Source organism: Budorcas taxicolor, chromosome X (assembly GCF_023091745.1).
Source record: "Budorcas taxicolor isolate Tak-1 chromosome X, Takin1.1, whole genome shotgun sequence".
NCBI lineage: Eukaryota > Metazoa > Chordata > Mammalia > Artiodactyla > Bovidae > Budorcas > Budorcas taxicolor.
Genome location: NC_068935.1, coordinates 90,987,354 through 91,129,824, shown reverse-complemented (window position 1 = coordinate 91,129,824; position 142,471 = coordinate 90,987,354). Strand labels below are relative to the sequence as shown.

At 47.3% G+C, this 142,471-nt stretch overlaps 2 protein-coding genes, 1 non-coding gene and 1 pseudogene across 12 annotated transcripts; 3 read left to right on the top strand and 1 right to left on the bottom strand.

Moving 5' to 3' along the window:
• The first annotated feature begins 7,025 nt into the window (after nt 1–7,025).
• On the top strand, nt 7,026–7,098 carry TRNAG-CCC (transfer RNA glycine (anticodon CCC)). Its single transcript has one exon. It is a non-coding gene; the product is annotated as a tRNA-Gly (tRNA).
• A 16,803-nt stretch (nt 7,099–23,901) lies between these two features.
• Nucleotides 23,902–24,716, bottom strand: LOC128070053 (40S ribosomal protein SA-like; annotated as a pseudogene).
• Nucleotides 24,717–26,167: 1,451 nt separating this feature from the next.
• On the top strand, nt 26,168–103,257 carry IQSEC2 (IQ motif and Sec7 domain ArfGEF 2). The gene is made up of 16 exons (XM_052662800.1): nt 26,168–26,906; nt 48,980–49,009; nt 61,995–62,090; nt 83,568–83,829; nt 84,680–85,081; nt 87,485–88,380; nt 89,723–89,884; nt 90,546–90,668; nt 91,642–91,808; nt 94,583–94,722; nt 95,497–95,622; nt 97,408–97,507; nt 98,067–98,228; nt 99,766–99,939; nt 100,427–100,476; nt 101,076–103,257. Exons 1-16 carry the CDS (start codon nt 26,200–26,202, stop codon nt 102,039–102,041), a joined length of 4,563 nt encoding a protein of 1,520 aa, XP_052518760.1. The 5' UTR covers nt 26,168–26,199; the 3' UTR covers nt 102,042–103,257.
• Nucleotides 103,258–111,464: 8,207 nt separating this feature from the next.
• Nucleotides 111,465–142,128, top strand: KDM5C (lysine demethylase 5C). 10 transcript variants are annotated; one of them, XM_052663907.1, is made up of 27 exons: nt 111,465–111,952; nt 115,760–115,837; nt 116,176–116,331; nt 118,222–118,344; nt 118,637–118,807; nt 119,165–119,299; nt 120,033–120,156; nt 120,263–120,444; nt 121,484–121,642; nt 123,395–123,514; nt 123,641–123,799; nt 124,430–124,611; nt 124,698–124,860; nt 130,756–130,875; nt 130,987–131,181; nt 135,405–135,586; nt 135,676–135,800; nt 135,928–136,075; nt 136,683–136,788; nt 137,573–137,931; nt 138,518–138,656; nt 139,137–139,316; nt 139,458–139,595; nt 139,779–140,378; nt 140,657–140,726; nt 140,870–141,069; nt 141,178–142,128. In XM_052663907.1, exons 1-27 carry the CDS (start codon nt 111,803–111,805, stop codon nt 141,547–141,549), a joined length of 4,836 nt encoding a protein of 1,611 aa, XP_052519867.1. In that variant the 5' UTR covers nt 111,465–111,802; the 3' UTR covers nt 141,550–142,128. The 10 variants fall into 10 exon arrangements, with proteins under 10 accessions (XP_052519867.1, XP_052519865.1, XP_052519866.1 ...); XM_052663905.1 differs by having other exon boundaries at nt 118,159–118,344; nt 119,168–119,299; XM_052663906.1 differs by having other exon boundaries at nt 118,159–118,344; nt 140,663–140,726.
• Nucleotides 142,129–142,471: the final 343 nt, after the last annotated feature.

Genomic DNA, 142,471 nt, shown 5'->3' with positions numbered 1-142,471 from the left:
GGAGAATTTTGAGCATTACTTTGCTAGTGTATGAGATGAGTACAATTGTGTGGTAGTTTGAACATTCTTTGGCATGGTCTTTCTTTGGGACTGAAATGAAAACTGACCTTTTCCAGTCCCATGGTCACTGCTGAGTTTTCCAAATTTGCTGGTATATTGAGTGCAGCACTTTATCAGCATTATCTTTGAGGACTTAAAATAGCTCAACTGGAATTTCATCACCTCCACTCACTTTGTTCTTAGAGATGCTTCCTAAGGCCCACCTGGCTTCGCATTGCAGAATGTGTGGCTCTAGGTGAGTGATCATACCATCATGGTTATCTGGGTCATGAATATCTTTTTTGTATAGTTCTTCTGTGTATTCTTGCACCTCTTCTTAATATCTTCTTCTGTTAGGTGCATACCATTTCTGTCCTTTATTGTGCCTATCTTTGCATGAAATGTTCCCTTGGTATCTCTAATTTTCTTGAAGAGATCTCTAGTCTTTCCCATTCTGTTGTTTTCCTCTATTTCTTTGCATTGATCACTGAGGAAGGCTTTCTTATCTCTCCTTGCTATTCTTTGGAACTCTGCATTCAAATGGGTATATTTTTCCTTTTCTCCTTTGCCTTTAGCTTCTCTTCCTTTCTCAGCTATTTGTAAAGCCTCCTCAGACAACCATTTTGCCTTTTTGCATTTCTTTTTTCTTGGGGATGGTGTTGCTCACTGTCTCCTGTAAAATGTCACTAACCTCCATCCATAGTTCTTCAGGCACTCTTTCTATCAGATCTCATCCCTTGAATCTATTTGTCACTTCCACTGTATAATCATAAAGGATTTGATTTAGGTCATACCTGAATGATCTAGTGGTTTTCCCTACTTTCTTCAATTTAAGTCTGAATTTGTCAATAAGGAGTTCATGATCTGAGCCACAGTCAGCTCCCAGTCTTGTTTTTGCTGACTGTATAGAGCTTCTCCATCTTTGGCTGCAAAGAATATAATCAGTCTGATTTCAGTATTGACCATCCATGTATAGAGTCTTCTCTTGTGCTGTTGGAAGAGGGTGTTTGCTATGACCAGTGCATTCTCTTGGCAAAACTCTACTAGCCTTTGCCCTGCTTCATTTTGTACTCCAAGGCCAAACTTGCCTGTTACTCCAGGTATCTCTTGACTTCCTAGTTTTGCATTCCAGTCCCCTATGATGAAAAGGACATCTTCTTTGGGTGTCAGTTCTAGAAGGTATTGTAGGTCTTCATAGAACCATTCAAATTCCACTTCTTCAGTATTACTGCTTGGGGCATAGACTTGGATTACTGTGATATTGGATGGTTTGCCTTGGAAACAAACAGAGATCATTCAGTCATTTTTGAGACTGCACCCAAGAATTGCATTTCAGACTCTTGTTGACTATGAGGGCTGCTCCATTTTTTTCTAAGGGATTCTTGCCCACAGTAGTAGATACAATGGTCATCTGAATTAAATTCGCCCATTCCAGTCCATTTTAGTTTACTGATTCCTAAAATATCGATGTTCACTCTTGCCATCTCCTGTTTGACCACTTCTAATTTACCTTGATTCGTGGACCTAACATTCCAGGTTCATATGCAATATTGTTGTTTACAGCATTGGACTTTACTTCCATCACCAGTCACATCCACAACTGGGTGTTATTTTCGCTTTGGTTCCATCTCTTCATTTTTTCTGGAGTCATTTCTCCACTCTTCTCCAGTAGCATATTGGGCACCTACTGACCTGGGGAGTTCATCTTTCAGTGTCATATCTTTTTTGCCTTTTCATACTGTTCATGGGGTTCTCAAGGCAACAGTACTGAAGTGGTTTGCCATTCCCTTCTTCAGTGGATCACATGTTGTCACCTCCTACTGCACTTAAAATAGAAACCCAAACAGCAATGTTCCCAGCTTCTTGCCACAAACTACCTGCAAACTCATGAGATTTTAACCTGACCTATCCCTGTTCTTTCCCTTCTGTCACACTGGAAATGGTGTCATTCATCATGCTGACTGATCCTTCCGTTGGTGCTCTGTGCCCCATTCCCCACTCAGGAAAACCTTGATATTTCAGTTTCCTCTCTCCCTCCTGTATCTTTCATATTTCCCTCTCTGTTGACTCATCCTTTAAACATGTTCAGGTCTCTTATAACATAAAAAAATTGACCTATTTACAATACCATCAAAAGGAACAAAATACAGAGGAATAGATTTAACCAATGAGATGGAAGACTTGCATGCTGAAAACTACAAAAGATTTGTCGTTTGTTGTTTAGTTACTAAGTTGTGTCTGAGTCTTCTGCAACCTCATGGACTGTAGCACGCCAGGCTTCTCTGTCCATGGGATTTCCCAGACAAGAATACTAGACTGGGTTGCCATTTTCTTCTCCAAGGGGTCTTCCTGACCCAGGGATATATAACCTGTGTCTCCAGCATTGGCAGATTCTTTGCTGAAGGAAATTTAAAAAGACCTAAATAAATGGAAAGATATCCTATGTTCATGGATTGAAAGTTTTAACATTTTTAAGATGGCAATACTACCCAGATCCATCTACATGTTGAGTTTAATTCCTATCGAAATCCCACTGACCTTTTCTTCAGAAAAAGAAAAGTTGAGCTTAATATTCATATGGAACTGCAAGGGACCTCACATAGCCAAAATAGTCTTGAAAGAGGAAAGCAAAGTTGGGGGACTCACATTCCCCAGTTTTGAAACTTACTACAGTGATCAAAACAGTGTGGTACTGGCATAAAGACAAACATATAGATCAATGGAATAGAACTTGGAGTCCAAAATAAACCCAAATACCTATGGTCAATTGATTTTCAACATGGATGCCAGCATCATTCAATGGGGCAAAGACCAGCCTCACCACAATTGTTGTGGAATAACTGGTTAACCACATGCAAAAAAAAAATTGAACTCTTTACCTGACACCATCTATAAAATTTAACTGAAAACAAATCAAATACCTAAATGTAAGAGCTAAAACAATAGAACTTCTATATGAAAACATAAGTGTAAATCTTTGTAGACTTGGATTTGGCCATTAAAAGCACAATCAACAAAAGAAAAAAAATGAATTGGACTTTATTAAAAAAAACTTTTGTGCATCAAGGAACACCATCAAGAAAGTGAAATGATAATGTACAGAGTAGGAGAAATTATTTTCAAATCATACATCTGATAAGCAAGTTGTATCTAGAATACAGAAAGGATTTTTACAACTCAGTAACAAAAACAACACAATTGAAAAATGGGAAAAGGACTTGAGTAGAAATTTCTCCAAAGAAGATATACAAATGACCATGAAACTCATGGAAAAAATGCCCACTATCAGTCATCAGGGGAATGCAAATCAAAGCTACAATGAGATACCACTTTACACCCACTAGGATGGCTCTAATAAAATAAAGGAAAATAAGTTCTGGCAAGATTTAGAGAAACTGGAACTTCGTACATTGCTCATGGGAATATAAAATGGTGTAGCTGCTGTGGAAATCAGTTTGGCACTTTTACTAAAAGATACACATAGAACTTCCACATGACCCAGCAATTCCATTAAAGCATATACCCAAAATAATTGAAAAAAGATATTTAACCAAATACTTGTACATAAATGTTCATAATAGTGCTATTCACAATATCCAAAAGGTAGAAACAACCCAAATGTTCATAAACTGATGAATGGATAAAACAAAATGGTGGTATACCCATATGATGGAATATTATTTAACTATAAAAACGAATGAAGTACCAATACATGCTACAGCATGGATGAACCTTAAAAACATTATGTAAGTGAAAGAAGTCAGATACAATAGATCACATATTATATGATTCCAGTTACATGAAATGTCCAGTAAAGGTAAATTCTTATAGACAGCAGATTGTTTCCCAGGGCTGGGCACAAGGAGGGAGTGGGGAGTGATTGGCTAATGGGTACACGGTTTCCATGTGAGATGATGAAAATACTGTGTAAATAGATAAATGATAGTTGCACAACATCATCTATGTATTTTCACTGAATTGTATACTTTAAAATTGTTAGTTTCATGTTTTGTGCATTTTACCTCAATTTAAAAAATAATTGCCTCCATTTTTTAAAAAGTTAAGTATAAATTTACCATGTGACCCAGAAACTCTACTCTTAGGTATCTACCAAAGAGAAATGAAACATATGTCTGCATGAAAAATTGTACTTGGATGTTCATAGCATTATTTATAATAACCAAAAGGTGGAAAGAACCCAAATTTTCACCAGCTGGTGAATGCATGAACAAAGTGATATATCCATACCATTTGGCAATAAAAATAAAAAATGAATCTTAAAAACATTTTGCTCAAAACAAACAAAAAACCATTTTGCTCAATGAAAGAAGCCATGCACACACACACAAAACCTCACGTATTATGAGTCCATTACTATGAAATTTGCGAAAGTTGCAAATCTATAGAGGCAGAAAGTAGGTTAGTGGTTGCCTGGGTCTGGCGGCATGAATGGAGAGTGACTATAAATGAGCATGAGGGATCTTTCTGGGAAGATAGAAATGTCCTAAAAGTGGACTGTGGTGATAATAGTACAATTCTGTAAATATGCTAAAATTAATTGAATTGTAGAATTAAAGCAGGTGAATTTTGTGCTATGTAATTATACCCCAATAAAGCTGTTTTTTAAAACAACAACAACAGAAGACCACTCTATACAAGAGACAAGACCACTCTATCCAAGAGAAGTGGAATACATTTTCTATTCAAATACACGTAGAACATTTCCCAGGTTAAGTCATATGTTAGGCCATAGAAAATTCATAATATATTTAAGATGACTGAAGCATCATATCAAGCATCTTTTTCAACCACATGGTATGAAACTAGAAATCAATTACAAGGAAAAAAACTGGAAAATTCACAAATGCATGAAGATTAAACAACATGCTACTTAACAACCAATGACTCAAAGGAGAAATTGAAAGATGAAATTATTCATTTATTTGGCTGCACCAGGTCTTAATTGTGGCACATGGGATCTTCAAGCATTGTTGCAGCATGCAGGATCTCTTAATTGCTGCATATGGGATCTTCAGTTGTGACATGTAGGATCTAGTTCCCTGACCAGGGATCAAACCCAGGACCCCTGCATTGGAAGTGTGGAATCTTAGCCACTGGACCACCAGGGAATTCGCCGAGATGCAGCAGTTCTAAGAAAGAAGTTCATAATGATGAACACCTACATTAAGAATGAAAGTCTTAAATAAAAATTCTAACTTTACAATTCAAGGAATAGAAAAAGAATAAAATAAGCCCAAAGTTAATAGAAGGAAGGAAATAAAGATCAGAGTGGAAATAAATGAAATAGAAACAAAAAAGAAAACAGAAAAGATCAATGAAACGAAGAGATTTTTTAAAAAAGATAAACAAAATAGACAAATCTTCAGCTAGACTTAAAAAGAAATAGAAGATTTAAATCAATAAAATTAGAAGTGAAAGAGGAGTTATTACTTATTTACCACAGACATGCATAGACTCATAAGAGATTATTATGAGCAATTAAATGTCAACAAATTGGGCAACCAAGAAGAAAAGGATAAATTCCTGGAAACATACAACTTACCAAGACCGAATCATGAAGGAATAGAAAATCTGAACAGGCTAGTTACCAATAAGGGGATTGAGTCAGTAATCAAAAAACTTCCAACAAATAAAAGCCCTGGACAAGATGGCTACACTGGTAAATTCTACCCAACATTAAAAGAAGAATAAATGACAATCCTTCTCAAACTCTTCCCCAAAATAGGAGGAAACACTTCCAGTCTCATTTTATGAGGCTAGCATTACCCAGATACCAAAGCCATATAAGAGCACTAAAAGAAAAGAAAATTATAGGTCAATATCCTATATTCAATACCACATTAAAAGGATAATACAACATGATCCAGTGGGATTTATTCCAGGGATGCCAGGATGATTATCCACAAACCAATAAATGTGATACACTGCATTAACAAAATGAAGGATATAAATCATATGATTATCCTAATAGATGCAGAAAAAACCTTTGACAAAATTCAACATCCATTCATAAACAAAAACTTTCAACAAACTTGGTATAGTGAGAGAATGTACCGCAGCATAATAAAGGTCATATATGGCAAGCTTCCCTGGTGGCTCAGATGGTAAAGAATCTGCCTGCAATGCAACAGACCCAGTTTCGATCCCTGGGTCATGAAGATCCCCTGGAGAAAGGGATGGCAACCCACTCCAGTATTCATGGGGAATTCCATAGACATCTGAGACCCGAGGGCTACAGTCCATGGGGTTGCAAAGAGCCAGACACTACTGAGTAACTAACACACATGGCCATACTGTCTAAAGCAATGTACAGATAACACTATACTCAATGGTGAAAAGCTGAGAGCTTATCCTCTAGGATGAAGAATGAGACAAGCATGCCCACTTTCACTACTTTTGTTCCACATAGTACTAGAAGTTGTAGCCAGAGCAATTAGGCAAGAGAAAGAAATAAAAGGCATCCATATTGGAATGGAAGAATTAAAACTATCTCTATTTGCAGATGACATAATATTATATATGCTGCTGCTGTTGCTAAGTCGCTTCAGTCGTGTCTGACTCTGTGCGACCCCATAGACGGCAGCCTATCAGGCTCCGCCGTCCCTGGGATTCTCCAGGCAAGAACACTGGAGTGGGTTGCCATTTCCTTCTCCAATGCATGAAAGTGAAAAGTGAAAGTGAAGTTGCTCAGTCGTGCCCAACTCTTAGCGACCCCATGGACTGCAGCCTACCAGGCTCCTTTGTCTATGGGATTTTCCAGGCAAGAGTACTGGAGTGTGTTGCCATTGCCTTCTCCGAATATTATATATAGAAAACCCTGAACACTCCACAAAAAAACTAACCAACAAATTCAGTAAAGTCTCAGGATACAAAATCAATATACAAAAAAAAAATCAATGTACAAAAAAATCAGTTGCATTTCTACATACTAACAATGAACTATCAGAAAGAGAAATTAAGGGACTTCCATGGTGGTCCAGTGGTTAAGACTATGTGCTCCCAATGCAGGGGGCCCAGGTTCAAGCCCTGGTCAGGGAACTAGATCCCACATGTCACAACTAAGACCCAGCACAAATAAATAGTTTTTTGAAAAAGAGAAATTAAGAAAACAATCCCATTTACAATTGCATCAAAAATAATAAAATACATAGGAATAAATTTAACCAAGGAAGTGAAAGATCAGTACCTTAAAAACTCTAAGACATTGATGAAAGAACTAGAAGACACACAAAAAATGGAAATATCCTCCATGTTCATGGATTGGAAGAATTAATATTAAGATGGTCATACTGTCTAAAGCAATGTACAGATTCAAAGCAGTCCTTATCAAAATTCCAATAAATTTTTTTCACAGAAACAAACCATACTAAAATTGTTGAAACCACAAAAGACCCCCAAATAGCCAAAGCAATATTGAGAAAGAAGGACAAAGCTGGAAACAGCACAGTTCCTAATTGCAAACTATATTACAAAGCTATAGTAATCAAAACAGCATGTTATTTGACCCTAAAAGTACTCATTACAAGGAAGAAAAAATTTTGTAACTATATGAAGTGATGGATGTTAACTAAACTTTTTGTGGTAATCATTTCACAATATTTGTATGTCAAGTCATTAGGTTGTACACCTTAAACCTATACAATGCTGTATGTCAATTATATCTCAATTAAACTGTAAGAAAAAATAGTATGTTAATGGCATGAAAGCAGACATGTTGATCAATGCAAGAGAATAGGGAGCCCAGAAATAAATCTATGCATATATTGGTCAATTTATTCATGACAAAGGAGTCAAGAATACACAATGGGGGAAGGATAGTTTATTCAATAAATGGTGCTGACAAAACAGGGCAGACACATGCAAAGAATGAAACTGGACCCTTATCTTACAACAAACACAAGAATAAACTAAAAATGAATTAACGACTTGAATGTTAGACCCAAAACCATATAACTCCTAGAAGAAAACATAAGGTATAAGGTCCTTGACATTGGTCTTGGCAATGATTTTTTGGATTTGATACCAAAAGCAAAGGCAACAAAAGCAAAAACAAGCAAGTGAACTAAAAACTTCTGCACAGCAAAGGAGTGAAAAGGCAGCCTACAGAATGGGTAAAATATTTTGCAAATAATATGTCTGATGAGTTAATATTTAAAATACATAAAGAACTCATGCAACTCAATAGTGAAAAAACCCAAAGTGAAAGTGAAGTCACTCAGTCATGTCCGACTCTTTGCAACCCCATGGACTGTAGCCTACCAGGTTCCTCCATCCATGGGATTCTCCAGGCAAGAATACTGGAGTGGGTTTCCATCTCAAACAATATGATTATAAAACAGGCAGAGGAACTGAATAGACATTTTCCCAAAGAAGACATACAAATTGTCAACTGGTTAACAGGTACATGAAAGGTGCTCAGCATCACTAATCATCAGGAAATGCACATCAAAACTACAGATATAACTTCATACTTGTTAGAATGGCTATAATAATAAAAAAAAAAGACAAGAGATGACAAACGGCAGCAAAGATATGGAGAAAAAGGAATCCTTGTGCTCTGTTGCTGGGAATGTAAATTGGTGCAGCCACTATGGAAAACAGTATGTAGGTTCCTCAAAAAATTAAAACTAGAACTACACTATGATCCAACAATTCCATTTCTGTATATATATCCAAATGAAATGAAAACAGGATCTCAAAAGATATCAGCACTCCCATGTTCACCCAGCATTATTCATAAAAGCCAGGATATGGAAGAAACCTAAGTGTCCATCAATGAAAGAAAAAAATGTAATACACACACACACACACACACACACACACACACACACACTGGAATATTATTCAGCCACAAAAAGAAGGAAATCCTACCATTTGCTACAGCATGGATGGAACTTGAGTGCATTATGTTAAGTGATATAAGCCAAACAGAAAAAGAGAAATATTGCATGGTATTCCTTACATGTGGAATCTTTAGAAAAAAACAGAGAAAGAGTTAAACTCATAGAAACAGACAGTAGAAAAGTGGTTGCCAAAGGCTGGGAGTTGGTGGGGGGAATGGGGAGAGGTTGATAAAAGGGTAGAAACTTTCAGGTATATGATGAATAAGGTCTGAGAATCTAATGAGATCTGTGAGAATCTAGCATGATGACTGGAGAAGGCACTGGCACCCCACTCCAGTACTCTTGCCTGGCAAATCCCATGGACAGAGGAGCCTGGTAGGCTGCAGTCCATGGGGTCGCTAGGAGTCGAACATGACTGAGCAACTTCACTTTCACTTTTCATTTTCATGCATTGGAGAAGGAAATGGCAAGCCACTCCACTGTTCTTGCCTGGAGAATCCCAGGGACGGGGGAGCCTGGTGGGCTGCTGTCTATGGGGTCGCACAGAGTCGGACACGACTGAAGCGACTTAGCAGCAGCAGCAGCATGATGACTAGAGTTGATAACACTGTATTGTATAATTGAAATTGGTTAAGAGAGTAGAACTTAAATGTTCTCACCACACACACGAAAAGGATAACAAGTGCCTCAGAGCCTAATCAGTATATCTCTGTCTCTGTCAGGGGTGAATAGTTTGAGAACATTATTTGTACCCCTGTCCATATTTCCTGTTCACTGTTTTCCTTTTTTATCTTTTTTCCTTTGATCACCTCTTAACCCATTACATTTTGGCCTCTGGTTCTTCCTTCTTAACCCATTGTAATTTGCCATCCACCCCCACCACTCCCTGTTCTCTGCAAGGCTACCAGTTATCTTATTGCTAAATCTAGTGGTTGGTTTCCAGGCTTTGTTTTGTGTGATATTTGGCATGTTAACCATTCCTTCTATTTTGGAAGATGATTTGCCCTTGGTTTCTCTGACACTACACTCTCCTGTTTCTAATCTACTCTGTGTCAGTGAACTCCTCCATTATCCAGCCAGCCACTTCAGTCATAAATCCAGGCTTCTTCTCTGACTCACTCTGTTAACTACCACATGAAATCCATTCACTAAGCATGCTGATTTTTACCTCGTAAATATTCTCTTGTTCAGAATTCTATCAGGGGTTCATGGATCCTGGAAGGTTTCAGAGAATCCATGAATGCGTATGCTGAATTGAAGGCAAAATTTGGTATGATTGTGTGTATTAGCATTTCTCTGGGGAGAATGTATAAGCCATAACTTTCATTATATTCTCAGACAGGTCTGTGACTCAAAACAAAGTATAACACCATTGATCTAACTCCATCCATTTATTGATATTTTTATCCCCTCCTCCCTGCTCCCCCCATCCCACCCACTCTGACCAGATGTAGTTACTACAAAGACCCATTTCTCCATATAACAGTCTCTCTGCAAGACAGCAAAGAGATCAAACCAGTCAATCCTAAAGGAAATCAACCCTGATTATTCATTAGAAGGACTGATGCTGAAGCTGAAGCTCCAATACTTTGGCTACCTGATGCGAAGAGCCAACTCATTGGAAAAGCCCCTGATGCTGGAAAAGATTGAAAGCAAAAGGAGAAGAGGGCAGCAGAGGATGAGATGATTCGATAGCATTGCCAACTCAGTGGACATGAGTTTGAGAAAACACCAGGAGATAGTGAAGGACAGGCAAACCTGGTCCTTTGCTGCAGTCCATGGGGTCGCAAAGAGTTAGACATAACTGAGCGACTAAAAAACAACTTTCTCTTAGGGCCACAAATAAGGATGGGCTATTGCTGAGGACATGGACTGAGGCTAGCAGGGCTAGATGCATTCTGCCTCAGGAGGCTACTGTGCGCCACCATGGCCTGCTCCTCTCCCCTCTTTCTGCCAACAAATCATTTATTCTTTCATTTTCCTTCCTCTCCCATCTCTCCTTATCCAATTTCTCCTTTTCTCTCTTCCTCATTCTCCTTCTCTTCCTCTTTTTCTTCCTTAGCTTCTCCCTCATACTTTATTAACACATTAATTATAGGGTAATCAGACTTTGACCATGGAGCTTGAAGCCTCTTAAAATCAGGACTAGAGGAGGCATTCACCTTGCTCATTGGCTCTTACTTGCAGAGTCCCCAGCACAGCCTCCAGAGAAGAGAAAAGGGGAGGGAATGGGCCTGCGCTTGGAGGTATGGAGTCAGTAACTAGGGAAATCCCAGCCCCAGGTATAACTGTAATGAGCTAGAAGAAATATGTCAGTCAGGTCAAGAAATCATAGATCTTACAACTTTTTATCAAAACAAAGTTTGGAAGAAATTTAAAAATATATCTAACCCAATCTTCCTCCCTTCTCATCCTTCTTGATTCCTTTCTGTTCTTCACCCCATACATCCATCAACAAGATTTTTAGCTCTCCCTTAAAATTTATTCCATTCCACTCTTTTATGCGCTATAGCTTCTGGTACTATTGCTATCTTGAAATTGTGTAGTGTCCTCCAACTTTCTTCTTCAATGTTGTTTTGGTGGACTAGATCTTTTCTTTTCCATACGAACTTTTAAATCACTTTGTCTATATCTACAAAAGAGTTTAGCAGGGTTTTGACTGAATCTATGTTGAATCTATAGATCAATTTGGGAAGAACTGATATTTTAACAATATTGAGACTTCCTATTCATGGGCTTCCCAGGTGGCTCAGCGATAAAGCATCTGCCTGCTATGCAGCAGGTGTGGATTTGATCCCTAAGTCAGGAAGATCCTCTGGAAAAGGCAATAGCAACCCACTTCAGTATTCTTGCCTGGAGAATCCCATGGACAGAGAAGCCTAGTGGTCTATTAGTTTATGGGGTCGCAAAAGAGTCAGACATGATTTAGAGACCAAACAACAACAAGTCATGAACATGGACTATCTCTCCATTTATTTAGATATTCTTTGATTTCTTTCATTAATGTTTTGTAATTTTCCGCATTCAGATACTGTACGTATTTTTTTATATTTATGCTTAATTCATTGTTTTGCAGCTATCATAAATAGTACCGATTTCTTAAAATTTCAAATTCTAATTTTTACTACTGGCATAGAGGAAAGCAACTGATGTTTGTGTATCGACCTTGTATTCTGTAGCCTTGCTATATATACTCTTATTAGTTCCAGAAAAGTTTTTTTTTTTTTTAGATTGTTTGGGATTTTCCACAATCTTCCAAATTTTCATAAATTGTATTTTTCATTTAACTCAAAATATTTAAAATTTTCTCTTGAGACTTCTTCTTTGACACATATGTTATTTAGAAGTATTTTAATTTATAAACGTTTGGGGATTTCCTGGAAATTTTTCTGTTGCTGGTTTCTAGTTTAACTCCATTGTAGTCTGAGAACATATTTTGTATGATTTCTGTTCTTTTAAATTTGTTAAGATGTGTTTTATGGCCCAGAATATGGTCTATCTTGATAAGCATGTTGCAAACTTGAGAAAATTTATACTCTGCTGTTGTCAGAAGGAGTACTCTGTAAGTGCCAACGAGATCAAGCTGACTGATACTGCTGTAAATTAATTTAAAAGAATGGTTCACAGATTTAAAAAAAAAGAAACAAATCTGAATTTTGCATTTTAAAACATCCAGCAAACTTAGTTAAAAATAAAATTATTTTTTAAATCCTACTTAAAAGAAATAGGTAAAAATAGATCCGAAATCTTTACACTTACCTTTCTTCATCATCACTCTCCTAGCCTAAGCTATTTTGGTCTCCTGCTTAGACCTTCTGACTGGTCTCATCACTAGCCTCCTAACTGGTCTACCTGTTTTCAGTTTTGCTCCCACTATAATCCATTTCCCACAAATCAGACAGAATGATCATAGACATGTCAATCCTAGCTCAAAACCCTCTAGTGGCTTGTCATTGTACCTGGAGTAAACACCTTTGTATGGCTGGCATGGTCCTACACAGGCTTGCTTCAGAATTTCTCTCCTACTTCATTTAGTACCAATCAGACTTCTGACTGGTAATCCCTTAAATACCCCCAAGTTCATTCTCACTCTACAGCCTTTACCCTTGTGTTTCACCTTGCTTGGGAAGCCATGTCTCTGGATCGTCCTGAAATGATCACTTTCTTGTCATTCAATCTCACCTCAACTCTCCCTCCTAGGAGAGACTTTCCCTGACTAATCTTGTAGTCTATAAGTGACAATGTGGTCAAGTTGATTGATAGTGCTGTTCAGGTAAAAATATATCCCAAATCTGTCCAGAGACCTTCACTGACTATTTAATCTTGTTCCCCAGATCTACCCAGTCACATTACCTTTGGACAATATTTTCAAAACACTTTTACTTTCTGAAATGATCCTGTTCCTATATTTGTTGGTTGTTTATATCTTTCATCCTTTCTCTAAAATGTTGCCACCGGGAGAGCAGGGACCCTCTTCATCACTGAATTGTCAGCACCTAGAGCAGAGTAGGCACCTAAATATTTATTGAATGACTGCACTTCTGTTTGAACATTCCCAGTCACTTGGAGCTGACTGCTTTGATCCATAAGGCAGCCAGTGCCTCTTTGGATGGTTTTTTGTGTTAGAAATTTCATCTTTCACTTGAGCTTAGCACTGCATTCTTGACCATATAAACAGATTAGAAGAGAAAAAAATAACTTACAATCATTATGAAAGATGCTGAGACTTTGATAAAACTTAACACCTGTTAGTGATAAAAAAAAAAATGTTCTAAGCATGTTAGGAATAAGAGGTAACTTCCTTAAACCGATGAAAGGCATCCTCCAAAATCCCACAGGGAATGTATACAATGGTTGCACACTGAAAATTTTCCCTTTAAGATAAGTAACAAGACAGGGATGCCCATTATCACTCCTTTTGTTCAGCATTGAATTGGAGATCCTGCACCATAAGGGAAGGAAGTGAAATAACAGGAATAGGGATTTGGAAGGAAGAAATAAAACTGTCATTTAAATCTATTTTCTATCTTTCACCCACTGGTTCTCCTTCAGTTTTCTGGAGGCCCACAGACCAAAGCTGTCCCTTCTCCATGATGGTCCAGGTCTTCTTTCATCTCTGGGCCTCAGTCACCTTAACTAGAAAATGAAGGGTTGGACGAGGTAATCCAAAAAGCTCCTTGTGGTTCCATCTTCCCATAATTCTTTGAGCCCAAATAATCTCTCCTGCAGGCTAAACATCTCTGTTTTCCTTGGTAGTTCCTAATAGTGATGACCAGAGCCCTCCTTTCCTAGTAATACATTCCATTAAAAAAAAAATGTGGTTTCCAGAACTGGGGCAGAAGGTGAAGAAAGGATAGGGCATGAAAAGATTGGATTAGAGGGAGTTAGACCGAAAACAGAGTTTAGTCATGAAATGGTAGAGAGAGGCAGCAGAGGTTTCAAGGTATCTGAGGGAGAGGTTGCCTGGTAGGGAAGAACTCCTTGACTTTGTCCCTGGAGTGAGAAGAGGATCTTCTGCATGGTTTGGGGGAACAGTGATGGGAACTGAGTTTGTAGCTGTCTCCAAGCATTTGGTGGCTCTGTCAGTCCTTCCTTCCAGCTCTCCTACCCTGGGCTCCATAGCTGAGATGGAGGGAGGGGGATTGACAAAAGCCAAAGCAGGGTGGGAAGGGAGACTGCACAGAGCTAGGCCCCTGTCCAGGAGGCAGGAGCAGCCGCCACAGTAGGAGGGAGCAGCAAGCCAACAGCTGAGTGAGACAAGGCCTGGGTTATTTTTTTTTTCCAGTTTGTTGGCATGTGGGTGGATTTTTCTCCTTTTTTCTTCTCTCCTGCTCTCTGCCGTTTCCACAGAGATGTGGGAGTTTGCAAATTTGTCTCAGTGGAGGGGAGAGGCAAGAGCTGATTTGGGGGGTCCTTGTCAGGAATGAGGGAAGCAGAGAAGGACACTGCAATTCTGGTAGCAAGAAAACTAGAACCCATTCCCTGATGGTATCACTGGGGCAAGGAAGGCTTCACTCACTTTCCTTTCCCCCAGTGCTGTAGAGGGATGTATTCTCACCTCTGTTCAACTCTTTGCTCTCAAATCCATCCCACCTGGTGATTGCAAAAGGCTTTCTCTGATTCTTTCCTTGCTCTGCAATGCCAAATGCCCTTTCCTCGGGTCCCTGAACAAACTATGGGCACCCTGAGACTATTCCACCCAGAGGTTGCTTTCCTCTCCAGTATGGCCTGGGGTTGGGGGTGAGGGGCTAAGGAGCTTTCCTTTTTTTCTAGCAATACATGTAAAGGATTGAAAAAAAAAAAAAAAACACCAAAACAGTACTTATAGCACATGCTAAGTGCCAAATGAGTATTTCAGGCTTTCAGAGGGGGAAGCTTTCTGAAAGAATTAAGGGGTGAGTAATTTACAGAAGTCTTCCTGGAGGATGTAGAGCAGAGACAAACTGACAAAGTAGGTAAGGGCATGCCAGGCAGAGGCACACAGCACGAAGTTGTGGGTCTGGACACCTAGATGCTGATCCTCATTCTGCCATTTTGTAATGTGATGTTGAAAAAGGAAGTTACTTCCCTTCTCTTGGGCCATCTTTTCTCATTGGGAAAACAGGCTGAATCTCTAAAAGCTCTGCAGATTTGTGGAGCTGAATCCTGATTCCTGGCCGTGGGGCTTATGAGCCATCTAATGACATCATGGGCATCCAGAGTGTGTTGAACACCATCAAGGGATTAGATGACCAACTGTACCATTTTGCCTGGTACTGAGAGGTTCCCTGGGAAGCAGAATTTCAGCGCTTAAACAATCTTGAGCAAACTGGGATAGTTGGTCACCCTAGCAAGGCACACATCCCCTACTTGTTATTATCACTATCGTTATCATTATTATTACCACTAGAGGGCAACACTCTCTTATGCCTCGGAGTAGGTCTAAACCTCCACCGGCCCAAAACGTAACGAAGTGTCCCGTCATTCCAGCACAGACCAATCCTCTCAGTCTTTCTCCAGAAGAGAACCCTGAGGGACAGAAAGATCTGTGGACCTTGAATTCCTGGAGCTTCCTTTCGGCCTTGCCAGCCCTATGTGGTCTGATTTTGCCAACTGTGCCCAAACCCTGATCCGCACTCACTTGCCTATTCTGCCCCACTATGGCAGAACCGCCCTTTTCTTAGGGGACTGGGACATACAGGGATGCTGACACTTAGCTTTGGTTTGTCTGAATGCAACAGGCAGTTTCACATGGATTTCCTGCTCTCATGCTTTGACTTTCTGGCAGTATATACATTTTACAAGGGCCTCCCAGGATTTCCCTGGTGGCTCAGACAGTAAAGCGTCTGCCTACAATGCGGGAGACCCAGGTTCTATCCCTGGGTCGGGAAGATCCTCTGGAGAAGGAAATGGCAACCCACTCCAGTACTCGTGCCTGGAAAATCCCATGGATGGAGGAGCCTGGTAGGCTACAGTCCATGGGGTCGCAAAGAGTCGGACACGACTGAGCGACTTCACTACAAGGGCCTCCCAGGTGGCGCTAGTGGTAAAGAACCTGCCGGCCAATGCAGGAGAGGTAAAGATACCTGGGTTTGATCCCACCCCTGGGTCGGGAAGTTCCCTGGAGAAGGAAACGGCAACCCACTCCAGTACTCTTGCCTAGAAAATCCCATGGACGGAGGAGCCTGGTGTCCATGGGGTCGCAAAGAGTTGGACACGACTGAGCGACTTCACTTTTCACTTTTTCTGGGTCGGGAAGATCCCCTAGAGGAGGGTATGGCAACCCACTCCAGTATTCTTGTCTGGAGAATCTCCATGGACAGAGGAGCCTGGTGGGCTACAGTCCATAGCGTCACAAAGAGTCAGACATGACTGAAGCTACTGAGCGAAAGATACATTCTACAAGGCAGCTGCATTGATACAGGAGCTGGCTTTCTCTTTTCCATAGAATTGATTTCCGTATTACCTTATTTCTGTCATCATATCGAATTGTAGTTATAATTTATCTATCTATATATCCCATTAGATGGTTGATTCATGCATTCAACAAACATAGATTGCTTATTGTTTACCTACCATGTCCCAGGCTTTTTGCCAGATTTGTGGTACAGTGGGTGGGTGGGTGGGGGGGCGCAAAACAGACGGAATATCTGCCCTTGTAGAGCTAACAGTCTAGAGAGGGAGGTGGGAGGGAAGCAAACAAAGAATCACACAAATCAATATGTAATTACACACTTGCTAAGTTCAAGGAAGGAGAAGGACTCACCGAAAGCATGTACCAGAGGGTTCTGCCTCATCTGGGAGTGAGAGAAGGAGCTGCTGATGAACTGACATTTGAACTGAGATCTGAAGAATGAATAGGCAGTAAATAGGCAAAGGCAACAGAAAACAGCTTTCTATGGCAAAGGAACAGCAGGTGCGCAGGGCCTGAGAGGGGACGAGCCCAGCTCCCAGGAGGAGCTGTTTGCTTCTTGAGGGCACAGCCTGCTTCTTGTTCATTTTTGCTATAGCTCCAAGCCTGGCATACAGAGATGCCAAATAAAATGTCCGGGGAATTGAACTGAATGAAATTTGGTCTTGGAAATTATCATAGGTTGGAGGTCAAAAGACCTAACATCTGATTCCAGCCCTCCTGGGCAATTTGATTTTCCAACTGCTTACCATGCACACATCATGCGCAAGGACCTGGGGTCAGACTGGGCTTGGGGAAAGGTAAACAAAACAAAACAAGTCTCTGCCCTTCAGCAGCACAGGGTCGGGTGGAGTGGCTGACAGATACACAGGCTCCTTCCACTCTCTGGGCCTCATTCTCTTTGGTTCTAAAATGAAAGGTTGGAGTTACAAAATCCCTCAGGCCCCTTCTAGCTTTAAGAGTCTTGACCCGCTCTTCCTTGAATACCGGTGGGTTAGGTGGCAGTGGGAACAGGGGAGTGGTTGCTTCCATTTCTCCTGCCTTCTAGGCTTCACAAGGAATAGGACTGGGGAAGTGCAGACGAGCTCTAGTTTTGGACCGTTTTCCCTTTTACAAGGGTCTCAGGAGCAGTTAGGGTTCACTGCTTTTGGGGAAAATGTTTCAGAATTCCATGAACCTTTGTTTCTTTCTTTCCCATCTCTCCCCACCTGCCCCTCCCCAGTCTTCTTGTCTACATCTAGAACTGTGTTTGCATATATTAAGGCTACAAAGAACCTTTAACATCATTGTATCCAATACTTCCATCCGGTGTTTACATTTCCGGTGCAATAGACCCTTCAAGTGAAGCCGTCTGGCCACTATTTGAAGACTTCCATTGATGGTTAACTCACTCTTTCCACTAGGCTTAGCCTATGAGACGCCACTTCCCTCTGGGAATCTGTCTCCCTGTAATTTTCACCCATTGCTCCTGGCTGTGTCCTTTGGGGCTAAGCAGAATAATTCCACTACATTGCCCCCTGACAGCCTATTGGGTAATTCAAAGCCAGGAATCACATCTTCATAATCCTGCTCTCCTCCAGGCCTAATATCATCTGTTCCTTCAAATGCTCTTCATTGGTTCAAATCTCCTTAGCATCTGTAAACACAGATTAGTTTATGTAAGATTTATATTCCGCCTACTTTAAAGAGGATATTAGGCGACTCATCAGTTACAACATGAAAGAAAGACAATTAGGGATAAAAATGGGGAAGAAAACAGACCAGAGACCATGTAAAGGAAGCCTGAATAGATGTTGCCAGGTACCTAAAATGAACTGGATTATAATTGGACTCTGAATTTGGCTCGAAGTTTTATGGAAGCTAGGACAAAATTGGAAACACATTGGGTTATGTGGTTTTATGTTCTGACAGAATCATGCTTACAAATCATCTTCAGAGAGAAAATTTTTCCTAAAACAAAACCCAGACTAGTCTATTAGGATTGCTTTCCATGAGACTGCTCAAGACTGACAGGTACTTCACATACATCTTGGACCCTCCCCCTACTAGTGGGAAAGGGGCCAGAAGGATAATTAATTAATTAGCAAAATGCTGTCTCAGTTTTAAGCACTGCTATCTCTTTAGGGATCTCCACAGGGATGAGTCTTCCTTTTCTGTTCCTTTTTCTTTCTTCTCTGTGCCTCATAGATCATCACTTTCCCACTGTCCCGCTCTTTACAGTCTTCAATCTCAAGACTCTTTGGAATAGCAGACCTCAGGAAATAGCCCACGTAAGGAGTTATAAGCTAGTGATCACACAGCAATTATATGTAAATCATTTCTCTCTGGTCCTCAGTGTTCTCATCTGAAAAATGAGTTAATCTCTAAGCTTCAGCTTGAACATTCTGGACTATAAAACTGAGGGAAAAGACTGATGATTTAAAAAAAATTTTTTTTTTCCATCTCGTGTCTGGCAGCTAACAGTGTAGAAGATCTGCTCGTGGTAGAGCTATGAGAACCCAATAGGAAAAACCAATTTGAACAGATGCCACCTTCAAATCTGAGGAAATTATTTCATGGCTCTCATCATCATGATGAGTTCTTGTTGACTGGGTACTGGCAGTGGTGAGATGTGGTTTTCAGGGTTCTTTCCTGCTTTAGCTCTGCGTTCTTTGGCAAAGCTGGCGCTGGGGTAAGGAGAACTGGAGCAATCACACCAGGGATCGAGGCTTCTGGGAAATGACTCCGGAGGCAGCAGGCAGGAAAAGAAGGTAGTGCCAGAGTCTCTGCTGAACAACAGCAATGAGCCAGTTTAAAAAAACACTTTTGGGCCTTCCTGGTGCTCCAATGGTTAGGAATCTGCCTTGCAATGCAGGAAACACGGGTTAAATCCCTGGTCCCAGAAGATCCCATATGCCACACAGCAACTAAACCCGCGTGCCACAGCTACTGAGTCTGCACTCTGGAGCCCTTGAACTACAACTCCTGAGGCCCATGCACACTAAAGCTTGTGCTCCACAACGAGAGAAGCCACCACAGCGAGAAGCCTGCAGCTAGAGAAAGCCTGTGCACAGTAAGAAAGACTCAGCCAAAAACAAATAGTTTTTAAAAAAACCCTTTGTAGTGTGCAATATTTGGTACACATAACATCCATGTGGAACCCCTTCCCTCCTAGCCTGTTACTCTCCTGCTCAAAAATCTTTCCATGACTTTTCATTGCCTATAACAGATTCCAAATGCTCTTGTTTGGCTTTGGAATCTTCTCCAAGCGAAATCAAGCCATGTCTTCTTATCTCCTCCTGTCTCTTACAACACATGTGTACGCACACACACTTGTGCTTCTACTTCTCTCTTCAATCAAATTATGCATGGTTCCCTAAACAGTTTCCTGACTCTGTTCCTTTCCTTCCATGGCATGGGACTCCAACAGGGGTTTCTCAGCTCTACCACTTCCACCTGTTGAAATCCTCAGCCCAGCTCAAATATATAAAGACCTCCCAACATCCTAGTCCTGGTGACTCCACTCTTGTGCTTTGCACGTTCCATTTTGTTACTCCTTTTTGGAACATAGGATTGATTGTAGTTCTCTGTCTAGACTGGGAGTTCCCTTAGGGCGCAGGCTATGTTTAATTCACCCAGAGCTCTCCATCATCCTTCCTTGCTTTGCCTTTCTCCAGAGCACCATCTGGGGTCATTTCCTAGGGCTGCCATAACAAAGTACCACAAACCGGGTGGCTTGAAACAGCCGACATTTATCCTCTCTCAGTTCTGGGGGCTAGAAGTCTGAAATGGGACTTCTTCAAAGAGAGCAGGGCTATGCTCTCTATGAAGGCTGGAGGAAAGAATCCTTCCATGCCTCTTCTAGCTTCCGGTGGTTGCCAGCAATCCTTTGTGTTCTCTACCATGGAGACTCCAAGCTCTGCCTTCATCTTCACATGGTATTCTGTGTGTGTGTGTATCAACGTCCGAATTTCCCTCTTCTTTTAAGGACACTGGTCATTAGATGGAGTGAAAGTGAAAGTTGCTCAGTCGTGTCCAACTCTTTGCAACCCCATGGGCTGTATTCCATGGAATTCTCCAGGTCAGAATACTGGAGTGGGTGGCCTTTCCCTTCTCCAGGGGATCTTCCTAACTCATTAGATGAAGACCCATGCCAATAGAATATGACTTTACCTTAAGTACATCTGCAAAGATCCGAATTTCCCAAAAAGATCACATTCACAGGGTGGACATCAAGTTTGGGGGGATACTATTCAACTCAGTACACCATCTGACATGTTCTATGTATTTTAGTTCTTAATTGTCTCTCTCCCCCAGTACAATGTCAGCTCATGAGGTTAGGAACTGTTGTCTCTTTGGTTCATTGCTATATCCTCAGTGTCTAGAATACTGCTTGACACATAGTAGACAATAAATATTTTGTAACTGAAACTTAGTACCCATCTGCCTGCTGCCTCACAATCTGAATGAGAGAAGCAGGGACAGGAAAGGGAACATAGGTTTGCCTGGAACATAATAAATACTCTGTAAATATTTGCTGGAAATAGAAGTATTTGATAGCTATATTAATTTAACTCTTACGGAGCACCTATTTTGTACAAGGTATTAACGAAAGCAGTGGCGCCCCACTCCAGTACTCTTGCCTGGAAAATCCCGTGGATGGGGGAGCCTGGTGGGCTGCAGTCCATGGAGTCGTGAAGAGTCAGACACGACTGAGCAACTTCACTTTCACTTTCCACTTTCGTGCATTGGAGAAGGAAATGGCAACCCACTCCAGTGTTCTTGCCTGGAGAAGCCCAGGGACGGGAGCCTTGGTGGGCTGCCATCTATGGGATCACACAGAGTTGGACACGACTGAAGTGACTTAGCAGCAGCAGCAGCGATGTGAAAAAGAAACATCTGAGCTTCCTGGCTATGTTTCTGTGTGACCCTGGGTGAGTCATTCAACCTCTGGGTTTCGCTTTCCCCATCCATGACATGGAGGTAATAACATCATCCTCCTCACAGGATTGTCATGCAGATTGAGCTCGTGCATGTGGAGTACTTAGCACAGGGCCAGCCACGTGGTAAGCACCATAGATGTGTGTGTTTTTTTTTTTAACTGTAGCTGCTGTTATACGCTAGACTCTGTGCAAAGTGTTTGTAAAAAGCAGTTTTATCAAGATACAGTTCATATACCATAAGAGTCTCCCTTTTAAAATGTACAGTCCAGTGGTTTTGAATTAACAGCGTTGTGCAACCATCACCACCATCTAATTTTAGAAAATTTTCATTCTCCCTCCCCAAAACCCCATAGCAGTCACTCCTCTTCCCCCAACCCATGCCCTCGCCCCTAACAACCATTACTCTACTTTCTGTCTCTATGGATTTGCCTATTCTGGAATTTTATCCAATGGAATCATGAAATATGTGGACTTTTGTGTCTCTTTTAGCATAATGTTTTCAAGGTTCATCCATGTTTTAGCATGTATTAGTACTTCATCCCTTCTTTAAAAAATTGAGGTATAGTTGATTTACAATATTATATGTTTCAGGTGTACAATACAGTGATTCACAATTTTTAAAGGTTATACTCAATTTATAGTTATTGTAAAAATTGGCTAGATTCTCTGTGCTATACAATATATCCTTACAGCTTATTTATTTTTAAAAAACTTTTTATTTTGTATTGGAGTATAGCCAATCAACAATGCTGTGATAGTTTCGGGTGGTTGGCAAAGTGACTCAGCCATGGGGGAGAACTGTTCTCCCCAAATTCCCCTCCCATTCAGACTGCCACATAACATTCAGAAGAGTTCCCTGTGCTATACAATAGGTCCTTGTTGGTTATCCGCTTTAACTATTGGCTTACTTATTTTATAGACAGTAGTTCCCCCTACCCCTCTATTGCCTCTCTCCCCTTCCTTCTCCCCACCGGTAGCCACTAATTTGGTAACAACCAATAATTGTAAGTCTGTTTCTGTTTGGTCATACTCATTAGTTTATTTTATTTTTTACATTCCACATATAAATGATATCATACAGTATTTGTCTTTCACTGTCTGACTTAGTTCATTTAGCATAATACCCTCCAAGTCCATCCATATTGTTTCAAATGGCAAAATTCCATTCTTTTTATGGATGCACAGTATTCCATCTCGTACACATACCACATCTTCTTTATCCATTCCTCTGTTAATATTGGCATGCATATATCTTCTTGAAGTAATGTTTTCATTTTCTTTGGATATATACCTAGGAGTAAAATTGCTGGCTCATATGGCAGTTCTATTTTTAGTTTTTTGTGAGGAAACTCCATACTGCTTTACACAATGGCTGAACCAATTTGCATTTCTACCAACAGTGTACTAGGGTTCCCTTTTCTTCACATCCTCATCAACATTTGTTGTTTGTGGTCTTTTGATGATAGACATTCTGGCAGATGTGAGGTGATATCTCACTGTGGTTTTGATTTGCATGTCTCTGATGATTAGTAATGTTGAGCATCTTTTCATGGGCCTGTTGACCATCTGTACATCTTCTTTGGGAAAAAGTCTATTCAGGTCTTCTGCCCATTTTAAAAATCAGGTTGTTCTTTTTATATAGAGAGAGTTGGATGAGCTGTTTATATATTTTGGAATTCCAGTCATTTTTATGGCTGAATAATATTCCTCCATGTGGATATACCACATTTTGTTAACCCATTCATCAACAGATACACATTTAATTGTTTTCATTTTGGGGCTATTATGAATAATGCTGCTATGAACATTCATGTATAAGTTTTCATGTAAACATGTTTCATTTCCCTTGGCTATATTCCTAGGAGTGGATTCCTGGGTCATATGGTAATCCTATATTTAACAATTTGAGAAACTTCCAAACGGTCTTCCAAAGCAACCACACCATTTTACATTTCCAGCAGTAACGACTGAGAGTTCCAATCGTTCTACATGCTCAACCAACACTACTCCCTGTTTGTCCTTTTTATTTTAGTTATCATAGTGGATGTGAAGTGGTATCTGTATATGCGTGTTTTAAGAAACTGATGTTTATTTCTGAGCTTTATTTCTGTTTTCTGTTCAAGAGCCTGTGGAGAACAGCTTAATACTACCCAATGGTCATTCTTACCAATTCACTGGCTTGGGATCAGTCTTCAGTGGTGGATTGAATGCTCCGATCTTTGGCAGAGAACTGCTCAATAGGCGCACAGAGCACCAACATGCTTTCAGACCAGCCTGTAATCTCAGGTTGAGTAGCAGTAAACTCAGGAGCTAGAGCGGTCCATTCGGTCTGAAATTCCTTCTTGGTCACAGCCTTTCCATCAGTGACCTATTTATTCTTTTCGATCTCTACAGGGTCTCTGTAGAAACAGAGATCAGGCATGACGACCCGTGAGTGCTCATGGAAGACGGTGTCACGCATGCACTGTACTTCCCAGGACAGTATTCACATCAGACCCATGGAGTGGGTTCCCTTGTTGTTGCCTGGGGTGGCAATGTCCACCTGGAGCAGAGGAGAATCTGTGTCACGCAGAGCAATGGTGGGCAGATCAACGTAAGATGCCTCTGTGAGAGGCTGGTGGTCAGCTATGGGATCAGTGACCACTGGAAGTTATGGCTCATGGAAGGCTGCCTGGATCTCATTAACAAAAGATTCCAGGAGTGAAGGAGCCAGCCATAGGAGTGGCTCCAGTGACAGCAGCAAACTTCACTCCAGCTTGGTGGCCAGTATTCCTGGAGGATGTGACACTGACATCAACTGGGTTTTCAATGGCATGAGTCACCAGCAGAACCTTCTCTCAGGTTCTCTTCAGATTTATGATGTAGATGTTATCACTTCATTCTGTAGATGTACAGTTCCATTTGGAAGTCAAGGTTGGTGCCACCTAAGTGGGTTCCTGCTGCAAGGAATTTAAGGATATCCTCCTCCTTCATCTGTAGGGTATCAAGGGCTCTGGACATTGTGAAAGTTTCCTTTTACATTAGGAAGGAAAGCTCACTGTGGTTTTTATCTGCATTCCCCTGATGGCTAATAATGTTGAGTATCTTTTCATGTGCTTAATGGCCATTTGTATATCTTTGGAGAAGTATCTATTCAAGTCCTTCGCCCATTTAAAAAAATGAGTTGTTTTTTTGCTGTTGAACTGTAAGAGTTCTTTACATATTCAGATATATCATTTGTAAATATTTTCTTTCATTCTCTGCATTGTCTTTTCTGTGCCAAATGATTTTGCATGCTTTTCCCAAGACCACCCCCTGTGAGGTAGGTGTTACTGAGAGGGAAAAGGAAGTTCAGACAGATGAAATTTAAATCCAGTTCTGTACGACTGTAAAACTCAAGCTTTCTCTTCTATTCCAGCCTGCTCACAAAGATGAATGAAGACATGTTTCTGGCTTTAAGGAGCTTGGTCTGGCAGAGGACGTGCAACAAGAACAAAAACAAATGGGCTGTAATGCAGAGTTCCACAAGTGCCACAGAAGAAGTGTGGAGGAAGTGAGCGCTCCTGGCTGGGGAGATCAGGGCTGGCTTCAATGAGGTGGTGTTTGTCTTGCAGGATGGGTACAGTTTCATTGGATGGAGGTGATAGAGTAAATGGAGATGAGCATTTCCAAAGGAGAGCAGAAAATGAGGGCTGAATGAATGAATGGAGCTTTGAGCCTAAGACTGGTTGTGATGGGGAGTCCCAGGGCTTGTTGAGGTGGGAGATCCTGGGGACTGCCCATGATATGGGCTGGAGAGTGGTCCCCAGAGGTAGAAAGTCCACGGGTTGGATGGGATAGGAACACTGACACTTGGGATTGGCAGACCCAGGGGATGGGGAGTCTGAGGGATTCCTGGACCTGGGGGCTGCCTGGGATGGAGGTTCCTGAAAGGTCTTAGATGAGGATCTTGGGCCTGTGGACCCGAGGACGTTGGAACGGACTGGGATAGAGGTCTTCTTTAGGCTGCATTAATTGAGGACCCTGGGACCGGTGAAATGGAGAGATCTCCAGCAGCTTGCGATGGGGCTGGCCCGTGGGGCCCTTGGGGCGAGTCCAGCTTCGGGCGCCTGCGGCGGCTGCAGGTGGGACGCGCGGGGGCGGGCCGGACGCGCGGGGTGGGGGCAGGGGCGGGGGGCGGGCCGGCGGCCGGGGCGGTCCCGCGCGGCCGCGCTGCGCAGTGACTCCGCAGCGGGCGGAGCGCCGCGGGCCGCGTCCTCGGGAGCCGTGGCGGCGGCGGCGGCGGCGGCGGCGGCGGTGGCGGCGGTAGCCTCAGCTCCTGCTCCCCGTGCCGCCGGCCCCAGCGCTGTCTCCCGGGCCCCCCCGGGCCCCCGGGCCCTCGAGCCCGGTGCGCGCCCTCGCGTCCCGCCGGCCCCCTCCCCCGGCTGGGCCCGGGGGAGGGTGGCGCCGTGAGCGAGCTGGGATCGGGCTTTCCTGCCCCTTCCCCTGCCCCTGGGCCGCCAGGATGGAGGCGGGGTCGGGTCCCCCGGGCGGCCCGGGATCCGAGAGCCCCAACCGAGCGGTGGAGTACCTGCTGGAGCTGAACAACATCATCGAGAGCCAGCAGCAGCTGCTGGAGACCCAGCGGCGGCGCATCGAAGAGCTGGAGGGCCAGCTGGACCAGCTCACCCAGGAGAACCGCGATCTGAGGGAGGAGAGCCAGCTGCACCGCGGGGAGCTGCACCGGGACCCCCACGGCGCGCGGGATAGCCCGAGCCGCGAGAGCCAATACCAGAACCTGCGCGAGACCCAGTTCCACCACCGCGAGCTGCGGGAGAGCCAGTTCCACCAGGCGGCCCGGGACGTGGGCTACCCGAACCGGGACGGCGCCTACCAGAACCGGGAGGCTGTGTATCGGGACAAGGAGCGGGACGCCTCCTACCCACTCCAGGACACTGCTGCTTACTCTGCCCGCGAGCGCGACGTGGCCCAGTGCCACCTGCACCACGAGAACCCAGCCCTGGGTCGCGAGCGTGGCGGGAGGGAGGCTGGGCCGGCGCACCCGGGCCGCGAGAAGGAATCCGGCTATTCGGCGGCGGTGGGCGTGGGGCCCCGGCCACCGCGGGAGCGGGGCCAGCTGAGCCGCGGCGCATCCAGGAGCTCCAGCCCCGGGGCCGGCGGCGGCCACAGCACCAGTACCAGCACCAGCCCCGCCACAACCCTCCAGAGAAAGTAAGGAACGCGTGTTTGTTTTCCCCGGTTCTTCCCCGCTAGTTCCCTCTTCAACTTGAACGGCTAGTAAAGTAAGAAGCCGGTGCCTGATTCCGTGTCCTCTCCTGTCCCAACCTGTCGGGAAAAGCCGGGCGCCCCCTCAGGCAGCCGATACCCCTTCTTTAGCTTCCCCAGAGTGGGTTGGCCCGATGAGTGCAGGCATCTCTTTCTCGAAACCGTGGCCAGTGAGAGCTTGGAGCAGTCGTCACCCCATCCACTTCTTCACCCCCTCCCTGTATCCTTGCCAGAGGATGGCTTTTCATTTCTTTATTTATTCTATTTGGATGTGCCGGTTGGGATATTTATTGTCTGTCACGATGTCAGCTCAGAGACGCAGGGGAACGAAAGCCCTCCCTCCCCCCCACCCCCGGCCGCGACTCCCCCCACCGTTCGGGTCTCCTCTGCAGGTCCTGAGCGCAGGCCTGATCTTTTCTCCTCTGGCAAGTGGGGACCAGAACGGCAGCTGGAGGCTGAGACGTCCCTCTGAGGGGGAACTGCAGCACGTCCTGGCCGGGGGAGCAAAGATGGAGGCCCGGCCCTTGGCTCGTTCCTCAAAGACCACCCCCTCTCCACCCTCAAGAAAAACACCGCCCAATTAAAGAGCATACCAGCAAGAGAAGTCTACAGATCTTCCCTCTTGTTGGATCAGTGCCAGTGTCTGTGCTGGGGTCTGTGTGTCTGCTTATTTGGGACACCTTGGCATCATCTCTTGGGTTGGTGGGGCATGGGCTGGGTCCACTTCCCCATGCAGATACCATGGTGAGCTGGTTGGGATAAATGTCAAGCTGAGGGAGCCAAGGGTGTGCAGGCTCACAGGGCTGCCTTAAAGGCTCCCTGATTTCTCTTCTGCTGGACTGGAAAGAATACTGAACCGGGAGTTAGGAAACCCAGGTTCCCCTTCCAGCTCTGCTGCAGATTGGCTTTGTGACCTTGACTGAGTCCCTTCCTCTCTTAGGGCATCAGTTCCCCCATATCTTTATAAAAGGCAGGATCTGCCTTGAATTCTCTTGAATGGCCCCTCCAGCTTAGATTTGATGGTTCTGTGACTAATCCAGCCACCACTACAGACCAAGTCTGAAGTCCTCTAGCAAATGGACAGCTTTCCTCCTCCTCTCACGGCTCAGCTGGTCCTACCATGTGCCACAACCAGCGGAGTGTCTCTTGGAGGCTGGGCTGGGGGTGGGGAAGCCTTCTGCCTCAGGAAATCTGCCGGGAGACAGCTCTCTGCAACTCCCCCGTGGTGAGGCAGCAGGCTGGGGTGCTGGGTTGAGATGGCTGGGCCCCAGGAGCAGCAGCTGCAGCTCAAGGACTCGGCTGGGCTTCACTGCAGCGCACCCTCAGCTGAGGTTTGCTGTGGGCTGCCCCACAGGGAGATGGGCTCTTCTGCCTGGGGGAGGGAGTGGGGGCTGCTTGGAGCCCATTCCAGGAGGACTGACTGTGTGGAGCTTGGGGCCCCACACTGGAGGGAGGGGCCAGGTCAACCAAGCAAGACCCTTTCAGGAGAGGACCATGGTAGGGTGAAGGCAAAGGGACACTAAATGGGCATTGTGGTCCTTGAGCCTGGCTGCAGAAGACTTCCAGAGTGCTCAAGCCTGTGACAGACGAAGCAGCCTTGTTATGTATGCTCCAGGTCGCAGAACAGGGAGCAATGGGAAAATTGGGGATAAATCAGGAAGAACTTTCCAACCTGGTCTGGTGAGGCAGTGGACTGCCTCAAGGGGATCGGGAAGGGCTAGAGAAAACATAATTCCTGAACTGGTGGAAAGCCCTATGAAATGACCAAGGCTTTCCCCAATTCTAGGATTCAGTTCCCCTCCTATTCTCCACCCTGCAGATGTGAGTTTGGAAGCCTGTTTGCTCTTGAGCTCTGGGCTTCTGCCATCTGTGCAGGCTTGCCTCTCGGTCCTTCCCTCTGTGCAGCCTCCAGGCTGTTCGTTGGATTTCACATTTTCTGAAACACATTTGTGTTTGTTGCTTCCCATTTCCTAATGGGTTAATAAGGGGATTTTAGATGGTACTTCCAATTTCTCCTAACCATAAATATTTGCACATCCATTATTACCGCTTTCGGTCCTCGCAACAGACCCTGTGCAGTGAGCACTAGCAACTCCATTTTAGAGATGGGGAAACTGAGGCTCCAAAAAATGAAGGGACCTTGCTCAAGGTTACACTGCCAGTTCTTAATAGAGCTAGGGCTATAACCCGAGTCCACCTGTCTCCAAGGCCTGTTATTTTTCCACTGGAGCTTTCTGGAGCCTCAGGACCTGACCAGGTCACAAACTGGAAGAGGCCAAGAGAGCCTGAGGTCTCTGGAGGATTCGAGCAGGGGAAGATGGCTCTGGAATGAGTGATGAGAGGGGGAGTTGATGGGGGAGGGCCTTGTCTCCCTCCTTTCCACCCTCCCTCCCTCTCTCTCGGCCAGGTGTCAGGAGGGCCTGTTGATGCAGTAGCCATTGTTGTCGCCACAGCTGCTGCAAGCTACTCCCCTGCCAGGCCTCCTCTGGGTTTGTAAGGAGTGGGTGAGAGGCTGCTGCTGAAAGCCAGGGCAGGCAGGGTGGGAGCTGAGCAGCAGAGGCTGCAGCACTGGGGGAGGCTAGGTAGAGCTGGTACAAGCAGGGCGCTCCTGGCCCCCCGGCTCCCTCTGGTGGAGAAAGAGAGGAGAGAGGGGCCTGGGCCCAGCACGGAAGGGCCCCTCACCCAGGGGCATATTCAGTCCTCCCAGCTACCCGGTGCGTCTGTCACCACCACCCACGTTTTCCAGCCAAAGAAACCGAGGGCTCAGAGAAGTGAAGCAACACTCCAGAGGTCACAGAGCCATGAGACAGACTCCCAAGCCTGGGAACTTGCCCTCTACTGCAGTTGATAGCAGCTGTTATGTCCACCCCCACCCATGTCATCCCCCCAGGATTCCCACACCCTCCCGCACTGTCTCTCCTGGACAGGTTCCCAGATGCCAGTCTGCCTTCTGCTGTGCTCTGGGTGTGGCCTTCCTAGTGCAGCATAGCGCATGATAAAGCCCGACCTCCTTCTGGCCTCTGGGCCTTTGTATGTGAAGTCTTCGCTTGCTTTTGTTTGTCTGTTTGTTTAGCAGCTGCTGATATCCACCATGCTCAGGTCTGTCCCCCTGGAATTGCCACCCTTTCCCCCCCTCGCCTCACTCGTCATGATTAGAGAAGATCTCTGTTTTTGTTGTCGATCATGGCCTGGGCCCCCTTGCCAACCTGGCGCCTAGAATGATTTACAGTTGTGCTGGGGGCCGCTGCTGAGTCCTCCACGCTGGAGAGAGCTGCATTTCCCACTCTTTTTGCCTGGGCCCAGCTCTGGCTTTGCCGTAGGCAGTGGTGGGCTGAAGCCTGTTTGGTGGTAACTCTCCATCCTCTGCCCCCCCACCCTGCCCACCCAGCAAGCTGGCTTGCACTAGGGGACAGCAGTCAGCAGGGCCAGCCTGGTGTTCCTGTCAGCCAGGGCAGTGCTGGTCTAGGCACTGCTGTGGTGTCTCCTGTGTGCAGTGGACTGACAGTGTGCTCCCCGCAGGGGCTGTGGATGCTGGGGGGAGGGAGGGAGCCCAGGGAGGGGCCCTAGGGAAGTCTGTCTCCTTTGGGGTCTTGGGCACTTTTCCCGGCGGGGGGGGGGGGTCCTCTCCTTCTTCTCAGGAGGGAATACCATTTCTTTCCCCAACACTGTGTTGGGAGCATTATAGTTGTGTGGGAGGCAATGATAATGTCGAATTGAATGAGAATTAGAGGAATCTTGCTTCTCTGTCTAGATCTGGGGCGAGAATGGGGCTGTTGTCATCCACAAACATTTCTTGGCTGTGTACAGAGAGCAGGAGGGGCCTCCAGGCTGAGCAAACACCACACTCTCTGTTCTTGAGATCCCCCCACCCCCTCCCCTGGCCAAAGACACAGGGGACCATACCTGACCCATCATAGTGCCGGTGCTTAGGACAAAATGAGTAGCACAGGCAGTGAGGAGTGGAGGCCAGGACCTGGGGCAGGGGGAGCTTTGAAGAGAGTGGATATCACCCGGTGTTGGGTGGATAGGCAAGGGGAAGAAGACCAAATCCAGGCTTGCTCTCTGCTATTCTTTCATCTGTCCCACCTCTGGCCTCCCATGGCCTCTGAATTTTCTGGGAGCACAGAAGAGGCCTGGGGCATGGAGAAGGGGCCACACATACGCTGAGTGAGCCTCAATTCTGTGTGCCAGGCACCACCCTGTGTGGTTTTATGTAACAGTAGCCAACATTGTTTTAACCTGCATTTACTGTGTGCCAAGCACTGTTTGTTCCAAGTGCTTTCCGTATATTAATTCATTCAATCACCACATGAATCCCTTGATGTATTATTGATAGATACTGTTATTAAGTCCACTTCACAGATGAGGAAATTGAGGCCCAGAAAGGTTGGATAACTTACCCAAGGTCACTCAGTGCATAAATGGCAGAACTAAGAAGGAGCTAGGAGTCCAGGTGGCTGGACTCCAGAGTCCATCCACAGCATTCTCACCCACCATTCCGTGCTGCTTCTTATCTCATTTACAGAGTCTGTGCCAGGTGGGTGTTCGTGTTATCCTCATTTTTCAGACAGAGAAATGGGAGATCAGAGAGGTACGGTGACCTGCCCAAGGTTACACAACTGCATGGGGCCCAGAACTATCTGGCTACTGAGCCTTTGGTCTACCATTGCCTCCTGGAGGTGGGCGTGAAGATGGTTTAACATGCTCTGAGTGTAGCTCTGGGCTTCCACCTGCAGAGCTCCTGGGACCGCTGCTTGAGTCAAGCTCCCTCTCCTGGTAGCCTCTTGGATTTTGACCACAGACTCCTAATCGATGCCCTCCTGCTCTTGCTCCCTTGAGCCCCTGATGAGGTACAGCCAGACCAAGCTTTCTGTGGGGCTCCAGCAGTTTCCTGCTGTCCTGGCCATTAGGAAGAGGTTTCAGACAGCTCTGCCTGCCATGCATGGGCCCTTTAGGATCTTACCTTTCTCCTCTGATCTTTTTATAGTCCCCCTCACACAGACTGAGTTACAGCCAGCCTGGCCTGTGTGCCCCATTGTCAGCGCACTCAGCCCCCTGAGAGCCTCTGAGTCTTTATTATTATTATTTTGGCCACATCCACAGCATGCAGGAGCTTAGTTCTCCAACCAGGGATAGAACCCGAGACTTCCCTGCATTGGAAGTGCAGAGTCTTAACCACTGGACCACCAGGGAAGTCCAAGCCTCTGGGTCTTTGCTCATGCTGTTCCTTCCTCCTGGGCTGTTCCATCCAGTGCCCAGGCTGCACTCCACTGCTGTCACCTCTCCCATGTTTGTTCCCTGATCTGTCCCTGACCCTTGAAATGAGCACTTTGTCCCTCTTTATACATTTATTTGTTTATATCTTGTATCATCTCTACTAGCTTGAGGGCTCCTTCAGATTGAGATTTCACAGCTGTATATCATATGCATGTTGTATCAGTCCCTCTGCTAGGTGCTGGGGGTGTAACTGAAGGAGCTAGAAGCTTGGAAATGCACGGCGGACCACATAGTAGCTGCTCAGTAAATGCTGAGCAGACAAATGAATGTCAGGTTAAGTCCTGGGACACTAACAGCCAGGGCTGGCTAAGGTGTTCTTCCTTTCAGGACTCCTGTAGAGAGAGATGACTCAACTCCAGAGTTCTCTTGGCTTCTGTGTGGCTTTTTCCTCACACTACATGGAGCTGTTTGGCCTCTGCCCTCTGTGTTCTTCCCACTTACCAGTCTCCCAGTTCATAGGATGTCAGGGTAGTGGAGTCAGATGAGACTTTAGAGACATTTAAGCCAATCTGCTCACCATTACCTGTCCTTCCCATACCATGGTCTTCTCCCTCAATGTGAGACCGTCTGTCCTGAAAGGAGCAAAGAGGCCTGCATAGGACTGTGTACCATCTGCCTCATCTAGTGGGAAGTTACTTATTTAGCCATCAAATTTTTATTGGGCTCTGACCCTGGGCCGGGCACAGTGTCTTGGAGTCAGAATAAGACAGTCATTCTAGCTCATTCTCTGCTATGTTCCCTGGCAGAAGAATCAACACTGGTCACAGGGAAGAATGGTGAGTAAATGACTTATTTCTCTCTTGCAGTAAGCCGTTTAGGGCAAGATCACTTGCTAGTTACCCTCACTTTCTTGTAGTATTGGGTCTCTCTCCAGGCATTCATGTTGAAAAGCACTCATGCAAGGATGCCTGTTTTATTGTTTGTTTTTTTGTTCTTGTTTTTAGTTTTTTTTTTTTTTTTTTGGCCACACAGTGTGGCATGTAGGGTGTTAGTTCCCCAACCAGGGGTTGAACCCGTGCCCCCTGCATTGGGAAAACAGAGTCTTAGACACTGGACCATCAGGGAAGTCCCAGGATACCTGTTCTTAAGCACGTAGGAGCTGAAGTTCCCTGGGACCTTTGAATTTAGAAAATGTGGTGTTGTGGGAATGAGGACTTCACATGACTTAAGGAGAGTCACTTAACTTCCTGAGTCTTCTTTTTCTTAAGTAGTAAATGGGGATAAAACTTTATTTTCTAATGGGTGAGATTCCCGTTGCCCCTGGCCTCCTACCCCACAAAAATGTATCAGAAAGTTTCCTGACTGTCTACCACACTCGGCAAGGTCCTGATCAGGATGGAAAACTGAGGAATAAGGATGGATAATAATCTGTGAGCCTGCCCTGCCCTCTAGAGGTGAAGTTTTGCAAACAAAACAACCCAGCCAAGATTGTCTCATCACATCCTTTTCAAAGATGACCACCCAGGGCTACACGCCAGATCAGGATGATTCTTCTAACATTTTAGAGGGAAATTTATCACAATTATCACCTGATATGTACCATTTCACTAATGTCAAATGTATTTGTAGCTGTGATATATATATATATATATGTGTGTATGTGTGTGTATATATATATATATATATATATATGTATGTGTATTTATATATTTTTTTAAGGGATAGTAAGACTGCATATCTGGATGAGGCTTGTGATTTTCTGATGGAGTCCATATGCAGTTTAGTGCATTCACCTGAAGAAAACCTATATTTTCCTCTATAGAACCACTTTAAAATTAGTGTCATTATATCTGTGCTAAAAAAAAAAAGTATATAATTTCTTCCTTCCCTCAAATGTCTTTATAAAACTGGGAGGCATCTCTCACAACTGTACACCTGCTATGCTAGGCAATTCATAAATGACCCATTTTGTGATTGTTGTGAGAATTGAGTGAGATGACAGATACAGAAGTGTTCAGCGAAGAGTGTGTGTTTACTCAGCCATAGGCGTTTTTATTATTATTAATAATAACTTTGTGAAATTCTGTGCCATGGAAAAAGGCATGGGGAGAGGCCATGAGGGAGCTCACCACATTTCTGAGAGAGAGAGAGGGCCGTCCAGTGAATATTGTACACCAGGGATATGCCACAGCTTGCGCTGTTGTAGGCAGTGGAATTCCGTCATGGGTAGTATACTCTTCTTGGCTTCAGGGAGCTCACAGTCGGGTGGAAAAGACTAATGTGGGTCCTGTGTGCTATGCCAGAGGGGAATACAGGAGGCCATGGGTGCCCAAAGGAGGGACATCTACCCAGACTGATGGGGAGGGTTTCCCGATGGGTTTTCTGAGGCTTGGAGGATGAACAGGGGTAACCTGGGTGAAGCAGGATGGCATCTTGGTCAGTGAGAATTGGGAGCCAAAGGGTGGTTAAGGCAGAGGGCCAGCAGGGTGTATGGAGGTGGGGAGGGGAGCACATTTACCAGGTCAGTACAACCTAGAGCACAAACCGGGAAGATCCAGAGAAGAGTCTGATGACTTGGCTGGCCCAGATCAGGACCCTTGAGTAGCAGCATGAGGAGCTTTATTCTGTTAGGAATTGGGAACCAACGTGGAGTTCTAAGCTGAGGGAAGAGGTGTGTATTGCAGAGCATGGGGTGGCTGTTGAGAGCCATGTTTTGGAGAGATCTCTGCTAGATCTCTGCACTTTGAGAGATAGACTAGAGGGCATCCAGTGATGAGGCCGTTGTGACAGGCTAGATGAGAGGTGACAAGGCCTGAACTTGGGTGGTAGGAGTAGAGATAACCTGCTGGGGGAGAAAGACAGTGACAGCACATTGATAAATGCTGTGACATAGCAGAGTTTAAGCCATTCATGACCGGCAGGGTTTTAATAATATCAGAATCACTCGGCTCAGGCTGTTCATTTTACAGATGAGAAGACTGAGGCTGACAGAGAGAGAAAGGACTTAAATAGGAGGCCACTCCATGTGTGTGAGCAGAAGAGCTCTGATTAGAAATGCCACTCTGGTGTTAATGCCAGTGTTTAAAGCATCATTCCTTAAATGTGCTATTTTCTGCCTTGAAATCCCGTGAAGGTGGTAGGGATCATTATCTTTGTTCTGCAGATGAGAAAGCCGGGCCTCTAGGAGGCCGGGTCATTTGTTTGGGGAGAAAGCGATAAAGATGATGCATTACCTGAATAAAGGATCCCTTGCTTCAGTGGGAGACAGACCCTGTGCTCTGGTTCAACCCCTCAGAAGTCAGATTGGTTAGATTTATAGCTGGGGTCTGTGGTTTCCTTTTCTAGAAGCACCAGGCCCAACCTTCTTTCTGACTTGGAAGTCCTCATTTAATGTGACTGAGGCAGCTCAGAGGCAGTTTCTGGCTTGGCAGCAAGGCCTGTAATCCCCCTTTTCTGTTTTCATGGAATAAGGTTGGCCTCTGTCACCACTGTGTCCCCATTGCCTTGGGCAGGGTATCTCTAGCCTGGGGGCCTTGGTTTTGAGGGCCCCAGGTATGAAATGTAAAGAATGAGCTTTGGTTTGACAGAAAACATCAAAATTCTGTAAAACAATTATCCTTCAATTAAAAAATAAATAAAGTGGGGAAAAAAAGAATGAGACAGGCAGACCTAAGTTTGAATCTCGGCTCTGCCCAACCAACTGGGTTGGGGTCATTTCACCTTCTCTGACCTTTAGTTTCCTCATCTGGAAAATGAGATGACAATGCCCATCTCTCAGGATTGACCAAGATCATTTGAATGGCGTTCCCTGATACTTGTATGTGCTCAATAAATAGTCATTTCCAGGGGAAGAAAACCAATGACATAATTCTCGATTATGCCAAAATATATGCTCTTATAAACTTCATTTCATAATCATGATATTACCTAAGATTCTTCAGTTTTTGTAGGAGATAAGTCATCCAAATACCTGGAGAGCAAATCATTAAAATAGGACAACTTGAAGTTCAACAAAACAAAACCAAAACAAATCAAAAACTGTCATTTCCTTTTCCCTCATGAAATCTCCCATGGACGATGACTTGAAGAATTCGGTGCTTGGCAAAGGTTTGCTTCCCCTGAAAATGGCTGTATTTTCTCCTTCCTAATATGAGGCTGTCATGGCTCATTTTATATTGCTTTCTGCCTCAGCTACCAGTTAATTTGAAGTACAGCTCTAGCATCTTTGTTGATCTCTTTTTCTGAGTTCTTATTTTCTAGTTCAATTTTTATTCTTTCCTTATCTGTGTTATTAGAGTAAGCCACCTCAAATCCTTTGTGACTCAGGCAGGTATAAATAACTAATGGGTGTAAACAGTTGAATGAATGGAAGCCTGGCGAGGCTGGACTAGTGATGGTGGGATTTGAAGGAGACCAGAGGGTGGTGCAGGCTGGGGCAACTGAGAAGGCATCTGTGAAGGATGATTGTGATACTGTGAGGAGTCGAGGGGTTAGTTAGGGAAGAATCAGTCTTTCACTCGCCTGTCTTGCTTCTGCTCTAGAAAGAAGCGTAGATTTTGGAGAACAAGACCTCACATCACCTTGAGTCATCAACCTCCCCACTTTGTATGGACTATGTGGGAGACTGGGGTCCAAAGAAAGAAGAGGGACTTGTTTTTTAAAAATTAAATCAAAGCAGTACATATACACAATTTTAAAATTATATTTCTTTATTCACGGCTGTGCTGGGTCTTCATTGCTTTGTAGGCTTTTCTCTAGTTGAGGCAAGTGGGGGCCTAGTTGTGGTATGCAGGTTTCTTTTGCAGTGGCTTCTCTTGTTGTGGAGCACAGGCTCTAGGGCTTCAGTAGTTGCCACACGTGGGCTCAGTAGTTCTGGCCCACGGGTTTAGTTGCCCTACAGCATGTGGAATCTGCCCAGATCAGGGATCGAACTCATGTCTCCTGTGTTGGTAGATGGATTCTTTACCACTGAGCCATCAGAGAAGCCCCATATACATAATTTTTAAAGGGCAGATAGCACAGAAGGACATATATAATAAAAAACCAATGTCTCCCTGTCCCCCACTTCCCAACCTCCTGAGTAGAAGTGTTAGTCACTCAGTCATGTCCAACTCTTTGTGACCCCATGGACTATAGCCCTCCAGGCTCCTCTGTCCATGGAATTCTCCAGGCAAGAATACTGGAGTGGGTTGCCATTCCCTTCTCCAGAGGATCCTCCCGACCCAGGGACTGAACCCAGGTCTCTTGCATTGTAGGCAGATTCTTTATTGTCGAGTCACCAAGGACCCAACCCCCAGAGGTGACCACTTCTACCATTCAGGTTTTCTGGTGGTAACTTCATATCTCTAAATAAACATGCTTTGATGCTAATTTCTTCATTTGTCAACTTCAAACATCATATATCATCTACTGACTTCTTCCTTGGATGCCATCACTGACTCAACGGACATGAGTTTGAGCAAGCTCCGGGAGTTGGTGATGGACAGGGAAGTCTGGTGTGCTGCAATCCATGGGGTCACAAAGTGTCGGATGTGATTGAACTACTATGACAAGTGAGAATTTAGCTTATTTACAGCACATGACTTTTTCTCCCCCTCCCAAACTTTAATAGTTATATTACTATTTTGGTCCTGTATTAGTTACCTTTGTAACTTTGTTAGGTACAATTTAGACTAATTTCTTGTTCCATCGTTTTGCCACAGTATCTCTTGACCACTCAGTTTATAAGATAGAGCTATTAGTGCCCCATTCCTCCCTCCATCTCGCCTCTATCTTTCCACCTCCCACTTTCTGTATTCTGTACTTTCATATCCAGCAAGATTGATTACATTTGCATTCTGTTCTATAACAGTAATTATGTCTTCAGTGCTTTTCTGGACAAATGAACTCTAAAAGTTGACCACCAATACGCTGTTTATGTGATTATGACTATGTCATATTATTCATTGCAGGGTCAAATAGTGTGCTGTAATTACACCTCACTTCTCATGGGTCCACTGCTCCAACTTCTGTACTCCTAGGAAAATTTTCCTAGCATCAAGATCAAATGAATTTTCCTTTCTTATGCTCTATGAATTGCTCGAAGTCATGCCACTTTTTACTTTGTTTCATATCTGGACTGGGATTTTCCACCTTATAAATCTATTTATTTATGTGCTTACTTAAACTTACTGTTGTGTGGGGTTCCTTGAAACCACACGATAATCATAGCACATCTTCTGTGGACATTTTACTTGCAGATTTTTTAGGAGGGTTTTTTTTTTAAACTTCTTACTGAAATATAATATGTATACAGATAAGTGCTCATATCACAAATGAATAGCTTGGTCAGTTTTTTACAAGCCAAGCCAATGTAACCAACACTCAGCTCAAGGTCTGTTTTTCATTCATGCTGCCCAGTACTCGTGAGCCCTTTCAACTTGCTGCACCTTGTCTTTTCTTATATAATTTATTTGGTAGTTTTCTCCCCTTTGTTTTCTCCATTTTCTCTTTCTGGAGTGTCTGTTAGTTGGATGTTGAACTTCTTGGATTGATCTTCTAGGCTGCTCACCTTTTCTTTCATAGTTTCTCTTTTATAGTTTGCGAATGAGTTGATACAAAGCTGAGTGAGATGTCTGTATATCCAACTGGCTTGTTCACTCCCCGACCTTATTTTAGGTGAGCCACCAGGATCTGACAGTTGTAATGGGTGACCCCCAAATGCCAGAATGAAAAGCACTTTATTCTGGGAGCAACGACATGCCACTAGGTGCCCTAAGTAATACCACAGAGTCTAATTCCTTTAACCAGGAGTTCTCTGATATTTTGCCTAGGGATGAATGCCAGGCAGCTTGTGTTTTGGATCTGGGAATTGGGGGGAGGGCATGGGGGAGGATTTCATGTACTTACCTTCAGTTTATGCCCCCGTTTTCAGCCCCCAGTCACGCCTACTCTCCTTCATACCTACTGTCTTCAAGTTTGGATTTTCTCTGGGCCTCTGCTGGCCTGATTGGCTCCCTCTCCAGCTGCAACCCCCTGAGTGGTGTTGCTGGCTCTCCTTCAACTGAAAACACTCTTTTCCTTGTTTTTTGCTCCCAGAAATTTATTGAAATCCCTCACCTTTTGATATCACCTTCTTCCATCCTCTTCACTGTTACGATTTCATACCTTATTTTATTCCTTCTCATTCTTTTTAGCAGGGTCCTGACAGAAGAAAGAGATAAAGATTTATGCTTTTGAGGTCCAAACTAAGGCTAATGCGACTTTTAAAAATGGTTGTTTTGCTTTCTCAATCCAGATTGAGATGGAAAATAATTAGTCAACCCCCAAAATACCCAACTCTGTAGGCCTCATTTTGGCATGTGTTGCCTCTGGCTCTAGACCTGTCATGAGCATTCCTGTGGCAGTCTCCTGAGCTCCTTTTCCTCAACCTCTGCCATCTAGACCTTGCAGTCAAGAAAGCCCTCCACCGAGGGGCTTGGAGACGTGGGTTCTGACCCCCACCCTGCCACTGCCTCCCTCTGAACCCCCAGGCCAGTCCCTCCACCTCTCAGGATGCCCTCACTGTGACTTGAGAGGGTCTGAGTCTGCTGTGAGCTGTGCTTTGGCAGGATTGGGTGGGTGCTTGGAGAACAGCCTGGCCTCCTTTGCTTAGGCAGTGGAAGCAGGTGGGCCAGCGATAGGCCCCAAATGCGCAGGAGGGGGCTTTGAGGCTGAGCTGAGGCTTCTGCAATAGCAGGCTGCTCTCGCTGCTCTCCCTTCCACCCACTTTCTCTCCCATCATGGCTGAACCTCCATCGTTCTGCCTCCAGCAGAGGGAAGGAAGAAGGGAGGGCTGGAGAGCCAGTTTCATTTTCATTCTCTCTCTCTCTATTTGTCATAGTGCTAAGCTGCTTTGGGCGGTGGTACCTGTGCCTAACCCCACCTTCCCTTTTGGGTGCCCCCTTCCATCCTTGAAGTATTGTCTCTTTCAGAAGCACCCCTGAATGCTTATGGTATGGAGGGGGTATCAGAGCCAGGTGAGGGAGAGAGGCCAAGCTGGGGGAAACGAAGTGCTACCTAGCTCTGGCATGACAGAAGGAAGCCACAGCTGTAGCAATGAAAAGCACTGGTTTTGGAATCAGACAAACATAGACTTGAATCCCGACTCCACTATTTATTATTATTTGTGTGACTCTAGGTAAATCACATTACTGCTCTGAGCCCCAGTTTTCACACCTATACAATCAGAAGAATACTAGTGAACTTGCACAGCTGTTATGAAGATAGCACAAGTCCTGGACCATTATAGGTGCTTAATAATCACTTTATCCTTTTTGGATTATTAGAAGGCAGAAATGCTAAAGACCAAATAAAGCCTGCTTCAGTGATTGAAAGGAGAGGGAGGTTAGAAAGCAGCATTTGCCCTTGTCACTCCTTAGGCCAAGCCCCAGGGGCTCCCCTGCAATTACACAATGAAGTTCACACTCTTGTTCAGTGCTGTTTTTGTTGTAGTCTCTGCCTGTCTTTTTTTCTTTAAAATAAAAAATGTAAAGTGATACTTGCCTCTCTATTTTCTGAAGAAGAAATTTGAAAAGGGATGGGCAAATATTTCCTTTGAAGTACATAGCAACCTTTATCATCATCCTCATTGTCATTCCAGGACTTTTCAGTGAGTAGTGGTAACAAATGACTAGAAGAAGAGTAATCATCAACAGAAAGATAACTGGCAACTGAAACCACCATGGCTTTCATTTTGTTTCCCCACCACCATTTTGGCCTGTGGATCACGTGGCTCCATTCAGTGTCATGTGGACCTGTTGCTAAAAATGTTCTCCAACAAGGTTTCTGATTTGTCCTGAGGTTCATCTAATTGTTATTCTCTTTAATTAATCTTATAAGATTTTCTTGCATATCACTATTACCTCCTCCATATGACTTCTGTCCTTGCCTATTTGTCTTTTCTAGGTCTGATTCCTGGCTCAGATTGCCCCTTAGAAAGGAGTCTTCCCTCCACCTGAACTATCTTTCAAAACATTTTAACTTTGGCCTTCCACATCATCATGATTTAGATGACAGTCGAACTTGGAAGGCATCTTTGCCCCTCCGCTAGTGCTTTTCTACTTCCTGGCTGTCACAAGTTGGCTTTCACACCACTTGTGGTCTAGGAAAGCTCTCACGTGCTCCTTTGGGTCAGGCCACAGTCCCACTCATCTTTGTAGCCACTCTGTTCCCTTCCTCACCCTGCATTCAAACTGTACAGAACTGTCTAGGATACCCTTGGCAAAGTGGACTGCTTTGTGGTTCCATGCCTGTATTCTGGCTGTTCTCTTGGCTGAGAATACCTTATACCCCTGTCTACATGGCGGATATCTACTTGACTGTTGAGGAACATCTTCACTCTCTCACTGTTTCAGGCACTTGGAAACAGTGAACAAAACAGATTTCTGCCCTGCGGAGCTCACGTTCTAGTGTGTGAATGTAGGGGGTGGAGACAGAAAAGAAACAGACAAGAAGATGCAAAACATGTCAAATAGTGGTAAGTGCTTTGGAGAAAAATAAAGCTGGTCAGGAGGATGGCGGTGCAGGAGGCTCAGTCAGCCCTACCGTAGCCAATCTTTGCATGCCCATTATTAAGCAGCCTTTTCTCATTTGAGCATTTTCTGATGTTATTATGTATTCATTACAACCACAATCCTTCCAACAACTTCATCAGTACTGTTATTATCTTTATCATATTGGTAAACAAACTGTGTCTTAGAGATGTAAATCATACGGTTAGGAGGGGCAGAGCTAGGATTCAAACCTTGACCTGTCTGACCACGAAACCTGTACTCATAACCTCGAAGCCATTGTGCCCCCAGTAAGCCTTGCAACAACTCTCTGAGATTGGAATTAGTATACCTATTTTATAGTTGAGGAAGCTGAGGTTCAGAGAGGGGAATGGATTCACCCATGGTTGTACAGCAAATAAATAGATTTGAACCCAGATCTGTCTAAGACTCAAAGTTAGGCCCTTCTACCAACGTTGAGGCCTAGGGACCTATGGACTTGCCTGCTTCTATGTTTATGTGGCCCATACAAGGTACCAGTTGAGGCCATTAGCCCTTTCCCCTTCTCTCACCACTTGTAGCTCATATGGAACCTTGAGATGTATATGGATATCCCAGCCCACATCCAAGCCCTGACTGTTTTCCTTTCCCATTGGCCACCCTAGCAGATGGACCTGGATAATAAGACCACACAATTCCTGCAAGTCAGCTCAAGAAATATAGACAGGCAATTCTGGGTTCTGAGTACCTGAGTGAAGTCTAGAAGGGAAAAGGCCAGAGATCCTAATGGGCATATTCCCTTTCCCCACAGACCGTTTACCTCACAGGAAGGGGCCTCTAAAGTGTGATATCCAGTGTTGGAGCGTCTGTTTCCCAGTACAGCTTATGATATTGCAATTTGTAATAAGCTGAACTCCATGATCCTCCTTTGGCTTCCTGAACTAGGTCCTGCTTTGCAGTGAGGGCAGGGACTGGGCCTTCTGTGTCTCTGGTCAGTGAAGGCCAAAGCCTTCCTGGGTCCTCTTCACAATATTTTATTCATGAGTATCTCAGGATTCTTACCTTCATTTCTTAGGAAATTTTAAAAAATTATGCATTTAATACATTCTTCCATTTGAAAATTTAGAAAAGTAGAGGAGAAAAACATTATCCATAATTACAACACACAGAGGCAGCTACTCTGGACATTTGATGTATTTCCTTTATTCTCTGAATTCTTTTCATATGGTTGAAATAATACAGCAGGTATAATTTTTTCTTGCTTTGTTCATTTGAACATTTCCCCATGTAATTGCATATTCTTTAGAAGCATCATTTTTAATGGCAACTGATATACCATAATGTACTTAACCATCCTCTCAATGTAGGGCATAGACACTGGGCCTGTTTTTTTCACTGGTTTAAATCATACTGCAGTAGGCATCTTTGCACATAACAGCTTTTAGGGAACTTGGAGCTTTTAGGGAACTGGTCTTGTATAGGAACAATTGTGTTCAGCTTATTTCCCTTTCTAGATGGTCCCTCTGGCTAGGTCTGATTCATACTTATAGTCATTTATTTATTCATTCATTCCATCCCCACATATTTACTGTGTACCCCTGTGGATCAGACCCTGGGAACTGGGGCACAGGCATGACTAAGACACGGCCCAGACTGCCAGGAGATCCCAGTATGCAGGGAGAGCCAGGCTTGGAAACGGACACTTTCAAAACAGTTCGATCAGGGCTGTGATAGAGGCAAGAAAAGGATCCTGTGGGAGAACAGGGGAGGGGTTCCTCATCCAAGAGGGGGTATTAAGATAAGCTTCCTGGAGAAGGTCTTGCCTAAATGAGTCACGGAGGATGAATAAGAGTTGGCTGGAATAAGAAGGGGAGCTTCCTGTTAAATACAACAAGTTGAATAAACTTATTTATCTCTGCTGCTTTCACAAATTCCACTGAAATATGAGTAAAGGAATAAAAAAGGTAGAAACATGAGGTCTGGGATGCTAACCAGAAGTAAACTATTCCATGCAATGAGCCCCAGAAATGCTTGGGGATCAGAGGTACCATGAAGCATGGAAAGTAGGATGAGGCATAGAACCAAAAACAGGGAGAATATTGAAAGACTGTGAACAGACCATGTTGGCTCCTCCCCAACCCCGTTCAGTCAGGGACACCCCCTGCCTCCACTGGCTTCAATCTCTGCAGATGGAGGGTGATTCTTTGGCAAAATTGAAGTTATGAGCCTCTGGGGGTGAAACAGGGCTGCAAGCAAAGTGACCTGCACCCCCAAAACAGTGGAACCCCAAACTTGTTCCACTTACCTACTTCAGGACACCAAAGTCAGGAGCACACAAGAGAAAAGGATTCTTCTCTGGGGAAACTGAAAGACCCCAGACAAAGGCCTCTTAAAGATGATATTTGGGAGTCTTCCATCCAAAGAATAGGCTCTTAGTCCATTAACTCTCTAGTGAAGCCCATCACCTGGCCAGCTCCACCTACACACAGAGATTGTTAGTGTCATGGGAACTGATCACCAGGGCTCACCAGCTGAGGACCCTTAAAATAGGTATATTTCATTTTATGTAAATTAAACCTTAATGTAACTGACATTTAAAAAAAAGGCTTAGGTAGCCAGAGATGATCAGGTAGTACAGAGCTATTTGAGGAAGACCATCAACCTGCAAGAATGACCCAAAAAGTAAACAAACCGAAAAAGCTTGGAGCAGAGGTAATGAAGGGAGGAGAAGATACCTGGGAAATTTAAGATAACAAGAGCCAACTCAAAATTTTAGCCGAAGGGTTAGAAAATAAAAGTTGAGGAAGTATCCTAGGAAGCAGAAAAACAGGATGAAGAGATGGACAACAGAAAAGATGAAAGCATGGAAGGATCAGCTGAGGAACTCCAACATCCAACAATAAGAGTTCTGGAAATAGAGTATGGAGGGAACAGCAGGAAGGAAAGGATCAAAGAGCATGTCTCAGAACCAAAGGAGTGAAAATCCCACCGAGTAACCGGCTAAATAAATGACAAAAAGACCCTCACCAAGGTACACCACTGCACAATTTTGGAATAGCAGAATAAAGAGAAGATTCTGAAAGTTTCCAAGGGACTCTAAGCGTCCCTTGGACAGCAAGGAGATCAAACCAGTCAATTCTAAGGGAAATCAACCCTGAATATTAATTGGAAGGACTGATGCTGAAGCTCCAATACTTTGGCCACCTGATGCAAAGAGCCAACTCATTGGAATAGACCCTGATGCTGGGAAAGATTGAGGGCAAAAGGAGAAAGGGGCAGCAGAGGATGAGATGGTTGGATGATGTCACCAACTCAATGGACATGAGTTTGAGCTAACTCCAGGAGATAGTGAAGGACAGGGAAGCCTGGCATGCTGCAGCCCATGGGGTCACAAAGATTCCGACACAGCTAAGCAACTGAACAGCAATAGCAACTAAAAGCTTCCAGAGAAAAAACATATCATGTACTAAGTATCAGGAAAAAGAAGGGTATTGGACTTCTCAAAAGCAGCACTGGAAGCTGGGAGACAATGGAACAACATTCTCAAAATTCTGTAGGACCATAATTTCCAACCTAGAAGCCTGTACAGAGTTGAATTATCAATCAAGGGTGAGAGCATAATAAAGACATTTTCAGACAGGAGATCTAAAGATTTTATGTCCTAGGTCTCCTTTCTCAGGAAGCACTGGAGAATGTGCTCCAGCAAAATGCAAGCGTAAACTCAGAAAAAAAGGCCAAGAAATTGAGGAAGCAAAAAATTAACACAGAAGAGAATTGAAGGGAATCCCAAAGTGATGGAGGAGATCTTAGTGCAACTTTGTGCAGGCCTGGAGAGCAACCAGTCTGGATTGCAGTAAGGACGATGTCTCAAAGGAAAAAAAAAGTCTGATGGCTTATGGGATGTGTCAGATTGCATTGAGAGGAGAAATGCACTTCTCACAGAGTTTAGGGAGAATTGATCATACAACTGAAAAAAACTGGGCTTCCCAGGTGGCCCTAGTGGTAAAGAACCCGCCTGCCAATGTAGGAGACGTAAGAGACTCAGGTTCAATCCCTGGGTTGGGAAGATCCCCTGGAGGAGGGCATGTCAACCCACTGCAGTATTCTTGCCTGGAGAATCCAATGGACAGAGGATCCTGGCGGTCAACGGTCCATGGAGTTGCGAAGAGTCGGACATGACTGAAGCAACTTAGCACACATGCATGATTTGTGCTTGAGAGATGTTCCTTTGGCAGCCAGTGAGAGAATGTTGTTGTCCATTGAAGAGACTTGCAGTTAGACAAGTTGATGTTTGGGAGATGAGGTCTCTGGTTGTGCCAAGCCAGGTTCTTAGCTTTTAGAGATGCTTCTCTGGACCAGGGCACACCCCTTCTCCTCAGGATGCTTCCGGGAAGAGCCCTATACACAGTAGGTCTTCAAGTCTCCTTTGAAAATATGTACCTTCTCTTTGTGTCCAATCTCCTTTCTGTTGGACAGCTGATCTTGTAGACATGTTGCCCAAATGCTGTTAAGAAACCATCTCTTTCAGGTAACTGCATATCTCGTTTCTGATGCATTTCTCAGCTCTCAGAGGACAGCCTTGTTTATATAATTGTGGGTTGTTGGGAGAGAGGCACCTTATTTCCTCCCCAGGTACTTTTTATAGATGACTTGGAGGAGCAAGATGAGAGGCAGGGGATCCAAGAGGCGAGAGCAGAAACCCCAGTATGGCATTTCAAAGGCTTATATTCTTTTCAGTTATTCTGCCCTGCTGTCCCTATACATCCCCCAAAGGTTCAAGACTGTCAATATTTTGCCATTTATTCTCCCATCTGCCAGATTGCCCCTTGTACCTGGAAGCAGCAATGTCAAAATCCTTGTTCTCATTACATGCCTGAGTTTTAGGTTCAGTAGAGATTCCCTGGTGGCTCAGACAGTAAAGAGTCTGCCTGGAATGTGGGAGACCTGGGTTTGATCCCTGAGTCTGCAAGATCCCCTGGAGAAGGAAATGGCAACCCACTCCAGTATTCTTGCCTGGAAAATCCCATGGATGGAGGAGCCTGGCAGGATACAGTCCATGGGGTCTCAAAGAATCAGACACGACTGAGCGACTTCACTTTCTTAGGTTCAAAAAGTATGGTCACTATACTCATAGACTTCAGTCAGTTACTGTTTATTGAGCATCACTCTTGAGGATGGGAGTTAGTATAGCCAAGCCTTTTGAGAACTCTGGGGTCCAGGCCAGGCCCCCCTACTTGTGTGCTATGGGACAACTCATTTCAACTTCTGTGAGTCTCAGTTTCATCATCTTAAAAGTGGCTGAGTAATTCCCACTTTGCAGGATCAAAGGAGATCATGTGTCAAAAGAGCCCACCACCTTGCCTGGTACATAGTAGGTGCTCAGTGATTGTTCACATGTCATTGCAGGTTACTATATATGTGGCTTATGCCCTAAAGTAGATCGAGGCAGGGGGCCAGTCTGTGAGCAACTTGAGGGCTTGTATTCCTGACTTGGGGCCTGTTATATAGTAGATTGAATACATGTGTGCTGGAGATTTTGGGGTGGAGTGATGAGGAGATCGGCCTGCCCAGAGTAGAGGGTTCGTGTTAGGGAGAGACACTGAGGGGCTTAGCCTCCATTCTCTCGACAGCTGGGGAGTCATTGAATAAGGCCTATCCAATCTGGTACCTGCAAATGATTGAGCCAGGCCTCAGAAGCAATCTTATTGTGGCAGGGTGAGATGGAAGTTTTAATAAACGTGAAAAGGTGCTCCGTGGCCCTAATCCTCTGTCCCTTTAGAGGGCTGCAGAGGCTAAAGATTGGACCTACTGTTGTCTACTGTGCCAGGCTGAACCTCACAGCCACCCCACCCTCCTGCCCCCCTCCCTTCCCCTGTCATGTCATTTTACAAGTGAGAAAGCTGAGGCGGGACATCGGACAGTGCCTTCCCCGGGATTATGTGGCTAGTAAGTAGCAGAACTGGAAGCACTGGCCTCACCCACTGTCTGTGCTCCTGCAACCAGATGCTTGCCTGCCCTCCCTGGCCGGTGGGTGCTCCATTCACTCTTGCAGCAGATACTCACGCTGAGCTCCATCTCCCTTCTCCGCGTGTCCCTCTCACTTTACACCCAGCATAGATGACTCTCCCCTGACTCAGGGCCTCACTCGGGTTGCTTCTCGCTTTCAGTTCTCTCACCTGAGGACAGAGCCTGTGATGTGTTCATCTCTGTCTCCTCCGAAGTGGAGGTGGGGAGGGGGGGTGGGGAGGGAGGGGAGAAAAGGAGGAAGAGGACAGAGAGGGGACAAGGAAGTCGCTTCACACACTCTCCCCACTTCTTCCTAGCACCCTGGTTCTTCTTCCTCCTCCTCCCCACCTCTAATGACAGCCCCAGTGTCCCTCCCCTACACACACACACACAGAGACACACACAGAGACACACACAGAGACACACACACACAGACACACAGACACACACACAGACACACACACACACACACACACACACGCACACTCTCTCTCTCTTTTAGGGAGGAGTAGCCGGAGGGGTGTGGTTCCGATTTCACTCATTCTCTCAGTCCCCTCAGTGCTGTGTCCCCAATGCTATTCTCTTCTCTTGTCCTTCCTTTGCCTCTGAGGGGGCCGCACAATGAAGAAGGCAGACCAGTGTAGTAGAAAGGAGCCCAGCAGCTGACTCACTCACCCTCTCAGCCTCATTTTCTTCATCCGGAAAATAAGCAGGTTGGACCAGGCAATTGGCAAAGCCTTTTCTGTGTTGTTAATAATACCTGGCATTTGTCTGCTGGGTTCCAAAGGGCTTAATCATCCTACCAGCCCTTCGGGGATTGGCCTCGTGTTACAAGTGGGGAGACTGAGGCTCAGATTCCAAGCAAGGGGGTGATTTGCCCAGGTCACAGGGCTGTTAAGTGGCAGAGCCAGTATCTGAGGCTCCATCTCTCTGGATTTAAACCTCAGACTCTGCCCCTGCCCGCAGCCACTCCAAGGAAGGCTCCTCACCGTGACCCAGTCGGCTAGAACATCGTTGGTCCCTGGCGCTTCCTTGACCTCAGCTCCAGCAGCTCTTCCCCTCACTCACTCCACCCTTGCCACACTCTCCTCCTCCTTATCCCAGCAACTGGCCAGCCCCTCCTCCATCTGGTGGCCTCTGCACTGGCTATTCTCTCTGCATGAAATGCCCCACCCCTCATTTTCATGATGTGTAAAAGGTGTCAAGGCCACTGTGTAGAGCAGAGAGAGGAAAGGAGCAGAGCATATACTGACTGTTGTTGGTTTTTTTTCTGTGTTTCTCTTTCAGATCTGATGGTGAGAATTCCAGAACAGTCAGGTCAGTACCTCGTTTCTTTAGCAGTAGTTGGGAGATGGGGCAAGAACTGGGGTGGGGGCAGGGACTGGGGTGGGGGCCTCTGGTTTGTCATTTCGGGATTCATGGGAAGGGCGGGGGCCAACTCCAGGGGTTTTGTCCCATTAGTATTAGGGGTGGGGATGGAATGGAGTGGGAGGGCCAGGGTGAATGTGGCAAGCATGGGGAGGGGGTTGAAAACTCTTCCTTAGTCTTTCTGACCCTCACTGACTTGGGGGCTTGGCTGAACACTGGAGCGGCCCATGTGGGAAAGCTGGACCAGGAACCTTCTCCCTCTCTCCTCCCAGGAGAAGGGGACACAAGGGAAATGGAGCTTCCCTTGTCTGGCGTTTGTGCTGCACCCTGGCCTGCGCTAGCCCTGAGTAGTGGGCTTTGTTTGGATGGACTTTTTGATGTGACACAATCTAGACATTAGAAATATACCCTATGGTAACCAGTGGATTTTTTTTTTTGCATGCTTGGTGAAAAAGGCTTACAAGCATCACTGAGTTTTCAGGGTGTGATCAATCTGCCATTTGAGGAGGTGGGGGTCAAACTGGGATAGAGACAAGAACTATTAGTACATTTCCCAGGCCTTAACCCATCAGAAGCTTCATGAAAACACAAGTGTCAAGGATAGGGACCATGTGGGAATGATAGGGGACTCAGAATATGGCCCAGTTAGGGAGCATCCAGGCCAGGGGTGGGCCTCTGAAAGGAGATGGGTCCCAGCAGCAGAGGCATGAGATGGGTCATTCAGTTCCAGTCAGGGCTGCTACTAACATACACAGCACCTATGTGAAGAGTAGAATCCACTGAGTGGATCAGTTGGAGGAATGTTCCCATTCCACTGGGCTCCTGCAGCCCCTCACCAGGGTTCCTGGCTCAGTGAGCAGAGCACAGGTTGAATTTCAGCCCCAACTCATGCCCTCTTGGTTGTAAAGCTTTGTGCAAGGCACAGCTTGTCCAACCATATGCAGCAGCCCAGGTCCTGGCATCCAGGCAGTGGATATGGGAGAAGCAGAGGATCCCAGCATTCAAACGGAGGTGCATTAATGAGACACGCTGTGTCCTAGCATCCCAGGCAGGGGGTATGGGATGAGCATACTGGTGCCCTGTGCCAAGGTATGGGCTGTGGGATGGGAGCACACTTGGGCCAACAGGGAAGTGGGAAGCGTGATGGATGCAGTCAGGCCCAGTGTCTAGGCAAGGGGTATATGATGAGACACAATTAGTCCTGGCCTGCAGCCAAAGAATATGGCCTTAGTACAACCTGTCCTAGCATTTAGGAAGGCACTGGTCTAGCAAAGAACACTGATTCCAGTGTCCCACTGTGGGTTTGGAAGAAGACAACTTGGGCTGACTCTGAGCAAGGCCCCTAGGCGGCCCCATTGATATGCCTGCGACTTGTCAAGGAACCCAATGGAAGGCGTCTCTAGCTCTTCCCGGCACGGGTGTTCCAAGGACCTATAGCTCAGGGCATTTAATAGCATAATCATATATCATATGATAGTGTACATTGGCCCTTTACAACTCACAGAAGTTGTCAGGGGCTTTCTTTCGTTTGATCCTCCCAGCGACACTGTAAGTGGAAGCTGGGTTGGCCTTACCATCATTCTTTTACAGTTGAGGAAACTGAGGCTCAGGCTGGTTATAGGTTTTGCCCACAGCCATGCAGCTAATTTATGGCTGAGCCACCATGGCAGGAGCTCTCAACAGCCTTGCAGATAATAATAGCCATCTCATCCTCATCCTAGTATTAGTAGTCATAGCAGCTATCATTTGCTCCTCACCTACTAAGAACTCTGAACATGATCTTATTTAATACTCACAACAGTCCCATTAGGCACGGATTGTTACAGATGAAGAAAACGGGGTTCCCCAGATGGTCAGCGCCTTGCCCAAGGAAATAAGAGCAATGGGCGGGGCAGCATCACTCTGACTCACACTCTGGGCTGCCTGCTTCCAAAGCTGGCATTTGTTTTACTAAGATGTGCTTCCGGACATCCACACTGGACCTACAGTCAAAGAGACTACAGGGACCTTGAGGACTCAGCAACTGTGGAAGCAAGGGTTAAACTTGGACTGTGGAAGGGGCTGGCCTGAAATAGCACTTGTGGGGCAAAATCTTGTAAACATGGTGGGACGATCCTTTAACTTGGAACCTGGGCTGGCTGGGGTCAGCTGAGGATGCTCTCAGGCCCCACGTGTAAATTCTTGAGCTCACTTCAGTTAGGCATCAGGGAAAGCTTCCTGGAGAAGGTGGTGTCTGAGCTGGGTCATAGAGGACTGACACACGGATTTTGTGTAAGGAGGGCATCCTTGGAAAAGAAACCAGCAGGCATCAGAGGTGAGGGGGGCTGGGTGGGGGCAGTCGGTCAGACTAAAACAGATCTGGGCAGGAAAGGAGATGTTAAAAGCTCCTTAACAAAGGACTAGTTTGGTTGGGGCTGGGTCACAGACACCTTCTTTCATCAGTGAGAGCCAGAGGAGGTTAGAGGAGGGAGGCTAGGATCTGCAACATAAGAGCAGCAACTGGATCTGAGCAAAGGGTTCCATTTATGGCCAGGTCGCCTTCTAGTTACATGACTTTGAACAGATCTATTTCCCCCCCCAGGAGCCCCAGGGTCCTACCTCATCTAATAAACATTGTGTATGTGGAGGGGAAACGTTAGGAGGGTAGAAGGAAAACATCAAGGAAAGGAGTTAGACCTTGGCTGTTGTGAAAGTGAAACAGGAAGGAGTGAGTAGGGTCAGTGGATTGAAAACCCACTATGGCAAGGCCCCAGGCATGAGGGCTTTCAAGTATGGGGTGCCAGAGGAAGTGTGGAGTCTAATTAGAGCTGAACAGCTGGTGTTGTGAGAGGGCTGTGGGCAGAAGAAGGTGCCTGGACTTCCTGTGGATCCATGAGAAGTTGTCAGACCTAGAGATACCTTAAATCCAGGTCCAGAAAGGGATAGACAATGGCTCAAGGTCACAAACTAGTGCTCAGCAGAGCCTGCCTCTTAGCTGTGTGTTGTTTGCAAAGTCACTTACAGCTTCTCTGATCCTTACTTTCCTCATCTGTAAAATGAGGTCAATAATTCTGACTTCTTTGGGTTAATGAGAGAACTTAAAACAATGCTCAGCATAAAATGGTGGTACAACACATTGTAGTGCCCTTAGCCAACGCCTAACCCAATCCATTGTCATTTATGGGGTATTCAAGCTTGAGAAATGTGGAGCGTAGAACTTGAAAACAGAGGGGCAGGAAGAGCTGATACCCCTGCTACCCAGAAGGGGAGGGAGCCCAGGCCTAGAGGCACCGCCACTGCAGTGAGGGTGAAGCTGCAACTTGGGGGCCCTGGGCACCAGGCTGGGGTTGCCAGGCAAGCAAGGATGAGAGCCAGAGGAGGTGGCCTGTTGCTAGGGAAGGAGGGAGCGGGTGGGGGAGCTGTTGACACCCGCAGAGCCAGGGACGTCCCCATGGCAACGGAGCCACTGCTGTTGGGAGGAGAAGTGGGAGGAGGAGCCAGCGCTGGCTCTGTTCCCAGAGGAGGCCTCCCACTCTGGGCCTCAGTGCCCCCATCTATCCAACCGGAGCTTGGATTAGATAATTTCTAAAAGATTCTTCCTTGTTTTGACCTCCTGGCAATCTGGGGTGGCTGAGACCTCACAGACCTTCCATGGCTCCCCCACATGCCCAAGACACCACCAGACACCAGAGCTGCCCCAGCTGCTTCCAAAATCTTCCCTCCATGCGGCCTCCTGTTCAGTGCAGCCTGGTCGCTGGCCCCGCCCAGCTCTTTGTTGATACCACTTCCTTTGCCTGGAACCTTGTCACTTACCGCCTGCTCAGTGCTCTCAGGTTCCGGTGGGCCCAACTCCAGCCCTGTGCACTCTGGAGAGCCTTCCCTGGCTGCCCTAGCCTGCTCAGACTGCTTCCTCCCTCCTGGGTTCCTTTGGCCCTACAGGTCTATGCTTCTCCTGTTCTCCTTGGTAATTTGCTCCTGCATTGCATCGAGCTACTTCTGAGAGCTTGGGCTCCCCTTGACAGATTCAGATCTTTTCTGTAAATTTATGATGTCATATTGCAAATCCCCATTTTATATATGAGCCAGTGCTCTGAGAACTTACGTGGCTTGTCTGAGCTCCCCAGGTCCTATGTGGTGGAGCCAGGCTTGGAACTTAGCTCTGTGTAATTGCTGCTGCCCCAGGCCCGAGGTAGGTTATGATTTATCAGCTGCAGCAGTGCTTATTAGGTGATAGGTAAAGTCCGTATACGCTGGCCACCATGCTGGTCACTTCACCTGTGTTTTCTTATTTCATCTTCACAATAATCCTATAGAGTATATATTTTAGTCACTTTGCAGGTGAGAAAACTAAGGCTTAGAAAGTTAAAATAATCTATCCCCCCCTGCCATAGAACTCAAATACAAATTCAGAGTTGTGGTCACCACACTATACCAGAGTTAACCCAGTTGTATTCCAGAAGCACGTACAGAGTATTCCCTATGTACCAGTCTTGTGTTGGGAGATCCATGGTGGAGATGGAAGTGGGCTACAGACACAGATGAACCAGCTCTGGCAAGCTAAAATGGGAGTTTGTTGATGAGAAGCCAGTTCTAAGGACAAGAGGCTGGAAGAGGTAGCACTTGACTGATAGTGGGATGGAGGAAGAGGGTAGGGGTGGGGAGGGAGATGGGTAATTTTCCCAAAGAACATACCTTTTCCCAGGAAGCTCACAAGGAGAAAGAAGAGGTAACGGGGGTTCTCCCTCTCCTTCCTGTTTATGTTCCCCTGCCCCCTCTTGGCCCAGCCCCAGGAAGTGGGTGACCCCTAAGCTGGCTGCATGCCTGGTTGGCACCAAAATAAACTTGCCTTCTCTCTCTTCCCCTCCCCTTGTCTCCGTCCCCTCTGTCCTGGCTTTAATTAGCAGCCCTGGGGATGAGTCACTTGGCAGCTGGGGAGGGAGGCTGCTGAGAGCCCAGTGGAGCCTGAGTTCCTGGCCCTCACCTCGCAGGCAGCACTGCTGTGTTCTTGGTGTGGCTCCATGTCTGTGCGGGTGTGAGGAGTACAGGGACAGTGCTGCGTAGCAGGCTGTCTGTATAGAAGCAGATCTGGTTGCTGCTGTATTTGTCTCGGTGTCCCCTGGATGTTGATGTGTGTGTGTGTGTGCGGCTGTAGGACATATCTGTGGTCGCAAGTGTCAGGAAATGAGGGAGCATTTGGGTGAACGAACGCAAACACTTTGTAATTGTATTCACCCCTCCCTGCCTAAGTGTTCTTTATGCGTTTTTGCTTATGCAAGCCCTGCACTTACATCCCTGATTTTTCCCTTGTCTTAGTCTGGGTACACTTTGTTGCAGGGAACTGAAACCCACTCAGACATGCTCAAGAATAAAGGGTGGGGAGGGGGAGACTGTTGTGAGACTACATCTCACAGAATCTAAGAGCAGTAAATGACATATAGCCAGGCCTCATGCCAACTGGAAATAGGACCAAGAAGTGAAGGAGCAAGACTGCCCCCCACCCCAGCCCCCCCTCTCTCTGTATCTCCCTGGCCCGTGCCTGTCTCTCTTCATCTTTCATGACTTGCCTGGTCCCTGTCATCGTTTTGTCACTGACTTCTCTCTCTGGAGCGCCTTCCTCTGCTCTCAGGTGGGCTGATGTTGACCTTTCTGCTCTGGGGCCCACCCCCAGGTGACTGCAGTGTTTTTGTCCATCCTATGGTAAATTGAGGCAACAAGGGGTTGTAGGTGGGAATGGATTCTCCTAGAGGTGGGTGAGTGTGTGCCCGTGCGTGCTCAGTTGTGTCCAACTCTTTGTAACCCCATGGACTGTAGCCCGCCAGGCTCCTCTGCCCACGGGATTTTACAGGCAGGAATACTGGAGTGGGTTGCTATTCCCTTCTCCAGGGGATCTTCCTGATCCAGGGATCAAACCTGAATTTCCCATGTCTCCTGCATTGGCAGGCAGATTCTTTACCACTGAGCCACCTGGGAAGCCCAGGAGTGGGTGAGGGTAGAGGTCAAATACTAAGGACTTGGTGTTTCTTCTATAGTGCCCACAGCTTTTATGTGTTCACAAGCGAGGTCAGAGCCTGGGGAGCAATCTACTCAGAGGCCTACTATTGTCAGCTTGCTCATCCATCAAGGTTGTGGTTCATACTCTAATGCAAGTCGACCTTTGCTCACTATGCTTTCAAGTTCCACGCTCTTGAATCAGAACATGCTATTTTATCTAAAAATTTCCCCTTATTTTGTGCCAAAACAGCCTTTAAGTGCATGGTGGGTATTACCATCACTCCCAGTGCACGGTGATTTTCATAGCCTCAGAACAACTGGCATGCTACTACTCATGATACAACTATTCTCAAGTTCTTCGTTGTTTCAGGAATTTGCACATTTTATTAGTACAGCGACTGAATTTATAGTTATCTGAAGTATATAACTACAAGCACACATTATCAATATTATCAGCTTGACGCTTGAGCTTACTTTTCCATTAATACAAACCCTGCTGTTTTTACATTAATTACAGAGGGAATTAATGACCCCTTAGACAGGTTTTCATCTATGAGTAAGGAGTTTGGAACCAGCTGTGTGCATAATGACTGTTCTCCAGAAGCAGGCACAATTCCCATGACTCTGACCTCGGCCCTGGCCTCCCATCCTCTGGCTGAGACTGGAGGCTGCCCCCTACTTCCTTGGGGAGTGCCTACTTCAGGTCTGGCACATATCAGGTGCTCTTGTTATTTTTTAATACAAATGATAGTTTTCTTATTGTTAAAGCTATCTTCCACACATAGATGGTAAACCTGAGTGAGAGAGATCATTCCAGGCTCAGGACAAAGCCTCTTTCAACCTAACAAATGCTTTGATTTAGAAAATGTGTACTACGTATCAGGCACTGTTAGGGAGCATTCCACACACCTTTATCTTTAATCTTCCTGGCAGCTCTACCAAGTAGGGGTGATTGGATCCACTTTACAGAGGGGGGAAACCAAAATCTTCAGAGGTAAGATGACTTGCCCGCGGTCATCCATCCATCTGCCTATCCATCCATCCATCCATTTAGTCATTCATTCACTCAAAGATAATTTCTTGAGTACCTACAACATGCTAGTTTAGTTTCACATACAACATGTGTGAAACTAAATGCAGTTGATACAGTGATGAATAGTAGAATCCTCCTGTGAGGAAACTCACCCTCTCTTAGGAATACAGGGAAGGAAACAGACAATTAACAGAGGAAGTATAGGGTGCTGTGGGAGACCCTCAGAAGTATACCTAACCCAGCCTGAGGGTCAAGGAGTCTTCTCCAAACTGACCTCTAAACTGAGACTTGGTGAATGAGTTGAAGTTAGCCTGGTTTTTCCAGTAGTCATGTATGGATGTGAGAGTTGGACTATAAAGAGAGCTGAGTGCCGAAGAATTGATGCTTTTGAACTACAGTGTTGGAGAAGACTCTTGAGAGTCCCTTGGACTGCAAGGAGATCCGACCAGTAAATCTTAAAGGAAATCAACCCTGAGTATTCATTGGAAGGACTGATGCTGAAGCTCCAGTACTTTGTCCACCTGATGTGAAGAACTAACTCATTGGAAAAGACCCTGATGTTGGAAAAGATTGAAGGCAGGAGGAAAAGGGGATGACAAAGGATAAGATGGTTGGATGGCATCACCAACTCGATGGACATGAGTTTGAGCAGGCCCCAGGAGTTGGTGACGGACAGGGAGGCCTGGCTTGCTGCAGTCCATGGGGTCTCAGAGTCGGACACAGCTGAGCAACTGAACTGGTGAGGGATGGAGGTGGGGTGAGGTGAAGTGGAGCATTTTGCAGGCAGAGCAAAAAAGTGTGCCAAGGCTGTGGGAGCAGTATTTGGTACCTGCATTTGTGAAGAACTATAGCTGTATCTGTGGAATTCCCAGGTGGCTCAAGTGGTAAAGAATCTACCTGCCAATGCAGGTGACGCAGGCTCGATTCGATTCCTGAGTCAGGAAGATGCTCTGGAGGAGAAAATGGCAACCCACTCAAGTATTCTCGCCTGGGAAGTCCCATGGACAGAGGAGCCTGGAGGCTTACAGTCTCTGGCGTCAGAAAGAATTGGACACGACTTAGCAACTGAGCCCATAGCTGTATCTGTAGTGGGATGGGGCTATCATGAGAAATAGTTTGACAAGGGGGTAGAAGGTATATTGGGAGACTGGGGTCGGGACCCTGGTCAGTCAGACCCAGAGCCAAGGAGCTGCAGGACCCAGGAGTAGAGTTTCCATGATTCCCTGCTTGCCTCTTCCCAGCACCAGCCTGGGTGGGCCTGGCCAGTGCCAGCAGCAGGCCAGGATTCCAGTGGCCACAGTGCCCTCTAGTGTCCAACAGCCTGTCTTGCAGTTTCCACCTCAGTGTGGTTTGTCTGTCTCCCAATACCAGCTGACCTTTTTGACTAGGTGCCCTGTGCCGGATGCTGGAAACACTGGAATGAATAAGACACGGCCCCTGTCCCCACCAAGCTCCTGGCCAGAAGGGGAAACAGCATGTGAACAGACAGCGCTGGAGAAACGCAGGGTGGGAAGGACGCAGGGGAGTCAGGTTCCCAGAGGGCACCACTTCTGAGCAGACTCCATCTCTCATGAGGTGGAGAGATGGCAGTGGGGGCAAGGTGGTGGGGAAGAGTCTTCTGAACAGAGGCAAAGGTGAGGACAGAGAGCAGAGTGTGGCAGACAATTGCAGGCACTTTTGTCTGGGTGGAGCACAGGTTGAAGATATGAGGGGAGGCTGAGACCACCTGGTGGGGGTGGGGGCAGCTCACAGAAGGTCCTGGGATGCCTGACAGGCAGTTAGTGAATGGAATCATATAAGGAGCTTCCCTGCCCTTTTGGGATCACAGACCCATCTGAGGATCTGATAAAAACAATGTTCTCCCAAGAAATGCACTCATACTCATGTTTTTCATACAACTTAAGGGACTTCAGAGACACTCTGCACTCCAGGTCTATCCACAAACCACAGCCTTCGAAATTCCTCTTAGTATAAATACTGAAACCTTACCATGGCTTCTGGACTCTGTGTGATTGGGCCCCCGCCTATATCCCTAATCTCCCCTTTGCTTTTTTCCAGTCAACAATGTTGGCCTCCTTGAAGTTCCTGGAAATACCACCTCAGGTCTTTTGCCCAGGTTGTTTCCTCTTCCTGGAACACTCTCCCCCTGCTACCTCCAATTTTGCCCAGTTTAATTCCACTAGTGGTTGAATAATGTCTGTCTCCTCTCACTTGGATATGAGCTCCATGAGATCAGGACCTTGACTGCCCTTAGTCACTGCCATATCCATTCCCCTGCCAGTGCCCTGTGGTTGGGTTAGGCTCCTCACCCTTAATTCCTTCCCTTCAACCCCTAGGGGATTATCACATGAGTTGCGCCAACAGGCTCAGATATGTCTGAATTTCAAGAGTGGCCCAAATGAAAAGGTATCTTCCTAGAAATCGTCCCCTGCCTGAAACAAACAGGTTTCCCAAGAGCCTCCCCTACCTCCCTGGCTGAAGGACCATGCTCTCTCAGGCTCCAACTGAGACTTTTCAGCATGTACCTATCTGTCTCACTGAAACTTCACAAAAACCTGTGAGAGAGGAGTTGCCACTCACCTTTTACAGATGAACAAACCGAGCCTCAGAGGGGTTACCCAGTGAAAAAGTAGTAGAGCCAGGATTTGTACCCAGCTCTGCCAGGCACCAAAGTGTAAGTTCTTTGCCTCACCAGAGAGGGGAAGGGGCTTGCCCAAGGTCACACAGCATCGGCCTTAGGGCCAGAACTAGAATTTATGTCTCTTGACTTCTGCCAGGCCAAGATGAATGTTTGGGTCACAGGTGCCACTTTTAAGACAGTAACTGAAAATGGGCACAAGGTGTGGCTGCCACAGGGGCCAAGAGAGTTGCTAAGGGAGAGAGAGAGAGAAAAAAGCAGGGGCTGAGACCAGAGCCTAAGGACCATGGGGCTTTAGGGGGTGGGCTGAGGAAGAAGAGGCCATGAAGGGCCCACGGATGCCAACTTTGTGGTGGTCCGGAGGGCCAGTCTCTCTCAGCAGCTTTGGCTTTCTTGAGAGGAACCAGCTGCCCCAGCAGGAAGGCAGGAAGACTGGCCTGTGGCCTGTCAGCTCCTATTCCTTCTAGATCACTGGCCCCCTGGCCCCTCCCAGGGCCGCCTTCTGCTCAGAACAGCCAGGGGCCTGGGCTGTGGGGCTATGAAAGGACAGGAGCCCTCTGAGCTGGATCTGGAATATTCTTCAGGAACCTCACACCCTTCAAATCCTCCAAATTCTCTCCTTTCTCCAGCCCCCACATAAGGAGGAGAGAGAGGTTACTGTGATAGGTCAGTGGGGAGTCAGGCTACCTGGATTCTAGTCTGACAGGCGGTATGAACTTCAGTAAGACTCTTCCCTTCTCCAGGCCTCAATTTCCCCCTCTGTAAAGTCAGGAGGGGCAGTTTCCTTAGAACAGCCTCTAGATTGTGAATGGCATTTCTTCTGATTTTTGCTTTTCTGTTCAGGGAGCATTTCTCTTAGCCAATCCAGGAAACAATGCAGAAGACAGCGAGAGCTTATTGCAATGGTCAAGAATATTGGCTAGGGCCTCATCTTGATTTCCCAAAATGGGTGATTTGAATTTTACTTGATCTGGTACATCCTAGCATAACCACCACACAGAGTCTCTTTAAATCTGTGGAAGATGAGAATGTTTGTGAAAAGCTTCTATGGAAAGGTTTCTGTATTTACAGGGCAACCATATGGCCAAGGGGATGGAGTCCTGATTTGGGGATGGCGAAAACAGATCCTGACCTTGGGGTTCCGCTACTTACTAGCTCTATTACCTGTGCCGAGTTACTTAAATGTTTCTGCGGCTCATTTTACTCTTCAGGAAAATACGGCTAATAACGTATACTTGACAGGGTACTTGGGGAGGTTCCAACAGAGGTGCACGTAGTGAGACCAGCCTGAGGTTTGGCCCAGGGGAGTCTCTTCAAGCTCTCAAAGCTGCTTCCTCTTACTAGGAGTTCCCAGCCCTCCTGGGGGAGCAGGGGAAGGAGCAAAGTTTCCAGTTGCAGTCTGGCCCCAAGCCCAGCCGGCCTGGCCCCGCCTCCTTGGTTCCTCCTTCTAGGGAAGGGCTGGGGAGGAGGGGGTGGTGACACTGTGGAGGCACCGCCCTGGCCAGGGGGCCTGCCCTCGGGACAGGTCCAGACCCATGGAGCCCCCCGGGAGGAGTAGCAGGTAGGAACCTGGCCCCCAGCCTCAGCCTTGCAGCCTGACCCCCTCCCTTCCTGCCCAGGCCTGGACCTGGTCCCTGGGCTGCTGATTCAGCAGCCTCCTGGCTTCCTGGTTCCTGGCTCCCCTCTTGGACTCTTGGAGGCCTTTGGCTTGGGGGAGGGAGGCAGCTCGAGTGGGTGAGCCCAGGGGCATTTGGGTGCCCAGCTCTGTGAGGACCCTGGAGCCCTGAGCAGCACAGTCTGTGACCCAGGAGGGGTGTGATTGGTGGCTGCCCGGGCACCTAGCCTGACGCTGTGGGGCTGTCTGTAGCAGCTGAGACTCCAATACCAACATTCCAGCAGCCTGTGGGTCTCTGAGTCTCAGGTTTAATGAGTCAAGGACTTGGGCCGGTAACTGGCACCTAAATGGTCCTGGAGAAACAGTCATTCTGCTGCTGCTGATTATTCCAGAGTCTCTGATAAGAGTATCAGATTCCAGGATTCTCTGTAAGGTTCTAAGATTTAGGCATCCTCTAATTTGCAGCAAGCAAGATAGTGGGCAGCTGGCCTGGCCTGCAGCTGCATCTCCTGGCCTTTACTTGGGCTCTTGAATGGCCAGGCCCTGACCAAAACCAGCCTTCAGGGGCTCGTGGGGGACAGGGGCTGGCTGACTGGGGACTCACTCCCAGCATCTGCCCTGCACTGGGGAGGCTGGGGACTGGGCCCTTGGCCTCACTACCCTGCTGTCTCTCCTCCTCCTTCCCATTCACTGGACTTTTCATCTTGGGAAGCAGGAGGCAGAGGGGCCTTTGGACCCCACTCTAGGGGTGGGGGACAGCGCTGGGGGTGGGGCTTGGGCCTTGCCCCAGGCTAGGGGTGCAGCACTGGCCTTGGAAGCAAAGAACCCCCTGTCCCCTGGCTCGCTGGGCCCCATCCTCCCGCTCAGTCCTATCCTGTCACCAGGACCACTGAGACCTTGTCAGCTCTCCTCCGCCCTCACCTCTCCTGTCCTTTGCTCTGGCACTCTGCCTCTCCCCCGTCTTCTTTCTGTGTCTTTTGTCTTGCCCTTTCACTGTCTTCCTTCTCTGTCTCTCTCCTTTTCTGTCTCACCCTTTTCTTGTCTCTTTCAGTTTCTCTCTGTCTCTTTCCCGCTCCTCCTCCAGTGTCTCCCACACCCTCCCCCACCCTGGCCCAGCCTGGGTTCTTCACCCTCTTTGGACCCAGAGCCTCTTTTCTCCCCATCCTTCCCTCCCTTCTTGTGAGGGGTCTTCCATAAGAGGGAACAACCCCCTCCCCACACACCTTTTCCCTTTCTCTTTCATCCACCCGTCCCCCTCCCTCTTCCATCCCCGTGTGGCATCTGGTGTGAGGAGGGCCCCCTCCCCCTTCCCTACTGTGGTGTCCCAGTGTCTCCGTGGCTCAGGTCCCCACGGAGTCACCTGGAACACAGGAGGCCCAGCCCAGCTCTTTCGTCTCTGCTGCCCCCTGTTGTCGTTGTGTTCTGTTTGTGGTTCGAGTGCCGTCCTCTCTTTCTTGACTTTGTGGTTTTTTCTTTTTTTCTTCCTTCCTTCCTTCCTTCCCTCCCTCCCTCCCTGCCTCCCACCCCTCCTCCTCCACCACCCATTCCTCCCAGTCTTCCCCTTTCCCATACCCCACTCACTTTCACCTCCTTGTCCCCATTCCCCACCCTGCCTCTCCCCTCCCCCCTGTCTCTCTCTCTGTATCTCTTTCTCTCTCTGTCTCTCGCTGTCTCTCAGGTCCACAGCGTCTCATACTCTACACCAGTATTGCTGTCCTACTCAGGTCCTTGACTCCATGAAGCTTACCCCCTCAGGCAGGCTGGCAGAGAGCAGGTAAGAGCTAGACCCACCCCTCCCCCAACCCCTCACCCCTCCAGACAAATATGAATATCATTGCCAGCCCCTCCCCCATCTTCCTCTAGCCCCTGGAGTGATTGTGGAATGGGTGTCTGAGCGGGTGAGGAGAGAGACTGGGGGACCAGGCCAGGAGACCAAAGAGGACATTCACAGCCTGTTTGTAGCTTGTCCTTCCTTAAAAATCCTTCTCTAGATACTTTCCCCCCAAAGTGGGAGTGGTTGGTCCTAGAATATGTAATATTTGAGCTGTTTTGTAGGATGGGTAAGAGTCTGCCAGTTGGATAGGATAGGTTAAGGTGTTTAGGCAGAGGAAACCATCTGCCTACACTTTTGTAGAAGGAGATTATTTCCAAGATAATTTGAAATAAATACATTTTACATTTTCTGATTATAATGTATAAAATGAAATCTTAATAGCAATGGCAGAAAAGGCTAGGCCCATTTGAAAGTTTAAAAATACTTGTGTTAAAGAGGAAACAAGAATGGAATTTATGGACTGTTTAGAGTAGATGTCAATTGAGAATATTATAGAACAAAACCTATGGGACATGACCAAGGGGGTTCCCAGAAGAAAGCTTGTAGTCTTAAATGCTTTTATTAGAGGACAAGACAGCTTAAATGAACTAGCTATTCCAATCAAGACTCTAGACAACCAAAAGAAAGTAGAATTACGTAATTACTATAGATAAAACCAGAAATTGGGCTTCCCGCATGGTCCAGTGGTTAAGAATCAGCCTTGTAATGCAAGGGACACCGGTTCAATCCCTGGTCCAGGAAGATCCCACATGCGGTGGGGCATCTAAGCCTGTGTGTAGCAATTACTGCAGCCTGAATGTCCTAGAGTCTGTGCTCTGCAAAAAGAGAACCCCACGCACCACAACTAGAGAGTAGCCTCCACTTGCTGCAACTAGAGAAAGCCTTGGCACAGCAACGGTGACCCAGTGCAGCCAAAGTAAGCAGATAAATATTTTTAAAAAGACAGAAATTAATGAAATAGAAAACAAAAGTTTTGATAAACTAAGAGATGTTTTTTGAAAAGACCAGTAAACTAGACAGACCATGCTCTGGCAGATATGATTGAGAAAAAGGCAAGAAAACATGAAGTATGATGAAGGGAATTTAACCACAGATTCAGAAAATATTAAAAAGTCATGAGAAAGTGCTTTGTACAATTTTATACCAAAAAATGTGAAAATCCAGATGAAACGAGTGGTTTTCTAGGAAAATATAAATTGCCCAAAATCACTTAAGGAGTGGCAGAAAACCTGAATAGAATAGAACTGTATAGAAGAAATTTAAAAGATGGTCAAAGTTTTCTCCTCAGACATGGTAGTTCAGGTATGATGGAGGTTCTATCCAATCTTGATGATCAGCTAATAGGAAAAGATGGACAGCTTCCTATTTCATTCTAGTATCACTGGGCACATTAAAAAAAAAGAAAACTATATAGCCTAACCTCACATATTAATAGAGAAACACATTTTTTAAATTATAGATTCTCCGATTGAATCCATCAGTGTATTAAAAGAAGGCTGTATCATGACAGGTGAAGGTCTGTCCCAGGAGTGCAGGGGTTGTTCAACATTAGGAAAGCTGTTATTATAATTGATTATACTAATAGTTATACAATCTTTTCTTTTTACTCTGTCTACATAAATGCTGAAAAAATAATCTGACAAAATTACACATCCATTCTTGACTTAAAAACCCTTAGTGCCTTAGTTATCTCTTGCTGCATTAGGACAATTTGTTAAACAACAATAGATAACTAGTACAGTAAGCTAGGAATGAGTGAAAACCTTCACTTGGTAAGAATTTTTATCAGAGACCAAAATCAGTCATCAAATGTAACAATGAAGTGCTCGATAAATTTCCATTCAATTCAAGAACAAAATAAGGATGACTCCTATCACTGTCACGAACCAATATTTTTCTGGAAGTTTTAATCATTGGGATTAAAAAATAGAAGTGATATAAATATCAGAAAGAGAATTAGCATTATTGGAAGATGATATGGTTGTCTACTTAGATAATCAAAGAGAATAAAAGGAAAAATTATTAGAACTAATAAGAAAATTCAGTGAGGTGGGTAGATACAACATAAATATACACCCAAACCATTAGCTTCTCTGAATACCATCAATAACTAATTAGAAGACATAATAGAAAAAGATTCCATTCATAATAGCAAAGAAAAAAAAATACCCACAAATTTATAAGAAATTTAAAATACTTCTTTGTAGAAAACTATAAAATTTCATCAAAGGCTGTAAGGCTTGAATAAATTGAGAGTCATATCCTATGCTTAGATGGGAAGAATTTAATATGGTTTAAAATGACACACACACCCCCAATTGGGTCAAAAGGTTCAGTGTATTTCTCATTAAAATTTTAGTGGTATTTTCTTTGGGGATCAGGCAGTTGGATTTTAAAGTTCATTTGGAAGAGTAAATGCCCATGAATTACTAAGAAAAATTTGAAAAAGAAGAACAATGAGGAGGGACTTGCCCTATTAGATTACAAACTTACCATAAATCTACAGAAATTAAAAATATATCATAAATAGAGGAATACATAAATTGAACAAAATAGATAATTTAGAAACAAACTCACGTATTCATATGAGAATTCAATTTATGACAAAGAATACATTTTAAATCAGTGGGAAGTCAGTGAATGGGATAGGATTTGGAAAAAAATCCTACCATTTGGAAAAAATTTAAGGAATTTCCCTGGTGGTCCAGTAGTTAAGACTGTACTTCCTGTGCGGCGGGCATGGGTTCAATCCCTTGTCTGGAAACTAAAATCCTGTACGCCGCACAGCACGGCCAAAAAAATAGAAGAGAAAAATTTAAGATAAATCCCTACCTTGCACAAAAACAAATGCAAAAAATAAAGCTGTAAAAGTACCAGAGCAAAATCCAGAATATTTTTATAATAGACAGGAGAAGTCTTCCTGAGCAGGGCTTAGAAACTCAGGAGCCATAAAGTTAAGAGCAATAATTTCAGCTACAATTAAAGTTAAGAACTTCTGTGTGGAAAAGATACTATACACAAAGTTAAAACAGAAATAGCAGGCTAGAGGAAAGTATTTGCTACATAGATATTAGGCAAAGGTTAGTAACACTGTCTGTATCTATATAACCTCCTGGAAATCAATAAGAAAAAGGTGCACAGCTCATTTAAAGTGGAGAAATAACGTGATTTGACAATTCAGAGAAGTAGACAGCTGATGAATGAGAAAGGATATTGAAGCTTACAAGTAACTAAAAAATGTAACTAAAACAACAACAAAGTACTAACTTTCAAGTACCAAAATTTAGAAGATTAAAACAGTTGTGAAGAAACAAAATTGTGTATTCTTTGATTAGAGTACAAATTGGTTCCATTTTCTTGTGGGACCAATTTATTAGGTGCCCCCCAAAATTTAAATTTACATATACTTCCAAGCTGAGAACTATGTTTCAGAGCTAGATTTCTCTAGAGTTTCACTATTAGATAGACCCCAACGTGGCCAGCTAGAGGCCTTTTCTAAATACCCCAACCCCAGCTGCAAACATAAGCCACACTGTGCAGCTCTTTATCACATGCCCTTTTGTAGGATAGCATTCTCAGCCAACTCGTAATGAAAAGGTTGCTTGATGTATGCTTCTTAGATGAAGACAGGATTATGTGAGTAGGAATAATCTTTATTTTTAGCCGGTCTATAAAAATGTTAAAGCTATGGAAATAACTTTTATCTACATTTTAAACAAAATGTGCATTCTCTGCCCAGCAATTCACCTTTTAGAAATCCTTCAAAACTGCTTTCAGATATATGCAAAGATGTTCATTGCAGCATTGCTTATAATAGCAAACGATTAAAACAACCTACCTGTCCATCAGTAGGATTTCTTTCATGATCCACCCATACTCTGTAGTAGATCAAAAGAAAAAGATATATCTCTATATACTCACCTGAAAAGACCTGCAAGACTGATTATTCTATGAAAAAAGCAAATTGCAGAACAGAGCTTATAGTATGATCCATTTTTGTAAGGAAAAGAAAACCCTCTTGAAACAATGAAAAAATGTTATGCATACCCTGTCACAGTCTTTAAATTACTGGCCTTTTTCTTGGTCCCAATTCCTTGCCTTTACTAACTTGTTTCCTTCCTCCTCCATGCCTTTCCCCTGTATCCACCTGTTCAGATGTTATTTTTCCTTTTAATAACTTGCTCAAATGCCACCTCATTCATTCAGCAAGCATTTGTCCTGCATGCTCTCAGACAGGCCTTGTGCTGAACCTTGGTGAGACATGGGGATGAGCTGTGTCTGATCCTACAGTCAGAGAGCTCAAGTCTAGAAGGGAGAGAGACCCCATAGACAATGATAGGCTCAGAGTGCTGCCAGAGGAGGGGTACCTCACCTCACCTGTCCCCTACAGGAGTGGATGTGTACTAAGTCTTGAAAGAGTAATAGCTTTCCTTTCTGCCCCAATCCTGCCAGAAATGGTTGCCTATTTTTTGCCTCTTCTAAGTAGGATGACCTAATGGGGGAATATAGTTGGGTCAGTACCTTTATTCAAGTCCAAATTCTGCTGCTTACCAGCTTGACTCTTGGCAAACCTCTAAGCTTCTATTTCCTCATCTGTGCAATGAGGATAATGCCTATTTACCTCTCAGGGCTGATTTTAGGATTGGAGATGGTACATGTAAAACTCCTGGATGACTATCAACTCATAAAGAGCAGGGGCGACCCATGTCTTGTTTTCCTCGTAGACAGTGTATAGCCTTGGATTGGATTGGATTTAAAAGCTGTACATGTCTAGGGATGGTTCTGGGCAAAGGATGGACCTGACTATAGTGGGGTTTTGAGATGAGGAGGCTGAATGTAGTACATGGGAAGGGACCAGGGGTTGCACTATAAAAAGTGAGACCAGGGAATTTGCCAGCGGTCCAGTGATTAGCACTTGGTGTTTTCACTGCTAGAGCTTGGGTTCAGTCCCTGGTCAAAGAACTAAGATCCTGCAAGCTGTGTGGCATGTCCAAAAGAAAAAAAAGAAGAAGAAGAAGGAAAAAGAAGAGAGAGAGCCAGGTCTCTACTCTTGGCATGAAGGTGACACAGGGGGGAAAATAAATGTAGATGGCCCTGGGGAATGGAGCCCAGGCAGAGCATTCTGGCCCTAATTCATGGTCCTATTCCACTACTGATGCCGTCTCACAGTACGGGCAGGGGAGCATGGTGGACCAATACTTGCAATGGTCTCAAATTTCAGTTCCACCTCTGGCACCCACTAACTGGGTGACTTTAAAGAACCGACTTTACATCTCTGAGCCTAGTTCCTTATCTGTCAAAAAGAACCACCAGCATCATGGGGTTTATTTATTGAGGAGTAGAAGAGATCATGGGCTTCCCTTGTGGCTCAGCCGGTAAAGAATCCCCCTGCAATTTGGGAGACCAGAGTTCCATCCCTGGGTTGGGAGGATCCCCTGGAGAAGGAAAAGGCTACCCACTCCAGTATTCTGCCCTGGAGAATTCCATGGACTATCCATGGGGTCGTAAAGAGTCGTAAAGAGAAGAGATCATAAATAGAATTCACCTTGTTGAGTGCCTGGCACATAATGAGTGCTCAAGAAAAAGGGTAGCTATTATTAATCTTAATTTCAGTAGACACTTAGGGAGTTCTGCTGTGGCCAGGGCCTATGCTGGGTAATGGTTCTTGCCTTCCACAAATTCCCAGTCAGTTGGGGAGACTGAAGAGGGCTATGACAAAAGAGAGCACAGCGTGGGAGGTGCTGTGGAGTGGCTTCCACAGCAGTGAGAGATCCAGCCCTACCTAGGGCTGGTGCAGGTCATCTCAGCCTAAGAGCTGAGTCTTAGAGGATGACTCAGAGGCAGCCAAGGGAAAGGGTGAAGTGTGCCAGAATATTCCAGGCAGAAAGAATAGCATACGCACAAGAACCTGGATGTTGTTGGGTAGAGCCAGAGGTTTGTTTAGAGCCTGGGTTGCACGGGTCCCAAATGGCTTCAGGTGGCCTGGGAACCTCCTGAAATTGAATGCAAAATGTTGTGTTTGTCTGGTTGTGTGGATTTGCTGTTGGGGAGATGATTCCTGGCTTTCATTCAATGCATAAAGAGTTTTGTGTTCCTCCAGAAAAAGTTAACAACCAGTGTTGCTAGTGATGAAGTGTCATGTGAATGGATACTAAATAGAAAAATTAGGCAAAATTTGTGTTTTAGAAACATCACATTAGCAGTCAGTATGAAAAATGGATCATATGCATGGAGGCCGGCTGGAAGGCCTAACCTGGGGTGTTGGCATTGAAGAAATGGCTTGGAGCAGTGCTACTCTGTTGCTTTACTCCAGTGGACACTGTTCACCAAGAAGCATTTTAATTTCACCTTATGGAATCTAAATCCTTTGAGAGTTATTAATGAGATAGATCCAACAGCAGGTGAGAGAAAGGGAGAAGGCAAGGGTGAGTCAGTGTTAGCAGAGGGCCCCAGGGACGTGAATCCAGGGTAATAGTGCAGGAGGCAAAGGGAACCTCTGTTAATGCTCGCCCAGCACCCAAAGTCCATGGGCTCAGATGTAATTGCCAACTACCATCCTGGTTCTTGGAGATCCCGAGTGACACTGGAGGCACTTATTTCTCTATGCATATTGGAGAGGAATTACTTCTGGTTTGTGAGTCACATATTTATTTTCCTGAAGAAAGTAGTGTTTGAGCCAATCATCCAAGGTCTGTAAAGATTTTGAGTGATGGAGGTGGAAGAAGATGCTCTGATAGTGAGTGCCGAGGCCTGGAGGTGAGAAACGGTAAGGCTGTACACTGAGGCAGGGATTAGATACACCTTAGACAGCAGTTTGCAGAGTCCAGGCTCCTTTGTCATGGTAGGCAGCTGGAGAGCTACGAGAGCAGCTCTTGAAGAGAGAAGGAAACACGATCAAGTTAGCATTTTAGAAAGAAGGGAAACGAGGGTGGAGTCTGTTCCAGTAATCCAAGAGAGGTAAGCTAAGGTAGGGCTTCCTGGGTAGCTCAGCTGGTGAAGAAACTGCCTGCAATGCAGGAGACCCTGGTTCAATTCCTAGGTCGGAAAGTTCCCCTGGAGAAGGGATAGGCTATACCCACTCCAGTATTCTTGGGCTTGCTTGCCTTGTGGCTCAGAGGGTAAAGAATCTGCCTGCAATGTGGGAGACCTGGGTTTGATCCCTGGGTTGGGAAGATCCCCTGGAGGAGGAAATGGCGACCCACTCCAATATTCTTGCCTGGAGAATCCCCATGGACAGAGGAGCCTGGTAGGCTACAGTCTGCGAAGTCACAGAGTTGAACAAGACTGAGCAACTAAGCACAACACAAGCACAATGAGCTAAGGTAGTGGCTGTGGGGAGGGAGCAGAGGAAGTGGGTTTGAGAGATGATTGGGAGGAAGAGAGAACTGGAGTCAGAGGCTGAGCAGATAGTGGGGGTAGAGATGACCAAGGTTGGAGTTCAGGTCTGGCAGTGGATTCATTCATTTAAAAAATATTTATTGAGTGCTAGACAGTGTGTTGGGCATTAGAGATACAGCAGTAAACAAAATAGATGCCTGCCCTGATGGATCTTAAGTGGATGAGACGGATAATAAATAAGCAACTAAATATATGTCAATAGCTTGTGTCTGATGCCACACCTACCTGGGGAATGATGTTTGAGTGAGTGCAAAGGCCCTGAGGCAGGAGTGGGCTTGTTATGTTTGAGGGATGGCAGGGAGACCAGTATGATTGGAGAAAGAGTGAGTGAGGGGCAAGAGGAGTCGATGATGAGTTAGCAAGAGCCAGATCATGTGTAGTCTTTTAGAGCTATTTAGGGCGGTAGACGGAGAAGGCAATGGCAACCCACTCCAGTACTCTTGCCTGGAGAACCCCATGGACAGAGGAGCCTGGTAGGCTACAGTCCATGGGGTCGCTAAGAGTTGGACATGACTGAGCGACTTCACTTTCACTTTTCACTTTCATGCATTGGAGAAGCAAATGGCAACCCACTCCAGTATTCTTGCCTGGAGAATCCCAAGGACAGAGGAGCCTGTTGGGCTGCCGTCTATGGGGTCGCACAGAGTCGGACACGACTGATGTGACTTAGCAGCAGCAGCAGCAGCAGCAGGGGGGTAGAATCAGCAGAACTTGGTGGCTGACTTGCTGAAGGGCTTCCCTGACAGCTCAGCTGGTAAAGAATCTGCCTGCAATGCAGGAGACCCTGGTTTGATTCCTGGGTTGGAAAGATTCCCTGGAGAAGGGATAGGCTACCCATTCCAGTATTCTTGGGCTTGCCTTGTGGCTCAGCTGGTAAAGAATCTGCCTGCAATGCAGGAGACCTGGGTTCGATCCCTGGGTTGGGAAGATCCCCTGGAGAAGGGAAAGGCTACCCACTCCAGTATTCTGGCCTAGAGAATTCCATGGACTGTATAGTCGGTGGAGTCGCAAAGAGATGGACACAATTGAGTGACTTTCACTTCACTTGCTAAAGGAGCAGGAAGAATCTAGGCTTGGGCCACTGGGTGGTGGCGCCCCTTCACGAAGGTGGGAAATGCAGGAGGATAGGTTTGCAGTGGTAAGATGCTGAAGGCCCTAAGGGCCATCTTGGTGGAGATTCCAGCAAGCATTAGGCTTGGTGGGACCCAGGAGAGAGGTCAGTGCTAGAGAGAGAGAGATGTGGGGGTCCTCAGCCATACCTGAAATTATGGAATGGAATGAGATCCCTGGACAGTGAGTGTGGAGTGAAAGAGAAGAGGACCAGAGCAGAACTGGAGAAGAGGTACCAACATATAAGGAATGGGGAGAGGAAGAGGAGCTGGGGGTGGTCCTGAGAAGTAGGAGGAAAACCAGCAGGGAGTGGGCTCATGGAAGCAGAGGAAGGGAAGAGCCGTCTGCACACAGGAGGGGCTTGTTGAGAGTGGCAAATGTTATAGCTGGGAGAAGATGAGGGTGGGAGAAAGTCTATTGGCTTTAACCAGTGGGAGGTCCTGGGCGACCTTACTAAGAAGAGTTTCTGTGGCTTGGTGGGCACATGAGGCAGATTGCAGTGGGTTGAAGAACCCGTGGGAGGTACTGAAGTGGAGATGGCCAGTGTAGACGAATTTCTCAAGAAGCTTAGCTGTGAAGAGGAGAGAGGGACAGTGATTGCTTGAGGGAGATGTGGGGGCAGATAGAGGGTTTTTATTCCCAGATGGGAGAGACTTGAGCTTCTATAAATGTTGGTAGGAAGGAGGCAACAGAGAGGGAGAGGTTGAAATACTGGAGGGAGAGGGGATGATTGTTATGGAGGAGGTAGCAGGGGTGGGCTCCAGAGCCTGGGTGGAGAGACTGGCCTTAAATAGTATAAGTGTCCTCTCTTTCCCACAGGGAAGGAAAGCAGAGATGGTGGTGGTAGGGGGAATACAAGGGCATTGAGGGGATTGGTGAAAGAAATGCCTTGGAAAAGTTCAAAGCAACAACATGGAGAGCATGGATGCTGGAGCTAGGAAGAAGCAAAGAATATTTCTGGCTGGAAGTCAGGGAGGACTTCTTGCAAGAAGCAGCAATTGAGCGGGGTTGTGAAGTTTAGATAGGATTTCAAAGGGCAAAGCTCTGCAGGAGAAAGAAACAGAGTCAGCAAAAGCATAGAGGCATGAAACGGCTGGTTCATGTTGACAGAGTAACGGACAAGCTAGCTTCATGAAGGCTGGGCTGGTGTGAGCAGGGTAACATTGATGCCACTGATGCCGACAGTCACAATAATAGTTACCATGTGTGAGGCACCAAACCCACCCTGTGGCAGGTGCTTTGCATACTTGAATTCACTTACTCCCACCATAACCTACAGAATAGGTGTTTTCTCATTTTGCAGATAAGGAAAGTAAGTCCTAGAGAGGTGAAGAAATGGACTCAAGGTTACCTAGATAGTAGATGGTGGGGCTGATACTTAAACCCAGGTCTGTCTAATTCTAAAGCCTATGCTTCTTCCACCTGACAGGAAAGGCCAGGTGAGGCCATAGGGTGGGGGAGCTTTGAATGTCAGGTTGAGGAATCTGAACTTTGTGCAGGAAGCAAAGGGGAGCCGAGGTGGGTGTCTGAGCAGGAGATTGTCACTTAAAGGTGGGATATAGGAAGCCTAGAGTGGTCCAGGAGAGTAGAGAGAGAAAATCAGATGACCGCAGTGTCAGGTGAAGGGTAGCAGGGGCCTGGCTCGGATAGGAGGGGAGCGAGCCGGGGGACTGGAAGATCATTTGTTACTCGTGATAGCCTTGAGAAGTGTGGAGTTTCTGTCTCCTTTTATAGATGAGGAATGGGAGACTCTGAAAGGAGGAGCTGTTTGCCCAGGACTGGAGCCCTGGCTCATGTGGTTTTGCTGACTCAGTGAGTCTGTGGAACAATGTGTCAGAGGGAGCTCTGAGTATGAGGAGGGTGTGTGTGTGTGTGTGTGAGTGTGTGTACGTGCATGCGGGCACCCGTGCACCCTTGTCTGTCACGTGGACAGTAGTGCCTTCCCTTTGCCTATCCGCTTTCCTTCCCCTGTCTTCCCGATCCTCCAGTACCCTGGATTCCATATTTCCTTCATCCTCCAAGCCACGGGGTCTGGGAGCGGGGTAAGACTGTTTCATTCACTAGCCCTAGGAGATCTGTCACCGTTTTCACTCCCAAGACACCTGGGCCTGCCCCAGCTCCCATGCCTGTCCATCCGCCCCATGAAACTGTAGTCCAGCTCCAGTGACTGGTCCCTGGTACTGTTCTGCAAGACCTGAGAAATGTGTGCTTGTTCCTGCAATGATTCCTCCCACCACTGTGGTGCTTCTGTGTGGCAAAGGGCCACTTTGTTAATTAGGTTCAGTTCCTGAACAGTTCACCACCATCACCATGTTCTTATCACTCTTGTTTGCCAGGCACTTGACATGTATTCCGGTCCTTGCAACAATCCTGTGAGGTTGACACCATAAGCCCCATTTTTACAGATGAGGCAACCAAGGCTCCAAGAGGGGCATTAACATGCCTGGGGCCACAGCCTAGAAGCACTTGTAGAGCTGGTCTCAGAACCCAGGTCTGTTTGCTTCCAAAGCTGTGGACTTCACACACTCCATTTCTAAGCATCTCCCACATTCCAAACCCTGAAGCCTTCAGGAGATACAAATCTTTGTCCTTCAAGGGCAGGATGGATTTCTGGAGATAGTACCAAGTCTATCCAAAGGACCTGCTGGGCAGAGCCTGAGACTTGGAGCTCCAAGAACTTCCAAGTTTAAATCTTGACTCTACCACTCATCCAGCTGTGTGACCTTGGGCAGTTATCTAATCTCTCAGAGCTTCAATTCCTTCATCTTTAAAATGTTTCAGAGTTGTTGCAGGGGTTAAATGAGATGATACATGCAAAGTGCCAGCACAGAGCTGGTTGCTACTATTTATATTAAAATGAAGGTTGGGCACCAGTCTGATCAGAAAAGGAGTTTACTTACTCTGGGTGTAACCTTAAGTTGGAGCCCAGCCTGAGTGTGGGGGAGGGCCAGTCCCAGAGGGGGACGAGCAACAGGCTCCTGGGAGACTGATGGGTGTGGCCCTGTTGGTCACGCTGGCCTTCCCATTCCAACTCCCATCCTAGCCCCATCTCCCTGGTTCCAGCCCTTCTTGTATCTCCCCTGCTCTGCAAACTAATGCCTCTGCCTCTCTCTGTCACCCGCCGCCTGTGGCCTCTACCCTGCCCTTCCTGGCCCCAGGGAAGAGGAGGAGGAGGAGGAGACTGAGGAAGAGGAAGAGGAAGACGCTCATCAGTTCTGCTGTCCGGCCTCCGAGTGCAGTAGTCCCTCCTCTCGGTAACTGAGAGGACAAGGGTCATTTTCTATGCAGAAGCAAAAGCCTTAACCAGCCCCCACCCCCGCGATCCCCCATGGGACCCCGTCCCTGCTTCAGGAACCAGATGGGCAAGCATCCTGCCCCATCTTTGTCCACTCCCTTCTTGGAATTCCCACCCCTGCTGCTGTCTCCCCTGGACTCCAGCCTCCGAATTATAAAGGCTGGAGCCCTTGGTCTGACTAAAATGTGGGAGCAGCAGAGCTTGGAGCTTGAAACCTGGACCCTCCCGTACCCGCACCCCACTTCCCAGGCACCCTGGAGCCTGCCACTCCTGGAGAGGTCTCCAAATGACATCCCAAGGACCTACCTCTGTCCTCTGTGAGCACAAACAGAGATGCAGGGTGCCTAGGGCTTAGAGGACCAGAAGGGGTTGGGACCCAGCCTGCTCGTTCCCTCGCTGTGGCCATTGCTGCTATCTCTTCTGCTTGACGGCCTCATCCTGTGCCCCCTGCCGCTCCCATAGTGCTCTGTAAATATGATCAGGAGGAAAAGGCCTTTCAGAGTGCGTGTCGCTGTGTACAAAAGAATTTCCATCAATAAAAGCTGATCTCTTCTCTCTGTCTGATGTATATTCCACCCTACCCACTTCCCTCTCCCCATTTCCACCAGGGCCTTTCCCTCTTTCCTATCCATGGCTGGGAACAGGGGCTGGGAAAGAGAGTAGGGTTTGATTCCTGGTATTGTCAACACCCAGAAGGCACTCAATAAATGAATGAATGGTGCGGCGCTCTTGCCATGGGCAAGCCTAGAGCCTTCTTCAGCCTGAGGTGGCATGAACTGGTCAACTTGGGACACGTGGCTTGGCCTCTCTGCTACCCAGTTTCCCCATGTGTAAAAGGAGGAGGGGGAGTTGGACCAGAGGATCTCCAAGGGCTCCTCCAGCTCTGCCATTCTGTGAATCTGAGATGGTACAATTTTAAGAAACTATGATTACATGAATTTAAGAGAGGATAATTCAGTGACACATTCCATGTGTTTCTGTTTCTATGATGCTGTGATTTGGGGATTCTATAATACGGTGGTTTTAAGATTTCATGATTCTACCATTTTAAAGATTCTGATGGTATGCTTTTAACATTCTGTGATGTTACGAGTCCTTGATTTTGTACTTTCAAGGTTCCTATTCTACAGCTTTAGGGATCTCGGAGTCTGAGGGAAAGCCGCTGCCTCCAGATGCAATGACCCTAAATATTTCCTGCACCTGCCAGAGGCTGGTTCTAAGAATCCCCAGAGGCTGTTGGCAGGAAGGCAGAAGGTGTCGTCTGTGAGCTGTAGGACCTACACCTTCCGTGATGAGTCTGTGTTAGGAGCAAAGCCAGGAGACTCCCAAGTGGGCTCGTTGCCCCTGCTTTCCCTTTCTGAGCCTTTTTTTTTTTTTTTAGACAAATCTGAGTTTTCCTTGTGTTCTGCCACTTACTCTCTGTATAACCTTGGGCAAATATTTTCTTCTCCTTGAGCTTCATTTTCTTCCTGAGTATAGTGAGAATAGATCTTCCTCTGTGGGTTGTCATGAAGATTAGCAAGAAGAAACACAAGGGGCTCAGCATAGGGTTTAATGCATGGTTGGCAACTGCACAGTGATTGGTGGCTCCTGTTCTGATTAAGGCCCAGGTGAGAGTCTCTCCTCTCCTTTCTTTCCCTCCTCCCTTCAACATACCCTTCACATGCTCCAGTAGTTTTCCAGAGGCTCGCCTCACTCTTCACTCATTGCTTAACTGACTTAGGCACTCAACTCAGCTCCTCACTCACTCATTCAAATTTTCATTTATTTCTCCCCTCCCTCTGTCCCTCCCTCTCTCTTCCTCTCTCCTTTATTTAGTCTTCCAGAAGACATTGCTCAAATACCTACTGTGTGCAAGGCTTCAAGCTAAATACCATGAGAGACCCAAAGTAAGACAGTGACTGTGTTCCCCTTAAGTTCTCCATCTCTCAGGGGAGATGAAAATTCCTCTGGGAAAGTAGGCAGGGTACTTTCCTGAAGGGCGGAAGTGATTGAGCAGATATGGCCTCAATAATGAGCAAAATATGTTCCTGGCCCAAAGAGGAGGGAGATGTTAGGATCATTTGGGGGTGGTGGTGTCTTCTGGAGGAAGAGGGGCACAAATGGAAGGCTGGGAAGGGTTTGAATAGATGGTTTGAGAGGTGAGGAGGCATTAGAGAGTCAGGTACAGCATGGACCAAAACCTGGTGGAGAGCTCCAGGGTTGTATTGGGGAATGGTATATAGATTGCTCTGTTCAAGCTGGTTGTGTGAGTCTAGGTGACCTTTGGCTGTGGAGGGAGAGACCACTTTACCCTTCATTTGACTGGAGATGAAAGTTGAGGGGCACAGGGGCTCAACTGAAGATCAGATGGCTATCATGGGAGATATGGGGGTGTAGACTCCTGTGTAGGCAACTGAAGTGGGTGAGGGCCTATGGTATGGGAATGGGGAAGGTTTCTATCAATTGTAAGGGGAAAGTGTGTGCCTGTGCACATGTATGCATGAGGCCAGCAGGTGAGAGAAGGATGAGAGGTTGTACACTGTTGTGTATCTGAGGGAATGTGATTGTATGAGGCTGGGTGTGAGGGATTCTGAGTGTGTGAGGTGGCAAATTTCTGTGCCTGCAGACTCTCTGTGTGTCCCAGGTGGAGATAATCATAAGAATATGTTTCAGTGGCTTTTGAGCATGTGGGGCTGTGGCTTTTAGGTTGGCAGTTGTCAAGCTAGATGGTCACACACACATGGCTGCCTGCTCTGGTCTTAGGGGACGAAGGTAGCTGCGGGGCATTGGCCTGGGCATAGCGAGGGTCCACAGCAGTAAATCACACCAGGCCACTGCCCATGGGAAGCAGGAGCAGTGTAGGCAATGAACACTTCAACAGAGAATCTCACGTTAGCCAGTGACAAACGCGGCCTGTGACATGAGTATGCACAAAACATAAAGGGATGGTGTCTGATCCTGTCAGGGTCTGCGGGGAGTGGGAGTGAGTCAGAACCAACTTCCCAGCGGGGCTGGCCTGCTCAGGGCGCCACAGGATGAGATGAGCTCAGCCAGATCAGCGAAGGTTGCAGGTGGAGGAGAGAGGGAGGACACCATGGGCAGAAGAAGCTAAGAGACTGGGCGCAGGCATGGCACTATGGATCAGCTCGCTGTAGCCTGGGAAGTGCAAGGGGCCTGCTGTCGCCAACATCTAGGAGCTTCACGGGGCTGGGGGTGGGGTGGGGACTAGACAGATTCAGCTAAAAAGCTGCAAGTGGGACGCTGGCCCAGAAGATAGGGAATTGGGGTTCTCATCCTGTGTGACCCTGAGCAAGCAAGTCATTTTGACTTTGTGAGCCTTAATTTGGATCTCTGGAATTAGACAGTTCAAAAAGTCCATGCCAGTTCTGAGCATCTTCTACCCTTGGCCAGGCAAACCAGTGAGTCATTGCTCTCAAAGGCATTTCTTCCATTTAATCTCAGTCTTTCCTGCTTTCTGCTGGGTCACTTTCTCACTCAAACACTCCACAAATATTTACTCAGCGTCTGGCCCTCTGTGTGCCACTGTGTGAAGGCACAGGATGCTGGAGAATGGCTCCAGAGGGGCTGCTCAGTGCTGGGCTGGTGGGTACAGGCATGAGTGATGATTTGACTCCTGGCTCCTGCACTGCTGACCATTGAGACTTTGGGCAAATGACTTCATCTCTCTGCATCTCAGTTTCTTCATCTCTATTATCCCCTTCCAGGGAAACAACCCAGACCTTGCAGAGTTGCTGGGCCTAGCTAAAAGTAGGTCCTCAGTAAATGACAGCTATTATTTTTAGGGCTGCAAAGGAAGCAGAGCTGAAATTCAAACCTGATCTCTGTGCTCCCAAGCCTACGTTGCCTGCTGGGTACCCAATGAGCCCTTGCGATGGCTTCTCCTCTCCCTGCAAGTCCCTGTACCAAGCCGGGCTGGCCTCAGGTTTGGAGTCTCCATGGCACTGGGATTGGGCAGCAGAAACAGCTTGCTGAAAAGCTGTCAGGGGAGAGGGAGGTGACTGCAGTCCCTCCGCCCCTCTGCCCCCAGCCCCTGCTGGGTCTGGTCTCCTTGCCCAGTCTTCCTCCAGAGCCCAGCGTTTCTTTCCTCATCTAGGTGTGCTGACCTCCTTGTCTTGTTTTCTTGTCTCTAACTTCCGGTCCCCCACTTCAGCCCAAGTTGTCATGGGGATAGTCCTCAGCATCCCTAGCTTCCTCTTACCCTCATCTTATGGTATCCATAGCAACAGCCCCCATTCATTTCCATGGCAACTGCATCCTGATTCCATCCCCTGCTGGCTGCCTGGCTCTGGGCAGTGCCAATAAAGGGAAGGAGGGAGAGAGACCTCCCATTAGGGGCAGCAGCCGGAATGGGTCAGGGCCCCTGCCATGGGCATGTTACCCCGAATCCCTACAGCCCATCCTGCCGCACTTCTCCCCATCATAGTGCCTTGGCTCCCAGGGTCCTTCATGCCTCATCTCTACCAACTCCTTCTAGGCAAGGCCCTATTCCGTAGCTCCCCCACTCCACCCACCCCAGGAAGCCTTCAAGGCAGCAGGGGAACTAGCGCAGGCTCTGGGCTCTGAATTCCTGTTCTGCCACTTGCTAGTCCTGAGACCTTTGGCCTAAATTTCCCCCTCGGAGCCTTCTCCTCACCTGCAAAATCGAAATCCTAATTCTTCTTTCCCATTTGCCATGCAGTTAAAATACATGCAGAAAATGCCTGACACAGGGAAGGTGCACTGTAAGTTTATTTTTGTTCTGCTTAGCCCCTGGCCCCCTCCCCAGCAAGAAAAATTTCTCCTGAGCTCCCCCAGCACTTCCTTCGTTCCCCAGCCCTGAGAACTTGCAGCTTTATACTGTGGTTGTTTGTGTAATGCACAAATACATATGTGTGTGTGTGTTTCCTTTGCTCCTGCTCCTGGCTGGGAGGAATCTGGGGAGAGGTACATCTCCCATAGCCTTTCTGAAGTCCAGGAATCCAAAGAGGGAATAGCATTTTGAGCTCCACGAAGATGAGAAACTGAGGTGCATAGAGATAAAGAGACACACCCAGGCTCACACAGCGGGTGGATGGCCATCAGGACCTGAACCTAGGTCCACCCAGCTTGTTACTGCACAACATGTTCTGTGTGTGTATGTGTGTGTGTGTGCGTGTGCATACGTGTGTGTGAGTGAGAGACACAGAGAGAGAATATGAGTCTGGGTAAGAGAGATTTTTCCACATTATTAGCATGTTCCTTGGTGTTCTGGGGGTTCTGAGTTAAGGGATCCCACGTCCCCAGGTCCCACTCCGTCAGCAATCTGTAAGATGCCTTCAATCTCTGTCCTTTTTAGGAGGCTGTGTTGACAGCTTGACCTCCCTGTCACTATTACCTTTGCAACCAAAGCAGAAGAGAGAGCTCTCGAGGGGAGAACTGCCACTGAGTTGAAAGCCAGGGGCAGCGCGGGGCCCGAAGTAGGGAGAGGCAACATGATGTCATGAGAAGGCAGCCCGGGCTCTGGATTTGCATCCTGTGTGACCTCGAGCAAGTTTACGTGACCTCTTGCCTCAGTGTTCTCCTCTATAAAATGGGGCTACTGGTGCCTGCCTCAGTAAATTGTAAGCTTTCAAGGGGCTTCCCAGGTGGCACTAATGGTAAAGAACCCACCTGCCAGTGCAGAAGACAAAAGAGATGCAGGTTTGATCCCTGGGTCAGGAAGATCCCCTGGAGGAGGGCATGGCAACCCACCCCAGGATTCTTGCTTGGGAAATCCCATGGACAGAGGAGCCTGGTGGGCTACAGCCCAGGGGGTTGCAAAGAGTTGGATATGATTAAGCACACACCCACACAATGAGCCAGTTAATGCCCTTGCTCTAGGGATATAGTTGACTATAGGGCCCTATGGCAGCACAGAAGAGGGGCCTGTAAGCCATCCTGCGTGAAGGGCTCGGGAAGACATGGAAGGTCACACCTTAGCTAAATGTTGAAGAGAGCAGGAGGTCGCCAGGTTGGGGTAAAGGGGCAGAGGGTGTGTGAGGCAGAGGTCTGATCAGGAGAACCATCCATGGTCATGGTGAGGAAGGAGGAAGGTGGGGTTATGGTGAGGTGAGGAGGCTAGAGGTTATCCTATGGATGATGATTCCTGTAAAACATAAGTTAGATCATGTCCCTTCTCTGCTCATCGCAATCATAGCGAATACCAATGTCTTTATCGTAGGTTCAGTGCCCTTCACTTTTTGGCTCCCATTGCCTCTCTGATCTCATTTCCCCTTGTTGACTCTGCCCTAGCTACACCGGCCTTCTGGCTGTTCCTCAAACATGCCAGGCACAGTTCTACCTCAGGGCCTTGGCACTGGCTCTACCCTCTGTCTGGACTGCTCTTTCCTCAGATAACCACACAGCTCGCTCTCTCACTTCTCTGATTATAAGCCATTTATTCAAAAAGCCCTTCTCTGACTACCACATCTAAAACAGCACCTTTTATCACCCTGCTGTATTTTCCTTCCTAGCACTTCTCCCTGCCTGAAATGATAGTATATATTTATAGTCTTCTTCTCCCACTAGAATGTCACCTCCCTGAGGGAACAAAACTCACACGTCTTGCTTATGATTATATTTCCAGCACCTAGCGCTGTTCCTGGCATGTAGAAAAGGCTCAATTGTCATTTGTTGAATGAGTTATAAGAAGCCATGGAAGGGTTTTAGGGGAGCAACATGGTCAGATTTCTACTTTGGAAAGCTCTCTCTAGCCACAGAATGGAGAATGGATTGGGAAGAGGAGACTGGAGTTGAGGTCAGAGATCAGGTGAGAGGATTTATTAGCCCAGCCACCAGAGCTCATTTACTGACTTCCTCCCTCTAGAAGCTTTTACTGAGCACCTACTCTGTTCCAGGCCTCGTGCTCTCTCCTAGCAAGGAGATTACCAAACTCTCTTCCTGTGCTGGGATTCTGGGAGTCAGGAACACAAATAGCTGTCACGCTTTGCCAAAGCTAACCTGCTACATAAAAAGAAGGACAGACATGTGCTGTGTGTGGGAGCCCTGAACAGGATCAGCCATCATTTCTGGCTGGAGGCAGGCTTCAGGAGGGCTTCTTAGTGGTGGCATATGACCTAACTTTTGATGGAACTAGGGTGTGTAGGGGGGGTTCTCAGATTGCAGGTGGCAGAAGATGATAGGGACAGCATTCCAGGTGGAAAGTACTGTATGAGCAGTTGGGAAGGTGGAAAGGACAATGGGAGTATTGGGGAGAAACAGGATTTGGGCAAGGTTGGAGGGAAGAGTGGATGGGGTGGGGGGCTGGTAGCCAACTCTGCAGTGTGGCTTGATGTTTAAGAGTGTGAATTCTGGAGTCAGACTGCCTGGATTTGAATCCTGACTCTATCATTAATAGCTGTGTGACCATAGATATGTTATTAACCTTTCTGGGCCTCAGTTTTTTTATGTATAAAATGAAGATGATTAATAATACCTACCTCATAGGGTTGTTTTGAAGAGTAAGCAAGTTATTAAGTGTGAAGCAGTAAGAATAGTAGCCTTGGTGGCTCAGACGGTAAAGAATTTGCCTGCAATGTGGGAGACCTGGGTTCGATCCCTGGCTGGGGAAGATCTCCTGGAGGAGGAAATGGCAACCCACTCCAGTATACTTGCCTGGAGAATCCCATGGAGAGAGGAGCCTGGCGGGCTACAGTCCATAGGGTCACAAAGAGTCAGACAAGACTGAGCAACTAAGCACGAGAATAGTGCCTTACTAAACAACAGAGGATGAGATGGCTGGATGGCATCACCGACTCAATGAAAATGAGTTTGAGCAAAGTCTGGGAAATAGTGAAGGACAGGGAAGCCTGGTGTGCTGCAGTCCATGGGATCGCAAAAAGTTGGACACGACTGAGCAATGGAACAACAACAAAACATTAGCTACTGTGTCTTGGAGGAGCCTCAAATGCCACAACAAGGACTTGGGTTATCTCTCTCTCTCTTTTAAATTGGAGGAATGCAAGTGGGAACCATGGATGGTTCGTGAACAAAGTTGATCAAAACTGGGAGGCATGTGCTGAGAGGGGAGAGGTTTGAGACGCTGGTGGGTGGGATCCTGCAGTCCTGAGGGGGAGAGAGGTGCATCTTAGATGCCTGGGGGGGCACTGGGCTGGCTCTGACCCATGAAGGGGGACTTCACAGGCCCCAGAGGTCCGGGAGGAGAGAGCATTTGGGGTTCAGGGCAGCCGCTCAGTCTGTTTCCACTTAGCTCCTGACAGTGTTGAAGATTAACAGTTGGAAGGGTCAGGGATGAGCAGAGGGCAGGAACCCTCATTAGCGCTGAGCCAGCACCAACGTTGTACCCCACCGCCCCCAGCCCCTAAGCCCCCAGCCCAAAGTGTTCTTCTGTCAGGCTGGCAAGACCACTGTAGCTCAAACTCCTGAAATGGCTGGGAGCCTCCCAATACCCACCCCAGCTTGCCCCCCATTCTGGTCCTGTGCCCTGCCCTCTGTCAGGTAGGGGCCAGGGAGTGGCCCCTTAACCCTTTCACTGGTCAAGAGGTCCAGTGCCTGCCCAAACCAGACCACTCTCTGGGCCTCAGCCATACCCATTCCCCCCACAACCCCCTCCATGCCTCTCCCTGCCTGTCCCCCCTCCCAAACCCCCTCCATTGTTCCCATCTCTGTGGCTTCTCACCGTGCCTGCCTGGGCTCAGGGCGCTGGGCTCTGTCGCCACCTGAGTTCCCTGGCAGCCTGGTTGCCATGGCACCGTGGGAGCAGGTCTGGCAGAACAACAGCTCTGGGTAACCAGGGCGGGCAAGACCCAGTGCCCTGCTCCTACCACTCTTCGCCCTTGTTCCCCTCCCCCAAGCTGAGCAGAGGAGGCCATGAGGAGAAAAAGGAAGTTGCCCCGCAGGGCAGCTCTTTACCTGTGAGAATGCTGGTGGGAGGCGCCTCCCACTGTCACTGAGCCCTCAGCCTGGCAGCCAGGGAACGCTGAAAACTGGCCAGGCCTGGAGCCTGGCCTCTGGGGGCAGAGGTGGGGCTGTCTGGGGCAGGGCTGGGTGAGCAGGGGAGAGGAATAGGCTCAGGTCTAGGGACGGAGCTAATCTGGGATGGTGCTGGGAATCAGGCTGGGAGGGGAAGAGGTCTGAAGGGGTGGGGATATAAGGGAACTGGTTCCTCAGGGGAGGAGGGATTTGGGGACAGAGCTGTTAGGGGCTAAGAAGATTAGAAAAAGGAACTTGAGGGGTAGGAGTGGAAGGAAACGGGTCTGAGGATAAAGCTGTGAGGGGACCTGGCCATGAAGGGACCAGGCTCTAAGGGTAGAGTAGGACTTGGGACAAGACAGTGAGAAGACCTGGCTGGAGGGAAAGGAGTCTGAAAGGATGGAGGTGTGATGGGGTGGGGGTCTGTGAGGGGGCAGAGGGCATTTGAGGATGGAGCTGTGAGGGGACAGGGCTGAAGGGGAAGGGATAGGACTGTGAGGGGAATAAGAACACTTTGGGGGTAGGGCTCTCCTCTGGCCTTTAAGTATTGGGGTCTCTGTATCTGTGAGGAGGCTGGGGAGGATGGTGCTGTGGGAAGGGATCTGGTCCACCCACTCTCAGTCTGGCCCAGCAGGCCTGTCTCCTGTTCCCACATCCTGGCTCATCTTATCTCATCCCCACAGTGTGGAGGGTGATGCCCCAGGCAGTGACCTGAGCACAGCGGTTGATAGTCCTGGGAGCCAACCCCCCTACCGGCTGAGCCAGCTTCCCCCCACCAGCAGCCACATGGGGGGCCCCCCTGCTGGGGTGGGCCTTCCCTGGGCTCAGCGGGCGCGCCTCCAGCCAGCCAGTGTTGCCCTGAGGAAGCAGGAGGAGGAGGAGATAAAGCGCTCAAAGGCCCTGTCGGACAGCTATGAACTCTCCACGGACCTGCAGGACAAGAAGGTACCCAAGAGATGCTCTGGTCAGGGGTGGGGGTGCCGGCGGGGATGGGGGGGTGAGAGGACCAAGGGAGAGATTGGAATGTGGTGCTCAAAGGTGGTGTCCAGGGAGGGATGGTGAGACTGGAATGGAAGAAGAACCCTTCACCTGGCTGGGACCTCACTGACCCATTCACCATCCATCCACTGAGTCTGATATTAACTCAGCAAACATTTAGTGAGCTCCATGCTGGGCACTGGAGAAGTGTAGATAAAAGGCCAAGTCCTCAATAATCTAAGTGGAAGGGGAGAAGCACACATGTAAGTTGACAAATTCACAACACTGTTTTCCAGTACATCACATGTATCACACAAGAGATTGTTTAGCCAAAAGGGGGGCACAAAATACTGTGTACAGAAGTAAAAAAACTGGAAAGATATATCCCAAAATGTAATTATGATTATGCCTAGGTGTTGGGAGTTTAGGTGAAGCAACTTTCTTTCCTTCCTCCCTTCCTTCCCTCCTTCCCTTTTTCCCTTCCTTCCGCTCTCTTTCTCTCTCTTCTTCTCTTTCTCCTTCTTGCCTTCAATTTATGTCTTCCTTTCTTTCCTGTTTTAGCTTCTCTGTTTCTTTTCTTTTTAAATAGTGAACACCTACTTTTTGTAAATAAAAAAAAAAGAAAACCACAATTCAGTCCCGTGTGACATGTGCTATCTGATTTTATAGTGAGAACACCACACAGACCCCAGCCTGGTGCGTCCAGGCAGCTGTAAGCAGTTAGCTATGACTTGGTTGGTGGTGCGGCTGAGGCCCAGGGAGATGAGGAGGCTGTTGTGAGTTTCTGACTTTGTTCCCCTCCACCTTCCCCTGCCAGGTGGAAATGCTGGAGAGGAAGTATGGGGGCTCCTTCCTGAGCCGCAGGGCCGCCAGGACCATCCAGACGGCCTTCCGCCAGTACCGCATGAACAAGAACTTTGAGCGGCTCCGCAGCTCAGCTTCAGAGAGTCGCATGTCCCGTCGCATCATCCTTTCCAACATGCGAATGCAGTTCTCCTTTGAGGAATATGAGAAGGCACAGAACCCCGCGTACTTCGAGGGCAAGCCTGCCTCGCTGGACGAGGGTGCCATGGCTGGGGCCCGGAGCCACCGGCTTGAACGGGGGCTCCCATATGGCGGCTCCTGCGGAGGGGGCATCGATGGTGGGGGAAGCTCCGTCACCACATCTGGAGAGTTTTCTAACGACATCACGGAGCTTGAGGACTCCTTCTCCAAACAGGTCAGCATCCCTGAAAAGGGCCTTTCCTCTCCATCTCCATGCTCTGGCTACTACTACAACCTTTTACCTGTACTTCAAGGAAGTTGCCCAACAGGTTGTTGTTTTGAGGACAATAAATAGCTACCATCTGAGTAGGGACTGTGAGGGTGATGAGAAAGGATTGGCAAGAGAAAAATTATATTGTTCAAACAAGCAAGTTCTCAGTCTGGAACATGAGCCACTATCATATCAAGGCCTAACTAACAGCTGCTACTCTATATCAGGTCCTCTATATGCCTCAAAACGGCCTTCGAGACTGGGGGTGCTATCCTGGTTTTACAGAGGAGGAAATTGAGGCTCCACAACCCTGAGAGGTGAAGTGACTTTTCCAAATTGGATCAGGACTCAGCTCTGTCTGGTTCCAAAGCTTTCCCTTACACCACACGATCATGGACCAGGCTCTGTGCTGGGCGCTGTGGGGGAGACAGGTGAATTGGCCAGGATTCTTTTTCTCAAGGATCTCCCCAAGCAAGCAGGAAATAGCAGGCACATGTGCACAGGACTGTTTCCTGAAAGAGTGTGCTCAGAGCCGTGAGAAGAGATCCCATATAGTGCTGTGGGAACCCAGAGGAGGGAGAGGAAATTTTCTTCTGGGAGGACGAGAGCAGGCTTCTTTGAGAAAACAGCACTGGAGCTGGGCCTTAGCAGGCAGCGAAGAGTTAGCAAGTTAGAGATAGTCAGAAGGGTGTTTCTTGCATAAGCATTGCATCAGGAAAAGCAGGGAAGGGTGGGAATGTAAGTGGCAGTGATAGTGCTGGGAGATCATTCTAGGCTTGGAGTGTGTCAGCACAGCTGATCAGGTACAAATCCCAGTTCTGGCATTTCCCAGCTATGTGACCATGGGTAAACTGTTTAACTCCACTGAAACATGATCAATAACATGAAGATAAAACCATCTTTTTAGAGCTATTTGGAAGGTTGAGTTCAACTCGATAATATATCTGAAAGCACCTAGTGTATGGCATTGCTAAGTTCATGTTAGTTTCCTTCCTAAAACCAAAAAGATATTTGGTAAAAATTGTTGAATGAATAAATGAAAGTGTATAAGAGAAGAAATCATTCTGCTCTAACCTCTGTGATCTGGCCCTGCCCTAAGCTTGGTCATGCTTCCCTGGAGTTAGTGATGGGGTTGGGAGAGGAGGCAGGTAGAAGACAGGAAAGAAGTATTAAAGAGAAGATCTAAATCACTCATTTACGCGTTCATATGACACATTTCATTGAACACCTCTTCTGTGTCAATCAGTGTGTCAAGCTGAGCTAAAAAGAGAGAAACCCAGCCTGGACCCATCCCTCAAGTACTGGCCTCATAGTCTGGTGGGGAGATTCAGGAACCAGGCCTGGGCCCACCTCTCAGTGCTATTCAAGTCTAATGGGGAAGTATCTATTGCTGCATAACAAATGATCCCAAAATTTAGTAGCTTAAAACTGAATGTAAAGACTGAGCTTAAACAACAAACAGTTATTATCCCATATAGTTTCTGAGGGCCAGGAGTCTTGGGGTGGCTTGACTGGTGGCTCTCGCATAGGGTCTCTCGTGAGGCTGTGATCAAGTTATAGGGTGGGACTGTAGTCTCTAAAGGCTTGACCGGGGCTGATGGGTCTGCTTCCAAGCTCACTCATTTGGCTCTTGGCAGGAGGATTCAGGGCCTTGCCACATGGGCCTCTCTATAGGACTGCTCACAGTGTGGCTTCCCCCAGAGCGAGGGATCTGAGAGAGGGAGCGCAAGCGAGTGAGAGTACTCAGGATAGAAGCTGCAGTCTTTCCTAACCTAATCTCAGAAGTGACATCCCATCACATTTGCCAGATGCTGCCGGTCCAACAGACCGACCCTGGGACACTATGGTACATGAGGGTGTGAATAGCAGGAGGTGGGGATCATTAGGGACCAGTTGGGAGGCTAGATACCAGAGTGAGGCCAGCTTCGGTCCAGATTCTCGAGGCTAAATATCATGGATTTCCTAAGAGAACCAGACAGAGGGCTTCGGGAGCCCAGAGGCAGCTGGGGTTTTGGTTTACCCTAAGGGAAGGCAGAGGCAGGAATGTGGCTTGGGATTAGTGAGGAGGCGGCATTTGGCTTGGGTCTATATGGACATGAAGAAGGTATTGGGATGTCTGAGAAGGGAACTTGTGGGCATAAGTTCCAGTTCCTGTGAGCTCACAATGGCTCCCTGGGAGTTATGTCCTGCAGAGAATCTGGGGAGGTAGGGGAGGGGAAGCACTTTTCTGGCTGCCCCACCAGGAAGATCCCCCCGCCCCTTTTTCTTCCCCTCCCTCCCTCATTCCCACCCTTTCACCATCCCACTGTCCTTCATCTTTCCCTCCTTTTTCTCCTTTCCCCTCCTCCCCCTTCCCCTCCACCTCAGGTAAAGTCTCTGGCTGAATCCATTGACGAGGCCTTGAACTGCCACCCATCGGGGCCCATGTCTGAGGAACCAGGGTCAGCCCAGCTGGAGAAGCGAGAGTCAAAGGAACAGCAAGAGGACAGCTCGGCCACATCCTTCAGTGACCTTCCCCTCTACTTGGATGACCCAGTTCCCCCACCATCCCCTGAACGACTGCCTAGCACAGAGCCCCCTGCCCAGGGCAGACCTGAGTTCTGGGCACCAGCCCCTCTCCCTCCAGTTCCTCCACCAGTGCCAGCAGGGTCCCGGGAAGATGGTAGCCGTGAGGAAGGCACTCGCAGGGGTCCTGGGTGCTTGGAATGTCGGGATTTCCGGCTGCGGGCTGCCCACCTGCCCCTGCTTACCATTGAACCTCCCAGTGACAGCTCCGTGGACCTGAGTGACCGCTCAGATCGCGGCTCTGTCCACCGTCAGCTCGTGTATGAGGCTGATGGCTGTAGCCCCCATGGGACCCTGAAGCACAAGGGGCCACCAGGCAGGGCCCCAATCCCACACCGCCACTACCCGGCCCCAGAGGGCCCAGCCCCAGCCCCGCCAGGGCCCCTACCACCAGCCCCCAACAGTGGCACTGGGCCCAGTGGTGTGGCTGGGGGTCGGAGGTTGGGGAAGTGCGAGGCAGCAGGCGAGAACTCTGATGGTGGAGATAACGAGAGCCTTGAGAGCTCCAGCAATTCCAACGAGACCATCAACTGCAGCTCTGGCTCCTCTTCGCGGGACAGCCTGAGGGAGCCTCCAGCCACCGGCCTGTGCAAGCAGACCTACCAGCGGGAGACCAGGCACAGCTGGGACTCGCCAGCCTTCAACAACGATGTGGTGCAGAGGCGGCACTACCGAATTGGCCTCAACCTGTTCAATAAGTACGTGTTCCCATTCCCACCTTGTCGCCCCTACCGACCCTGCTGCAGGCACTGAGACTCCTGGAGGCAGTGATCCTGCTGCCGCCATTTTGCGGATGGCATTTCTCTCTAGCTGTTCAGGGAACAGAATTGGCAATAGGGTGACAAGAATGGAAAGCTGCCCCTACACCCATGAGAGGCAGTTGTGGTCCTGGTTCTGCTTCTGACTGTGTCGTCTTGGGTGAGATGCTTTCCTCTCTGGCCCTAGTTCTCTCTCTATAGGATGGATTCTGAACCTTGGGTCTCCCACCTTCCCTCTTTGGTTAGGCTATCCCTTTGGGATAGCCAATGTTGTATATGAAGAACCCTGCTCTCAGAAACAGGAGACTTGGGCCAGACTCACTGGGTAGCTCTGAGCAAGGTGTGTCCCTTCCTTGGGCTTCAGTGTCTCTATCAGTTAACTAGCAGTGTATGGATGTTTGAGGTTGTTGGCGGTAGGGTGCTGTGCTGGACTAGTCAGTGACCAGAACTGAGTTCTTTCTAGGTACCTGGTCTTGGGCCAGGTGCTTAGCAGTGGAATGCGAGTGTGACATTTGATTAGAAAACAAATGCCTTACATCTTTATAGCCTATTAAACATGGCCATCTGTATTTAGTTCTCATGATAACTCAGCAAGGTGGGTAGTTGTGTCCCTATTTTATAGAGAAGGAACTGAGGCTTGGAGAACTAAAGGGAATTGTTCCAATTCATACATGGTAAGTAATGGATCTGAGACTCCATCTGTGGCACCAAAGTCTCCCAAATTCTAGCCTCATGAGGTCCTAAGGCCCTGGGGCTCTGAATACAGGGTAGCTCAGACCCAGATATGGAAAGCAGGGAGCAACTGATCCATAGAGACACTCACAGAGGCTTGGTGGTGCCTCCTGAGTGGGATGTGGAAAAAGTAATCTTTTTACTACTTTCCTACTCCGAGGGTCTGTGACTCGGAGAGAAGGACTTAGCCTGGAACTCAGGCCTTCTCCCAGGACTCCTCAGTGCCTGTGGAGAATATTAAAGCTCCTGGCACAGAACAGGCTCTCATGAGATCTTAATTTTCTTTCAACTGGAATGTGGCTCCAGTGAAGGAGGAAGTTGAGTTGAAGATACCTTGGAATTTTTGAAGCTTTGTGAAATGGGAAAGTGGCTTCTTTCCCTTGGGCCTCAGTTTTCTTATGTGTACCATGAAGTGAGTGGACCACATGAAGGGGGTGGACCTTCTTGGCCCTCTGAGGCCATGGTTGGGCCCAAAATTAGCTCAAGATACAGGGCAGGGGACAGAGTTCCAGGAGGATTGTCATCTCATCTTCCTCCCCTCTTTCTGCAGGAAGCCAGAGAAGGGTATCCAGTATCTGATTGAGCGGGGCTTCCTGTCAGACACGCCGGTGGGAGTGGCTCACTTCATCCTGGAACGGAAAGGCCTGAGCCGGCAGATGATAGGGGAATTCCTAGGGAACCGGCAGAAGCAGTTCAACAGAGATGTGTTGGAGTGAGGACCCCAGGCTGGGGCAGACTAGGCCAGGGGTTCCTGGAAAAGGAGGGCAGGAGGGGGATAAACTTTGCAAAACAGGATGAATAGACCTTCCTGCTCCCATACCTCTCCACCCTAAAGAGATCTGATCTCTCTTGGCGAGGAGAGTCCTAACGTCTTCTGGGTGGCCCCAGGCAAGGCATGATTGTCCTACGACCTGCTTTGAGCCTCAGTTTTCCCATCCCTGATATCAGTGGGTTGATGGAACAGACCCTTAGCAACCATGTGTCTTGCCTGGATTTTCTGAGATGGGTTCCATTTCAAACATTCTATCCTCATTTGGGCTTCCCTGGTAGCTCAGCTGGTAAAGAATCTGCCTGCAGTGTGGGAGACCTGGGTTCGATCCTTGGGTTGGGAAGATCCCCTGGAGAAGGGGACAACTACCCACTCCAGTATTCTGGCCTGGAGAATTCCATGGATATATAGTCCATGGGGTCACAAAGAGTCAGACATGACTGAGTGACTTCCACTTTCATCCTCATAAGTACTTGCTTGGGCCACAGGTTCAGATTTTGGAAGTCTATCAGTGGGGAATTTGGTTCATTGGAGCAGGTCAGGGTGGGTCAGAGGTTCTTCGCAGAGGAATTGAGAGTGCCACACCCCCTTCTCTGCTCCTCAGCTGTGTGGTGGATGAAATGGACTTCTCCTCCATGGATTTGGATGACGCACTCCGGAAGTTCCAATCCCACATCCGGGTTCAGGGTGAGGCCCAGAAAGTGGAACGACTCATCGAAGCCTTCAGGTGTGCCCACTTCCCAGTACTAAAGCTGCCTTTCTCTGCTTTGGGGGCCAGTGTAGGATGGGTCTATGAGTCATCTCTCTGAGCCTCATACTTTCTGAACTAGAAACTGGAGATTATAAATCCTATATTGCAAGGCAGTTGGACGATCAGAGGTAATGTGCCTAAAGTATCCAGCTTAGCATCTGGGACATGGGCATCTAATAAGTGACAACAGCATCAGCAACAACAACTCATGTTCCCTAAGTGGATACCATACTCATCAGGTATTGATTGGGTTACTGAGCTGGACACTTTACATGATTATTTCAGTGAATATTCCCAACAACCTGGTGAGGTAGGTGCTTCTCTTATTATTCTCATTTTGCAGATGAGAAATCAGAAGTTTAGTGAGGCTGAGTAACTTGCCCAGAGTCATATGGTGAATAAGCAGTGGAACCAGAATTTCAACTCATGTGTCTGATTCCATGACCCATGCTCTTTAACTATTATCTTCCTCCATGAATGCTGCAGGGACCAGGCATCAGACCTGGTTGTAAGCCCTGACTCCACCACTTTGGGGTATTTAGAAGAGAAATAGAAGAGTTACTGGGAACTTGTTATCTAACATGGGAGGATTTGCTTTGTAGTCAGAAAGATCTGGATTTTCACCCTGGTTTCACCATTTATCAGCTCTATTATCCTAGACACTGAAGGCTGCTTTGGGCTTCAGTCACTTCATCTGTAAAATGGGGCTGCAAAACTATGATGGGATTACAGGAGATGACATACATAAATCCCCTGGCAAAGCTCCATGAAAGGTAGCTGTTGTGATTTTTATATGCTAATCTTGAGGAAAGTCTGAAGAAAGAGGAGAGACCCAAAGGGTTTGGGAGTATGTCTTGGAGGAGAGAATTGGTGGTCCCAGATGGGAGGATGGTGGGTAGGTGGAAATTACTGGTGCCTGACCCTGGTCTTGACCCCTCCTGCCCTGCAGCCAGCGGTACTGTGTGTGTAACCCAGCCCTCGTGCGCCAGTTCCGGAATCCAGACACCATTTTCATCCTTGCTTTTGCCATCATCCTCCTCAATACTGACATGTACAGTCCCAGCGTCAAGGCTGAACGCAAGATGAAACTAGATGACTTCATCAAGAACCTGAGAGGTGACCCCAGAGCTTCCCATCAGCTTTTCCTGTCTTTCACCTGGGAAGGGAAAGTGGGCCAGGTGGCAGGGGTGGGAAGGAAGAGGGAGATCACATCTACTCCCTGAAAATTTAACCTCACTTTCTGCCAAGGCTAGGTGTTCCCACAGCATTTTCTTATTAAATCACTCAAATGGTCATTTGTCTGTCCATTCATTCCCACACTGAATATTGACTAAACAGGAGGTCCTGAATGGGAGGTAAAATCCATGACTTTTATGGAACTTACGCTAATTCACTCATCGCTCCCTGTTTCCCTCCCTTGTTTGCCCGTAAAGACTTATTTATTTTAGGTGCCCTTTCCTCCACTCAGCATTCATTTATTCATTCATCAATCAGCCAGCCAGGCAGTTGACACTGAGTGCCTCATGTGTGCCAGTCCCGGTGATAGGTGCTAAGGACCATGGAGGGGCATCTGCCACAGTCCCTGCCCCAAGAGGGCTCCCAGTTTGTGCGCGAGAAACTGACTTGTAGTACCAGATACCCAGCACAAGATGGGAAACAAACTGTGATGTCAGACAGGCCAAAAGTATATTCAGAGCTCAGGGAAGAGGGATAATATGACCAAACAGTGATAGAGGAGGCTTACCTAGCAGTAAGAATAACAGGCACAGAGGTAGGAAAACAAAGTTGTTTGGAGAACAATCGAGAGGAGGCGGACAATCTAGTTAGGAAGGTCAGTTAGAACCAGTTTCCAGCGGCCTTGATGTGCCAGATGAAAGGTGTCCCCTTGACTTTTTTTTCTTGGTTTATTGTATTGATGTCAAGCCCTGCCTCTCACCAAAGAGCAGCCTACTAGAAATGGCACAGATGTTAGGATTATTTAAACAGAAACGAAAGAGGAAAGTATAATTGAGGAAAAACAAACAGACAAGACAGATTTGCTGACTGTTAGGGGTTTGCATCTTTGGGCTCTTAAGCTGTCTGATTGCTGAGGTAAAAAGGCGGTGTGACGAAGGCTGTTCATTTAGTACCTGGTGTCCAAGGAGGAGGCTTGGCATTTCCTAAGGAGAAAACATTTTTTTTAGCAGAAGATTTTTGGTAGAGGAGTGAGTGGGTTTTGCTCAGCAGACAATCAGAAGGATGGTAGACTTCAAAGGAGGGAGTTAGACAGACCAGAGGCCATCTGGAGCTCTCTGCCAGGATCCTGCCATTAGTCATTCATTCGTTCATTCACTCATTTCATCCATTCTCCCTCTCCCCTCCTTGTCTGTGTGTATGTATATATGTGTGTATATGTATGTGTGTATACATATTTTATATGTGTACACATATATTGTATATGTACAATGTATATATTTATATATGTACACATATTGTATATTACACATATATTGTATATGTGTATATCTTCACCCTCAAATTATTAAATAAATAAGCAAATGAGAATTCCTGTTCATTCCAAAAATTTTAGAAATATAGAAGTTATTAAAAATTTTAACATCCAAAATTCTGTCCCCTAGAGGCAACCATGGTTGATATTTTGGTGTATTCTAGTCTTTTTTTCCTATGCACATGTAACTATGGGCTCCCCCAGTGGCTCAGTGGAAAAGAATCTGCCTGTAATGCAGGAGATTCAGGTTTGATCACTGAGTTGGGAAGATCATCTGGAGAAGGAACTGGCAACACACTCCAGTATTCTTGCTTGGAGAACCCCACGGACAGAGGAACCTGGTGGGCTACAGTCCATGGGGTTGTGAAAGAATGAGACACAACTTAGAGAATTAACAGTAACAGCAACAACAATTCATGAAAATGGAATATCTCTCCATTTATTTGACGTAGTGACTAAACAGGGAGAAGGCAATGGCACCCCACTCCAGTACTCTTGCCTGGAAAATCCCATGGGTGGAGGAGCCTGGTGGGCTGCAGTCCATGGGGTCGCTAAGAGTCGGAAACGACTGAGCGACTTCACTTTCACTTTTCACTTTCATGCACTGGAGAAGGAAATGGCAACCCACTCTGGTGTTCTTGCCTGGAGAATCCCAGGAACGGGGGAGCCTGGTGGGCTGCTGTCTATGGGGTCGCACAGAGTCGGACACGACTGAAGCGACTTAGCAGCAGTAGCAGCAGTGACTAAACGACAGCAACGAGTGTAACTATACAGTTAAGACAGGTTGTACAAGCAATTTGTTATCTTGCTTTTTTTTTCACTTGCTGTAGGAATTTTCTTATGATTTTTTAAAATAAATATCAAATTTTTAACAGCTATAAATTATTTTATGAAATGAATATATTCAGCTTTACTTCAGTATTCCTTGGCTGTTAGAACTTAGATTGTTTGAAAATTTTATCATAAGCTGCACTTATACATATATCTTTGCACATATTTCTGAGTAATTCCTTACAGTGGGTTCCTAGAAGAGGAATCACTGAATAGTTAGGCTTGCCAAATTACCCTCCAAAACAGTTATGTTAGTATATATGCCTGCTTCCATGAACTCTTACTAACACTGGATATTATCATTTAACATTATTTTTGTTAGTTAGAAAGGCCAAAAAAAGTGTCATTGTTTTAATCACACTGTGCTCTGAGTTGTTAGACAAAATTCCCGTCCTGGGGAAGAAAGCAACTGACTCTGCTGGCCTGATCCTGGCCAAGGGACCAAGGGTGGCTGTTCCCTCCAGTCCTGGCCATCGTTACGGCCCACGCCTGGGTATGGAGGGTTGTGGAGAATCCTTGCCACCCACTCCCCACATGTATACTATATATTCCTGTGTATTCCTTCCACCAGGGGTTGACAACGGTGAAGACATCCCCCGAGACCTCCTAGTGGGCATTTACCAGCGCATCCAGGGACGCGAACTGCGGACCAACGATGACCATGTGTCCCAGGTGCAGGCTGTGGAACGCATGATTGTAGGCAAGAAACCGGTAAGTGCCTTGGGAGGCTGAAGAAGGGACAAGGTTGGGGAGGTGAGTCCACGCCCCTCTGAGCCCCAGGCTCCCCTCAACTGCCGAATGGAGTGGGTGGTGATGCATTCCTCAGGAGTGGTGGGGCAGCTTGAGTGGGATGCTCTGTGGGAATGGATCTGGCGCATGGCAAGGCACATCATGGATGCTGTGTAAATATTAAATGCTTCTTGCCTCTGGTTTGGCTGGTCCATCCCAAGTGAGCAGTCAAGATAATAGTTAGCTGATGACCGAAACCACAAACACACTCTAGTCTTTTAGTCAACAAACATTTACAGATGCCTTTCCACTGAGCCTAGCATTTCAGTTGGCACTGGGGATACAGGTACAAATAAGATATGGTCTCTGTCCTTGGAAGCGCAGACCAGAGTGGGGAGGTGTCAGACAAAAACTCAATACCTCCACCTTATAGTTAGGTTAATTTAGGGGGAGCACATGGGAGGGAGAGGTCATTTTCAGCCCAGTGAGATTAGGAATGGCTTTTTGGAAAAGAGAACAGTGGAATTGGGGTTTGGAGGAGTGGTAGAATGTGGCTATAGGGAGCTGAGCAAGGAAAGCATTCCAGACAGAGGGAGCTGCAGGGACAAAGATAAGCCTAGGCTTAGTTGCTTAGATTCCTTGTATCAGAGTGACAGTGATATATGCCAGAAGTGAACTTACTCTTGCAGTTAATGTTAAGATGCCTGAAGCTGGTGGGCTGGCCTTGCGGACACCTATTTCTTCATGCCTATTTAGGTCCTATCTCTTCCTCACCGTCGACTGGTTTGCTGCTGCCAGCTCTATGAGGTGCCAGATCCAAACCGCCCACAGAGGCTAGGGTTGCATCAGCGGGAGGTTTTCCTCTTCAACGATCTCCTTGTGGTATGCGCATTGAGGGGAGGAGAAGGAGGGAAGTGGTGAGCTTGGACTCTGGGTGGGGTATAAACCATTAACATTGGTGGGTGGAGGTGTGGTGGGTAAGTAGCTCTGCCATGTGATCTGGGTGCCTCTGCCCCTCCTTTACTTCACCATTTGGAGGATCCATTTGGAGGTAGTGACAGCCACAGACGGACAGAAAAGGTGAGGACCAAGGCAGATAACAGGCTTACAATCTGGGAAGTGGTAGAAAAAGTCCACGCCCACCTTAATAGCTCAGCAGGTTGGTGGTTGGGATGCTTGAAGTAATTCTTAAAACTGAGCTTATCACCAGTGTAGACATATGTCTTTTAGAACTGGGACTCTTAGGACTCTGCAGATGGGAAGGAAACTTCAGGGTCCTGTCCAACCTCTTATCCCAGGCAAGAGCCAGATTCCCGCATGGTCCTCTGCTTGCATGAGTGTGGCGAAGAAGGCTGCCTTCCTCCAAGGGAGCCAGTTTTCTATTCAGACAGCTCTGACTGCTAGAATCTGTCTCCCAATGGGTTTCCTACAATAATCTTGACTCAACCCTCGGGATCCCAGAGAATGAATGTTCTCCCCCTACTCTTAGACAGCTCCTCAGGGGTTTGAGGACAGTGACCTGTCCTCCCTTGATGTTCTCTCTTTTAGAGCAGGTCTCTCAGCCTCAGGACTATTGACATCTGGGGTGGATGTGGGATGCTCTGTGTGAGAGCTGTCCTGTGCGTTGTAGCATGTTTAGCGGCACCCCTGGTTTCTACCTACTAGATAGCAGTAGCACTCAAACTAAAAATGTCCTCTAGGGGGCAAAGTCACCTCTAGTTGAGAACTGCTGCTTTAGATGAAGCTCCCCCGGTGCCCTCTCTGAGGTTTTATTTCCTCTTCTGTGAAGTGGAGCTAATCCCCAGCTCAGGGTTGTCATGGGGGTGAAATAACACGTCAGATGTGGACTAGCCTAACCCAGAGGAGGGCCTCGCCCACATGGGTATTGAGTAAATGTTTCACCATCCATCGTGCACTGACACCTGTGGGTGCCCAGCCCCATACTGGGCACTGGGCGCCCAGCGATGAGGGAGACTCAGTCCTTGTTCTCTCACAATCCAAAGGGCTAAAAAGATGCTGTGCATAAGTGTGTACCGTAACCATCCTGAAATCAAATAATGTGCTTTTAAATGCCACTTGCAGATGGTCTGAGATGTTTCCAACTCATGTTAGCTGAGTCTAGAACACCCGAGTACTTGATAAAGACCTTGGGTTGTTGAGAAGACGACTCATTAACTCTACACATTGGTTTATTGAAGATTTCCAATGTGCACTGGGTCTGGCCCAGGTGGGCAAGATAGACGAGAACCAGACTCCTCTTGGTGTTTCCAGTCCAGCAATCACACACTCATAGCACTTTCCTCAAGCCTAATGGCGAAAGGCACTGAGCTAGCACTCTAGAAGCTCAGAAAATGGTGGGAGGGGGACTCTATGTGCGGTATTAGAAGAGGCTTCCTGGGGGGAGCAGCATTCAGTTAGTTCCTATAAAAATTGTGAATGCCTGTTGCACATCATGATTATATCAGGAACTTGCATTTTCCTCCCGTCTCCCCTGTTCTGCTCCACCAAGCTTCAGTTCTCCCCAACTTGTGGGTATGTGTGTTTGTGTGTATATGTCTGTTAGTGGTGGTATGGGGGGTATGGGGTAGGCAGTAACAAGCAATAGGTGCCATGGGAAATTCCCCACCCCAAACCCTGCCTCTTGTCTTTTTCCCACCCCTGCGAAAGGTCACCAAAATTTTCCAGAAGAAGAAGATCTTGGTGACATACAGTTTCCGTCAGTCCTTTCCCCTCGTGGAAATGCAGATGCAGCTCTTCCAGAATTCATGTGAGTCCCTTCTTGGATCCCAGCATCCCAAGAGTCTTTGCCATGGCCCTCATGCTCATCCTTCCTCCACACCAGCCTCCAGTTTGGGGAATCCTTTACAACAAGGCTGAGGTCTCCAAAGCACTTCCTTGGTCCCAGGATGGAAGGCAGGCCAGGGTGGAGTATGACTTGGTCTGTGCCCTGGGGAGCTCATAATCTTGCAGAGAACTGCAGCATGTATGTTTTCTGATGGGCTTAAGTGATGGTGATCACGCCACACATTGAATGACTAAGCCAGAGGAGCTTTGATGGGTGGCTTCTGGGCAGCAGAAGCACTGTGAGTAGTGCCAGAGAGGTGAAGGAAGGGGTTCTAGAGAACAGCCAGAGTTCAGCCTGGCTTTCCATCCTGGGGCATAGGGAGTACCATGACTACCAGGAGTCTGGGGGCTTTGAAGCAAAGGGGGCCCACTGATGATGCTCATGCAGAGAAGAGGCGGGGTTCAGAGATGGACATGAGAAAAATTATTTCACATATGAGCCCCCTTGCCTCAGAGTTGCCTGACCTTCCCCTTCCCCACAGATTACCAGTTTGGGATCAAGTTGCTGTCTGCAGTACCTGGTGGGGAGCGCAAAGTCCTCATCATCTTCAATGCCCCCAGCCTCCAGGACCGGCTGCGCTTCACATCTGACCTCCGAGAATCCATCGCTGAGGTGCAGGAGATGGAGAAATACCGTGTGGAGTGTGAGTAACCCAGCCACATCTCCTTCCCCGACTCCTAATACATTGCCTTGCAGACACTAAGAATCTTATCTTCTGAGAAACTCAAGAGTTGGGGGTTAGCTTGTCCAAACTTCCTACCCTCATTCCAGGAACACTTCAGCCTCTGCTTGAATACCTTCAGTGACAAGAGGCTCATTACCTCTCAACCTCATTATTATTTCAAGCCCTAATTATGAGCCAGCACTTCCTTCTATTGAAAGGCAGCAGGGAGAAGAAGCAGGGTATTGGAGGTAGGACTCTAGTTTCAGATGCCAGGTATGCTACTTATTATCTGGGTAAACTGGGGAAAGGTACCTGACTCTCTGAGCCCCAGTTTCTTCATACATGAAATTGGGGTGGTGAAATCTGCACAGAGTTGTGAAGATTCAATGAGATAAGGCAGAGGATGTGTCCTACATGTTCACAGGACATGAGTGTTGAATATTGTTCGTGTCCAACTGATGTTACTCCCCTTCCCAGCCTCTCCTTTGCTCTCCCCACATTCTCGTTCCTGAACTGAGTCCTGATGACCCATCCTCCTGGCCTTTAGGGGCCACATCAAGTCATTCTGATCATATATAATAGAAAATAGTGATTGCATCTCATTCCTCCCAATGTCCTCTAAGTTCTTTTCTCCAGGTTAAGTAATATGGTGTTAATGAGAAAGGCAGGCAGATAGACAAACAGACAGAGAAAGAGATGTGGTGGACAGCTCCTCAGTGAGGCCTTCACAGTTCTGGGGTCTTCTGTTCTCTTCAGCAAGGCAAGGTCATTCATTCAGCTCACCAGATCCTTGAGACCCTAGGGACATTCAGAGAGAGGGTGAGCATGCCAGGAGGAGGGATGGGTGATCGACAGAAGTCTCCATGACCTCCGCAGGGAGGTGGGAGTGTAAGGCCGGAGAACATGGACTCTGGACTCAGGCAGACCTGCTTCCAGAATGTCAGCAACCTCACTTCCAGACTTGCCCTGGGCAAGCTCTGTGACTTCTCGGATTCTCTGTGGCTGCTAATACGTACCTCTGAACTGGTATAAGGATTGAGAGAGATTGAGTAAGCATAGCACCCGGCACACGGCTGGCACATAATAGAGAATTTGATTTCCGTTGGTTTCCTACTCCTGTCCCTCCAGGAGCCCTCTGCTCTGGAGCAAGGTATCTGAGAATGGAGTGGGCTCTGGGATGAGTGTCCTTCGCCATAGGTTCGAAGGGCCTTCCTGCCCCTCCTGGGAACACAGCGGCCACCGTAAAGCTCTGTTTTGAAAGGTGGGGGTGGTTTGGGAGACCAGACAGGGGAGGGAGAAGCAAGGGGAGAGGAGCCAGAGGAGATGGTGCGAGACGGGCTGGGCGCTGAAGCACTGAGGAGATGTATCTGAGGTTCAGCTGTGCAGGGGGCGAAGCAGGAGGCCTGAGGACAGAGCAGGTGAGGAAGGGGAAGGCCCATAGAGGGCTGGGGTCAGTCAGCTGGCCTCTCACTCCTGTCCCTGACCTTTGCTCCCTGTCTCCCCCACCGCCACCCAGCGGAGCTGGAAAAGCAGAAAGGTATGATGCGGCCTAACACCTCACAGCCCGGAGGGGCCAAGGACTCGGTGAATGGCACACTGGCCCGAAGCAGCCTGGAGGACACTTATGGGGCAGGCGATGGGCTCAAACGGGGTGCACTCAGCAGTTCCCTGCGAGACCTCTCAGATGCAGGCAAGTCTCCTGGGGCCCCTGCCCTGGCTGGGGCGCTGTGGGACTGGGTGTCCTCTTCGCTTCCTATCACTGACTGCCAGCCTTCCTTGCACTCACCACACATGCACGCATCCTGCCTTCATCCAGAGTCCTAGGTGCCATGCCACAGGGGACCTGGGAGCTGGGTCAGCACAGGCGGAGCCCAGGGTTTGGGCCAGGGAGTGCGAATGGGGCCACAGTCTCAGCCCTTCTCTCTCGCTGCTCCACCTCTCCTCTCTTTCCTCTTCTGTCTCTCAGGCACCACCTTTCCTCCTCCTCCATCTTTTCCTCCTCTCACTCCTCCTTCTCTACCTCTCCTCCTCCCGACCTCCCCCTCTCCAATGGGGGAAAGGGAATAGGGGTGTCTGTCCCTGGGAGGGGCCCAGACCTGGTGCCCAGCTCTGGAGCCCAGCCGGGTGGGGAGGGGGGGTTGCTGCTCTGACGCTGGGCTCCTTGCTTGTGGGCGCAGGGAAGCGGGGGCGGCGTAACAGCGTGGGATCGCTGGACAGCACCATCGAAGTAAGTGCCAGCTCCTGCCCCACTCTCTGCATGAGCCCTGCCCTGCCACCCTGGCGCCCCAGAGGAGGAGGGGACCTGTTGCTTTCCCCTCTTCCCTGCCGAGAACCCTGCGGCTGCCTCTCCCAGCCAACCACTCTCTCAATCTGTCCTCAACTCTGTCTGTCCTCACTCTGCCTGTCTCTCAGTCTGTCTTCCACTCTCCCGAGCCCCCTCTCAACCCCAGGGCCGACTCCAAGTAGTGATGCTCTTGGAGTTGGGCCGAGAGAAGCTCTTACTTCCAAGTCCTGCTCTTTGAGCCTGACCAAGTCACTCTGTCTCTCTGGGCCTAACATGCTCCCTGCCTGCAAAATGGGGATGAGGAGGAGGTACTGCTAAATCTTCCTCTCCCAGCTGAAGCTCAGATGAGATAGTGGATGTGACAGCAGAGCTCTGCAAGCTGGGGGCGCTCCATGTACAAGTACAGGACTGTGACTTGGTTTCCATTATGCCATGGAGGGGGGTCCTGTCTCTCCAGCCCCCAGGGATCAGGGGGTTGGGGCTTAGGGTTGGGGGTTTAGGACATCTAGACCGGCCTGACTTCCACCCCTCCCCCCTTCCAGGGGTCTGTTATTAGCAGTCCACGCCCTCACCAGAGGATGCCACCTCCACCCCCACCCCCGCCGCCAGAGGAGTACAAGAGCCAGAGGCCCGTCTCCAACTCCTCATCCTTCCTGGGCTCCCTATTTGGAAGCAAGCGTGGCAAGGGGCCCTTCCAGATGCCACCGCCACCAACAGGCCAGGCCTCTGCCTCCTCTTCATCTGCTTCTTCCACCCACCACCACCACCACCACCACCACCACGGTCACAGCCACGGTGGCCTGGGGGTGCTGCCTGATGGGCAGTCCAAGCTCCAGGCCCTGCATGCCCAGTATTGCCAAGGACCAGGCCCGGCCCCGCCGCCCTACCTGCCACCCCAGCAACCCCCTCTCCCCCCACCACCTCAGCAGCCCCCGCCCCTGCCGCAGCTGGGCTCCATTCCACCACCTCCCGCTTCAGCTCCTCCTGTGGGGCCGCATCGCCACTTCCATGCCCATGGCCCAGTCCCAGGCCCCCAGCACTATACCTTGGGCCGGCCAGGCAGAGCTCCCAGACGGGGGGCCGGAGGACACCCTCAGTTTGCTCCACATGGCCGCCACCCCCTGCACCAGCCCACCTCCCCCTTGCCCCTGTACAGTCCTGCCCCCCAGCACCCTCCAGCCCACAAACAGGGCCCCAAGCACTTCATCTTCAGCCACCACCCACAGATGATGCCAGCAGCAGGGGCCACTGGGGGCCCTGGATCTCGGCCACCAGGGGGCTCCTACTCCCACCCCCACCACCCCCAGTCACCATTGTCACCGCACTCACCTATCCCACCCCACCCCTCCTACCCACCCCTGCCCCCACCCTCACCCCACACCCCACACTCGCCCCTGCCACCCACCTCCCCCCATGGCCCACTGCACGCCTCTGGGCCCCCCGGCACGGCCAACCCACCCACTGCAAACCCCAAGGCCAAGCCAAGCCGGATCAGCACCGTGGTCTGATGAATGGAGTGTGTGAGCTGGGGACTGGGAAGGTCTGGGGAATCTGCAAGAGAGAGACCTCTCTGCTTCCTCAGTTTTTCCAGAATATACATGCACATAGAAATGTCCTCCTCCTCACTTCTTCCCTGCCTCGGGACCCCTCCTCTAACCCCTAACAGTCTCCTTGGGGTTTCCTTCCAGAGTTGAGACTCCTTGCCACTTGCAGCCTGTATTCAGGGCTGGGCTCTTGAGCTCTGGGGAGTGGTGAGGACCTTTCAGAGATCCTCGTCTTCTTTTTCCCTCTCTTCACCCTCCCCCCTCCCTTTCCCCAGAGGTCTAGTTGGGTGGCCTCAGACCTCTGGGCCAGTGTGAGCTCCCCATCAGCTCTGGCTGGTAGGGAAGGGCAGGCGTTAAGAGCAATGAGGGTGAAGGCTTCCCCAGGGCACCTCTGGCCAAGTGGAGCTAGGAGGGGGCTCTGCAGTGTTGTGGCCAAACCCCAGCTGTCTCGGCCCTCTCTCTGACCTCAGGGCCTGGCCATACACTTCCAGGTGTCTCTCCACCTGCTGGAGGATGTGGGGTGTCAGTGCACTCGGTGAGTGGGCCCCCATATATGCTGGTCCCCAGGTGGGGCAGTGCTTCCTCTTTGTAGCTGATCTCTGCTCTCTGTCTAGTGGGCCCCAGCCCAGACCTCTTCAGCTTCAGGACCTTGCCTTTCCTTGCAACGTTCTTGTCCTGATCAAAGTCCAGACAGGTTTGGGGCGGGGGGGGGGGGGGGCTGAGGTCTGGGATGAGAAGGGCGCAGCCCTCCCTCACCCATATTGCATGCCCCCCATTCCCTCACACCTACCCCACCTACAGCTGAAGACAGTGCACTTTACAGATACTGCCCACACACACCCCGCTGGGGCAGGGCACCCAGCGTCAGCCCTGGGGAGAGGGGCTCCCAGAGGGCCACCATGAGCCCGAGATGTCCTTCCTGAGGCAGACACTGAAGCCATCAGAGTGGGGGCTGGGAGCCAGGATGCCTGAGTCCTTCTGTCCGTCAAACTCTCTGCTGCCCCTCCAGCCCCTTTACAGCCCTGTTTATTTATTATAAATATATTTTTTACAAGCCCCAGCTCCTCTTCTTGCCCCGCATATCCAGCTCCTTTCTCAGCTCCTGCCTCCCTCTCCCCTCTCCATCATGGGCTGCAGTACAAACAGACAGACAGACCCTGGCTGTATGAAGGGCCAGGGACCCCGGGGTTTGGGGGTGGGGGAGGGCAGCAGTGGGAGGGGCTGTATGGAGAGGACCTGGGGTTTAGGCATTGTCTTTTCTCCTCCTTGTATATAAGAATGTATATTTGATGCCTCATAAAAGACCTTGTGCTCACCTCCCGCCTCTGCCTCCTACTTGTGCCCCCTCCCCCATGGTGGAGCCCCTGGAAGAGAGGCCTTAGCCCAGGGAGGTGAGGCGCTGATGGTAAAAGCTCAGACAACTGGGTGGGTGAGAGGCTTTGGTTGGATGGGAGGTGGGGGCTGAGGGAGGTTTTCCTGTTTGTTTCATTAACAGTTTGCATAACGGAGTGGCAAGGGTCTGGGCTTTAGAGTTGATCCAGTTCAAATCCTGGGGCTTTCCCTTCCTAGTGCACTTGGGAAAGGCAACCTCTCTGAGTCTCGGTTTCCTCAGTTCAAAACTTGGGGTGATAAGCCATCGCCACATGGGGTTGTGATGACAGCATGAGGTAATGAGTATCCAGCAGCCGGCATAGAGTAGGTGCTCAGCAAGTTAGTTCTCTTCCCTTCCTTTCACAGGTTGGATACTTCCTCTATGCCCGTGGCATCTATTCTCACCCTTCCTGGGACTGGCCTGGCTTTGCCCTGGAGCCCTCCCCGCTTCTCTACCGCGGGCTGCATTTCTGTCCTTGAGGGTGTGGGTGGAGGGTTACCTGGGCCAGGAAGCCAAGGCCAGATACATTCATTATAAGAACTCTGTGTATGTACTTGGGGTGTTAGATGACAAATAGCAGGGCTCCCTTTAGTTTACTGAGGAGGGGTCAGGCCCAGAGAAGGGGAGGGTCTTTCCCAAGTCCAGATGGAGGATCCTGATTTCTAGTCCAGGCTCTTTTCCAGTCCCCAAAGCTGCATCCCTATGAAATGGACATGTTTCCACCACCACTGATCATGTCCTGGGCTCAGCAGGGCCTAGGAGGAATGGGGGATGCTGGCTCTCGGTTAGGGTCAGCAGGGTCCCTGGAAGCAGCAATCAGTAAATATTTGGGGGACTTTCTTAGAGTGTAAAATGGTCACTAAGAGGGAGCAGTTTGGATGACCCCACTTTTTTTTTTTTGAGGCCTTATTTCCTCCACCTTATGGATGGCCCCACTCTTAAGGAGCTGGGATCAATGTCTTTGTTTTCTTCCTCACATGCACATTTAAACAAAAGCAGCAGCTGGAGCCATGTGAGCATTTGGTCCAGAATCAAATCCAATCAGACTTTTTTTGTTTCTTTGGTGGACCAGGCTGAACTACCTTTGATTGTTCCCACTTCTCCCACCTTCAGCTTGATGCTTGTTTTCGTCTTCCCGAAGCTCAGCTTTTAGCAGTCAGTCAGACTTGACTGCGGAGAAGGTGATGGCATCCCACTCCAGTACTCTTGCCTGGAAAATCCCATGGATGGGGGAGCCTGGTAGGCTGCAGTCCATGGGGTCGCTAAGAGTCGGACACCACTGAGCGACTTCACTTTCACTTTAAATTTTCATGCATTGGGGAAGGAAATGGCAAACCACTCCAGTGTTCTTGCCTGGAGAATCCCAGGGACGGGGGAGCCTGGTGGGCTACTGTCTATGCGGTCACACAGAGTCGGAGACGACTGAAACGATTTAGCAGCAGCAGCTGACTTGACTGTTGCCTTTGATGAAATAGGGACAATAATCTTGCAGGGCAATTGTTAATAGATGGGAGTGAAATGCCTGCCCCTTGCCAGACACACAGTCAGCTGTTCTCGGCTGCCTATGGAGAAAAGTGCAAACCCCTTGCCTTGACTTTGGAACGATCTCTGTAATCCAGTCATTTCTCATCTACACTTTGGTCATCCACTCACCATTTCCTGAAAAGACCTGTATGTAATTTCCAAACTCAGTATTTTACCTGTGCCTTCTCCCTGAAAGATGTACTCCCCCCACATACCTGATGGTTTTCTCACTCTTAAGAGATGGTCTTAAAGAACCCATGCCTCACAAAGTGTGCCCTTGATCACATTCTCTGGGATCCCTCACATCAGTATCTATCTTCCCCACTAGACCATAACTGGCACAGGCGTGACGCTGATCTGAATCACCTCTGTCCAGAGCATTGACCAGCACAGTGCTTGGCATAGCACAGATGACACTAAACTTTCTGTTGAATTGAATGAATAGTGCTTTCTAAGCTAAATCTTAAAGTATCTTTGCATTGGTTGAGTTACTGATTGATGCGACCTGCAAGCTTTCAGGCCCCTCTGGAGCCTCCTCGTGCTTCTCTGAGCTCTCTCCTATCTTCTCCTCCTCCTCCCTTCCTCCCTGCAGTCCCAGAACTGGGCTGTCCCTGCCCCACCCTTGCCCTCTCCCTGGAAGCTCACCATCCAGACGTTGGCTCCTCACCTCCCTATTTCCCTGAGGACCTGAAGACAAGGAGTTAATTGGCCATCCTCAGACGTTTTACTGCCAATCTTTTTGGAGATGTGGATGAAGAGGGATGACATATAACAAAAGACAAAGGTCCTAGAATCTCATGGAGTTCTTGTCTTTACCCTAGACCCGTGGTAGCCTAGAAGTCTTTCTGTGATGATAGAAACGTCCTATACCTGTGCTGTTCACTATGGTAACCCCTAGCCACATGTGGCTGCTGAGCACTTGAAATGTGGCTAGTTGCAACTGAAGAACTGAATTTTTAAAAATGCAAACAGCCACATGTGGATACTAGCTACCATATTGGGCAGTGCCGGACAAGACTTTCAGAAGTAGACAGCCTGGGGGGATAATGCCAATACAACATAAGTGCAGGCCCAGAAGGAAGCACAGAATGTGTGGGGGTGCAAAGAAAGGGAAAACTCAACTTGGGGCAGGGGAGAGGGGTCAGGTGAGCATTTCTGGAACTGCTCCTTTAGCTGAGTCTTGAAGGGTAAGTAGGAATAGGCCCGGGAAAGAAAGGCATTTGCCAGAGAGAGCAGCATAAGCCTGGAGGTGTGTGAGTATGTTAATATTAGTGAAATAATGAGAAAGGAATGGGAGAGGACAGCCCAGGTGGTGGGCATGGCACATCCTAAAGGAGAGGTGGGCAGTCGCCATATCCTCATTCCTCTGTTGCCAACAGGTTTTCTCACCCAAGCCTTGGAAGCTAAAGACCAGGTGACATGTTGGGCTATATAGCATCTCTGTTATAAAGCTATTATTTTTCCCTTTGTAATGAATGATTATGTTGAGGGGAGATGCATTAACATTATGTATTTGTCTTGTTATTCCTCAAACTTTCACCCACCAGTTTTAGCATTCACTGATGATTCTTGAGGTGTCCAAATGGTGACTGTCCAATGCCATCATTCTTTGCACTTGTATTAGTTGGCTCTCCAGTGTAAGGGAGAGCTTTCCCTTTTCCTACATTTATGTATTTATAGTCTCATGGACTCATGGTTGTCTATCATTTCAGTGAATTATAACATATTAATATCATTCTTTATCTCAATGTTCAAAATGTCCCATATTTAGCCAGCAGGAAGATGACTCCTGTGTCCTTTTGGCAGCTGTCCATCTTTTCCTGAGCACTTCCTTATTTTCTGGTACCACAAGATGCTCCAGATTCATCTTATATTTTCCCTGACCCAGTCTTGGAATCAACCACTTTTTCCAAGGAGCTCTGGTTCTTTTTGGTTGAGAATGGCATTTAGAAACCAAGATTTGGGCACTAGGTGCTTTGTTTTCAGGATTTGCTTTTTTATTTGGGAAAACTTCGAGCATCTATTGATGATTTTCTAACTCCATCATTCTTTGAAGGAAAAATTTTTCCTTTTCCCTCATTTTATTTATTTATATCAGTGTGGAGTCATGGATTTTTATTTTACTCGAGTTATAAGTAACTCAAGTAAAATACTATCATAATTCATTTGGAATTATCATTGTTTTGAATGTATCATTTTATTGTTATGCATATGTATTGAGCACATAATATACATCTCTCTCTATCTACCTATCTATCTATAAATCTCCACGAACTCACATAGAGACCTTGATATCTTAAGGAGGCTCTTTTAATAACCTAGGCTAGAAACAGTCAATGGCTCTCTTGGGGAGTAGATTAGAAAAAGGTATGGGGAAGAGGGGATAAATTCCAGAGCTACTTAGGATTTAGAACTTGCAGCTCATACCTACTTTAGAATTGGAAGGGACCCTGTTTTAAAATCAAGAAAGTGATGCACGAAGTCACTATGCAGTTCATCCAGAAAACATGGATGGAGTGAGTGTGGTTAAGAGCAGAGCCAAGCGTTCCAATCACTGCTCTGTACCAGTTCCATGCCAGACCCTCTCTCCCAGGTGCATGGGTGAGGCCAACCCAACCTCCAGCCCAGGGTGATCTCCCTGCCGCTTCTCAGTTCTTAACCCTGCAGGGCCCAGACTCAGGCTGGTCCCAAGCAAGATCCAAAGATTGAGAAAGGATCCCATTTCCTGAGCACCTGTTTTTCGAGGGGCACCATTTGAGTCTTTTACAGGCAGAATTGTATAGCAGACAGACTTGAACAGTTTGTACTCTGCTACTTACTAGCCATGTAACTTGGTTAAGTTTACACTACTCTGAATTTCAACCTCCTCATCCGTTATATAGGTATAACAATACCTATTTCATACTACCTGGCTTTTGCGCAATGGTAGTTATCATGATCTCTAATCTTCATAACCACCCTGTGTGGAAAGGATTATATAGTCTCATTGGACAAATGAGAAAAGCGAGGTTCAGGGAGGTGAGGTACATGGTAGATCTCAGTGGGTGAATGTTAGCTGCAGGAAAGCAGAGACCATGTCTGTCTTGGTCACTATTATATTCCCAGGGCCAAGAAAAGTACCTGGTGCATAATAGGAATTTGATAAATGTTCGTGAATGAATGAGTTGGGACTGACTGGGCTTCAAGGAGTCTATGCAGTTTCCATTTGCCCTTCCAGAATGGTGGGTGGTGTCTGGGCTAAGAACCTTAGAGAAGGCTTTGGGAAGGCTAGGCTGAGCTGAGACCCCAAACCTGGTCTCCTGACTCCTAATTTGTGCTCTTTGCCCTTCACTGAGTAGCCTCGAGATAGAAAGGTCGAACTTCTTTCAACCTAGGATTCGGCATATTCTTTTATCTTTGTTCTCTTCACCTTCTCCTGCCTAGTTCTACTATGGTGGGAGCAAATGACAAGAGCATTTGACCAAGAGTCAGCAACTTCCTGTGTATCAATGGGCAAGTTGTTTAATCTGTCTGGAACTTGGTTCCTCATCTACAGGTTGGGTAAATTGATCTACATCTTTCCCAAAACTGTTGCAAAGATTAAGGGAAGTAATTGGTATGAAAGAGCTATGTGGGCTGTTAAATGCTTACACCTGTGAGAGACTAGTGATTTCTTTTCTTTTTTTTTTTTTACTGTTAGTAGCATTACCTTGCCTAGCTTTGTTTCCTGTCCATACAGTTGTTCAGTTGGGTCACTCACCTGTTTTTCTGGTGGAGAAGGGTTGAGGTTTCTCCTGACACTAGAAAGCTAGAAAGGAAATGTCACTTACTATATGTATTACTTGGGACAAGTTTCCTCACCAGGCAAGTAGGGGATAAAGATTCCAAGCATTAAAGGCAATCTAAGGGTTCAAGTGATAAAAAATCTGAAATCACTAGGCACAGTGCCTGGCACAAAGGAGATTCTTAATGAGTTTTGACATACTGTTTGTTGACTCTCAAGAGTGAAAATAACAGTTAACAGATACTGAGGGCCTTCTATATGCTGGGTAGTATACAACAATCCTTCAAGGTAGGTATTATCACCCCCATACAACATCACTCAGTTTCAGAACCTGGGACTTACCCAAGGCCACATAACTAGAAAATGGCAGAGCTGGTGGGACTAGAAGTCAGGCCTCTCTGACTACAGGGTGTGAGTTCCTACTGGTGTTCCCCACTCCCTTAGAGATGATGCCCTTAACTCAGCAGGCAGAATGAATATACTTAACTGGGACATAGTATAGATTAGAAACTGGTATAGATTAGAAACTGTTAACTGAAGGAATGACACTCTCCATCCCCTTCAAACACACTCAAGCTTACAGCAGATGCTTAATATATCCAGGAAATGTTTGCAAAGAGTATATATTATTTTTAGTGAATATATATTAAGGCTGCTCAAAAATATACATTCATTTTTCTGTTTACTCAGCATTTATTTACTGCTTACCATGCCAGGCACTAAGGATGTATAAGATCACAAGGTCCCTGCCCTTAAGGAATTCACAGTCTGATGGAGGAGCACAAAATAAGCACTTAAGCAGCATGTAGTGAAAGTGAAAGTTGCTCAGTCATGTCCCACTCTTTGCAACCCCATGGACTATACAGTCGATGGAATTCTCCAGGCCCAATACTGGAGTGGGTAGCCCTTCCCTTCTCCAGAGGATCTTCCCAACCCAGGGATCCGAACCCAGGTCTCTCACACTGCAGGCGGATTCTTTACCAGCTGAAGCTGGGAAAGCTTCTTCACCAGGGAAGCCCAAGAATACTGGAGTGGGTAGCCTATCCCTTCTTCAGGGGATCTTCCTGACCAGGAATCCAACCGGGGTCTCCTGCATTGCAGGTGGATTCTTTACCAACTGAGCTATCAGGTAAGCCCAATCAGCATGTAGAGAAGTATTCTAAAATGTGCACAGTAGGTTCTTGAACTATTTATGCTTTAGGCCCACAACTGATGAGTAACTTAGAGCTCCTCAAATGCAGTAGATGCCTGCTGCTGCTGCTAAGTCGCTTCAGTCATGTCCGACTCTGTGTGACCCCATAGACGACAGCCAACCAGTCTCCCCCGTCCCTGGGATTCTCCAGGCAAGAACACTGGAATGGGTTGCCATTTCCTTCTCCAATGCATGAAAGTGAAAAGTGAAAGTGAAGTCGCTCAGTGGTGTCCGACTCTTAGCGACCCCATGGGCTGCAGCCCACCAGGCTCCTCCGTCCATGGGACTTTCCAGGCAAGGGTACTGGAGTGGGGTGCCATTGCCTTCTCCAGTAGATGCCTGATCTATGGTCAAAGTATTGGTTTGATAGTCAAAACATTTGCAATAAACTATTCAGAAACTGCTCACAAACATGCACACAATGGGAGCAGAGGTACACATAGTAGATACTCAAATATAAGGAGGGGGCTATACACAATAAATACAATCCATGCACACAAATACATAAGTACACTGTAGGCTCACAAGTGAGCACAGAGTAGGTACTTCAAATGGTGGGCACTGGTAGGTGATACATATGCTGTTGTTAAAATCCAATAGTTAAAATATACATACTCTCAGGCTTATTTTGTAGGGGTACATGCCACAAATGAAAGTTGCTCAGTCGCGTCCGACTCTACGACCAGTCTATGGAATTCTTTAGGCCAGAATACTGGAGTGGGTAGCCTTTCCCTTCTCCAGGGGATCGTCCCAACCCGGAGATCAAACCCAAGTCTCTCGCATTGTAGGCGGATTCTTTACCAATTGAGCCAGAAGGGAGGCCCACATGCCACAAATAAGGACACGATAAAAGTGTTCATTAAAATGCTGATTGACAATGACTCTTTGGAGTTAAGGATGGAAGCCCCATCTTTGAGAGGCCTCTACACGCAAACTTGGACAAAATAAATATTTCCTTCCTCTCCTTGGGGCCCAGGGTTCTAAAAATCCCCAATTCCCGAGAAGGGAGCAGCATCCCAGCTTCCTTTTTTCAAAGCCCCAGAGGTGTCAGAGCCTAGACCTGGGAACTATGTATGTCTCTCGTAATCTGCGGGACTGCACAAGGGTCCCTTGCCATCACGGACTCGAAGACGCCTTCTGTGGCCCACACCGGAAAGACCCGGGAGGAGAGCATGTTGGGGCGGGGCTCGCGCCAGTGTTGAGGTCATCGAGTGGGTGCCAGTTTAGACCCACCACCCACCAACGCCAACTCCTCTTCCGGTCTCTCTCCGTAACGCGCATGCGCAGCACTGGCCTTTAAACGTGCACCGCCGGTCCGTCCGGAAAGAGGGATCGGTTTGCTAATTTCAACTTTGTTCCTCCGCCGCTGAGGCGGACTATTTGCTCTCAGTCTGGGAAGCAGTTTTAAGTTCCCGCTTCCTGATAGGAGATCCACGCCTGCCGATTCAGCTCAGTCCCCACGGGACGATGGCTTCCTAGGGCTTGGCCTCACGCAAGGCATACGAGGCTCGGAGGGACATCCCGCGGAGGGATCCGGTTTGTTGTGGTGAAGGGAGGGGGGGAGACGGTGAGAAACCAAGATGGCGGCGGCGGCACTAAAGGCCGCGGCGGTTGGGAGTTAACTGTAGTGGTGAAGGCTGCGGTAGTTGGGAGACAGCGGCAGAGTTTGGAACGAACGGAGCGGGACGAAGAGGCGATAGAGTAGCGTCAGCCTGAGCCTCTCAGATCGCGGCAGCTACACGTCCCCTGGGCCCTCGGCGGGCGGCGGCCGCCCCGCTTAGGGCCTAGTCTCCGAGCAGTGCCTCGGCTTCGTACAGCGGCGTCCGCCATGAGTCCTTAAGGGCGGTCCGAGCCCTCCAGTCCTAGGGCGCACCATGGAGCCGGGGTCTGACGACTTTCTACCGCCGCCGGAGTGCCCGGTGTTCGAGCCTAGCTGGGCGGAGTTCAGAGACCCTCTTGGCTACATTGCGAAAATCAGGCCCATCGCCGAGAAGTCGGGCATTTGCAAGATCCGCCCACCCGCGGTAAGGCCCTGGGCCGGTGGTCGCCGGAGATGATGAACTAGGGTAGCGGGCGGAGAGGTCCAGATCAGAGGGCAGCTCGAAGTGTGGGGAGATGGGGTGGCTGGCACCGTTGTGGATGCGGCGCGGGTCAGAGAAAGGGTGCTGGGGGCAAGGGGTCTTTCGTGGTGGCCCTAAGTCGGAGACCCACTCCCACTCCGCCCTTCAGGATCACTCTTAGTAAGATTCAAGAAAGGGATGCCTAGTGGCCCCGGGGAGAGTTCACAGAGAGACACCCCAAACATCTCTTGGTTACCCTGAACCACCTAGGTCAAGGCTGCTCTAAAGGTCTTTTCTCCCATTTACTGGCATCACTTCTCTTAATGCATGCAGTGTGGTGTAATGGAAAGATCACAGCTCTGAAGGGAGATAGACCTTCAGAACTCCACTTTGCAGTTTACCAGCTGTGTGACCTTGGTCAAGTAATGTAATTTCTCTGAGCCTGTGAAATGGGTTCCATGAATGGTTATTTCGAGAATTGGATTAAACTAGGTAGCGTCTATGTGTAGTAGGTTCTAGGTAAGTGGTAATTATTGTGACTGCGAAGGTGTTTGATGTGGTCATTGGTTTGCTTCTATGTGGGTTGACTCATATTTACTCATAGCCTGCCAGGCCAATACATTTATGATAATATTCTGGGCTGGTAGACCAGTCAGGAAATCAGTCTCACAGAGAATGCTGTCTGGCTTCCCTGAGATGGGTTCAGCGAATTGTCCTCTTTTCCTGGTTGAAGGCAATATCTGGGCCTTTCCTGCCCATCACTACCCAGGCTTGAGTCTTGGACCAGTCAGCTTGGGGTGGGGTATGAGTCCTTCTCAGAAGATTTCTACTGTGATCTGTCCCAGGATGTAGGAGGTGCCAGATGATAGGATATTCTTGAACCCTCAGAAACAGAATGGTTGGATGGATGGAAGTATGCCTCCTTTGGAACCCTTGATTCCCAGAGGTCAGCGACAAAGGGCGGTGTATCTTTACTCCTAGACTTGGCTTCAGGCCAAGAGAAGTCCCCCAAGCGCTAGGATACGCTGCCACCTTGCTAGCATCAAAGGGAAATGATGATACATGTTGTTCAGTTACCACTTGGGATTCAAAGGGCAGGAATTGAGTTTGGGTGTTTTTGAGCGGGTGTCTCCTGGCTGAAACCAAATGAGAAACCTCGCTGCCACCTGAGGAGGGCATCACAGGCCTCCTCATTTAACTTGGTGCTTTCTGGTGCTCAGCCATAGATCTAGGCTGGTTTCAAATGGATCCTTTGGGAGGTGTTGGGTAAGCTGATTTCTTCCTTATTGGAGCCTGGCCACATATCTCTGAGGTATCCTTGTCCATGGTGGAAAGGCTAGCAGAAAGGAGAAGCTGGAGTCTTGGGCAGCCTCAGGGAGGTATTCCCTGAAGTGACTTGGCAGGCCTGTGGGAAAGAGGCATATCTGACATAAGGGGTAGTTGAGCCTTGAATTTTCTGTCCCATTTTTCTGTCTTGGACTTCTCAGGGCAGACTGGCGTTGTGCACGTATTGTTACCCTTCCTTGGGACACCAGGAGTAGGAAATGTGACATGTGTGTGTCTGTGTGTCTGTGTGTGTCTGTGTCTCCTGCAGGGGGCCTTCCTTTGTTACGCTTCTCTACTCCAACACTGTACTTCCCTCTAACCCAGGAGATCTGGCTCTTTTTGGTTTTGTTCAGTTTTCCCCTCCTGAAGAGCTGCTCCTAGGCCTCCTTTAGAAGTCCCTCCTAGCGGGGACTTCTGGCTGGAATTTAAAGCACTCACCCAAGTGGTGCTTGGGCCCAGAGTTGGAACGTTTGTAGGGGTGGGTGCTTGGAAATTGGAGGTTTGCCTAAGGAAGGGCAGGGGAAGGGTAATTTGGATTCTGAATTGCTAGGCGAGTGGCTGCCACTCTTGGGGAAGATGAGTGCAAGGAGAGTGTTGGTATTCTGGAGTAGACCCAGGGGAACTTGGAAGGGCCTTGCTTCTTGCATCAGGTGGCCAACCATTTTATCACCATCCTGCCAATACTGACATACTGAGTATTTGACACATGAGAATATGGGACTGAAGGCAGGATGAGGGAGCTTGTAGGTCCCAGGGAGAGCCAGGCAGGGAGACCACTGAACCTTCCCCAGCTGTCTGTTGTATGTACAGCTCCTGCTCTAGGATTTCAGTTCTGCCACTGTCAGGTTGCTTGATGTTGCACTTATTCTTATCTCGAACTTGATTTAGGAGGAAAGAAGGGTGCCTGGAGTTCTGGGTTTGAGCACCTTCCTACCTGGGTTACCTGCGCTGAGGGGAATGCCCTACTGATGGGAGGCAAGGGAGCATGGGGAGCCTGTCTGGACTTGAGCCATATCTTTTTAGTTTGAGTTTTTTGTTGTTAGTTTTGTTTGTTTTTGCCCCTACTTCACTGAGTCCCATGTGTTTGCTTCCTGCTTTGCGGGGGGTGGGGATGGGGATTATGTATGCATGTAAGTATGAGTCCTCTGGCCACTTTTCTAAAAGTGTATGTACCCCAGCAGCTTTTTATTCTCTTTAACTGTCCCTCCCCTTTTCCATGTGAATGCATGTATGAGTGAATACTGGTATCCTGGTGTAGTGTAAAGAGCCTTGGACCAGGGGTCAGAAGACAGGGGTTCTGGTCTTGGCTCTACCAGTAGTAACTCAGCATGTTATTTTGGAGAAATCACATTTCTTTTCTGGGCCTCATTTTCCCCATTCGTTAAATGAAGGCACTGGTCTAGGTTACTCCAGGTTGTTTTCACCATCCCAGCAGGAGCCAGGGTTCTAAGAAGGACTGCTGGGAGGGTGGAGGGAGGAAGGAGCATTGGGGAGGAGGCTCTTCACAGCTGCCTTTTGGGCAGGACACAACAAGCTCCAACTTGGCAGATCAGTCTCCTCTACTTTTGTTATCTTTCCTAATTTCTCTCCTCCTCCCAATTTTTGCTACCACAGTCAGTGGTACATTCCAGTGCTTAGAACACCCCTCCCTCCTTCCTACTTCTTCCCCTGCCTCTTCCCGGTACTGGGCAGGTGTTTGAGAGAGGACACATAGGAAGCCTTTCTGACCAGGTGAGTATTACAAATTCTTGCTCCTTGTTCCTTGCTCTTCCCTGCAGTGTCTATCCCACTGAGAGAACGAACATTAAAGGCCCAAACCTTTAAATAGCCCAAACTGGAGCTGAGCTACTCTGCATATGTATTGGGTAGTGAGGTCAGCCTTAGCTGTCAAGTCTTAATGGTGATTCCTTTGAATAACATTTTCATTTGAAAACCAGTTTAATCTTTCATATCAATCTTATGAGGAAACCAGGGCAGGAGTTCATATTGCCACCTTACAGTTAAGGAAACAGATTCAGAAAGGTAAAAATCCCATAACTAGTAAGTAGCAGAGCTAAAATGTGAACCCACGCCTTCTGACTTCAGGTCCTGTGTGCTCTCCAGTACAGCACATGCCTCAGGGATCTGTGCATAGGGAGAGTTTGAAGTCAGCTGTTTTGGACCTCGTTTTTCTACTTCTTAAAATTGTACCACTGTACTGTTGGGAGGGAATCAGGAGACGTTTCCCAGGGTATGTGCATGGGATGTTGAGTATGGACTTGAGGCACTTCTAAAGCTCTGTTGTGAGTTGTGTTTGTATGGGTTGGGTGTTTGCCAGGTTAGAAGGTCTGGGGTGGCTAGAGGTCTGGGAAGCCATGAATGGGGTGCTGAGTTGCTTTTGGTGCCCAGCCTGGTCTTGCACTATGCTGGAATAACCCAACTCCCTTTCTCCTCCTTACCACTCAGGACTGGCAGCCACCCTTTGCTGTTGAAGTGGACAACTTCAGGTTTACTCCCCGAATCCAGAGGCTGAACGAACTAGAGGTAAGAAGACTAGCAGCTGGTGGTGGGGTTGGGAGAATGGATACCTGAGCTCTGATCTACTTCCCTCCTACCTTCTCTGGCTGAGGTACTTTACCTAACTAGGCCTTTATTCTATCTTCTGTGAAGTTGCCTGGAGGGCATGGAGAAGCTTTAGAGCTCTGAATATAAACCAGAGCAAGGGCTTTTAGTCTCCCAGATCTGATAGTCCCAAGGCTGGGGATTGTGCTTTTCCCACAAACATTTGGTACTTCTGAAACTCCCCTGTCAACTAACCCACCCTACTTAGGTCAGCAAAAGAAAAATATGAGGCTAACTGAGACCCTTTCTTGCTTGGCCAGCTGAATATGTCCTCATCTATCCAATTCATCTACAGCCCTATGCTTCCTACCTTCCTTCCATGGTGCTTGGTAAGGTGGAAGGTGAGGTGGATGGGCAGGAACAACAAAAGAACTGGTCTCTGTGGAAGCTGGAATGGTTACAAACTTGGACAGAAGGTCAGGCAAGTAGGCTTTTCCCTCTCCCTTATGTTCTGTACAGGAAATATAGGCCCTTTGCATGGGTAAGGTGAGGTTCTCCATGAAAGACTTGAGAATGCTCCAGAGCAATGAGAGTAGATGCCCTTAAGCCAGTTCCAAGTAAAACCCTGGCGTTTCCCTTGGAAAATGTAGATTAGAAGTATGCTACATACTCCTCTCCGTCATTTTTATGTATCTTCAGGCCTTAATAGATGTCTAAGGGTATGGGGCTGACTGTTAGGCCCAACCAAATACCCATAACTTAAAAGGCTACTTATCTTTTAGACTGCAGATCCTCAGCCTTGGCACTATTGACATTTTGGGCCAGGTAATTTATTGTCATGGAGGGCTGTCCTGTGCATTGTAGGATGTCTGTCATCCCTGTAGGATGTCTGTCAGCCCATTAGATACTAGAACATATTACTCTCTCCCAGTTACGGCAACCAAAAAATGTCTCTAGACATTACTTAAATGTCCTCTGGAAGGCAAAATTGCCACTTGCTGAGAATCACTGTTTTACAGTCAGTCTAGATACTGTTCCGGTCAGGGCAAAAATCATCTTTTGTATGGGATACAAGTTCCTGAGAGAAATGGATCTGACCAGGTCTCTTGGGGTATAGGTAGGGCAAGGTGTAGCCTACCATAGGACAGGGGCAGGTTTTCTAGAGAGAGAGTGCTGGCTAATGAAGGAGGGAGAGGGGGCAGGTATGAGGCCAAGGCTGGAAAGCTAATGGGTTGAAGTGGAAGGATTAGGGTTCCTGGCCCCTTAGGGATTCTCATAGCAAAGGAGTCATAGGATGTTCCTTTCTATGGATAGACCTTAACTTTTCCTCATCTATGAAAGAACTGTCCCTGTATCCCCCAATGGGATCAGAGCAAGGAAATGAATGGTAAAGACTTAACCTAGTTCTCCCTAAAACTAGGCCCTCTGACTAGGGTGAGGTGGTTATAGACTTGGGGAGCCCTTCTTGGGTCACAGATTTCAGGAATGCATGGCACATGCCTTGTTCCTAGGATCTTTTGCCCACACTGGGTCCTGGGTAGGTCAGGTGCCAGTGCTGCTTTGGTACACCATCTCAGTTCTTTAGGCCATTTTGTCTTTAGCATGCACTCTCACCCGTTGGCCATCATGGAACAAATTTCATGGTGCGTGTAAAGAGGTGAATGTTCTCTTTTGGAGCCTTCATTCTCTGAAACATGCCTAGAGCTTAGATATAATTGTGTAGTTTCCAGAGGGCATTCACTGTTCCTCTCATAAGTCTACTCTTCTGGGGTGAGTGGACGGGGCAGTTGTTTTATTTCCCTCCTAATCAGAAAACAGGGATCCAGAGAGTAGAACTGATTTACTCAAAACTACCCACTCCAGTATTCTTGCTTGGAGAATCCCAGGGACGGCAGAGCATGGTGGGCTGCCGTCTATGGGGTCGCACAGAGTCGGACACGACTAAAGCGACTTAGCAGCAGCAGCATACAGCAGGTTATTAGCAGAGGAAGAGCAAAAACTTATTTGACACTCAGATTTCTTGGTACCTGCTGTGTGACTTGAGGAAGCAGAGGCTCTGTAAGAGATGATGATAATCACACAGCCCTGTCAAGGAGACTGAGAAAGAATATATGTAAAGCTTTGGCTGTTGTGACTCAGCCTGCTCTGTTTTGGGACCTTGGGCTTCTCCTGTTGACTGGAAGGTGGCAAAGATAACAGAGGTGGGTGAGGTGCTACCTAGAGTTGAGGATCCAGTTCACTGGGAGAGGCCTGCTGCTCTGTAGATGAAGTGGGCTGCTCTATATCCCTTCTCCTGCCCTAAGATTAGGCCAGAAGATGGTCAGGTAGAGGGGGAGGCCAGCCTCTCTGAGCCATTTCTTCTCCAGGCCCAGACGAGAGTGAAACTGAACTACTTGGATCAGATTGCCAAATTCTGGGAAATCCAGGGCTCTTCCTTAAAGATTCCCAATGTAGAACGGCGGATCTTGGACCTCTACAGCCTCAGCAAAGTAAGAACAGGTTTTTCTCAAACCCCTCCCCACCCCACGCCTTAATATCCTCGGTATTCTGGGGGCCACCTTGGTTTGGATATTGGATCTCTAGGCTACAGTGGAAGGGGCACAGCCTGGTAGCACACAAGCTGTCATCAGAACTTCTTGGCATCCCTTGGCTACAATTTGAGTCTGAGTGGTGGAGGTAGAAGGGGGTAGCCTCCAATGAAGTAAGGGGATGGAGTTGTCCTCATTGTTCTTTCTGTACCTACACACAGCAAGTCATGTCCCTTCCTGCTTGTCCTTACAGATAGTGGTGGAGGAAGGTGGCTATGAAGCCATCTGCAAGGATCGTCGATGGGCTCGGGTGGCCCAGCGCCTCAACTACCCACCAGGCAAAAACATTGGCTCCCTGCTGCGCTCCCACTATGAACGCATCGTTTACCCCTATGAGATGTACCAGTCTGGAGCCAACCTGGTGGTAAGGATGCCAAGCCAGGGTAGGAGTAGGCTTTCCTCTGCCAGATGCAGATTTCCACACTTGCTCTTAATGGAACTGGTTCAGTGGAGTGGACTGGACACCTGGAGAGATCTGGAAAGAGATGCAGTCTGATTGTTGGGGAGATGTTTGGAAGGAGGGATGGTATAAGCAAAAACATGAGAAGTCTTAGAGTGTGTGCTGGTGTCAGTGGTAAAGACCAGTTAGGCAGGGCCTGTTGGCAGGGGAGGGGGGGATGAAACCACAACTTTGGTTGCCACTGAGGGAGGGTAGAGGGAAGTCCTTGCTGTTGGGGGCTGGGGCCCCATGCCCTGACCCTTACCCTTCACCTGTCCCCAGCAGTGCAACACACGTCCATTTGATAATGAGGAGAAGGACAAGGAATATAAACCTCACAGTATCCCCCTTCGACAGTCTGTGCAGCCCTCCAAGTTCAACAGCTATGGCCGGCGAGCCAAGAGATTGCAGCCTGATGTGAGTGCTTCCCTACTTTTAACAGAGCTTTAGAGGTGAAGAGTTGTCTCCCTCTGACCAAGACGCTCTTCCCTGTTGTACTCTCCCTTCTCTCGGTTCTCTGAGTTCTGAAAAGTAGTGTGCCTCTTTCTGGCTTCACTCTTGCTCTTCCTCTACTCTCAACTGAGCTTCTGAGCTGTGTTTTGATCTCTTCGTATAACATCTTCCCTGTGTCTGCTGTTCTTGCCTGCCTTGTTGCTTTCCTGACTCACTCTGCTTATAGGAGAAGAACTCTCTTTCTCCTTACACCTATATTCTAGCCTCAGAAAGAAGCTTATGTGCCAGCATTCTTCTGGGCATTGGGGCTACAACAGAAAAGAAGATGGACCCTGTCCCTGGGCTCACCAAAGCATGTAATTTACCAGACCATGTTAGTCTCTGCCATTTATTGGTAGTGTCAGATACTTAGATTTCTTTATGTATATCTTTCTCAAGCCCCTTGTAACTGTGAGATAGGAGTTAATATTCTCATTTTACAGTTGGCAAAACTGAGATCCATCTTAATTCCATTCCAGGAGAGGGATGAGGAGGGAGCTCACTCACCCTCAGTCTCTAAAAAGCAATCTAAATTCTTGCCATGGCCCACCTGTGCTTCAGGCCTGACATGAACTAGTCAGGACTATGATATAGTCCAGGCTGTTCTTTTAGGATGGGGCAGCCTGCAATCTTGATTCATTTCCTTCTTTCCTCCTAGCCGGAACCCACAGAGGAAGACATTGAAAAGAATCCTGAGCTAAAGAAGCTTCAGATCTATGGGGCTGGCCCCAAGATGATGGGCCTAGGCCTCATGGCCAAGGATAAGACTCTGCGCAAGAAAGGTGAGGCCTGACAGGCTGGGGAAGTGTGAAGAATGGCCTCACCTGGGGAGAGGAGGCGGGGCCCTAACTGTTCAGACTTGTACTTTAGAGCCATTCTCTCTCCCAGATAAGGAAGGGCCCGAGTGTCCCCCTACTGTAGTGGTGAAGGAGGAGTCAGGCGGGGACATGAAGGTGGAGTCAACCTCACCCAAGACCTTCCTGGAGAGCAAGGAGGAGCTGAGTCACAGCCCAGAGCCCTGCACCAAGATGACCATGAGGCTCAGGAGGAACCACAGCAATGCCCAGTTTGTAAGGACCCAGCCCTGACTTCCTAATGCTCTGCTTCTCATCCCTTCAACGAGCATTTCCCCAGCATGGCACTGGACCAGGTTGCATTAAACAGAAAAGTGGGCCTGGTGGGCCCTGCCCTCAGGTAGCTCACTTAATTGGGGAAACAAGGCCAGCTCACATGGAACAAAGAACAGGAAAGGGTGATCAAGTGCTGTCAACATGAAGTGCTGGAAGGGTGCAGAGAAGGAGACTCCCTCTCCATTGCTTCAGGATAAAGGCTAAGCTCCTCATTACCATGCATGATCCAGTCGCAGCAGACCTCTAGCCTCATTCCCCAGCACTGCCCACCTTACTTCTCTGCTATAGCCACACTGAACTACTTGTAGGTATGTTTGTTTTTTCCCTGAGACGTGCCATGCTTTCTTGCCCCATCCTTTGCACATGCTGTTTCTTCTGCCTGGAAGAGTTTCCCCCTGTTCTCTGCGCCATTGCCAAATCTCAGTTTGCCTTCAGATTTCAGTTAGTTTCAAGTGTCACCTTTTCAGTGAAGTTCTTGTTCAAGGCTGTTCCTCATCTCCAACTGATTTGTGTGCTTCCTCCTCTAGGTTTCCATAGTACCCTTTTATGGGGAGCTATTGGCAGTTTCTACACTGCCTTTTAATTTTTATGAACTTGTGCTTCTGGACTATTGTATGCCTTTAAAAGGAGGATACCATGTCTTATTTAACATTGTACTGTAGGGTCTGACATAATGTTGAACACATAAGTGTTGAGTAAATGTTTATTGAATGAATAAAAATGGGGAATTCAGCACTGAATGATAAAGACTCTTCTCTCACAGCTCTACCAATTAGTTTATTTGGGGACATTCTTGCTTGCAGTTTAACTCCTGAGCTAGCATGACTAACCTGTACAAGGCCATGAATGATCCAGCCATCAAGCACGGTGGGTTTCTAACAGAGATCTCTGTGGACTAGGATACTGTCTGGAGGAGTGCTATGTTTGAAAGGCTGGACGGGCCTTGGGTTGATGAACTGTTGCCTCCCTCCCCTGGCAGATTGAGTCATATGTGTGCCGAATGTGTTCCCGAGGGGATGAGGATGACAAGCTCCTGCTGTGTGATGGCTGTGATGACAACTACCACATCTTCTGCTTGTTGCCTCCTTTGCCTGAGATTCCCAAGGGTGTCTGGCGGTGTCCAAAGTGTGTCATGGCGGTAAGGACTTCCCAGCCCCAATCTATGTCTGCCTCATAGGCTGTCCTTGCCTTCCTTCATCTGGTCTTATTGAAAGCAGCCTCCTAGCTCAGCCACAGTCTTATGTTTTGGGTCCCTGAGGTTGGTCTAGGTTGGGCAGAGCTTTGGGAGAAAGAAGAGGAGGGCATTCAGCCTGTGTTCTCTGGAAGTTCTCAGACCACCTGGGGAGTTGAGGTTCATAATTAGATTGTATATGATGACATATAATCAAATGTTAAATTGTGTGTTAGAAATTCAGATGTAGAAGTTCAGAGGAGAGGAAAGTGACTAAGAGTAGTAATCAGGGAAGGTGTCAGCAATTAGATTTGGAGGACAGAAATATGAAGAAAAAAATGTTCTTTTGATTTCTAAGTTTTTTATTTTTTATTTCTTTTTGAAAGCTTGGAAAATAGACAAATTACCTATCATCTTACCACCTAGAGATAACCATTGTTAATAGTCTGGTGTATTTTCTTCTCATCTTTTCGTTGTTGGGTATATATAACTAACAGGTCTGGGATCATACTGTGTACTTTCACTTGTTACTTTATAATAATTTTTCTGTATTATTTATTCATGGGTATGATTTCTTGTAAAGGGTTCATCATGTGGGTATAATATTTATTATTTTCCTTCTGTTGTGATAATTAAATTGGTTTGCCCTGTTGTAGACTTCAGTTACAGGCATTGGGCAGACTTTCTAGACTGGGGGATGGAGGAGTTCAGGAGTAAGGATATGTGGGGATAACATACCTAGTGCAAGAGAGGCAGTGAGGAGAACACCTGAAGCAGCAGTGAGGGCTAAGAGGCCTGGTAAGTCTGCCAGTTTCATTTCATGAGCCTTTTACCTTAATCCAAATTCTGGGTTGCTCGTCTACATCTTTCCCTGGGTTTCTGGGAGAGTAGATGTTGATAGTCTCTCACCCTGTCAGCTGTGGTCATAGAGTCCAGGTATGCATGTGCACGCAGACACACACACATACACACACACGAGGAAAGAGACTGGAGCAGTGTAATGCCTTGGTAGTGGTGGGGATTCCTTTAGGGAGGAGTTTGAATGCCAATAGTATCATAGACAACAAAGATTGTCAGGTCTACTTAGCTCTCTTCTTTAAGTGGTCTTGGGCTGGTAAACCAGGTTGACATTTAGATTTCAGACATGAGCAGAAGGTGCGTCTGCCTCGGGTACATACAACTCTCATCTAAAACCATGAATATAAGTACAAAATGAGTTAGACATATGTCCTGTCTTATGAGACAGTCTAAAGAACAGAAAGTGTGGAGTTTGACACTAAGGGTTGTTGCCTTTGTTTCCCATCCTCCAAGCTACTGGAATATTCAATGTTGTTTTCCCAGGTCTGTACTTCCAGTCTCGGCATAAAAAAGTTTCTCTAAGCATCCTGTATAAACTCACATTTTGTCTTGAAAGAAAGATAGTGACGGAAGAGCATGGGGTAGCATATTAAATCAGAGCCCATGGTTTAGATAGTCAAGTCCTGAAGGAAGAGAAGATAAAAGCATGGTAGAAGTGCATGTGAGGAATGAAGAGACTAACTGCACTGAAGTGCTAGGAGAAAAAGATAGAGCTATGATGTGAGACCTGCCTCAGGGGCCTTCAGTACAAACCTAGGGCTGTTCTCCTTCCCGATTTCTACCCCATATTCCAGCTCAGCTTTTGGGGATTCTCCACCTCTTTGCCTCTGCCTTGGTGACGTGTTCTCCTTTGGGTTTCAGGAGTGTAAGCGCCCCCCTGAAGCCTTTGGCTTTGAGCAGGCTACCCGGGAATACACTCTGCAGAGCTTTGGCGAGATGGCTGACTCCTTTAAAGCCGATTACTTCAACATGCCAGTACACGTAGGTGATGGAGGGCTGGGGTAGCGTCAGGGCTAGGGTCATAGGCGCCTGATGGTCTATAGCTCACCTGGGTCATTGGGGCCAGGATGTGATGAGCCACAGTCATCAGCTACCCCTGTTCCTTAGATGGTACCCACAGAACTTGTGGAGAAGGAATTCTGGCGGCTGGTGAATAGCATTGAGGAAGATGTAACTGTTGAGTATGGGGCTGACATCCATTCCAAAGAATTTGGTAGCGGGTTCCCCGTCAGTGACAGTAAGCGGCACCTAACCCCTGAGGAGGAGGTGAGTAGAAGATTCATGGTTATATTCAGCTGTGTGACTTAGGCAAGTCCTTCAGTATCTGAAAGACTCAGTATCTCTATAGGAAGGGGACTGTTATCCCTGCCTTATGTGTTGCTGTGAGATTTAGATGGGAGGATGTGTGTAAAGAGCACAGCCTAGTATCTTGCATGGCATCTCCAGCCATGAGATTGGCTATTTTTTGTCTGTAGAAAGGGAATAGTATCCATTTCGCAAATTCTATAAGAGTTAAATGAGAAGGTATTTGAAGTACCTGTCAGAGTACCTGGCTCATTCATAAGACGTGTTCAGGGACTGGGATTGTTAAGTGCAGGAAATAAAGAGGCCCTAGGCCTGTATCACAAGAAGGGTACATTTTGGTCCAGAGCAGGGGCTTTTAACTTGCAGGTACTTTGGCGAGTGGGCACATCTATAAACTTTCCAAAATTGAAGTAAGGTGAAGTGAATTGAAATTTTTTCTATGCATTTGAGGGAGGCAGGGGGAAGAACATCTGTAGTATTTTTTAGACATTTCAGAAAGGTCTATGACCTGAAAATAAGGTTCCCTGGGCTAAAGAACTCAGCAGCTTAGCAAAACTCTCATCTCTTTTCCACAAATACCTGACCTATCAGGAGTATGCTACGAGTGGTTGGAACCTGAATGTGATGCCAGTGTTGGAACAGTCTGTACTGTGCCACATCAATGCAGATATCTCTGGCATGAAGGTGCCCTGGCTGTATGTGGGCATGGTCTTCTCGGCCTTTTGTTGGCATATTGAGGATCACTGGAGTTACTCCATTAACTACCTCCACTGGTGAGTGGGGTCCTGGGCAGCCAAGGAAGCATTCAGGGTGGGCTCTTTGAGTGCCCACTCTACGTGTCCCCTTTCTTTTTGGCCAGGGGTGAGCCGAAGACCTGGTATGGGGTACCCTCACTTGCAGCAGAACATTTGGAAGAGGTGATGAAGAAGCTGACACCTGAGCTCTTTGATAGCCAGCCTGACCTTCTGCACCAACTTGTTACCCTCATGAATCCCAACACCCTCATGTCCCATGGTGTGCCGGTGAGTGCCTAGGAAATGGGCAAGGAATAGGAATGAGTTAGTGATGTCCTGTATGGTGGTGGTGGTGGTCATTGTCTAGAGTATACCCCCATGCCTTTCTCATTCTTATTCTCTCTTAATCAGACTAGGTTTGATGGAAATAATAGTGGTTAGAGATACAGTGTGATGGTGAGCCCCCTGGGCCAGATGTTTTGGGGCAACACCTTAAGGGTGGATTCCACCAGTAGAAGAGGGAAATGAAGGAAGGACTGGGCAAGACAAGTCTCCTTACTGTTAAGGGCACACATCATTTTCATTCACCTCCTGTTAGTCATAACTTAGTCACATGGCCACATCTAGTTGTGAGAAAAACTGGGAAATCTGATTTTTATTAAGGATGGTCATGTACCAGCTACAAATTGGAGGTCATATTATTATGGAAGAGGGTGAGAATGGATATAGGGGGACAACTAGCAGTCACTGCTATACTTCCCATATTGTGACCCATCTTGGAGAATTGAGTAGGTCTGTTTAGTTAACAGGTCAGAGTTCTGTGGTGGTAATTACTTTGCAAATACATAAGTGTATCACATCAAAATGTTGTGCACCAACAGGTTATATGTCAGCTGTATCTCAATAAAGTTGGTGGGGAGTGGGGGGAATTAACCTAAAAAAAAATGCCAATATCTTTCAGCATTTAAAAAAAAAAGCTGAACTCAGAATCCTGGCTTGTCCTATTCTCCTTCTCTATAGTTTTCTCTCCCACTCTGGGTACACATCCTGGCTTACCTCTAAGGGGCTTTATAATCCTGGGAATTTCTTTTTTTTTTTTTGGAATTTCTAATGTTGATTAACATCAGCCAGTTTTCTGGTATGGGTCTTAAAATGACCTGATCAGTAGTCCTGTAGGAATAGGATTGAGTACATCTTCCACCTTTGCTTCAGTCTTACTCATTCTGTGGTTATACTTCTCCCCACTCCCTTCAACTCACCACTCCCCCTACACACACACCCCCACACCCCAGCCTTAGCTACCCTGCCACTTAGTCTGGGACATGGTAGACAGTCAGTACATACTGAATTAATCTCCTTGAAATTCCTGGTCACCTGAACAGCAGGTCTTTGGACTAGGTCAGTGGTTCTCACCAGAATTTCTTGCCTTCAGCTTGTTTTACTACACTATATAATCTGCGAGTAATACTTTTACACATTTTAGTGGTACTTAACTAAGGATTGAGATACCTAGGGAATTAGAGGAAATGAATTCTGCAACAGTTTAGGTCACCTTCCTCCACTTGAGGGAGGTGGTGGGGGTTACATTTTCCTTCTCTGCATCACCCCATTTGAAAATGACTGGGCTCAAGGTATGGAAATGATCAAGGGCCCTTCAAGTTATGCTCTTCGCAAGTAGACATTGAGTCTGACCTTTCCTCAGGCTACTTCCTGATTCACAGCATCCTTTCTTTCCCACAGTGTCAAGAATTGTAAGAGTAGGAGAGGATTCTCCTTAAGGATTCAGACAGCTAAGATGCATGCATATATATATAATATATAGCTATTCAGTTCTTGGCTCTTGTTTAAAAAAGTCTTATCACAGACTCTTAAACATGTGCTCTTTGCATCCACCTCCACAGCATTTCTCCTGCTCATGGCTCCCCAGCTTCTCTGGCCAGCTCTTGTTTCACCACCTCACCCTCTGTCTGCCCTGACACTCCTATAGGTAGTTCCCGGCATCTCCAGGCTCTTTAGACTTGGCAGTATCCCCTCCATCCAAGACATCGGATTTTTCATATTCACATGTCGGCAAACTGCAGTTTAGCCAGCTGGAGCTCCCTCAGCCGTCTTTGGCTGCCCCCACTCCTACCTGCCACCACCTTACCCATCTTCCCCTTTGGTGAGAGAAGGCCATTTCTTTTTTTGATAAAAGATATATAGTATAAGTATTTTTATTATAAAAGAAACTGCACCCCCCTTGGAAAAAAAAAGGAAATACAAAGGTCACCTCTATTTTCCTCCACATTTTGTTGTTTCCACCTGTTTTTTATGTAAATTTTGACATAACAGTAATTAGTGTATGGATTTTTATAATCTCTTTTGTTAAGTTTGATCATCTAGAATGGCATTGTTCAGCTTGATAGCCACTAGCCACATGTGGCTGTTGAGCACTTGAAACATGATTAGTCATAACTGAAATGTATTTAAAGTATAAAGCACATGTTGGATTTTAAGGTGTAATATGAAACAGTTTAAAATATCTCACTAATACTTCTGTATACCAGTTATACTTTAAAATGATATTGTGGATATGCTAAATAAAATATATTAAAGTTAATTTTACTTTTTTAATGTGGCTATTAGAGAATTTGAAAAGTAGGTATGTGGCTGGCATATTTCTGTTGGACAGTGCTGGTTTAGAATGATTTTTGCTTCCTCACCATGAACTATTTATACCATCTTTTTTGAAGAACAACTTTATTGCAGTATAATTTACATACCATAAAAATCATGCATTTTAAATGCACAATTCAGTGAATTTACAAAGTTGTGCTACCATTACTATAATCTAGTTTTAAAACATTTCCATCACCCCAAAAGGATCCTGTGTACCCTTTTGCGGTCACTCTCCATTCCAACCCCTAGTCTCAAACAAGCACTAATTGACTGACTCTAAAAATTTGCTTTTTCTAGACAGTTCATATAAATGGAATAATATGTGGTATTTGCATACCTGGCTTTTCATTTAGCATAATGTTTTTGAGGTTCATCTGTGTTAGAGCTTGTTTCAGAACTTCCTTTTTAAGGTGGACTAATATTATATTGTATGGATATACTAAATTTTGTCTATTCACCAGTTGATGGACTTTGGGGTCATTTTTTTTAATAGCTGCAGAATGTGAGGAAAGCTTTTTTAACAAAACTATATAGGAAGGAAATAGTAAAGTGACATTGCGAAAATAAGGATGCAGGAGCATTAGGTTTTATTTCTGGCTCTGCTACTTGAGGCTTTTCTAGGACTCAGTTTTCACATCTATAAAATCAAGGCTGGGGCTAGATATTCAACAGATATTGCTAGAACTCCCTGTGTGCAAGGCCTCTGGTCAACACCCTGAAAGCAAATAAACCAATCCCTGCCTTTGGTCGTGTGCAGTTGAGTAGAGGACAGAGATGAGTAAACAACTGGAATAAAATATTATTAGAGTTGTTACAGAAGAACAACAGACTGGGTCATTAGGAAGTTGAGGGAGGGGTCAGGAAAGTATTAGTAGAAATGGTGACACTTTGAAGGAAGAGGAAGAGTTTGTCTGTTGGGGCCATGGGTTTATCATGTAGATATGAGGATTTGAGTGAGGGGTTCTTAGCAGGGACATTACATGATCAGATTTGCATTTTGGTTGGGGAAGACAATTCTGATTGATAATGGGGGCCAGTGCAGTAGTACAAGCAGTAAATACTGATATTGTCTCTAAGTAGGAGTAGATTTGAGAAGAAAATGTATTGGAGGTGGGAGCTGATACATGACCTGAATAAATTTGGAGATTCAATGCTGATTCTCTCCACATAATCTAGAATCTTAGCAGTGGAATTGTTGTGTTGAAGGCTATAAACCTTTTAGGTTCTTAGTATATATTGGCAATTTTGCTTTCTAGAGAAGTTATTGGACCCCATACCTGCACTGTACTTATTTCACTGTGTCTTCATCAGCGTTAAATGTTCATCTTAAAAAACTTTGTAAGACTTCTTGGTAATGGTGGCAAACTAAACATAGACATGGCTACTTCCATTCCTTATTGAAACTTCACTAAAATGACACAAAGGGATTTTTTTTTTTAAGGTAAAAAAAATCACAATGATGGGGAAAATAAGAAAAGAGACAATGAAAAAATTCTTGAAACTAAGAAACAAGAAAACTGAAACTTAAGTCAGTACCTGGAACATCTGAGAATCAATCTGAAAGCTGTGGGAACCTCACCCACACTAGGTAGTGGGAAATGTGACCCTCCCTCACTAGCAAAAGATTGTGAGGTGTACTTTTGAAATTGATCTCTGGATTGAGGTCTTTTAGGTACAGTTGAGGTATAGTGAAACTACTAGAATTCATTGTATACTTACTGAATGTTGAGGTTCCCAGCCATCCTCCTCCACGTGACTCTTAGAACACTGGTAGCCAGACCTTTTTTTTCAGGCACAGAAAATGGGACAGTTTTCTCTGGGGACTCTTAACTGGCTCAAAAGGAAAGACCTAGAATTTCCCAAACTAAGTGGCTTTACCCTACAGTGAAGCTCACAGTTGACAAACTTCATCTCAGTACTCAGAACTTCTATTCAGTCTTTTCCTTTCTTACTTTTGAATATAAGTAGATAACCGAGAAAACTCTAGAACAAAGTAGAACCAAATGGTAAAAAAGCAGTTTGAACAGAGGCTAGGCTGGGAGAAGTAAACTTCAAAAAGAAAAGGAAAAGAAACCTCATTAAAACTTTCAGAGATGAGCATATGTTGCAAATGTAAAATAAGAACAAGATGCTATTTTAAAAGAACATGCTAAGAACAGAAAAGAGCTCTTGGAAATTAAAATTAATGATAACAAAAGTGGAAAACTAAAGAAAAAGCATAGAAGATAAACAGTCAAGGATATCTCCCAGAAAATAGAATAAAAAGTTAAAGGTCGAAAAAGCTAGAGAAAATCAGAGAATTTTCTTCTGGTAGTTCAATATTCAATAATTCTCTCTGAAAAGAGAATAAATGAAAACTGAAAGGATCAAATTATTAATGAAAGTGTTTAAGGAAATTTCCCTCAACTACAAGAGTTTCCAGAATCAAAGGGCCTACCCAGTACATGAATGAGAATAGATCCACACCAAGGTATATCTGGTGAATTTTCATATCAAACACTGGGACCAGAAAACTCGTAACAAGCTTTCTGAGAGAAAACTGGTTTCATTCAAAGCATTACAAATCAGAATGGCTTCAGACTTTCAAAAGCAACACTGGAATCCAGAACACTAGAAACATGCCTTCAAAATGGTTTTCAACTTAGAATTTTATATGTGCAGTCAAATTATCAAGTGTGAGGGTAGAATAGAGATATTTTTCTAAATTCTTCCCACTGTTTCTCAGGAAGCTGTTGGATGATGTGCTTAATTAAGCACAGCAAAGGAACAGACCAAGAAAGAGGAAGACATGGGATCTAGGAAACAGGAATCTGTCATGGGAGAGTGACAATCCAGGGAGGGCAGCTGGTCCCAATTGTAACAGATCATAAGGCTCTATGAGAGATTGCTACAAAAGGAGAAAAGTGATAGTTTTACATTTGTCAAAAAGGTTGGGATTAAATTACTAATACATGCATAGAAAACTAAGCAAATTGAGAAATAGAAGGCTATTTTTAATATAGTCTTGAGGCGTGATATTTAGAATTGTTAAGGTGAATGCCAAAATAATCAGAAGAGGTGAAAACCAATGGCTGTAGGAAATGGAGAAATGGCAGGGCCTGCTGATTTTATAGCAGATCTTGTAGAACCACTTGGTGTGAAACTGCTTACATGACTGGTAACAAAAATTGTTACTGAGAAAGGAATGGCCAGCTTAATGGAAAGTAATATTTTGAATTTTTATAAAAATTATTAAGGAAGTTGAAATATTTTGGTATATTTCCTGCTTTTGACTCAAATTCTTTTTTAAAATTAATTTATTTTAATTGGAGGCAAATTACTTTACAGTATTTCCTGTCGTCACAAATCAAAACCTTGAGAACAGAGACCAGTGGTCCTCTCTGTTGGAGTTGGAGTGTCTGGGAATCTGTTGTCAGACTGTTCCCTGAGACTTTCCTTCCTCTCTTTGAGGACTCTGCACTTAGATGAGGTTTCTGTAGACTATGGAAAACTTTTATCTCAGCGATCTTGGCTTTTCTTCCTCAGGTTGTCCGCACAAACCAGTGTGCAGGAGAATTCGTCATTACCTTCCCTCGTGCTTACCACAGTGGCTTTAACCAAGGCTACAACTTTGCCGAGGCTGTCAACTTTTGCACTGCTGACTGGGTGAGTCTGGAGTGTGATGACGGGTGGCAAGGAGAAGCAGGAGGGTGGTAGGGAAGCTGAGGCACCATTGCCTCCAGACTTGGCTATACTCAACCTTGAACCTGACCACAGCTGCCAGCTGGGCGCCAGTGCATTGAGCACTACCGCCGACTCCGAAGATATTGTGTCTTCTCCCATGAGGAGCTCATCTGCAAGATGGCTGCTTGTCCAGAGAAGCTGGACCTGAACCTAGCAGCAGCTGTGCATAAGGAGATGTTCATCATGGTGCAGGAGGAGCGGCGTCTACGAAAGGCCCTGTTGGAGAAGGTGGGTGGTGGGGAGAGTGCACAGGATTGGGTACCCTAGTCTGGCAGAGATAGGGAGAGGAAGAAATAGGAGTAGGCACCATTCTTGGGAAGTACTGAAAAGAACTAGACACATCTAAGTTGGAAACTACATTCCATTCTTTGCCATTTACTAATAACTGTTGGCAAGTTAATTTACTTGACTGAGCATCAGCATCCCCCTCTGAAAAAGAATGGAATTATAATAGTGCTTATCTTTTTGGATAGTTGAGTGGATTTAAGATGTTAAGTGGGCTTCCCAGGTGGCTCAGATGTTGAAGTGTCTTTCTGCAATGAGGGAGACCCAGGTTCGATCCCTGGGTCAGGAAGATCCCCTGGAGAAGGAAATGGCAACCCACTCTAGTACTCTTGCCTGGAAAATTCCATGGATGGAGGAGCCTGGTAGGTTATAGTCTATGGTGTCGCAAAGAGTCGGACATGACTGAGCGACTTTACTTTCACTTTCTTTCTTTGAAGATGTTAAGTAAGTGACCCATAGCAGGTGCTGGTATAGCTGCTATTCATGATTATTTAAATAACACAATAAGACCAACTGACATAACGAAACCCCCACTTGCTGGTAAGCTGGACAACCTTTTCAGGTTACCTCCCACTATAAAATGGGAATAAATACCTAACTTGCAAGGTGGTTGTAAAGCTTGAGTAAGGTGATTTATGTCAAAGCATCTATTACTGCACTTTCAGTGTAGCAGCTGCCATTATTAATAATACATGAACAAAATAATTGAAATATGGGATATTAAGAAATGCCATTTTATTGCAATTCAAATGGTTTAGCAGCTCAGATTGGGTGTTACTGAGTAGAAGGCAGATAGATTCCTTATAACTTATCAGTTTTGTTTGAAGGTGAGTGGGACTGCTGTTCATGTAGTTTAGCTGCCTTCTTAAAGCTCCAAACTTGCTCAGTTAGGGAATTGATTTAGTGAGAGTGCTCCATAGGATGACAAAAGAATGCTGGTATTCAGGAATCCCATGCTGGATCCCTTTTCTTAAAATAAGGAAATTTAGGCTAATATTGTCTTATTTTAAAGCTCATTTATAACTTCCCTATGAGTATGGGCTATAAGAATTGCAGCTTTGGTAAGTGTTGGAAGTCTGGGGCCTATCAGTCTGTGGTATTAGTTGATGGGCTTTTTTAGGCATCATTTTTTCTCTCTGTTCAGTGCTGTTATTAAATGATGACTTTGGGACTATGCTAGGCTACAGGAAGGAGCCAAAGTAAGGTGGGAAAAGTAGATGTTCCTATACTAACACTCAGAATTCTCTACATTTGGCCCTTACCTAGGAGAAGAATTCTGGAACCCCTAGTCTCAAAATTCTGTAAAAGATTGTATGTGTGTGTGTCTGTGTGTTTGAGTCCTTTTTTAGCAAGAGGGCTCAAATTCTGTAAAAGATTGTGTGTGTGTGTGTGTGTGTGTGTGTGTGTGTGTGTGTGTATGTGTATGTTTGAGTCCTTTTCTAGCAAGAGGGCTCATAGCTTACATCCAGTTCTCTAAGGAGTCCATGATCCAGGAATAGCTAGGGGCTTCACCCTAAGAGCAGCATTCTCTAGCTTCAGATACAAAATAGGCTGTAGTCAGATTCTCACTTTGTGCAAGTTACTCTCTCTAAGACTTTGAGATAGGCCTGTGAAATACGTGTCTTTATCTGAAAATTAGCTAATATCAGTAAATATTTGTTGAGTGCCTATTGTTCCCCTTCCTATAGTCATCATGTTATACATTAGACTTCCCCAAATCTATTTATTTTCTAACTGGAAGTTTGTGTGCTTTGACCAGCATCTTCCTATTTTCCGACCTCCCTAGCCCTTGGCCACCACCATTCTACTCTGTTTCTTTTTTGTTTTGTTTGGCAGTGCTGCAAGCCGGCTTGCAGGATCTCAGTCCCCCCACCAGGGGTTGAACCCAGGGCATGGCAGTGAAAACCTGGAATTCTAACCACTAGGCCACCAGGGAACTCCTCCTACTCTGTTTTTAGGAGTTTGACTTTTTTAGATTCCATATATAAGTGATACTCTGTGATATTTGTCTTTTTTGTCTGATTTGTTTAACTCAGTATAATGCCCTCAAGGTGCATCTGTGTTGTCACAAATGGCAAGATTGCTGTCTTCCATATGGCTGAGTAATGCATATTCCATTATATGTATATGTACATATACACATTACATACACCACATCATCTTTATCCATTCATCCGTTTATGGACTCTTAGGTTATTTCCGTATCTTGACTATTGTGAATAATGCTGTAGTGAACAAGTTCAGATATCTTTTTGAGATCCTAGTTTCATTTCCTTTGGAGTATACCCGGAAGAGGGATTGCTAGATCATATGGTTAATTCTATTTTTAATTTTTTGAGAAACCTTCATACTGTTTTCTAAAGTGGCTGTACCAGTTTACATTCCTACCACAGTGTACAAAGTTTCCCTTGTGTCCACCTTCTCTCCAACATGTATCTCTTTTCTTTTTGATGATAAGCCATTCTGACAGGTGGGAGGGGATATTATGGTTTTGATTTGCATTTTCCTGATGGTTAGTGATGTACATTTTTTCATGTACCTATTAGCCATTTGTATATCTTCTTTGGAAAAACATCTTTTCAGGTCTTCTGCCCAGTTCTTATTCGGGTGTTTGGGGTTCTGCTGTTGAGTTGTATGAGTCCTTTATATACTTTGGATGTTAACCGTTTATCAGATAGACAGTTTGCAAATATTTTCTCCCATTCCATGGGTTGCCTTTTCATTTTGTTGATGATTTCTTTTGCTGTGCAGATGCTTTTTAGTTTGATATAGTCCCACTTATTTATTTTTGCTTTTGTTGCTTCTGTTTTTTAAAGATACCATGTACAAGAAATCATTGCCCGCACCAATGTCCAGGAACATTTTCCCTATGTTTTCTTCTAGGAGTTTTATGGTTTCAGTTCTTAGGTTTAAGTTTTTAATCTATTTCAAGTTAATTTTCATGAGTGATAGAAGATAAAGGTCCAGTTTCATTTTTCTACATGTGATTATCCAGTTTTCCCAGCACCATTTACTGGAGAGACTATCTTTTCCCCACTGAGTATTCTTGACTCCCTTGTCAAATATTAGTTGAGTCTATGTATGAGAGTTTGTTTTGGGGCTTACCATTGGTTTATGTGTCTATTTTTATGTCATTACCATACTGTTTTGATTACTACAGCTTTGTAATATAGTTTGAAATCAAGAAACTTGATACCTCCAGCTTTGTTTTTCTTTCTCAGGGTTACTTTGTTGAGGGCCTTTTGTGGTTCCACTATTCTAAGTGCTAAGATACTTTTCTATGTCTTTAGTGACTTTACCTTTGTTAATCCCAACCCAATGAGGATAGTACTATAGTCTCCATTTTACAAAATAGGGAAACTGAAACCCAGAGAGATTTAAATAATTTACTCTGTATCCACACAGCTAGATTTGTAATGTGCAATGGACTCATATGAGCAGGATTTGTAATGTGCAGAGCACATTTGTGGCAGGGTGGGATTTGTAATATGCAGTGGACTTACACAGAAGTTAGGTCAGTACAGAAGACAAAAACTGTTAGAATCAAAATTTCTCTCTAAAATCCCCAGTTGCCCATAATGTATAGCATTATATTGTCTTTCGGTTACTCCAAGATAGCTGGCTTTTCCACCAGTTCTGGAGTGGATTGCTTTTTCTTCATCTAATCAACAGATAAAGTCATTGGCTTAGGTTTGGAACTTTAAACACTGGATACAAGCACATAGTTTATTTCTCTTAAGTTATAGATGTGTATGCAGTGTGCTGCTAAAGCAGCCAGCACAGTGCCTAGAGCACAGTGGGCACTGAGTGCCTGGAAGCCAGCATTATTCCCCAGTACCTGACACTTGTCTTGGCCACTTCCACATATTGCCATCTCTCTGGTGCCTTGGTCCACGTTTTCCTCACCTTCTCTCACCCCTAAGGCCCTTTCTGCTAATCTGAAACTTACCTGATTTTTCTTCCTCTCAACCTACATTGATCTTACCTTGCTTCATATGATTACCCAGCTTTGAGAGTCTGGACTTCACAGAGGCAGTGTGATCTGTGGAGTTTTGTCTCCTTCATAGCTCCTAGCACAGATTTGAGTCTTTAACATGGAGCGCAGTGGTGGCTGAGTTAGGGGTTTCTGCAGCCCTGTTCTGCTTCTATATAATGAACACCCCCAGGGCATCACCGAAGCTGAGCGAGAAGCTTTTGAGCTGCTCCCGGATGATGAACGCCAGTGCATCAAGTGCAAGACCACGTGCTTTCTATCAGCCCTAGCCTGCTATGACTGCCCTGACGGCCTTGTCTGCCTTTCCCACATCAATGATCTCTGCAAGTGCTCCAGTAGCCGGCAATACTTGAGGTGAGCAGGGGGCTTACCTGGGGGAAGTGGGCTGAGGAGGGTGATGTAGAACTGGGCCAGATGTGCTCTTCCCTGCCCTCTTCCTGTAGGTATCGGTACACCTTGGATGAGCTCCCTGCCATGCTCCATAAGCTGAAGGTCCGGGCTGAGTCCTTTGACACGTGGGCCAACAAAGTGCGAGTGGCCCTGGAGGTGGAGGATGGGCGGAAGCGCAGTGAGTGATGGGGGGACGGAGGGACTCCACAGGCAAGTTCTATTCCCTTTTCTTCTGTACCCTCCACCCCCTTCCTCTGCCTTTACTCAATACTGCCTACTCCTTGCTGCTCTTATTCTCTCTCCAGGCCTTGAAGAGCTGAGGGCACTAGAGTCAGAGGCCCGTGAGCGGAGGTTTCCTAACAGTGAGCTGCTGCAGCGACTAAAGAACTGCCTGAGTGAGGCAGAGGCTTGCGTGTCCCGGGCTCTGGGGCTGGTCAGCGGCCAGGAAGCTGGGTATGGCAGCGTGAGGCATTGGGCACAGATAGCCTGCTGAGGAATGAGCACCTTAGGAAAAGGACTTTTGGCGGGGGGGTGGTGGTGAACTCTTGAGTACCATTAGCAGGTGACATCAACAGGAAGCTGACAAGCACTGCCATTGGAGGAACTGGGGAGGCAAGGAGGCCAGGCAGCTAGAACGGAGGGGCGTACCTCAGTTCGAAGAAAGCTAGGATTGTCTTTTTATCAGTACCTGAAGGTACTGATTTCAGACAGGCTGAGGTCAGGGAGTTGTTGGAGGTTTAGGAATAAGAAAAGGACACAGAAGCATACACTTAATCTGACTTCACAGTAGAATATGGATTATAATTGTCCAGCTTCTGTTGCCATCAATTTCTAAGCTTTCCCCATCAAATAAATCCTATATTCCTCTCTTCTAATTCTTTCCCCTTATCATATGAACATGCATGTATCTTAAAACTCTCTCTAACCTGGGCATTTGCAGGGAACTGTGACGTATGAGAGGTCAAGGTGGGCATGTATGAGGAAAGATGTTGGGCCTTAGTACAGAGATGGAGGGAGGGGACTGGGTTGGACTTGAAACCCTACATGTGAAACTCTATAGCCCCCACAGGATGACTGGTCTGCAGATGACCCTTGCTGAGCTCCGGGCCTTTCTGGACCAGATGAACAACTTGCCTTGTGCCATGCACCAGATTGGGGATGTCAAGGTGAGGAGGGGTGAACTTGGGGTGCTGCTCAGGGTTTGGGGGAGAGGGAGGGGGACCTGAGCAGCAGGCCAGGACAGGATGCACCTGTGAGTAATAGAGGTAGGAGGCAAAGGGTTTAGCAAACTGCCTGTTAGCAATGGGATTTGAGGCGCAAGTGGCAAGGGTACAGATACAGGATGTGTAGTCAAGGAAAGGTTTCCTCTTCAAGGTAGAAGAGGTGAAAGGAAGTAATAAGGGTGTTTGTGGGCCTGGAAAGCTGAGTAAAGTTCAAGAAGGTACAGAAATAGGATGGAAAGAGCAGTGGACACCAGTGTGAGTGTAGAGATTGTGAGAAGGCCAAGCAACCTGTGCAGCCCTATGGACTGTAGCCCGCCAGGCTCCTCTATCCATAGAATTCTCCAGTCAAAAGTACTGGACTGGGTTGCGGTTGCCATGCCCTCCTCCAGGGGATCTTCCCAACCCAGGGATCAAACCCAGGTCTCCTGCATTGCAGGCAGATTCTTTACCTTTAGGGAAGCCCTTTAGACTCCTGACCAATCCCTATTAAGAATCTCAAGGAGTGGACCCAGAGATCTGTGTTTTAACAAATGTCCTAGGGTATGTAGTGGGCAGTGAGTATTAGGAACCACTGCTTGGGGCCTGGTGAAGGGAGAGTGCCTAGACCATGCTAGGTTCTCTTCCCAAATACTGAAGGGTAAGAAGGTAAGTAGGGCAGAGGTATGTGGTGGTGGGACCTCTGTGTGGGCTCTGCTGAGGAGTTTGTTTTTTGTTTGTGTCCTGGTAGGGTATTCTGGAACAGGTGGAAGCCTACCAAGCTGAGGCCTGTGAGGCTCTGGCCTCATTGCCGTCCAGTCCAGGGCTCCTGCAGTCCCTCCTGGAGAGAGGGCGGCAGCTCGGAGTGGAGGTACCTGAAGCCCAGCAGCTCCAGCGGCAGGTGGAACAGGCACAATGGCTGGATGAGGTTAAACGCACACTGGCCCCCTCAGCCCGAAGAGGCACCCTGGCTGTCATGCGGGGACTGTTGGTAGCAGGTGCCAGTGTGGCCCCTAGCCCTGCTGTGGACAAGGCCCAGGCCGAACTGCAGGAGCTACTGACCATTGCCGAACGCTGGGAGGAGAAGGCCCATCTCTGCCTGGAGGCCAGGTAGGTCCAGCTTCTTCCCCTCCCTGCTCTACTGCATCCTTCAGAGTTTAGCAGAGAAGCTGAAGATGATTCCCATGGGCGGCCTTGGGCACCAGACTCCTATATTGGTGGATTGACTAAGCCTACCCTCCCTCTTTTGTTTAACTCTGTATTATACGTAGAGGCAGATATAGTCTTATGGAGAAACAGAGATGGACAAATGCAGAGCTATATAGAGTACTAGCTACACAGGCTGACGTGTGCACACGCTCATGAGAAGGACCAACAAGCAGATGAACACCTGTCAGTAGAAAGACCCCACACATGGGACAGTCTTGACAAACTGCAATTCCCAGATTAATACTGTGTGTGTAGGCACTGCCAGCAGGCGGACAGACTGGTGGACAAACAGCATGGGGATACGGCAGAAGTTTTGGTGCATGCAATCTGGAACAAGCAGAGACTGACAGCCGCTTGTAGGCAGAATACAAGCAAGTAGGCCCAAGTGGCAGCCACAGGGGCTCATACTGCTATACCCAAAAGTCAGGCTGAGCTTCTGGTCACGGAGACCATCCCAAACTGAGGCCTCTTTTTTCCCTACCTTTAGGCAGAAGCATCCACCAGCCACGCTTGAGGCCATAATTCATGAGGCAGAAAACATCCCTGTTCACCTGCCCAACATCCAGGCTCTCAAGGAGGCTCTTGCTAAGGCCCGGGCTTGGATTGCTGATGTGGACGAGATCCAAGTGAGGACCCTGTTGCCCCACCCACCCTTCACCCCAGATCTTCAGTCCAGATGGGAGAGATGTCATACAGTGTTGTTCTGGGTTGAGTTGGGTTGGCTAGAGCAAGGAAGGGGGCATAGCACATTGTGAGGAGGCAAAATGTGCTTGGTGAGCAGTGTGAAGAAGGGTTGCGAGGCTGGCCTGAGGGAAGATAGGATGCTGGTTAAGATGAGAATGGTAGGGGCAGGGAGGCTAAAAGAGGCCAACCACAACCATGTAACTGGTCTGGTGGTCCTGGGGACTGCCTGGATATCTGGAGGCTGAGCCAGTGGATGTACGAGTTGGAGGAGAGAGCCAGGTTGGCGTACCTTCCTTAGGATGAGTCTTTTCTTCTGGCTTAAGACTGTGAGTCCAGTCCATCTTCCCAATTCAGGACCAGGGTCAGAGTAGCATCAGTAGATGTTGGCGAGTGGAATTGAGCTTTCTCTTGCCCTGTCCCAGAATGGTGATCACTACCCCTGCCTGGATGACTTGGAGGGTCTGGTGGCCGTGGGCCGGGACCTACCTGTGGGGTTGGAGGAACTGAGACAGCTAGAGCTGCAGGTACTGACAGCGCACTCCTGGAGGGAGAAGGCCTCCAAGACCTTCCTCAAGAAGAATTCTTGCTACACTCTGCTGGAGGTGAGGCCTGGGACCTGACCCACAGCCTCTCCTGCCTCTGACCCAGATGTGAGACAGCTCATGTGAGAACGTGGGTTTGGGGGCTTTGGGTATGGGAAGGAAGGGAACCCCAGACATTCCCTCTCTGCCTGCCTGCCTCAGGTGCTCTGCCCGTGTGCAGACGCCGGCTCAGACAGCACCAAGCGCAGCCGTTGGATGGAGAAGGAGCTGGGGTTGTACAAATCTGACACAGAGCTGCTGGGGCTATCTGCGCAGGACCTCAGGGACCCAGGCTCTGTGGTAAGGAGCTTAGGCCCAGATGGGGAGAAGAGTCTGGCAATGATAGTGTCTGAGCCTGGTGACCATGGGCAGACCGCTTGCTCCCTGTGTGTCAGTTCTCTTGGTTTGGGAGTGGGGTGTTCATGGTGCCAGAGAAGGAGGGTTGGGGTGCTGACCTCTCCTCCCCTGTCCTGGGCACGGCAGATCGTGGCCTTCAAGGAGGGGGAACAGAAAGAGAAGGAGGGAATCCTGCAGCTACGTCGCACCAACTCCACCAAACCCAGTCCACTGGCATCATCGACCACAGCTTCCTCTGCAACCTCCATCTGTGTGTGTGGGCAGGTGCCAGCCGGGGTGGGAGCTCTGCAGTGTGACCTGTGTCAGGACTGGTTCCATGGGCGATGTGTGTCGGTACCCCGCCTCCTCAGTTCCCCAAGGCCCAGTCCCACCCCATCCCCACTGCTGGCCTGGTGGGAGTGGGACACCAAATTCTTGTGTCCGCTGTGCATGCGCTCACGGCGCCCACGCCTGGAGACCATCTTGGCACTGCTGGTAGCGCTGCAGAGACTGCCTGTGCGGCTGCCTGAGGGTGAGGCCCTGCAGTGCCTCACAGAGAGGGCCATCAGCTGGCAAGGCCGTGCAAGGCAGGCTCTGGCCTCTGAGGATGTGACTGCTCTGTTGGGACGGCTGGCTGAGCTTCGCCAGCGGCTGCAGGCTGAACCCAGGCCCGAGGAGCCCCCTACCTACCCTTCAGCCCCCGCCTCTGACCCTCTCAGAGAAGGCAGTGGCAAGGATATGCCTAAGGTGAGCTGTGCAGCCCAGCTCTTTCACCCTCAAATTCCTGTTTCCTAGCCCTTGCCCTTAGGCTCCAGCCCTACTACCCCTGCTCTCTGACTTTTGGTCTCCTTTGGCCTGGCCTTCTTGCCCCATTCTGCCTCCTCTCCAGATCCCTGTAATGCTCATTGCTGGCAGCCTGTGTCTGCCCTTCTCCAGGAGGTGGAGGGTCCCAAGTCTGAAGTTGGGGGGCAGCAGTAGGATCTGGTTCTTCAGTTACCACTACCTTTTCTTGATCTCTCTGGCAGGTGCAGGGGTTGCTAGAGAATGGAGACAGCATGACCAGTCCTGAGAAGGTAGCCCCGGGGGAGGGCTCAGGTAAGAGAGGTAGGTCAAAGTGTGGGTAGGCTGTTAGTGGATTTCACCAGAGTGATCCCTGTGGTCCTTAGCTCTGTTGGGGTAGGGGGCAGGGGTATAACCAGGAGTAGCCTCTAATACAACCTGTCCCTGCAACCCCCCAGACCTGGAGCTGCTGTCCTCGCTGTTGCCACGGTTGACTGGCCCTGTGTTGGAGCTGCCTGAGGCAACCCGGGCACCCCTAGAGGAGCTCATGTTGGAGGGGGACTTGCTTGAGGTGACCCTGGATGAGAACCAGAGCATCTGGCAGCTGCTGCAGGCTGGGCAGCCTCCAGATGTGGAGCGGATCCGCACACTTCTGGAGGTGAGGAGAGGACAGGTCCTGTGTAGAGCTAGGAGGTCAGGTGGAGCAGGCAAGGAGCCCAGGCCTGACCACTTGCGCTGCACCTCTTTTTGCCTGTTGTGATCACAGCTGGAGAAGGCAGAGCGCCATGGGAGCCGAGCACGGGGCCGGGCACTGGAGAGGCGGCGGCGGCGGAAAGCAGATCGGGGTGGGGAGGGTGACGACCCAGCCCGAGAGGAGCTAGAGCCAAAGAGGGTACGCAGCTCAGGGCCAGAGGCCGAGGAGGCCCAGGAGGAGGAGGAGCTGGAGGAGGAGACGGGGGGTGAGGGCCCACCCCCACCCCCACCCCCACCCCTGCCCACCACTGACAGCCCCAGCACCCAGGAGAATGGCTTGGAGCCTGCATTAGGGGCCAGTTCAGGCTCCTCGGGCCCTTTCCCCACTTTGACTCCCCGGCTGCATGTGCCCTGCCCACAGCAGCCGCCTCAGCAACAGTTGTGACAGTGGCTGAGCCTAGCACAGACCCCAACAGAGACCCCTTGGCCTCAAGGATCCTCTTTCTGACCATCAAGCCTGCTTCTTGGGAGGTGGGCAAGTAGGGGGGATGACCACCCCAGCCCACCCCTGAGTCCCTTGACTTTTATATTCTGACTCCAAGGTATTGTTCAGACCTCAGCTCCTGGGGGCTGGCCCCTGGAGTCCCCCTCCCTGGTAGCCTCTAACCAGCATTCCTAGACACCTGAGGCAGATAGATGGATGGGCAGGTGGCAGGGGGTGGCTGGGGCCGGGCCAGCACCATTCCAGAGAGACAGCCAGTGCATATGCAGACTGGGGGAATCTCCTCTCCCTTCTCTCCCCAGTTGTGGCCCTGGCCAGGCCATGCTACACTAACCTCACCTCCCCCCTCACTCTTCCTCCTCCTTCCCCCCTTCTCCTGCCTCCGTCCCTCCCCTCACCTCCTTCTCCCTTCCCCTGACTTCCACCCAGGAGGAGGAAACTTCACATAGCTGTGCTCACAGTTTATTATTTTAAATAAATTTGGTTGGGGAGCTGAGGAGGGCTCCCTGAGATCTGAAGAAAGCTTTTGGTGCTTGTCCTCATTACCACCTTGACCTTCCCTCCATGTCCTGCCCTGTCTCCTTTCCTCCTCCTGGGTTCATGTTGTAATAAAAGAAGATTGTTGGTGTGTAATTAATTTGTTCAAAAGAAAAAAAAGGCAAAACAAGAAACTTGGTTCCAACTGAAGCCTATTTTAATTTTATTTTATTATTTTCCTCTTGTTAGAAATAAAACCCTTAGCAACATTTTTTTGAAACATGTTTCTGAAGTGCGTTTCTCTTCGGAAGGTCTCCATCCCCTGTCAGTGAAGAGCTGCAGTGCTGGTGGAACATGAGGGCTGAAGCCAGGGAACTCTGAGTTCTGA

Excerpts from the sequence above, each read along its gene's own strand:
- IQSEC2 (XM_052662800.1), top strand. The coding sequence starts at position 26,200 with ATGGAGGCGGGGTCGGGTCCCCCGGGCGGCCCGGGATCCGAGAGCCCC. Across the intron at positions 49,010-61,994 it reads GAGAATTCCAGAACAGTCAG|GTCCACAGCGTCTCATACTC; the intron begins GTCAGTACCTCG and ends GCTGTCTCTCAG. Across the intron at positions 89,885-90,545 it reads TTCAACAGAGATGTGTTGGA|CTGTGTGGTGGATGAAATGG; the intron begins GTGAGGACCCCA and ends TCTGCTCCTCAG.
- KDM5C (XM_052663904.1), top strand. The coding sequence starts at position 111,803 with ATGGAGCCGGGGTCTGACGACTTTCTACCGCCGCCGGAGTGCCCGGTG. Across the intron at positions 111,953-115,759 it reads GCAAGATCCGCCCACCCGCG|GACTGGCAGCCACCCTTTGC; the intron begins GTAAGGCCCTGG and ends CTTACCACTCAG. Across the intron at positions 124,861-130,755 it reads TCATGTCCCATGGTGTGCCG|GTTGTCCGCACAAACCAGTG; the intron begins GTGAGTGCCTAG and ends TTTCTTCCTCAG.